At 40.5% G+C, this 144,179-nt stretch overlaps 1 protein-coding gene across 7 annotated transcripts; it reads right to left on the reverse strand.

Moving 5' to 3' along the window:
- Positions 1-41,866: 41,866 nt before the first annotated feature.
- CCSER2 (coiled-coil serine rich protein 2) lies at positions 41,867-104,386 on the reverse strand. Of its 7 annotated transcripts, XM_054276693.1 has the most exons (13): positions 104,317-104,378; positions 103,515-103,699; positions 91,259-92,735; positions 90,157-90,356; positions 77,131-77,221; positions 73,973-74,135; positions 73,190-73,358; positions 65,991-66,074; positions 65,130-65,216; positions 63,547-63,645; positions 55,327-55,411; positions 50,794-50,833; positions 46,925-47,084 (listed from the first exon to the last, which is right to left on the reverse strand). In XM_054276693.1, the coding sequence occupies exons 3-13, from the start codon at positions 92,694-92,696 to the stop codon at positions 47,021-47,023; spliced, it is 2,520 nt and encodes an 839-aa protein (XP_054132668.1). In that variant the 5' UTR covers positions 92,697-92,735; positions 103,515-103,699; positions 104,317-104,378; the 3' UTR covers positions 46,925-47,020. The 7 variants fall into 7 exon arrangements, with proteins under 7 accessions (XP_054132664.1, XP_054132665.1, XP_054132663.1 ...); XM_054276691.1 differs by lacking the exon at positions 103,515-103,699 and having other exon boundaries at positions 46,861-47,084; positions 90,157-90,359; positions 104,317-104,386; XM_054276694.1 differs by lacking the exon at positions 50,794-50,833 and having other exon boundaries at positions 46,901-47,084.
- Positions 104,387-144,179: the final 39,793 nt, after the last annotated feature.

The raw sequence follows: 144,179 nt of genomic DNA on the forward strand, positions 1-144,179 counted from the left end.
GCTGGCTGAGCTATGTGAGAAAGGCTGTGCTGTGCCCAGGGGGGGATGACCAAGCAGCATTCCACACCTACAGACAGGGATATTCCCTTGAGAGGGACAGATTCAAACCTCTTTCCACCACAGTTCCGAAAGTGAAACCTCACAGGTCTCCCCTGTCCACACCACATGTCCTTGTCGCAACTGCTCCTTGCTACAGCATGTGACATTTTCCTCAGCTTCTGGAGATGCAGAGTTTCCTGGACACTAATGAATTTCCATGAAAGGTTTCAGTTTCAGTGAATCAGCCTTTCCTAATGAAAAATGACACTGACAGAAATTTCTCTGCCAGCTCTCTCACATGGAATAACCTTCAGAAACTCAATTCACCTCTATGTTTCTCCATCTTGAAACAGGGCAATAACATCAACTTCTTTTTTAATAACCTTCTCTGAGATGTATGGACAAAAACACTGTGTAAGAGCAAAGCATCATTATTATTTACTAATCTAAGCATCACTGAGACAATAAGGGAAAAGCAAAACACTATGATATTCTCTGAGGTAACAAAATAAGGCCATTCCTCTGGCATCACTTTTTAAATGTTACAGCTCAGGCCTTTTTATTTTTTTTTTTGTCTTTTGGTAGCTGCCTAAAGGATTGATACAATTCTCCAATATCAAAACCAAAAAAAGTTTCTCATCTCTTAAAGTAAGTAGGCAAAGCAAACAGAAAAAAATCTATAAGCATACAAACAGCCTCTGATGGTTTTGTCTCAAAGCAAGATCTTTTTGTTGCTAGGATTTTCTTGAGCACACAAAGAATCAGTCCTGGAAAACATCTCCATATTGCAAGAGCCATATCCAGAATTTTACACTTCAGGGATAAAACTCTTCCCTATCTCAGAATACAACTTAAATACTAGTAATAAAAGCAGATTAAGCACTCAACATCCTTCCACTCATATCATCAGCAAAAAAACCACAAAGAACAATGTTTTACAGAATAAGTCTCCATATCAACAAAGCATCTATACATTTAAATGACATTCAGCAGAGATTACCACCCAAAGCTATTTCTCACCACATTGCAGTGAGATTATAAAATATTCATACAAGACACAGAAATGTTCAAGACATGCAAAAATCCACTCCCTTCTGCAGGAAGCTTTGTAAGTACAAAAATATAACCCAGGTTGGTAGAGGACTCTTCATCAACACCAGCTCAAGCTCAACTCCTATCCTGGATAATCTGGTTGTAAGAACAAACTGGGACCTCTGGGAAAAGGCAGCAGGAAAAGTCATCAGAGGGAGGTAATATCAACACAGATTAACCAGCTCAGACTGATGCTGAGTGCAGACAAGCCCACTAGCTTGAGATACCCAAGACAGCACACAAATACCATCAAATCTCCAGAGAAAAGGCCTCCCTTAGTTACCACCTGGAATTCCTCTGGAACAGGGCAGGCACATCACCTTATATCAGTAGTTCATGTCCTGTTTCCTTGCTCTTTCACAGTGACTTAAGCATATGAACTCTTTCTCATTCTAAAACCTCTGCACACAGGTGCCAAAAAAACCCCAGAAGACCTTGCAAAAAAGAATGGGCGGCTACATATATCACAATGCATTTTTTACGGGCAAAGTTCCAGCCTACTGTCAATAAAATCATAGAAAGCAAGCAAAGAACAGTTTGTATTCACTGACATTCACAGCCTGCTGCACCAGGTTTTGTCCTGATCCTCCTCCTCCCCACAATTCCAATGTCTTTCAATTATTCAGGTACCAAGTACAAAAACCCTTCTATAAGCAAGGATAATACAAAAAATGATGTCTCCTTTGCTGCCTGCATCTTCTTTCCCTACCTCTTCCATTTCCAGAGAATTTTTCAATTAAGAGGCAATATAGTATGACCATAAAAAATATTACAGGCTCTTAATAGACCCTCTTGGCTTTGGAAAGAGAGTTTAAAATGTTAAGTAATTTCTGTCAGCTTTCAAGTCATTAAAAACCTCTGGAAAAGATTCAAACTCTGTGCCTGGGAGAGAGAATTATTTCCGTAATTGAAAGAAGAACAGCAAAACACAAGTCCTTTAATAGGCACAGACTCGTGGGAGATTAAACAATCAGCTACCTTGTCAACTCAAAATATACACCTGGGCTTCTTTTTTCTTCATTTGTTGGTTTCAAGGTGAAAATTTATTATTTCATAAAATACAATTAGAGCATTTTGCATAGGAAGTTCCAGATCTGTAAATTAAAAAAAAAAAAAAATATGTGTAGAAGTGGTGAGTCTTCACACAAAGATTAATCCACAGAGAAGGGAGATGGAAGCCAGCCTTCCTGCCAGCCCATAATGAGTTTCATACTATCCACAAACTGAATGCATCTACTTGTGAGGTGCTGTGAGTTATTCTCATACCCCAGGCACAGAGCAGATAATTTAAAGTGACTTTTCTTATTTACCTGGCATGGTTAAGCGGCCGCTGTGCACAAAGCCATGCAAGGAAAGAAAGGTGTCCAACTGCAATGACTCTCCCAGGAGGGGACATGGAGCACAGAGACAAAATAGGAGTCTGGTGATGCATGACTGGGGCATCTCTCTGGCCTTTCAATACCTTCAGGCACTTCGCTGATTTTATTTGTCTGAAAAGTCACTTGGTTTCCATCTCCCAAGGCCAGCTCTGCTTCTCTCCTGAGGGTCAGTCTGTGTCATCCCTTCCATTCCAGTCTGGGCAGGCAGCTACATAAACCGTGAATGAAACACTGAGCTTTTACAATGTTCAGCAACAATTCATGGTAAATTCTAGCCATTTTAGGCCTGGGGAGGTTGTTTTCATATTTTGCTGGAATTTTGGTGCCGCATTTGAGTTGGGGTTTTGTTGGGTTTTTTTGGGTTGTGATTTTTTTGTTGTTTGATTTAAAATCTTGTTTAAGTTGGTTTATACAAACCAACCTAAACAAATCACAAACCTTAATTCATCTTTTTTTGATGTCTTTCTAGTAAATATTCTCTCTTTCTTTGGTAACTTACTGCAGCCTCAGTCTCTAATCAGGTTTGCAGTCCAGGGTTTCCATTTATAAACAGTTTCAATGGGCATTAACTGGAGCCACATTTGCAGAATTAGATTAAATGCAGCCATTAATGACTTGCCTGTTTTTGCTGGTTTTGCTCATTCACTGTTCATTGTCTGCAAGGCTGCTCTTGCATCATAGTGCTGATTCAGGGAACCAAAGCACTGAATCTTTTAATAAATATATTATATATATGTATTGCTCCACAGAGGTTTTTATCCTGCAGTAAATCCCTGCAAGACAGACACACAAATATTGGGAAGATTTATAGGGTACAAGTAACCAAATAAAACCAAATCCACTGGGCTGGGAGGTTTGGTGTCTACTCTTCATTAACCAACAAATACAGGGACAGATGAGTTAGTGCAGAGAGACAAGCACAGCAGAAGTAATTAAAGCAAAGTGTCTCATGGAGGACACTGTTCAACACTCTGGCAGAACAGTGGAGCTCAGAATTCCTGTTTTACCCTACCTTTTGATATAAAATACCATCACAAGGGCCAAATACCTATCCAAACAAGAGCCTTGGACACAGCTGGCACAGCCAGTGCCTCTCTGCCCATCTGGCTGATAAAGGACATTCAGTCTTTGCTGCTTCTCCTTTATACCTTTAGACTATCAGGGCCACAACAACCATCAACTACATTTTGCAAAGCCTAATGACAGAGATCATTCAGATTCTCACACTGGCAGGTGTCAGCCCCAGACAGAATGAATCAGTAGGTGAATCCTTTATCTTGTCCTAAGGCTTTATGGCATGTATGACTCACAACATGGTGCTTGCAGAGCTGTTTCAGAATATTCAGGTCTCATGAGTGTATTTGAGCTGTTATGGTACTGCTGGATGACTAATTCTCAGGGTATTAACCTTCCTGCACTGTTCTGGTTGTCTTTCCCCCATCTAACAGTGACAGGCAGTGAGATCCAAACCTCTGATGAGAATTGTAAGGAGGAAAAAAAAAAAAGAATCCTTACCAACATCTCTAAGCACCAGTGCTGCTTAGAGCAGCATTTTTTCTTTGAGAAAAGCAGCCACAACTTTGAGAGCACTGAGTGAGTAGTGATGCATTCTGAGATGTTCCCAATTACATAGAATTGGTTTTAAGGCTGCTTTCAAAAGAAAGGAAGAGGTACAAAATTCAAAAGGTTATTTCAGAAGAAAGTAATAAGAGAAAACCAGACAGGATTTAATGAGATCTAAAATTAGAAATTAGAAGATGAAGTAGCAATATAATATCTAAACTATTAGCAAATAATCTAAAGAGGATGGAAAAGAGGAATACAGCAAAGGAAAATCGGCAAAGAGATGGGTAATTCAGAGTTAGTAAAATATTCAGAAAAGCTTCATTTTTATAATCAGTTTGTGATAATAAAACAGAGGTGAGCTAAAATGTAGAAATTCAGGTAAATACACATGCAAAACACTGACTGTCTGGCAAAACACATGCCAGGTAACAAATCACGCCAAAAGCAATGTAACTCTTGCTCACCAAGCACATGAACTACCCCATCTCTGTGCTGCACCAACACATCACGTTTTGATTCTGCCCCAAATAGAAAGTCAATACAGACAAAGGCTTTCTCAGGAACATTGCCCAAAACTCTTGCTGCAGTAAGTTACCTTGGTGAGCTCCTGGTGGGTTTTATTTCTTCACCAAGACATACATGGTACACAGGGACCTGCACTTCAGCACCAGCCTGCTCTGCTCCTGTCCCCCTGAAGGATGGATGTGCCTCCACTGCTGCTCCCCAGAGCAGGGACACTTCCACTGACAAGCAGGACCTGCAGTTTCCTGCATGCCTTTCTTTTTCCCATGGCTCCAGCCTCCATTTTTCCAGGCACAAATGGCCTGGCTCCATCTTCTTGACTTCCTCCCTGCACACCTTTATGAGGTCCCCCTGCGCCATCTCTTCCCAGGATTTGCCTGGAGTTATTATTGCTCACAATTCAAATCAATTTTCTGAGTGCTGAGCTCTGATGAGAAAGTTTTAATATTTTCAGCGCTTTTCTGCACAAGCTGAATTTTCCATGTAAGCCCAAGCCTTTTGCTCCAGTTTCATAATTAGAGACCATATACATTGTAGTAGAGCTTATAAGAACAGGTAGAATCATTTAGGATCCAGCTGCAAATCTCTCCAGTCCTTACCACAGGCTTTTTGACCTTTTGGGTCTCTTACTGCCCAAGTGAAAACCCTTATCACTGTTACAAACTGAACCAAACACCACAAACCCCCTCAAAGGAGCATGAACACAAGACATTCTTACAGAAGCTCTCTCCTAACCCACTCTCACCAGCATCACCAAAGAGCCTGTCTGACAGCTAAACATTAGTTACCATAACTACACTGCATGAATTACCTTGTGAAGGGAAAAGAATCCCCAGCTGTAAGTCACATTAAAACACAATAAATCCCCTATCAAAGTCATTATCTGAATCACTGATGCAGTCAAGTGCAAGAAGCATCTGATCTGTAAAGGGGATTTGTTTATCAAGCAGAATTTTAAGTCTTTAGGAAAACAGCATCAGCAGCCTCACAATTTAAATCTCAACACAGAACAATCTCAGATATCAAGTAAACATTTTGCCAACAATTAGTTAAATTTGAACAGAGGCAGGAATACTGAATGTAGAGAACCCTATTTTCCTGCCCTTTAGTGGTACAGAAGGTTTTCAAAGATTTTTTTTCCATTGCACTACATTCAATCAAGTCATTTAATAGTTTAATTTTGACAGGGCCCATGAATGTATAGCTCCCATTCTCTCCCTCACCAGTCAAAGCAGCCCCAAATTTCACTGCAGAGGTTTCTGAGGCACTGAGATGCACAGAGGAAAATGTGCTCAGCTTAAAAAGATAAATGCTTGTCAAAAGCAACTGCATTTCCTGCCCATTGTTCCCTCCCCTATTCATTAAACTTACTGCTCTTCTTTTATCAAAATAGAAATTCTGTCACAGCAAACATAGCCCTAAAGTCTACAGTTACCAGATGTGAAAATGTCAATATATTAAACATGTGTGTACACAATGCAGAAACTCCAGCCAAGCCACCAGGCTTTGTGTTTCTTTACTCAGCCTTTCTCTGTAAAAAATGTTCTCTAGAAAACTGAAGTGTAAATAAGAATGTGAACTACCAACACCCTGAGTGATTTCCAATAAATAGGGAAAATGAGACATTCTCTCTTTGCATTCAGCAAATTAACCAAATTAACCAAAGAAGAAACCTGTTGTGATCCTAACAGAGCAAGGAGGTTTCTTTACAGATGCTTGCATCATAAAATGATTAAAAAAAAAACAAAAAAAAACCCCCAAAACAAACAAACAAATAAAAAAAAAACACAAAAAAAAACACCAGAAAATTTTGCAGGTTTAATTAAAATGTAATGGAAAGCATCTTTTAAAAATACTTTATTATTTTTCAATTAGGATCCTTTAAATCAGGATACTTCCATACTGAAGATAAATGGATTTTCCAGGGAGCTCTGCTGCCTTTCAGGTACTTGCTCATTTACCGGTACCAGAAGCAGGGAAATATTGCATCTATCCCCATGAACCAATCATGGAAATTTCTCCATTATCTCAAGTCAGCCTGGGCTTAAAACTAAACCTATGTCAGATATAATTCTGTGCAGAGCACAGGATTCTTTGCCTTCCTCAAAACCCTGATGTTTTTCATACTCAGGGCTGCTCACTAGTACACTCACTTGGAAATTCTCAAAACCATTTTCAGCTTTGGATTGAAACATCTCAGTCTTATTTTTTTTTCAAGTGAAAAACAACAATTGAAAGGTATTTGTTCAAGGGGGAGTTCAAGTCTTTTTCTCAGGGAACAGAAATTATCTGTGTGGCAAATAAAGAGGGTGGGTTGATTTTAGCAGTGTTATGTGGAGTCCTGTGATTTGGCCAGGTTTCAGGAAAGACAGCAAAGCCAACACTTACAAGAGAATTGTCACCAGCGGCACATGTGGCATCTCAATCCTCCAAGTTAGAACTTGACCTCCACATTTTTCAAAGTGAGTTTAAAATAAGTATTTTTATTGATGCAATCAATGAGATAACCCTCTGAGAAATCCAATATGCTATTCAAAGATTACCATTATTGAAGTTCCCAGAAGTTCAACTAGACACTTTTCAGAAGGGAATCTTGAAATTTCTCATCCTGTCCTTTTATTATAAGTGCCCATTGATTGACTATGATGTGCATAAAACACAAAGGGTTAATTGCTGTGCATCACTTTTGCTTAAAATAATTCCAGTAGAAAAGGCAGCTCTAACAATCTATTGTGTGCTTACTTTCAGGGAGTCTGAGCACATTTTCTGTGGAAACCATGGCAATTTGAATGTTCCTGGCAAACAAAGAAATAATTACCCTTGCAGTTATTGAAATCAACTATGAGCACATGATGGAAAAAAAAAATAGGAAAAAAGTGTCCATTCCAGCCTTCCTAGACTGCAACAAATTACCCAAACTTAAGGTATAATTAGCCTGAGCAACAAAACTTGACAACCTTTTCTCTCACTCCTTTTTTCATTCTATTAACTCATTGCTGAAATACAGCTAAAAATTCTGTATAAAAGAAAGGCCTTTTAGGTACATGCAGGTATTTTTAAAATCTGCCTCTTTTATGTGCTCTGTAAGTCAGAGACAGGTAAAGGAAAATAGAAAAGGAAGCTAGAAAAATGGAGGAAAACTGAAAGAGTAAAACCTTCAGAAAAAAGCCCCTTCACACATAAAACTGTTGGGTGCTGGGTAGTTTGGGAAGCATTCCTGCTTGTTCACAGAAACAAGCAATCCCCCCTGAAAGTGGGATCAATTCTAATGAAATACATAAATCCCACAGAGCAGGTTGGAGAAGGCAGGGACAGGCTGTCCCTGTGGTAGGACAAATGTTTGCAGAGTGTGGAAAGCCAAGATAATAACAATAGCAATAAATTATAGCCATTCCCAGCCTTTCTTGAGCTTCCTCCTTTGCTCTGCAAACTTAGAAATACGGAACACAAATGTTTAGCTCTTCATTATTTCATTTGCAGTGATTCCTCCAGCCAAATCACAAAATATAAACTGAGAGCTAGAGAACAGCTGTCTCACAGAAATGCCAGCAAGCACAGGGAATTTGGGAAGTACCACTGAAATCTAATGGAAAACCAGGCTTCTTCTACCACTGCAAAGCTTCTGTTCAGGCAGCACCTCTCTCTGAAGAGAATATCCTCAGAATACCTTCTTGGCTGAGGATGAAGAGGAACCACCCTGCCATACTAGCAAAAACTCCCTGCTCAGTGCTGGCACACCACAAGAAATTGCTGCTTGGTCCCCACAGGATCAGGTGGCAGCAAGGACAAATACACCTTGCTCATACACAAGGTCACTGGCCAGGAGGGCTGGTACCTCTGGAGCTCAAATCCAACACGTGCACAAGGCTCGAGGCACAGAGGAGAAAGGCTTGAAGAAATGATCAGGATGACTAGAAATAATTTATTTCCTTGGGAGAAGCAATTGTGTGCAAATGATCTCCTTTGTACAATTAAACTCTTTTTTCTTAGCCTGCTAAGAAATGTAAAAGGATGGACAGCCTAACAAAATGGTTAGCAGAGGGAATGGGAAATAATGCAGTTTATTGTATTTCAGATTAGCTATGCTTTCACAAAAAGACTGCTCCAGCAGGCTGAACAAAACACCATTCCCTTGTGGGTTAGATAGGAGAAATTACCTTTTCAGGTTTTAATTTTAAGCTTAAATTTATGAAACACTAATCCACGATCCATTGAAGATAGCATTTGCCAGTATAGCCAGCAAAGCAGGAATGCTTACAAGCTTTCAAAGTGTGTATTTTAAAGGAGAAAAAGCATTGGGCTCAGCCTTTTCCATTGTTCCCACAGTTCTCTGTTTGGCAACACTTCAAAAAGGAATTGGCATATGAAGCTGTACAATCTGTTCTCCTTAAACAAGCCAAAGATTTTGCTTTTTTTCCTTCATCTTTGATATATAGGGACTTTTTGCAAAGGGAAAGGACAAAGCAGAAGACAGAGATCTTTTGTTTCTTTTCCTTTTTTTTTTTTCATATGCATCCAGATATAACCATTGAACAGATCAAATACCCCTCATGTCCAGCAGCCAGCCCAGCCTGTCTGACAGTGGGATATGGCACACTACACATTCAGGACAAGTGTTGTGTTATTTCCCCCAAGCTCCCCTTTAGTCTCCAGAAAACTGCAGTTAGGAGAGTTCTGGAGCCAGAAACAATGTTTTTATGTTTCCAAGCCTTCAGAGGAATTGCCCCATTGCTTTTCTCAACTCATGTCAACTTTTAGCATGGGGAGCATTCTGCAAGCTCTGTAATCTACTATTGCTTTTTATCAGTGCTGAACCTGCTGGTTTTATTTGCTATCCCCTAATTTTTCTATAGGAGGAGGGCAAAAAAAGAACAAATTCTTCCCTCTTTATGCCTCCCTGTTATATTCCCTCTCAGCAACATCTTTTCTACCCCAAAGGCTCTTCCTTTGTATCAATGATTGTGCTGAGGTTTCAGGACCTCATTTACACCTTCCTGTGTAACTTTTCCAGCTATTCCCAGAAGCAGAGGGAACCAGGAGTATGTACAGGGTTCTGGATGGGTTTGATTTGTTCTAGTCTTTCCACAATATATCTAACACATTATATATATATTTTAGGAAAGTAATGAGAATTGAGCTAATATTTTCACCATACCATCCATCAGGATGCTAAAATCTGATTCCTAACTGAAAGAAACAGCTCAGAATCCTTTTTTTTTAATATGTACAGATGGGATTGTTTTTCTCTTATGTTCATCACTTGCATTTATCTACACAAAGTTACATCTGCTATTTCTTTCACTCAATGACTTCAGCTTAAATAATTTCTCTGCTTTTCTTTCAAGTTGCACTTGGTCATTAATATACTGACATTCTTAGGACTGTCAACAAACCACCTCCTGTCTGTTCAATCCACTTTCAGAATTATTTTGACCATGATTATCTTGAAGATCATATGTTAATCAGCACTGACTCAAATATAATCTTCTCTCTAAGAACAATATCCTCCACTTGAAAACTGATCATCCATTTCTATATTCTTTCCAATTTTTATCCATGCAATGGCAAGGACATGCAATCTATGGCAAATCAGTGGGCACCTTCATTCTTGAAGCTACTTTAGTGAAGATAAATCTTCGCTACTAAGGTAACCTGCATTATTGGGAATGCCCATATCCATTTCTTTTCCAGCTACTAAAACAACTAAAATTGACAAATCTGTGAGGCTTAAAAAAAATTAAAATTGACAAATCTGTGAGGCTTATCAGAAAGCCTCCTATTGAGCCCATTTCTGCACTGTGATCCCCTTTAGAGCCTTGTCAATGGTTCTGGTCACAGGGTCAATGGTTGATGTGCTCTGATAGAGGCTCAGTTTGCACCTGAAACCCCAGCTAAAGAGCCACAAAACCAGGAAACAGAAAACACTGCAAGCACTTAAAGGGGAAAAAAACAAACAGGAACTAGAGTCCTCCATATACCATTAAAAAGTATATAATTAATGTTTTCTTTTACTCTACAGCTTTAACCCAGCTCCAGTTTTGTGCACTAGACATTCATTAGCCATGACAAATCTTTGATCTTTGGTAATAGACCAAGGCAGAATAGCAGAATTTTCAAGGATCCAGTTGTGTTCCCTGTAGCAGTGGTGATGACATTTGCCCCTCTGTTTCCACAGAAACTGAGACAACAACAAGTAGAATCACACTCAAATACACTGTGGGCTCTATTTGCAAAATGTCTGACAATGAACATCATTCTGGACAATTTCACAGGAACAAGAGATTGAAAAAATTTACTCCTTCTAGATTGGTACTTTATTGTTAAAGTGATGCATTTATCTGGAAATGTATGTTTATTGTACACATCTAGAAACTCTCTCTGTATTTTTATGATGTGATTAAGCAGCCTCAGTTAGCTAGTACTTGCTCATCAGTCTTTGATGAAACACCTTTTAAAGAATGTTGAAAGATGCTATTTTTCTTCTAACTACTGTAGTAGAATGGAACTGGAATTGTGTAATTAGTTAATTTTATTTATACTGCCATTAGTTTAAGAACGATGCACATTACCTCTCCCAAGCAGTACAACTCCAGTCAAAGATTAAATAAAATGAGAAGTATCCACTCAAGATGCAACAGAAAAAGCAGAGAACAGATTGTCTGTGTCCCCATTCAATTATTGCTAAGACTTTAAAATCAATACCTAACTCAGAATATTCATGTCAGCATATCAAAATTCAGAGGATTAGACAGTCCCAGACAAGAGATGTGTGGTTTGGTTTTTCTGGGGTGCAGTAGCAGTCAGAGAAGGAAAGCTTTGAAAAATTGATTATTGTTCTTTTCCTAAAATATGAAAGAGAACATCTGAAGTCTCCCTTCTATTTCCAATTCTGAATGCAATGTTTAAAATGAATGAGTCATCATTTTAATACCACTACCTGAAAGATCCATGTAAACAACTACAGAAGAGCCTTTGTGAAATAGCTGCTGGAGAGCAAGTGGGCCACTGACAGTGGTCTCATCTTGATGGCTTTTAGTTGAGGCTGAGCTTTCAGCAGATCTTACCAGGCTGGGAAAATCCCCCCACATCCAGTGATCACCCCATCTTTGAGCTGCTGGACTGACAGAGCTGCACTTGTCCTCTCTGTGCTGGACAGGAATGTCTTTGGAACAGCACATTGCTAAACAAACTTGTCACAGCTACAGCCATTAGTAAAAGTGTGTCTCCAGCTTAGTTCAACTGGCTTTGGAAGTGAATCGACACCAACTGAATTAAATTTCAGTTAATTAAGTTTGAGAGCACCAGCAGAAGGATCAGTGTGAAGTAACTATTCCTCTCCAAAATACAATTCAGATTATTCCCTTTTGCTTGTGTCCTCCCCACATGAAAAAGTTATTTCTAAATCAACCACCCAAACCCCTCTCAGCTAAACCTGGAAAAATATATAATTTAGAAACACAATAATTCCATCAATTCCAACAACTCCACCTATGTGCTCACCTCTAACTGAACTAAATTAGACTTTTTGCTTATTTTGCATACTTTTCTCTTCCCCACTGCACAAGAACTTCTGCATTAGTATTCAGAGGAACCACAGCTCTCTATTTGAGTGTTCCACTCTAGGGAACACAATTCCTATCTTGTATTATTACCAGCACACTCAAAAGTCTGTCTTTTTAAGAGAAATACCCTAGTCAAAACAGGAATTTTGGTTTCCTGCAGAGATTATTAGGAGATAGCCTTTGGTCCGTGCTGTGAGACAGGTCTGATCACACCCTTGCAGCCTTCCCTTCCAGCCTCACAACTCCAGGAAATCACTGGAAAACAGTTATTGTTTTAATCACAAGTTTCAATAACCAGCCAAAGCTATGGCAGCTGCTGTACTAGAGTAAGAATAAAGCCTTCCTTTAAATTCTTCCCTTAATAAAACCTGTTAGAAACAAGAGTATCACTATCATATTTTCTGGAAAAATCCCTTCACCTGGATTTCTACTCCTGGGAAGCTGAGAAGCCTCAGAGAAAAATGAAAACAATAATTATCTGATTGCTTCTCCTGTGTTTTGCTGCTTTGGAATATGGCTGGAGATGGTTTATCCAACATGTGAATTGTTTTTACTTAATGACCAATCACAGTCCAGCTGTGTCAGGACTCTGGAGAGTCACCAGTTTTTCATTAGTATCTTGTTAAACCTTCTCTCTGTATCCTTTCTCTATTTTTAGTATAGTTTTAGTATAGCATTCTTTAATATAATATAATATCATAAAATCATAAATTGACCTTCTCAAAAATGGAGTCAGATTCTCAATTCCTCCTTCACATCCTGGGGACCCAGCAAATACCACACAAGAGGAAGAAAATCTGTAGCTTTTTCAAGATTAAATTAGAAGTACCAAAACCTCATCAGCTCCTTTTGTTTTTGCAGAGCTGGAGAGAAAAGGGTGTCAAACATCCATACCTTTAAAACGTATTTACCCTGTGAGGAGCATGAACTCAGGAAAAAAACATTTCTAAATGCCAAGATGAATTTTTTTAGTGGAAGAGAAATCAATCTGTCCCAACCCTACTGGAAGCCACAGTCCTGTGGCACGAGGTTGAACTCCAATGGATCTCCTGGTGCCCACGTGTCCAATCAGCCTGAATTCCCAAATTTTTAACCATCCCTCCTCTCTGGCCAGGCTGGTGCCTGTCCTACAGTGGCGGGCTCTGGTTCCCCTGGAGCCCAGGTGGCTGGAGTGCAGCTGTAACACTCGGATACTGTGCAGCCATCTGTGCAGTCTCACAGCAACTGTTCATCTAAATGTCTTCAGAATGCAGCACTGATGAGCCTTTTCACTTCTGCTCAGTAGGTGATAAGAGGGCATTTTACCCCAAGCTGTGGCCCAGATGTATTGGAAACTAAATGCATTACTTCTGTTCTGTTTTCATTTTAGACTGAAAATTAATAAACACTGCTATTTGCAATGGATCAGCTCACTCATCTGCCACAGGATTTCCTCTGTGGCTCCTTCCAGTCACACTAAGCTACCACAGGGTCATTCATAAACCTTCAAAAAATCTATTTTGTCCATTTTAAGAGTAAATTTTCTGTCCTTATAGGAAAAGGCCTGTACAGATCCATGCCATCCTCTCTTCCCTTCCAAGCTTCCAAAGCTGACTTTTAACATGCTATCCAAAACAGAAAGCTCTCAGAGGAAATCACTGCTTCACTAACAGGCATCTCTCCTGATATTGCCCAAACAATTTTAATCTCATTTGCATACTTAGCTTCCTATTGCATGTAATTGCGTGTCTAAGTGGTTAATGCAAGTGCAATAATGCCAATTGCCATCCTTTCAAACCCTGCTGACATGGGTCAGTGACTCACCTCCTCTTCGCTGAGCCTTTTGTTAGAAACTCACCCTGTTAAGCTGGAGGAGAACACCCAAAACAGGACCTACAGAGAGCACAAACAGCTGGGCAGGCTGACAAAGTGATTTTACATCAACACAAAGAGGTGATTGGTTACACAGAGAGACTCTGTGTCACAAAAAATCTCATTCCTTCGTGTTCATTCTACTCACTGCTCCTACTTAAAACCTCTGAGTTTGCTCTGCCTCATTGGTTTTCCTGTTAATTGCCGAGTAGAAGGTGAGAAAGTAGTACATTTTCATGTGCTACTATAGATAAACAGGTTATCTACCTGAACACTTGAAATCTACAGCTGAAGCAACAGCAAAACGTGTTATACCTAGTTTCAGACTTTCTTCTTTGTCTAGGAAGGCAGCAGAGGAATGGTTCAGAGGAGCTGGCAGTAAAACCAAGAAAACTGGGCTAGAGGAGTATGAGGAAGAGCAAGTTTGTGGAGCTCAGTGGCATGTGAAAAACCTCCAGGAAGCATTTAGCTCATTTACATGATGCTCACCAACAGCTCATGGCATTCAGGAACAGCCACTGCGACAGCTCCAGCAACAGAAGTCATTTCCAGGGCAGAGAGGAGCAAACACAGGCCAGTGCACAGCCTGAAAGGCAGGTGAGGTAAGGGCTCAGACTGAGCACAGGGAGCCTCAGGAGACTTTCTTTCAAAGGATTCCAAGCAATTCCCTCTGTAGATGAAGCCCAATGCCTTCTGACAAAACAACTGAGCCATTCCTTAACTTGTACAGAAGACACATAAAGGACTCTCCTCAACACAAAAGCTCATGAGGACAGGAGGTAAATTAGAACAAGCGTGTGCACACATAGAAAGTGTCAGAGAAATTCCATTTATTTTCCTCAGACTAAGGCAGGAGAGAAATACTTAGAGCTGTTTGTAGATCTCAGGTAAAAATGATAGCTGTGTGCAGGTTTAGTGGCCAAGACCAGGTTACCAGAAGATCCTTGAGTCTATTCCCTTTCCAGTGAAGAATATCTGGAAAGGCATCATTATGTCATTTCATACTTCATGGAAAGAAACAGATTTTTCTCCTCTTGAAATCCTGTTAATTCCCAACAATTAAGTAAACCTGATGGCAGAATTTAACCACAAGTGTGACAAAACCAGCTGGTCTCAAAGGCAGAATAACTTTAGGTGACAATCTGTTTCCAATTCCTGTTCAGATTTAACATACACACTTTTCATTTTCCTATGTAAGATGCCACAGGAAAAAAAAGACATCTGTCTCCCACACTATTTGAATTTAGGAATTGGAAGCCTGCCACATTTTCATTTGCACTGAGAGAAGTAACAGCAAGATAAAATCTAGTGGGTTTGAGCAATTTTGGAAGATGCAGTAATAGGTAAGGAAGATCTTTGGAAGCACAACAAAGATCATGCTTTTGAAGCAGAAGGTTTTGACTTTCACTTCCCACTGCTGAGAAGATACTGCTTTGGGAGAGACAATGCATTAGGAAAGGGAGCTCTTGGATACCTGTTGGGAATACAGAGCAGCACAATGAGGTCAAGTGTGAGAAGTTTTCTCCCTTCTGGAGCGATGAATGGGATCACAACCAGTATTTTGGGATAGGCTCAAGGTTCTAAAGCCCTAAGGTCCATACCTCAACACATAACCACAATTCAGCCTGAGATAAAGTTCAGAGACATCACTCAGATGCTCTTACCCTGGCCCAAGGGGCAAAGCTGAACAAAGTTCCTCTGTCTGCTGCTCCCACTTCTAGATAAGTAAAACTTAATGCTCTCTACATAACCCCCACCCTTTGTCAAAACACACATTACCATGTTTTAACTGAGCTTGCACCCTCACCCAAGACATTGGCTGGGAGAATGCAGGAAAACACCCCAAGAACTTCCTTCAAAACCAAAAATCCCATTAATATAAGACACAATGGCCAACAGACAGCCCAGATAGGAGCACAGCACCTGTAATGTGCTTTCTTTCTTGGATAAACCCATAAGGATGAGGGTGAAACTGCAGACAAGACCACGAGGAGCAGGGTAAAGCTTGCTCCACCCCACAGAGAGACACAAATATAAAACAGCTGCACTGACTCAGGGGAGTGACACTGTGCTGTGCCTTGCTGCATGCAAACAAAATGGCAGGAAAACCCTGCTGGAGGAACAGTTATTCTACTCTGCACTGATAAGGGCTTAGTGATTTAAAGGCTCATCAGAAGGAAAACTGCTGAGGTTTTGAATTGCCTGTTAGAAATAACTTGAGGAAGCTGTGATTTACACAGATCCCAAAACTTGCCTGGATGGGCTTTGTTTTATTGTTTTGGTGATTTGCTCTTTTTGTTTGTTTGGCTGTGGGTTGTTTGTTTCAAGACAGTAGGAATTTAATTTCATTAGTTATTTTAAAATGATGTTTTGGGCTTTTTTTTTTTTTTAAGTCTGATACTTGCAGCTGTGGGTTTTTGTCTGTTTCTTTGGGTTTATTTCTTGCCTCCAAAAAAAAAAAAGCCAGCCATACTTTATGCTTTACACAGCCTTATCTTGCAACCTAGTATTTATAGCATTTACATCCTCACCTTTTATACCAGCAACTGTTGAGTTATCTCTCTGCCCTTTACTTGACTTTATTACACACTGTGAGAACAGGGTGGATCCCAGAGGTATTATATGCTCAGTAAAAAAAAAAAAAATCCCAAGTTTTAATCTGCCATGTGTCTCATTTCACATCACATGTACATTTCTTATTTTTTGAGTCAAAACTGCCTAAAGTGAATAATCCACTGACTTTGCTCCCCACCCACCCATTACCTGCCACCAGGTAATGATGGTCTGATGGTTCTGATCCACAGAGCGTGGCTGCTGAGCACACTGACATTCTTCACAGGCTCAAACTGTTTCTGTGAGGTTAAACCCTGCCAGTTTAGCTCTTGGAAGAGAGCCCCACTGCTCATGTAGGACAGGATTACCACCTGAGGGAAAGGGGAAAAGCTGTGCATTAGGCCAGGTGTGCCATCAATCTGCATCTCTCACAACAGCTTTATTACAGACACGGGCTTCAGGAAGGCTCCACTGCACCTCCTGGAAGGACTCAGCCACTGGAACTCCAGCCTCCCCCTGCTGTGTCTCACAACAGCACTTTATATTCCATTTGATGTGCTCACAGCCCTCAGGTGGAAGACAGCAAAGTGACCAAGCAGATACTCTGAGAAGTACAAATTCTGTGGTGGTCTGACCTTGCTTATCAGCAGAACTGCTTAGGCAGATTGTGGCTGCTTGATTCCAAATGCCACCTGAAGGGGAAACAAATGGGATCCAACAGTCCCAGCCTAGCAGTAAGATTGCATCTGTACATAAGCTTGAGCAGGAAAGATAACTCAGTGGGGTTTTCTTTCCAGACTACATATGAACTTTGATTAAGCACTGTTTTATTATTTTATGTTTTATTATTTCAGACATTACCCTGTAAAACTGCTAGATGGTGCTAGAATATATACATATGCAATACTATGCTAATACAGAGGTTAAAGCTGCAATCCTGGCCCCTGGAATTAGCCTTTGATGCAATTGCCTTGTGACTGCTTGTTGTATATAAACAGAGAGCTGTGCCCAGGGTGGCAGAATTTTATTTTCTCATGCTTTGCAGGGGGTGAATGTAGAAAAACACCCAGCTGGACTCACATCAGAGCCCAGGTCAAGAAGATTGACTCATCCCCACACTGCTCAGTGAGAAAGTTCAGGGCACAATTCTGCACACATTTAACAAACATGCAGCACTATGGATTCTGTATTCCCAAAAACAAGCCATCCTGCATAAAAAGAGCATCTTCCAGAGAACACTGTGTTTCTTTCTCAATGCAAATATTCTGGGAAAAAAGAAAAAAAAGAGGCAAAAGAAGGGAAAAGGAAGAAAAAAAGGCAACCAACCAAACAGAAAAAAAAATTTAATCTGTTCCTAAGCATGTTTACAGCAAAGGAGAATTTGGTCAAGACACCAGTTGTCTGCAACTGGTAACTGTTTCATCAGTCTAGCTAATATTATTGATTTTTTGAGTGGTTTGTATGGGGAAGTTTAGGCATGATATGTCATAAATATATGGGATTATAAATGAGAGATGCAGTTAAAAAGAAGTATGATAAAACAGAGGAAGTGTCACTGGAGCAGTTAGGTTTACACAGTACAGACCTGATCCATAATTTACTAGAGTTTTCATATGGGAAAAAAACTATATAGACATTTTAAAATGGTATTAATAGACTTGATTCTTAGCATTAATGGCTAAGCACATGGACACTGAGGGAAAAGAAAGCCCCAAGCAGACGAAGACCAGCTTTAATTACTGTTAATCTGCAGAGACATTCACATCAGAAATATCACCCTGGCATTTTCCTGTTTACCAGCTGCAGATCAAGCTCTGTAACATTTAATCTTTGTAAGTACTTGCCCTTTGAAAACCTCTCCTTCCCTCATCTTCGCCCCAACAAATCACCTCCTGTTCCTGTCAGCTTCTCTCGGCTATTCCCAGCCTGGAGAGCTTTCCTTCCAAGCCCTCCCTCTCTGCTCTGAAGCTTTTCCTGCCTGGGAGGGGAATATCAGCTTTCCCCTGACAAATTAAAGCCCAGGGCACTCCTGGGCACATTCCTGGGGATGGGCACTGGAACAGGAACCAGAACTGGCCCAGCAGAACTGCAGGGCTACCATTAAAGACAAAGCAAGCTCACCTAAGGAGCTGTTGAGATTAAAACAACACTTTAGCGCCTAGAAGCACAAGAGCTACTTCAGGACATCTAGAGCTGCTTTGTTCTTAGAACAATGCAACATTTGCACCGCCTGGACCAAAAAACCTACACTTCATCATTGGCAACCACCAACGACCACACTGGAGCAATGTTTACCCTTCAGGCCAGCAGCATCTGAGAAACCTAACACCTAATTCTGCCAAGCTACGGCATCCAATAAGTTGTAGTGTAAATTGATTTGCTTCCAGCTTCTTATGTTTGTGTGGTTCTCCCATATGCAAGAGTTTTTCAGCAGAAAATTTCAGGTGTTCCTGAAATCTTTCAGAATAAAATGTCAAATAAGAACTGAAATTATAAAGTGAATCCACTTCTCAAAAATCATAGCGCAAGGTTTATCCATTTTCTCCCAGAAAGTAATTCTGTCATCACATATCCCATCTCTTGCACTCTTTCAGACCCCTAGATAACTGGACCCACCTCCAGAGGAGTGCTAGAAATTCCAGGTGTGCTTTGTGCCGTCCAAGAGGAAAATTAAATGGAACCGCTTTAGCTTGAATTTTTCTTTTCCAACATGTTATTTCTACATTTTTTGAAGGAACCATGTATAATAATGATAAAAGCATCCATAAAGACTTCTTTCTATAGGTCTTTCAACTCAAGATTTTATAGTAGGTCTGTGTGACATTTCCAAGAAAGCAAATTACTGGCATTGAGGCACTGAATTTATCACATTCTTTTTGTACTTTCAACATGAAGCATAAGAGAAAATTTTCCTTTCCTGAAGGGAAAAAAAAATATCTTAGTTGCCATTTTGCTACTTCAGTTGAAGTAAGGATTTCTTCTTTGTACCAAATTGGGAAAAAAAAGGAGGAGAAGTAGTCTGTAGGATAGCACAGTTTATCTAAAAATTATATTAACTTCGTTGACTCTGTGACACTATTATTATCTGCAAAACACCCATTAAGAAAGATTTTAATTATTTTTTCCTCTGGAAGAAATAAACTCCGTTTATTCAAACAAGTCAAATTGAGGATTCAGGCAAAGCATTCCAGCACATTTCCAGCTCCTGTTCCTTACCTGTAATTGTCCATGCAGTCATGCTGTATCCACCACACCAGGCAATGGATGTTTCCCTTAGGCACTTTGTAGATAAATGGCTGCACCTTAGAGAAATTATCCTTTTAAAGACAGAAGAGAGCCCTAAAGTACAAATAAAACATCCAAATCTGGAGAACAACAGCCCTTGAATGGCCAACAGCACTTTCCAGACTATAAATGCCCAGGCCACACAGCTGATGAAATTAGCACCTGATTACTGGTGCTCCAAATCAGCAGATGAGGTTCAGGTGGGAGAAAATCAAGATCACCTGATGCTCATCAAATGAAGCAGCTGATTACCCAAACAGTCTTCATATGAGGTTAATTTGACATTAATGGCATTAATGACTTTCACATGTCACTCATTTTGGTCAATTCTGCCCAAAGTTACCTCATCACCTCACCACTCACTAAGCACAACTTCTCTTGCTCCCACACCTCTGCACACCCCATGGCTACACTTTTATTCCAGATAATTAAAAATAAAATTTAAAAATTCATTTTTCCACTGCAGAGTCTCCCTATTCCTCCTCACAATTTCTCCTAGGAAAAAAAAAAAAAAAAAACTTTAACACGGATTTAACAGCGTTATTAAGCTGTAAACATTATGCTCCACAGGCATTACATTTCTGCTCTGGCTCTGCTGGCTCAGAAGCCTATTGCCTTACAGAGGACATTTCCCAAAACAGCTCTCTCCGAATCCATCAGGAGCTGGGAGATGCTGGCTTGCAGGCAGCAGAGAACTGGCTGTATCCTGTGGTGCCAGCAGTCAGTGCTTAAATGGAGCTGTGTTTACCAGGAATGCTTCTCCCAGCAGCTCTGGGCCTGGCCAGAGGCTGGCACAGCCCTGTGCAAAGCAGTAATTTCCTTGTCTCTATGAACACATCAGGAGTCCTACTGATTCTGGATTCCTCCTCTTCCCCTATCCCACTTTTAATGCCACTTTTAATGCCACTCTCTTTTCCAGAACATGCAAAGAAACTTGCTTTCTCAGGTCACCACCCTCCTGCCTCTGCACTCCCCCAGCAGACAGACTAGTAGTACTTATCACTGGGCAATATGTAACTACAGGTCTGTCAAATATCTGACAAAAGCTGAAATATCCACATATCAAGTTGAAATATCCACATATCAAGTTTGGTGCTCTCTTGTTTTCTTGCAAGGAAACATCATGTATTTTCCCCCTCTGACAGCAGTAAAAAGATGAGGCAAGACAGGATGTCATGTTATTTTCACTAAAACGTTCTTACCCTAGTGCTTATGCCATAAATGTACTTACTGCCTCATCACTAAACTTTACCTTGCTGACAAAAGTTTCCATAACAGCCATAGGATTCCCAGTGAGAAGTATATGGTCTGGATGCCAGCAGATCACCTCCTTCAGGTTCTGCCTCAGACACAAGCCTGAGCTGCAGGAGGAGTGCTGGGCAGAGGAGGAGCTCAGGGTATCAAAGGATGGCAGATGTGTGAGGGATACAGAGTGAGAGACTGGAAGGGCTGAAAGCTGCTGCCAACAACCAGGAGTAATCTCCTTTGCGCAGGAGGGGTCCCTCAGGGGCTCTGCGCTGCACCAAGGGGACAGGGCTGAGCTGCCATAGGTCACCCCACCCTCAAGAGCAGGAAAAGTGCCTGGGGACACAGGGACAGTGATCAGGTAGCTGCAAGCTGGAGAGGGCCCCAGTCCAGACATCCCCAGCTCTTTGGGTGTCTGCAGCTCCATCCCTTTGGTTCTCTGACAGGAGCTTTCACACAGTGCTGGTCTTGTGACAGCTGTGTCACATCACCACCACAGAAAAGCACTGACTCACCATGAAGACCCCCTGCCACACACAGCCTCTCACTTGGGAAAGGGAAAAGAACTCATCAACCCAGAAATTAAATTGACAGTAACCTTGAGAGAGTTTGGGGAATTCTGTGGCTTGCCTAATGGCTACAGAGGGACTTTTTGCACTGGGATTTCATGTAATCTAACTGTTTGCTATTTAAACAAAAAATAATCTTTTAGAGCCTGCAGCTACCTCAGACTGAGTCCCCTTGCAATTACAAAAGTGATTGTGTTTGAATAGCTGGCTTTCTCCTTCACTGCTCCACTTCTCTCCACCCCGGTGACTTCTACCGGGAATTATTTCTTTGGACATGGTGGGTAGATGCTCCAGGCATTATTGGATTGCCCAAACCTCAGTGTCTCAGCCTCACTGCTAGTCCTAGTCAGGCCAGAAGAGAATTGAGCTGTTGCAAAGCAGAGCAGTTGTTCAGACACCTCTGAGAATCTTTATGCACACTGGAAAAGTCTCTCCCTATTAGCACTCATAAATAGGAGTCACTTACCCTTTGACTGCATAACACAGTCAAATTCCATGATATATTGGGTTGCCACTGTAGAAATAATTAAGGAAGACAGTGCAGGAAATAATAATTTACACTGGCATGTCTGGAATCCCAAGTTCTCAGCTTGTTCTATAACTGTTAATGAAAAATAGGCAAAAGAGAATGGGTTATGTGATTAATGTTACAGTTCTTCCCAGTGCAAAAGTGTCATGGAGGGAGGGCAACACCATTCAAACCTGTGAGGAGAAGGGAGAATGCCTGGGGTTACAGAATGCACCTCTCCCCTTGCTTGGTTTCATTTTAAAAAAGTGTGGGGCTGCTATAATTTCATGCAAGCTTGCAAAGTTGACTGTCCTTATAAAAAGAGCAATTATACACACACCTTAAGCACGAAGCAGCACAATAATTAAATGAGTAATTACCTTCCCACTTTTAAGCTGTCATGCAATTAAACTTAATTAAACATTCTCTATACTTCACTAATCTTATACAAACAGAAGAAGGCAAGAAGGGTGTGGCAAAGAAAGGGCATTTGGCAGAAGGTTGAGCCTATTATTCTGTCTATAATAAAAAATAACACTGTACAGTCAGCTCTAGGTTCTCATGTCATTGCCTTGTTCCTGGCCAGAAGATAACCTGGTCTGAGTTGCAAGATGAGCAATACACTGAGGCAATTCCACACTGTTTAATTTTGGGTGGCATTCTTCTACACAACATTGCAAAATGTTCTTCAAAAGAAACAAGTACAAGGAAAGGGAAATGCTGTTTTTTAGAGCAGAGGGAGTAAAGAATTCTGTACAGAATTCTGTACAGAAAAGCTGGTGCAAATGTAAAACAAAATCTTTAATGCAAACCCAATTCCAAGGTTTCTCTTTTCCCCAGCAGAGGAACTGTTGTAGACACACAATAGAGGAAGGGCCAAGAAAAGACATGGGAATTTTATTGACAAGGCGACAAAACAGCTGTGGTGCAAGAACAATTGTGAACTTGCTCCTATCCTGGGCTGAAATACAAATAAGCTTTGTAGAAGCATAGCCCACATATTTCTGCTAATTATTTATTCATTCCCAGAAAGCTGTATCACATCTACTGTCTCTAGCTGCATGTTATTATGTTAAATGACAAAATTAAGACAAAACATTCTTTCTCTCAAGTGGCAATGGTTCTGTCTTCCATTGCTTGCTGAGACAAAAACAGGCAGCAAAACAGGTACATCTAAAAGCAAAACCTGACCAAACTCTGTAAATATAATGTTTAACTCCAGATATCCTCAGATTTTGGCCCACCCTCATAACCCACATGTGTGCACACACCTTGCTGCTCCTTTTCTTTGCTACTAAGCCCTGATTCCAAGTGCCACAGAAGAAATTTGAGCCCATCACAGCAAAAAGTAGCTGGGAAAGTCAATTTTGCCCTTTTTCACCCTCATTTCTTCCAGCATGCAGAGCAGTTCCACAGAACAGAAACCTGCCATTAATATTAGCAGAAGGGTCTTCCCATGGTTTGAAATGATCAGTACAAAATGATGGGACAAAGGATGCTTGAAGATAAGGTGCTGTTATTAAAACAATGGAGAAAAACCCAATAACAATACTGAGCATCTTTCCAAAATGCTGAGTGTGTCTGAATGCTGAGAAAGTGAAAAATGGATGAAAATCACCACACTACACCCACCCCTGCTGCCCCATACTATTTATTTACCATTGCCTGATGATAAAATGCAGCTGTGGTTAAAATGTGTCAAGAAAAGTTTTATGTTTGGTTCTCATTCCAACTCCCACAGCAAGTAAAATATCACAGGTTGATAAAGTCTAAAACACAAATTGTCCAAAACACAGTGCTGTATCAGCTACGGAGAAGAAATTCACTCTATTCCAACTGAAAACAGCACAGAAGCATTTCTTTCTGGAAGATGATACTGGTTTTTATGCTTTGTAGACCAAAACAAATAAATGAACATGTTGAAAACATTGGCAGTGCAGTGTTTGGGAAAAGACTGTTACAGCCAGTCAGTGTTAGTTTGCAGACAGCCAGCAGCAGCACTGGTTTTGGCTGCTTTGCTCCTGCTGTCAGCCCTCTGTGCCACCAGGGGTGGGCAGGGCCATGCAGCCCCTGCCAGGCACACAGTGACAGGGCCAGTGCTCCAGATCCCTTCCTTCATGGCTGATTTAGAAGCTGAGCACACTGAATCCAGTGCCAGCTAGCTCACAGCTGCAGGGAGCCTTCAGGAGAGCCAGCCTCAGCTGTTTAACCCAACCTGGCAACTTCCAAAGGATGTTTTATTTCCTCTCTGGGACATTATATAATTTTGTTAACAGCCCAGAAGTCAACAGTCCTCTATAGGTGACGATGATTAAGTGCTCTGTGATTTGAATTCAGAGTCAGCAACATAGAAACCATATAAAAGTTATGGTTTCTGCCTTGTGATCCATTGTCCCACCCAAAGCAGCATGTCTAAAAAAGAAATTCCAGACCTGAACTTGTCCACAACTAACCCTTTCTTTCCCACTTTGATTTAGGCTCTGGTTCATAATTATTGATTTTCACTTTTTTCCCTCCTCCTCTTGTTTTGTTTCCACAAATCTTTCTGTTAGATTTGGTAGTATTACCTCAAGTCCTGCTGCTTTCTGACACAGAGGCAGCATGCCTCCTTCCAGCCCCATGAGTGAGATTCTCACCTGCTGCTGAGGAGCTTTGTTCAGATGGACAACTTCCATGTTATCTTCACTGTGGGAACAAAGAAAACAGTCATTTAAAACTCATTTCCCAATAGGAATGCTCAAGGCAGCACTATGGGACAGCAATGTCAACTCACCCACACCATCCTGCTCTGGCTGGCATACCCAGCCCAGGCTAGTTTTAGCAGATCCAGAAAATATGTGATTGTTTCTGTGCACAGTTTCTTTTTGCATGGTTTCCATGATGGTCTTGACATATTTTATTGAATATCTGCAATAAAATAACAGAAAGCTCCCCTCTCCTGGATTTACAGCATGCAGGGAGTGAGGCACAGGCAGCGCATGGTTATGTTTAATGCTGGGGAAGTTGCCTCAGGGATGTGTTTAACTATGGAGGTGATTGTCTCTCACTGATAGGGGCTAAAAATACAGCAGGATTTGTTATTTGCTGGATTTCAAGGAGTACTACGATTTATATCAGCCAAATTTGGAATATCACTGAAATGCTTAAGGAATGAACAGCTGGGGCCTGCTCACACCACACTCAGCATCAGGCCTCACTCTCCACACGGCTGTTCCCTCAGGAGTGCTCAAAAGGCACAAGCAGCCTGCATTAAAGATATTGTTTTTTTCAACTGGGCTTTTACACGACTTCTCTAAAAGGTACAAGAATTCTCAAAATTAGAGGCAAAAAAAATAGAAAAAGTAAGTACAGGAGGAATCTTGAGCTCCTCTAGGTGCAATCTCCCCCTCAACGCAAGGTGCTCTGAGGTCAGCTTAGCAGCTGAGCTTGCTCTCAGGATAATTTATTTCAACATTTCACCACCCTCATGATCCATTGTTCTTTCCTAACAACTAATGAGAATTTCCCTTACTGTAATTTGTCTCCACGCCTTTCATCCTTTCCTTAAACACCTCCAGGAAGATGTTGGTTCTGTCCTTTGTACACTCTCCCTGCCATTACATTGCAAAGTGGTCTTTTTATAACTGAGCCCACAGCAGGGCAGACTGAAAGAACCCTCAGTGCCACTTCCATCTTTACAGTGAGACTGCCATCCTGCCACCATCATCTTGTCTCTAATGCATCTCTTTTCCACTGCACATACAGGAAAGGCCTGGTCCTTTTGACAGCTCAGACAACCTCAGGTCTTCAGGTCTAACCATTAAAGCACAGTTCTACATGTTATATATATATATATATACATATACACCTCACAATTAATAACTGCACTAAACACTAAGTGAGGAAATAGACAGATATGGATATGTCCTGCTGGAAACAGCCTCCCTGCCATTTTAACAAGCAGAAAAACAGAGTAATAATAACCCCCTCTAGCTTCACTCTGGTGCAGAAACAAGATTATTGGCTGTTCTCACAATCTTGGTTACTGCAACAATAAATATGGGACTGAAAATAAGAAGGAAAAAGAAAGCCACTTGGCTCAGAGACTACTTCTTGGCAATCAATACATTCTGAATCACCTACAAAATTGTGGTCTGTAAGAGGTAGTCAAGTCTCACTGTCCATCTTCTTTTAAGCACTGATGTTCATTATGGTCCCTCATTTAAAAGTGTTCGTTTCCATCGCTGCTGGAGCTCAGCTCCATTCTCTTTCCCCAAAAGAGAAGAAAAAGGGAACAGACTGAGGCAGCCTTTGACTACACACTTTCACTTACCAGGCAGTTCTTAACCTTGCCTCTCTGAAGTCTCCTCTAAGCTGATTTGCAAAGATCCGGGGGTGAAGAAAATGGGGCAAAACCTGTAGAATTACTCAGAGACTAACAGAGCTCAGTAAGGAGAAAAAACGTTTCACAGATCTCTCTTTTTTTTTTTTTTTCTTTACACCTGTAAATTGCTATAGGGAAGAGTTCTTTCTCTGCAAGTCAATGCAACTGGATCATGAACTTTCATACTTCAAACCTAGCTCAGGATATAAGGACAGAAAAGCACAAACCCAAAAATATTTCAGAATAAAACTCAGGGAAATTTACCTTTTATAAACATGCATCCAGAACTCTTTTGTTGGACAAAGTGTTGCTTCTGTGGAGAAATAAATGACCCCTTACTCCAAGAAGTGCTCACTGCCAAAACAAGGAGATGCAAGTGTCTAAAACACGGTCAGCACTGTCAGTCCTAGCACAGGTTAATATGTGATCTAAACTTTCATGCAAAGCATGAGACAAGGCTTGTGGAAGCTGTTTCATACTACCAGAAACAGAGAGCTCTGGTTTATAGACTGCACTTCCAGCTCCCCCCAGGTGCTCTCCTGTACAACACATTAGGCTGTAGGAGATAGTTTCAGACATGCTGAGGGTCACTCCCTTCTGCACATTGCACCTGAACCTTCACTCCACAAGGCCAGCTCTCCAAGGCACTCCCTCCAATCCTTTAGCCATAGCCCTGGGCACAGATTTCTCATCTCTTTTGGCAGTGCCTCCCACAGAGTCCCATTACCAAAGCCATGAAAGAAAGCAGCTTTAAGCTCCTGCACAAAGCTCTGCAGCAAACTCAGAACTGCCCTGCAGAGCTCCTCACCAGGATCGTCAGCCTACAGCAGGAGTCAGAAAGCAACCCCAGGCACAGAGCAGCTTCAGAGCCTCCCAAAGCACCTCACAGCACAGAGGCCATTGCTGGATGTGTGTTAGACACCCACGTGCCTATGCCAGCTGAAAGTGCTTCAGGGAAGGCACAACAAAGGAATGCTGGAGAGTCAGCTCAAGGCAAGGAGAATGAGTACTTTGAGAAGCTTCCAACAAAAATCTGTAGACAAGCAGAACTCCCAGTGCCTCCTGTGGCTGCTGGGATGTTAAGTGACTGTTCTCTTCACCCTCTGAAGGAGTGTGGGTGTCTGTGGGCAATGAGTGCTCATTAACATCGACTAATTAACTTGGAATTAAGCATGTTGTTCATCACAGCAACATAAATGCTACAGACAGATGTTGTGTATTAGGCAGCGATTGCACTGGTCAGAAAGACAGGTTTAAACTGCAAACACCTGTCCATGACAGGACTGGCACAGGCAATAGATCAGCATGTGGACCCAGGCCTCATGCAGCAAAACACATTCATGAGTGACCCAGGCTCACTTCATAACCACTTAGGGTAGGAATCTAAAGGTGGCAAGTTTGGTGTATCACAGTTCTAATCCTCTAAGGCAGCTAATCCACAGTTAAGATTTAAATTCAGGGGAATGGCCCAAAATGTTGTTAAGGCTTCTATTCAGTTGGCAGCTTTTCACAATCTAAGACTAATTCACAAGCCTGGGTTCCTGAGCATAATTTGGTCAATTTAGTTTGCAGAAACAAAACTCAGGGGAAATAGGGAGCACTGGCTGAGGGCTGGTGAAAGGAAAAGGGAAAGTAGACCCATGGATCTGAAACCTTTTCAGACATGGGTCTGACAATGCTGTCAGCCCTGAGACACAGATCAGCCATACCAACAGTGGCAGCAGCTGAAAGCACAGAACAGCTACTTCCAGGAGCAGAGAACAACCAATTTATTGTTCATTGGTACATTGAACCAAATCCAGGACTAAAAGCAAAGGGAAGCATATGCAGCAGCTTACACAGAGTAAGGTACACTCAATTGTTGCACAGAGTGGCAGAGCTGTAAATTCTTATCCTCTTGTTTGGTTGGATGCTCAGCTCCGAGTCCCTCAAGGTGAATAACAATTGCTTCTTGTGAATGTAAGAGTCTATCATCCGCTTGCTGTTAAGGGGTGATTAATTGAATACTGAAAGTTAACATTTCTCCTTTTGACCCTTTAACCTTTTACTTTGGCACAGTATTAAATCTCTATCTTATTTGTGCCCACCATCAAGCTTGTAAAAGCTCAACCCAGCAGCAATACATTTTTTCTTTTAAGAAATGTGCATGATTGAAAGGCTAAAGAAAGCTGCTATCTCCTGTCTTATAATTCTTTGTGAAAGTTCTCTTTATGATTTCAAAATGGCAAGAAATATGCAATGAAATCCAGTGATGAATTCTGAAAATGTCTGAAAGGCTGGTAGTAACTAAAGTGCTTCAGCATCCTCGTCCTTTAAATATCCCCATCTATGAGGGGATATATCATCTTATTTCCACTGAATTCTGTGAAGTCCGTGAACAGAACAAACTCTATACACATAAAATAACACCAAATAAGATGGAATGAGATTCTAGCACTTCTTTTCATTCCAGAACTGAGAATAATAACAAAATCAAACAAAGACTTCGCTGGAAGTACCCAAGTATTCAAAATCCAAAAGGAAATGGAGTAGCTTTAGGGGATAGGAAGGTCCCACAGTGTCCATCACAAGATTTGACCTGCCAATACAGAACTGACCACTGATGACTCCTACACAAACTGAAAAGATTCATAATATCAATCACAGGGAGAATCCTTTAAACACTTACTAGCGCTTTTCAGGCTGTTTTTATTACCTTACATTGATAAGTACACCTCACACAGGCCTGAATTAGTTATACTGCAATTAGGATGCTGAAAGCAGCCTCTGAAATGGGCATCTATTAACTCTTTCAATAGTCTAATTAGGACTGCAAAACAAGGAATACATCACAAGGCATTACACATTTCAGCCAGTTAAAAGCAGTAACTAGCTGAAATTGAGATAAAAATTACTACTTGTAAAAACCTTGGAGACAAATTCCACAGGAAGAGTAGAATTTAAAAGCAACTCTTTAAAAAAAACACTTAGCAAATTAAAAAAATCAAAGACATAAATTCTTCACTAAAGTCGTCTGTCTTACTTGACCCCTTACTTGACCCTTTCACATAAATTCCTAAGGGATTTATTCAAGTGCTTCTGCAATCAAGTCACTCCATGCTAATAAGGTACAGCTTTAGCCTGTTAATATTCTTCCCCTGGTAAAGTTGTTTTCTGGCTTATACCACAAAACAGCCTCTCTGCCATTCATCCAGCAGCTGAGATCTCTCCAGTTCACCTCATATTTGGTCAAGACACTTTTCACTTAGAAAACTCTCTGAAAGCAAGTCCATATTCAGTTGTTTTCAGAAGGTGGTCCTTGCTAGAAGCATGCCTACCTGCATAAACTTGTGCTGAGCATTCTCTGCCCGCAGCAATGAGGTTGGTACTTGGAGCAGCACGGTGACTGATGGCCCTGCTGATAGATCAGTGTCACACTGGCTTAAGGAAGGGCTCAGCAGAGGAAGCTTGTGCACTAAACACTGTCACTACTGCTCCTGCAGGCACGGGGACAACCTCGGGACACCACACACCTGGAATTTAACTGCCTTTGACCTTTGCAGGTTTTCAAGTTCAGGATTTAACTGCTTGGCTCCATTAGGAACAGCGGGAAGTGAGCAGTTAAAACCCTTAAAAAGGCTTTGAAAGCTACCTGCTAAATGTTCAGGTGTCTCTCTGCAATTCAGCAGCTGCAGGAGGGAAGGCAGGCTGAAGGATGAGGGAGCAGTTACCTTAGGAAAGGGGACAGGGGGAATAGATGAGCTAAGTTTGGCCATTGTAAAACCAGCAGCTCTAAAAAGACATTGAGGAAGAGTCTGGCAGCTCCCCCTTCATGCCTCATTACACAGGGCACTACTCTTCTGCAGGGCTTCCCAGATGTGGGAAAAGCTACTGAGGCTTCCAAAGCAGCAGTTTATTCTGCTCTTCCAAGGCAGTTTGATTTGGGCTTTGCGCAGATTGGCTTGGGCTCTTTGCCCACGGCACCCTGCAATTTCACACTGAGCCTGTACAAGCGCCCAAGCAGCTTCCAGGGCAGGCTGGATGCTCCAGGCCTCTCTGCAGGAAAGCAGCAGCTGGAAGGGCTGCAATGCATGGCATGGCTAAGGCCATCCTGTGAGCTGGGTCAGGGCCACTTAGAGCAAGGAGGATGTCTTCCAATGCCACACTTCTCAAATCCCAGAGAGGCGGCATGTCATTTCAGTGGGGTAATTATCTCAGTTATAGACAAGTCTATCCACTCCCATACAGTACCTACATTCCTCCTGCCACTGCCTTGGGGCCTGATTTGTCTCTGGCCAATACAGCCCAATTATTTTCTAAACCTATTTGTAGATCAATTCTCCTGATTGATGCAGAGTTCTGGATGCTGGGAACAACACTGTAAAATTTACATTGAAGTACAAATTCAGGTTGTTGTTGCAGCAGCAGGTTCCTGGAAAGATCACAGCAGAGACCCCACCATGGCCATTCCTCTGAGAGGGTTGTTTACTCTCTTAGTTGTACAAGGACTACTGAGAAGGCCAGGAATGATTCCCAACACAGGAGCCATTTGTACCTGCAAGCTGTGGCTCCTACAAATATGTAGAATTTGTTTGCGTCTGTTGCAAAAAAAGGAAGAAAACCACCAAAATATGAAAAATTAGGCATAATTTTCATGGCTATTTTACAGGAGAAAAACTCTTTTGGGTGTTTTTTTTACAGTAATTTCTAAAGACCTTTGGCTTAGAGTCACCTATGTGTACCCATTTGAGAACACAAATGGATTTTATTTTAATTACTATTTTAGTAGCTTTTCTCATTGCTAAACGAAATATACATGTGTTTAAATCAAGGTTTCCCTCCCACAAACTATATGTTCTTATATCACTAGAGTGGCAGTGTCAGATACTTACAGGTAATAGGAAATGTCTGGAATAGTTACAATCCTTAATGAGTTCAGGTTTTTCCCCCTGGTATGCCAAACCCCAGTGGCTGTTCACAGGGCCAGGTACAGCTGTGACCCATGAAAGCTGTAAAAGAAAACCAGCTACTTGGCGGAGTAAATCTTCACCACCAGAACAGAGCTCAAATTGACACGTTCCAGTTGATTTCCCTCCCCAGTCCCCATTAATTACAAGCTCTTTTAATTACTACATGCATGCGAGGGGTGGAAGCAACAAGATTTAATTACCAAGCTCCCACCAAGCTTGGGCACTGCAGCAGGAGCTCTCACAAAATGCTGCTCAATGACAGGGCAGGTCTCCAGCATGGCAGCATCATCCTCTGGCACTCAACCCAGGATTGCAGCTGCTGCTGGAAGCAGAGAGGTCTCTTTTCTGCCTGTTCCTCGTCCTGTTCAAGCAAGGGGGTGGCACAGCTGGTCACCCCACAGCTGGAACACTGCTGATGGCAAGGACAACCCTTGCAGCTTTCCAGATGGGCGATGTCCACATTGATACTCTCTTCTCCTTACTCCCCAAAAGGCAGGGTAGGAAGTTCAAATGTTCCAGGAATGTGCTTTTCCCCTCCTGAAACACACCCATGGCTGCTGTCTGAAGGGGACTTGGGCAAGACCAGAGACCCTGCAGGGAGCTGAGCACCCTGGAAGCAGTTATACTTGTGAGGGGGGCAGCCAGGAACCCACACATCCCCAGCCATTTCACTGTAGGGAATTATGCCCAGAGCCCTGAAGAAACATGAATAGCCCTGGTGGGCCCACCTGCCCTGACTCAAAACAACCTGTAAGTGTTAAATAGTGGAGCAAAGGGACCATTTCAGTCCACAGCAAACATAGCCAGGCATGCAGAAACCAGAAACAATGCAAACAGTGTTATTTTCACCTTTACAGCATGCACATGAACACCCTGCACTCTGCAAGACCAATCAGCAGTAACAACACCCCCAAAAAAATGTAGGATGGATTGGAAGAGGACAGAAACAGGAACCCAGCACTGCTCAGCTCCTCTGAACAGTGCCTCCAGCCCATCTGAGGCTGTGTTGAGAAAACTCTGCTGTGCAAGAGCTCCAAGTGAGCTTCAGGTAGCAGCTTTATGGGTCCTATGCAGAGTGATAAACAGCCTGTACAGAAGCCACCACAGACTATCAGGAAGGATATTAAGACCTTCTGGTAAAGAACTTCAGCACATACTTAGTCAGCTTGAATTTATGATCTGATCCTTCAATTCTTGGCTCCAGAAGTGACTCACCCTTGGCTCCTTCATACAAGATGTGCTCATTCCTGAGTATGGCTTCTGGAAAAGACAGGCAGGAACTCAGCTGAGCACCAGCTCAAAAGTTTCAGCTGCTGCTTTACTTAACTGTTTTCCATTAATTCATTCTTTAAAAAAGAAAAAAAAAAAAGTCTTAGCTTCCTGCATGAGCAAGGAGAAGAGCCAGCAATAAAGGCTGATAAAAGAATAATTTAGAGCTGTGAATTCAAATCAATAAATAAATTGGAGATTGTTCAGTCACCACCTCCCAGAGCTGAGGAGAATTAAAAACCAATTAAAAACTACACATCTGCCTCCAAATCAGTCAAATGGAAAGTGAAGGACTATTATAGGGCAATGATTGTCAAGAGAAAGTAGATCTTGCTGGGCCACCTTTTATGGATGATCACATAGCATTAAACTTACAAATAAAGTAACCCAATATTATAAACCAGTGGTTCCAGTTTTAGAAAGCAACACTTTTATTGATCAGCTCAGTACAGCTTGCATTTGATTCATGAAACTGTGCCTCAGGTTGCCAGGAACAGAGCTGCTCCTTAATTAATAGTAATGAACACCAGCTCAGAAGCCTCACACTCAGCAGACCCCAAAGGGGCAGCAGCTGAAGCAGGAATCTCAGTGGGCAGCTTTTATCCAGCCAGAAGCAGAAGCACAGAGATTAGTAAGAGACAGTGTTTACAAAAGATGCATTAATGATCTTTGATGTTCTTTCATAACGTCTCTAGCACTGCCAAAAATAACATCTTTTTGGGCTTTAGCAAAGCACCACAGCTCATGAACCTGCCCAGAAGTGGCTGCATCCCTAATTTTCATAGTCACAACTCATTAATAAGATACCAGAGAGCAGTGAGCAAGCTCATTGTACCTGAGAAATAAAATGCAGCTGTTTTTCTGTGCAGAACCTTCTGGAAAAAGAGGAAAAAACTGTAGCCATTCCTGACTCATTAACATGATGCAAAAGCATTTACACGAATACAGACAGCAAACCCACTGCTCACGTTAGGCAGGAATCATTCCACTTTGGTTTAGGACACCCAGCATCAGCTATTTGCATAGAGCAGATCACTTGCCTGCAGAATTAAATCCACTAAAGCACAAGTGGTGATGTCAGGTCAGAACTTTGTCCCCAGCTTCATCCTCAGGAGCACACCAGCTAAACCCTAGGTCTACCACCGAGTCTGACATCCAGCAGCTGCTTGGCTCAAAGTGCTGGCACCCAAAGAGGGAAAGGAGCATCTTGTAGTCAGGGCACTCACGTCAGTGAGCTCCTTGAGAGCCCATGAGGTGCTGTTCAGCTGGCAGTGAGACAAATGGAAATGTCACCTGAATGACTGATGCTGTGCAAAGTAAACAGAGACTGAACCGGCTTCCATGGAGCACCTGAGGCACCAAGACAAAAAAAGGTAAAGCATTTCCTTTTTTCAAACTGAGCAACTCTTTTCTTCAATTGCTCTATTTAGAGGGGGAAAAGTAACAGCCATTTCCAAGTGCCAAGAAACCCTCTGTACCTTTCAAACCCCTCATGAATCACACCCACATACAGTAACACACATTGCTAATCCTTTCCATGAATCTGGTCCAACTCCAGGTGCTCCAGCTGCAACTTTTTAGCTAAAAACCTCTGCACAGAGCACCATGCACCTCAAGACCACAGGGCCACAGAACCTCTTCCAGAAATTTCCCCAGCAGCTGGTTATTCACAGCCTTGTCTGCAGTGCAGTGCAGGGAGTTCTCCCATGCACTTGAGAATCCTGGCTCCTGCCCCTGGGGGGTCGCACACGTGAAATGGCCAAAGAGGAGGGAGTTGGGGCCTGTCACCCACCAGGGTGATGCCTGCCAATAGCAATTCCCCTTCCAGAAACCTCCAGAGAGGTGGATCTTGGCACCAGAACAATGCTGCCTTGACCTGGCTGCAATGTGCACTTCTCTCCTGGTCTAACACACACCCAGGGTTCACAGAAATCTCAGGGCTGCCTTCAGCAAAGCCTCTGCAAAGCATCAGCCCCCAGACCACAAAATGTGCCAGAGAAGCACAAAATTAAGAGAGATGCTGGGCTGAGGAATGAGGGATTCAATCCCTGGCACTGGTACTGCTGGCCAGGTTGAGCATTGACACTCATCAGGTCAGTCATGACAAGTGGTCACTGTGGTCACCAGAGAGCCAAGGCACCAGTGTGCATCCAACCCAAACTTTACAACTGTTGAACAGGCAGGTAGCAAAGTCTGCAGGACATCCAGCACTGAGCAAGTGGCCAGAGATTTCCATGTACCTTCCAGCATGGCAGGAAGGCACCTTAGCATTGTGCAGCTAAAAACCCAAACAAAACAACAAAAGAACCCAAGGAATCCCCAAGAAATCTACCACAGAGACCATGTCAGAATAAATGGTCCATTCTAGGAAATGGTCTTATTTGAGCCATGGCCATTACCTTCCAAAACAAAAGGAAAAGACAAGGCACAGCTCTGTACAGAGCTGCCAGCAGCTGGGCCAGCTGCTCTGGGAGTAAGGGCAGTGCATTTCCATCAGATCTCACTCAGGTGCCCTGCCATGGCAGCAGGCTCAGCTGCAGCCTCTCAGAACACAGGCAGGTGCCAAAGGTGTGCTGAGAGGTCAGGCATGTCTTAATGGAGCAAATTAAAGGAAGAAAATAGAGATGGAATCCTTATCGAAACTGCAGCTTCAAAAAGACTTATAAAAATAGCGTACTTGAAATGAATCCATACAGTGTCTGCTTTGTTTTTCCACAAAGCCACCCAAAGCTCACAGCTGAGAATTAATTACTCCCACACCTTTGATAGTACAGAGGCTGACAATAGGGCTTTGGACAGCAAGGAAACATCTCTGAGGAGCAGACTCAGGACACATCCTTGGTTCCACAAGCAGGAGGTTAATTCCCTGTCAGTCTGCTCTCTCTCTTGAAAGGTTTGTGTCCTCTGTAGTTAGGCAATGAAAAGACAAACTCAGTAATGCCCATGGCTCACTGGGGAAGAGAGGAACAATGAAGTAGCTACCAATAATCAAATCACAAAGTATAAAGACCAAATGTAATCTAGAACTGACAGGAAAAGCAGGCAAGGTGACATGGAGATCAAAATCTGGCCTGAGTAAATTAGCTGCAGATTGATTTAAAACACAGAGGAAGGGAAAAGATTCAGAATTACTTAAGTTACTGGGCTGATACAATTACAAATAAAAGGAATCCACACATGTAAGCAGCTAGAATACTGTGCAGTTGCATGACAGGAGAAAGTGTGGACATGTATGAAAATATCCCAGGGAATAAAAAGAAAATGGTGTGTTTGGGTTCAGCTACTATGCATTGCCACTGAGCTGGGACAGGGATAGTTATTAACATAGTTGCTCTGCTACTGGTTTAAAAGTTACTGCAGCCTCAGGTAAGTCTGCATTAGATCCTGCTGCCCTGTCCTTCCTCCAAGAGAATTCACAGGATTTGATCTTACAGCTTTCTCCCACACCTCCATGAATGCAGCCTCCTCCTGCCCCTCAACAGGCACTGCCAAACCTACACTGCCATATGGCAGCAGCACCTTCCTGCTCTTCAGACTGGTGGGAGACACCAGCAATAACTCATGCAATGGTATCTGTGGAACCTAGGAGAAAAAGCCATCACTACTACAAAAAATCCAACCAAAACGCAAAAAACTCCCTCTGGTGGACTCAGTCTGCAAAAACGAATTATTTTACAGGATGGTACAAAGCGCAACTGCCCTGAAAGGTGACACAGATCCAGCAGTAGCATGTTTGCTGAGTACCTTGTTGTATTTGTACAGAGCTAACATAAATAAAGCCCTGCTTGCTTCCTACTAAAATTAACATAAATCATAATTTAAGTGTGATTTGCTTGCTATAGGTTAAAATAAAGATTCTGTCTGAAAATAGCGATGAGGAACAATTTACTAAATAAACACGGGAAATGGAAAATTTTATGTGAACATGGGGACAGGCTAATGTGGATTCAGTTTACCTGAAGGGTCAGAGAGACATTTTTAAATAGTTGCATTTCAGGGGTTATTAAGAAACTTTTCATTGTGTACTAGAACAGAACTGCTAGAAAAATAAAAAAGGTTGAGTCCAAGGTTTCACAGAGTGACAGATCAAGCAAAGAGACTCTCCACCAAAAGACCCAGGTCTAATACATCACTAATTAAATTCCTGAAAAATTGCTTGCTTGTATCTATCTCAATTCAGGTCAGTAAAGTGAAATTGTTAAGTTCTTCTAACCTTAGTTCATACTTGCTCTACTGAAAGAAATCTTTTCTTTAAATTAAATCTGATCACAGCAGGCTTCATTTTTCATATGAATAAAATTTGAATAAAGCTTTGACCCCAAGCACAAGTGATCACTTCCAAGGTTTGAGGAGGAAGTTTTACCTACTGGATACAAAATTCAAGGAACCATATGAGCAAGTAATTATTTCTTTTTAAAAATGTAACAGAAATATGCTCAAGAAATCAGGCTCATTTAAAACACAATGAAAACAGGACCCAATAGGGAGACTGATTTCTACTTATTTCATCTGTTTTATGTACAGGAAAGTTTATACACAATTAAACAAGGAAGTAAATACACAGAGGTTCTCCTTGAGTAATTTTCTAACAGTGACTATCAGCACAACAAATTGTGTTGGTGTAGTGAAATGATCATTTCATCCCAGCAGGATTTGCTGTGCAGGGTTTGTGCGCTGAAAGAGCAGTCAAAGATTTCTACAGGGGCTCGGAGTTGCCAACACATTTGAACATTTAGTCTTTATCTCCCATCTCTCTTGTGGACTTCCCACCTGAGCAGTCAGTGAGCTGAATGATAAATACAGCAGGCTGGAACAAGACAAGCCTGCCACAGAGACCAAGCAGGGAAAACAACCAATTTATTCCCGTTCCAATCACATAGATTCTTCAGGGAGGTTTCCAATGTCTGCTTTACCCCTCCACCTCCTGACAGTGGATTGCTTCTCCGCTCTGAGCCCCAAACAATAAATCAGCAGTGCTTACTTCGGGGCTGGCCCTTCAGAGCAGGGAGGAGAGCTGAGGCTGCTCACATGGTTAGAGCTCCAGCTGTGGCCGGGAAAGCGTGTGACACCAGGGACAGGGGCTGGCAGGGCTGGCTGCTTGCATTGCACTGCCCTCTGCTGTCCCACAGCCCGGCACGAACCGAGTGCGGCACACACCGCTCGCTTTGGGCTCACCCAAAGGGAAAGGGAATGAATGCACGGGAGGATTTCCCCACGGGGTTTTCCCCACACAAAGTATCTCATCTTGCTCAGTGATATCCACCTGCCTGCTATGAATTTACAGTTAAAGCAATAATCCTAATTCTTGTCTTCTTCTGTTAGTCCAGCTCCAAGTGCTTTATCAAAAAAACCCGTATACTATCAGATTTTGGGGTTAACCCTTCAGACGCTGCCTAAAACATGTTTGCTAAGGCCTGGGCAGTTGGTACTGAGCTTAGAGCACTTATCACACACAGAGACCCATGCTCCTACTTACAGTAACAGCTGAAAAGCCCTTCTATAACATTCATCATGTACCCATAAGTATGCTTCTAACACCCCTCCTCAAATTTGCTAGTTTGTTCCTGCACTAGCACATTGCAGGATGGGACACAAGAAAACATATAATAAAAATTATGCAGGGTTCTTTTGTGTCAGTAACATAAGAAGTGTAATACAGTTCTGTGAAATAACTTCCATGACCCTTTTTTCCCTTTAAAACAAACAAATTTCTATGAAATCAGACAATATTACTTGGCAGAAAAATAACTCACCAAGATAATCCCTTGAGAAAATGAGCACCCTCAAATCAGTTCAAAAAAGTGTCATTAGAAACATTTTAAAGGAAATATGTATTTTTCATGCCTAAATACAAACTCCAAACATTCAGTACTTCATACAGTGCCCTGTATGTGCCAGAAATGCCACACACAGAGCTTTTGACAGCTGTTAATATAATGCTCATGCACAGATCTTAACTAATTCCTTTGAAGTCAGGAATTGAAAGCTGGGATGAAAAGCACAGGAGCACGATTGGCAGAGAGCTTGTGCACCATTAGGCCTCCTGCATGGGAACACCAGATCTGCAACAGCTTAGAAGCATATGGTTTGAACATCAGACTTTGCAGAAACATAAGCTCGGATGCTGGCAGATGAGCTCAGCCTGACACCCTTCTGCTGTGTCTTGTGGCAGTAACTGCTTCCCTGCGCCTGCCTGATCCAGCAGGAGGCTGTCCCCTGTGACTGGGGGCTGCTGCCACCCCTGGGGGACAGAAAACACAGCAACAACCCAGAGAAACCACACAGCAGAGAACTGTAAACCAGGCTGTGCTCAGGCCTGTCTGCAGCAGTCTCAGGGACACGGAATCACTTGGTGATCACATTTGATCCAAAGGTGGGTGGAATTAAAAAGGAAGGATCCCACAAACTCACAGCTGTTTGCATAAACATGATGAACACCTTAGGAATCCTCCTGGAAGATGGGACCACAGGTTCCTAGTACTCCCTGAGACTGCCAGTGCTGCTTGGGATACAGATTTCCATGAGGACTTCCTTACAGAGCTTCAGAGAACTTTGCTGTGCTGCAATTAACTCACACAGAGAGACCATTCCCTCTCATTCACACTTCGTGAACTCCTGCAAATAACTGCCATGGAACTACTAAAAGATGGAAATTCACTGGATCTAATAAAAGAGTCTCAACAAGGTCCACAAAATTTGTATGCAAGGAATTACTTTAAAAAAATAGAAATTAAAGACTCCTGAGCAGGCAAATGCAGGAAGATTAATAAAGTGTTCAAGAAAATAAGGGTGGATTCGTTTCCTCAGGGAATTTTTTTCATGCTGTCAGCATAGAATCTTGCAAGCATTGACTTTGCTAACACCAGTACAATTCTGATTTTATTTATGAGGACACTAAGGCAGAGAGAATAAAGGTAGCGTGGGATAATTAGTACAGTTTGTCAAACTGAGTAGCAATTAAAATGGAATTGTGGGAATAGCTGGATTTTTGTATTACTAAGCATTGAAACCTATCACACCAAATGATCCAATTCTTTAAAGGCTCATAGGTTTTATATACATATGCTTCTGATATAGCTAAATTAGTACATTTACCACCCCTAGGCTGACCACTGTGTACACAAAGGGTGCTCTGATATCATGAGCAAATGAGGAAATGCACAGGCTGCTTTTCTGTAGCACCCAAGATAATATTATCAGGTCTCTTCAAAATAAAATCTAAATAATTGTTTTGACTGGAGAGGTGCTGAGAACCCCATGTTGTCAGAATGTGAAGCTCCACTGAAATCTAAATGCTTTTCCTAAATTGCTGCTTTTCTATGGAATTTTCAGGAAAAAACCCAAACCAAACCAAAAGTGAAGTAACTGTTGGAATATCCCATGCCTACAAGTGGTTTTAAACACCTCTCATCTTGGGCTATTTCAGGGCCTTGCACTGTAACAGGCTTTAAAAGCCAACCTGTGTCATGAAACACTGTAGGCAACTGAAGAGATTCTCACAGCCTGTGATAGAGGGAACCATTTTAAACAGCTCAGAAGTTTTCAGGCTGTGCTCTGCTCTGGAATAATCAAATTCAAAATCCTCCTTAAAACAGGCTTGCTGGTCAATTACTTCTGCCTTCAGCATCTAAGAACTCATACTGTGTTTTCAGTGAGGACTTGGAACAAGTCTGCAGTGCACCCCACATATTGTATGAGACCCAAGGGCTCTTACTGCCTGGGGCTTCAGAGAAAACTATCAGAAATCCTAACAGAAACCCACCCTTTTAGCTTTCAGATTGACTGATTAGCACTAAATATCTGAGCAACTAATTCTTAGAGCTGGAGCATTTATATTCAGTGCCTTCTACTACAAGCCAATTATTGTTGAAACAGCAGCTAATACCCATTACCCATAAGGGCAAGCAGCAACTGCACAAACCTGTTTGATGCTACAAATAGCTTGATATTAACTTGTCTTGTGGTTCAGCTGCATTCAATGGTGCACATAAAACCCCCAGGCATTCCTGTCAAAGGGAAGGTGCCAGGGGTGTTCAGTCTGGGTAGCAAAGGAAGGGCAATGTCTGACATGTCTCACCCTCTCTCACCTTCTCCCCACGTGTAACAATCTGCCCAACAGCAATAAAGCAGCTCTGCTCCAGAGCCAGGAAACCACTGTTCTTAGTTTGGACAGCAGCAGATGGAGGAAGCCTTTGCCTCTGGAGAAGGAAGACAGGGAAGCTGTCAATGACAGCCTTTAGGGACACTATTTCCACAGTCATTGCACCAGGTGTGACCTGATGATCACACTGATAAGGATTAGACATCACAGTAACACAGTCTGGGCCACAGGAAACAAAGAGCACACTCACCCAGGAGAACTACAGGAGGAAGATTCATTCCCACTCCCTTCCTTCCTTCTTGGTTTGAACTTGGAAATCCTGTGCAGCTCTTTCCACCCCCAAAAGCCATGCAAATTTTCAAAGGCCATCTTGAAGCTAACATCAGGTTAAAGATTACAAGCGCCTGCCTGCAGTATATTTTAAATGTTCTTACTTCAAACTACAGGATTTTCCTCCCTTTTTGATCATAATTTCAAACTTGAACTTCCATCCACTGAAATAGGTCAGATTAATTAATGGAGCAGATTTCCTTTCATCTCAAGAACAGCAAACCATTCAAACCATGGGCAAAATACTGACACACAATTAGGACTTGCATATATGCCCACAATGTGTTCATTTGGACTTCTGCGAGGAAATAACTCTCTCAGAGTATCTTATGATAAAGATTTTAACTCGTTAAATACTTAGGAAGAGTATTGAATAGTTGTCTTAACTGCACTATAGGTGCCATAAATTACCTTTAAGAATTAACCATGTCAGTCCATGTTCATCTGCAATCAACACATTAAAATGTTTAGCTCTTCCAAGACTTTTTTCCCCTCCTTTTTCCCTTTAATAAGTCTCATGCTAAAAGCCTGCCATTTCTGTGGGAGAAAGACAATTCCAAGAAAAAATCCATTGTAAATGTAAGCCTAATCTCCCTGTCCCCCCAGAGTTTCTGCCTACAGTTCTGTCTGCATTTGCACAATGACTTGAAAAAGCATAGACATGAATAGTCAAGAGAAAGAGATACTTATTAGAATTATGACTTTTATTTTTATTCACTAGAGCAACATTGAGGAAAGAATTTTTACATACAGGTTTTTAAATCAACTTTACAAGCAAATTCCAATATACAGTATTTACTCTGGCCTGGGTAAAAAAACCAAAAACAAAGCAGATAGTAAGGGTACCTCTTGTTTTAGCTAGTATTGAATTGAACTGAAGATTTTGCTACACGGGAATAATGTTGGTTTTATGGTGGTGCTTTTACAATTAGTAGGCAGTGAGCAGCTTTACCATAACAGTGACTGAATTTCCTTGAAAGCACAGTTGTAAGATGACTACACTGAGCCCTACCACCAGGGTCACATGAAATCCACTCTGCTCAGAAAAAGCCTCTGTAACGAGATAAGGAACAGCTACGGAAGCCCAATTCAAGAACTGATTTCCATTTGTACGGCAAGGAAATGTCCATATAAGAGGATTATGTGCTGTGCAAAACCAGAAATACTTCCCCCCCCAACATGCAACCTACCCCAGTATGAGACTTTAGAATGTGCATATGGCTGTGACATGCAAACAAAGGAAATCACGCACATGGTATTCAGTTTTCAGGCATCGTTACAACAAATCAGCATGTAGATCAAGGCTGAGATGAACTGTTCTGACCTATAATGCAGTCTGGTTGCTATGCCTACTCTCACTGCTGTAAAATGGAAAGTTGAGGAACCCCTTGGTTTTTTTCCAAACTGTATCAAAATTGTGTCGTTTTGGATTTTCAGGGCCTTCCTAATTATTTCGAGAAAGTTGGAGAGATAATATTGCACTTGTTTTCTCACAACCATATTCTGGGACTATTATTCTTTAAGAGCTATGCTTGTCCTAGGGAAATTTTGCCACTGGCTTTGTTTGGCAGTAGGAAGTGCTAGCTTCAGGGGAGGGTAATAATGATCTGGCTGTATCATCAGTGTTAGAATCCCACGGTTAAATTAAAGTCATTGCACAACAAAAACTGAGTACACTACATGAATGCTTTTAAACATGCAAGAGTGCATATCGATCCTGTGAAAGTGATGTGAAAATACCTTGGAAACAGCAACACTACCGGGGAAATTTGTTGCAAACAAAAGCCACACACAGCAGGAGGCATCTAGATTATTTTAGGCACAACTCCAAGCAATAAAGCTCATTTAAAGTGCAATTCTGTTCTTTTCTTTTGTGTTTATTCACTTGTTAAAATGCGTAATTGCCTCTGTACACACATACTGAACAGTAGTTTAATACTTTTGTGAATATTGCACAAAAGAATGAGAAATGAAAACAAAAAAAATGGCAATAAATCAGTTTTATAAACCTAAAAAAAAAACCTCTGAAGATATCAAATACTTAAATGTACACATTTTGAATAATCTGCACCAGTACTGATGATATATCTGCACCTTCCATAAGGTAGATATAACACCTGAAAATACTCACTTAATCCCATTTGACAAGCACTCTCAGTGCCCTCTCATCCATCACTCCCCAAACCCCATCTTTCACTGAGGTGAAGCCTCAAGCCTCACTTCACCACTTCTCTCCCAGCTGCCCATCTCGTGACAGGCTTTGCCATACTCTGAACTTACTATACGTGCAACAGAGCCTTCCCTGGTAAAGTCTGAAGAGCCCAAACATGCAGTTGTCCTAGAGGGATGCCAGGTTAGCAGCTGAACACAAACACAAGCCAGGCTAGCATCTGTCTCATCCATGATCAAATCCTGCTGGCTCCAGCTCAGTGTCTCACTAACCTGTCAGAACAAAACAGGGAAATGCTATAAAAAAGGACTATAACCTACTTATGTTCCTTTAATATATATATACACACTCCCATATAAATATAAGATTTTCTTCTGGAAAGAAAAATTAGAAACTGTCTTTTTAATGAAAACCTTGATCATCTCGATATTCTTTGCTTAATTTGCTTTGATTATCTCCTTAATTTTCAGTAAAGGTGCAGATATGAATAAAGGTATAGATATCTATACTTTTAAATGTAAACATAAAAATGGAAACATCACTGAATCAGGCTGGCGATACCTCCAGAATACGAAGCAGAAGATGATGAATTTCTGTCAATAACATTAAGTGAAAACTGTATTTTTACACAAAACCATATACAACTAACCATAAAATCAGCTTCTCTTCAAGGAAAGTAAACTTAAAAAACACACCTTCCATAGAAATCTATATGGACCAGAAAATGAACCAGGAATCTGACCATTCCCTCAGCAGTCTTTAAACTCCTGAGAAACACAGTTAGCTGCCAGGAGCTAGTTTTGGGGAATATAAAAAGTGAGTTTTATTTTCTTATTGAAAGTAAATATGTACATTAAATACTACTAATTCAATGCTTTTCATGGAAATAAATTATTACCAGAGCATAATTGTTACTGCAATCTCAAGTTGTGGTTTCTGATCCTATACCAACTATAACAATTAACAGTATTTGTCTTGCTATGTCTTGCTTACATTGTCATCACCTCAGTTCACAGAAGGTCCTGCAGGTCCCTTATTTCAGACTGATCTAAGTAGTTCAGAAAAAGAATCTCCCCCTACAAATTTCCCTCCCCAAGCTTTTCATTTTTCCGCTCTATCTTCAGTTAAATAAAATTACAGTGTAAGGAATCCAAAATAATTCTTGAATACCCATGATGTACTGAAAACTCAGGTGAGGTGACTCTTTTTTCCTTCACCCAACTGAGGCATCCATCAGGATACCCCCAGTTAAAGGGCTTATATTATAGAAGCTGAATACTGAATTCATTTATGAAATGTCTACACCTACTAACTTATAATTCTCTCAAAGAAAATACTGTAATATGTCAATGTCCTACAGCCAGAGCCTAGAACAAACTAACACTGTGCTGCATTTTACTGACATTATGTGCTCTTCAGGAACAGATTTTGGGCCAAATTGTTGCAGCAGCCTTCTGCTGCTGACTTTAAAACCAACTTGAGAACAGGGAAAAAAACCAAAACCAGTAACATCCAGGAGAGTCATGGGAAAGATGGGAAGAATTGGAGATGGGACATAACAACAAATTTCTGGAAAGCTTCACTGGATATGCACACATGTAACTTGCATCATTTGTGTCATGGTCTCAGAGTGCACCAAGACTACTTTCAGAAAGAAGACTTCTCCTAGAGAGCACAAAAATGTAGATTTTTTTTCTGCTTAGTTTCCCCAAGAAGCTCCTTACCAGTTATGCACTTCTTCAGAAATTACCAAAAAAAAAAAAAAAAAAAACCCAAAAAACCCAAAATACCACATCTTTGAAAAACTCTTAAGAGTACCAGCTCTGGATTAGGACATAATAGGATTGCTCAAAGCAAATAAGCGGGGATAATTTTTTTCCTTTTTAAAAAATAGTTGCATTTTTAATATAAGTTTTATTTCTGTAAAATAGTTTCAAATTCTTACACATATGGCAAAGTTTGTGCAAAATTTCAAGTCAGGTACTTCAGAGCCTTTCAATATTAAGCAGAAATCAATAAATACAAGCAGAACAATAAAAGTTTAAAATATTAATTAAAATGCATGTTGTGCAACCTCAACATAGGTGTTCTGGACCCCTTATTCCCAGAGGCTCCCTACTTACCAATTCCTAAGAGCCTGCATTGGAAGGTTTGGACAAACATCCTTAGCACTGCATTTCAAGAATCTACCCAGTAATGTGTCTATTCAACACAATAAAAACATACCACAGTCGTTTAACAAATGAGGATGTTTAAGCGAGAAGATTCGTTTCACCCTGTGAAATCTGCCTAACGTCTGTGAACAGTGAAAACAGGATAAATAAAGAACAGAGCTACTTCAGATTACAGCAAAACAAAACAACACAACCCACCCAACCCATGAGATTAAATAACATTAAATATGTCAGTCTTGAGAGAATGATAAATACAAGGATTTTTGCATAGGCCTCTGGAATACAGAGTCAGAATTATGGCCAATAAAACATCTGCTAGTCAGTCTAATTTTCTACCACTCTGACCTAACGAGTACTCAGAACCAAGAAGTTCAACAGAACAGCACTTTCGTTGTCTAATAACTCAAACAGAGGTAAGAAATAATTTCTGCCATCCTGAAATAAATAGTGCAGCATTCTGGCATTTGTGGTCATCACAGACTTCAGTATTTGCTTAACTACAAAGATTGCAATACTATCTTTATTACAGACCAACGATAAAATAAAGCACTCAAGAGAAACTGCACAGCTCATAACATCAGCCTCAGAACACGGCAGGATGGAGAATGCAAACCCTAAAGAGGATGCAGTTTGGAACAGTGACAGGATTTGCAGGCTGCAGGTACAGCAGGCTCCAAGGCAGTCACGAGAGCGGAGTGGGACACGGCGTGGCAGCGGGTGAGGTGTGGGACGGCCTCAGTGTGTCTTTGGCTTCGGGAGGCGGGAGTGCCGAGCGGAGGGCATGCTGTCCCCGGAGTGCGCACCAGCGGAGTGCGTCTGCACGCCCTCCTTCCTCTGCACTGGTGGCCTTGGGATGTTGGACTTGAGGGAGGTGTTCTGAGGCTCTGGAGGTACTGGTGTGGATTTCTGACTGCTCACTTGCTTGGATTTGATGAAGGACGTAGTTGGTGGGCGAAGTTTAGACACTTTCTGACTCTGTTTACCCTTCAGGTTATCCTGCCCAGATGTTGGCTGTGGCTGAGTCGAACTCCTCAGTGGTAGAAGCTCACGTTCCTTGGAAGCAGCGGAGTGATCTGCAGATCGTACGGGAACGGCCATGGTAGGAGGCACTAAAGCAGTTGGGGGCTTCACGATTCTCGAAGTCTTTGGCTGGGAAGCCTGGTTTGTGAATGAGGGTTGAACTTTCACAGGTAATCCAGTCTGCACCTCTGGAGCATCTGCTCGTGTAGAGGTCTGATAGTGGGAACGAGGTGGTAATGTACCTTCCTTATTACTAGCCACCTCTACAGGGTCTTCAGTGTTTTTGTTTTTCAAATTGTCCAAATATGACGTATTTTCATCTTTTGTGTTTAACTGTACGCTTCTTGAAGAGTTTATGTCATTCAGGCTATTTGGGAGAGAGACACTTGCAGCATTTCGATTCTGATGATTTCTATTGTCATGCAGATCTGGTTTAGGATATTCACTGTGGGCCTCGATATGTGGAGTTTTTATTAGTTTTCCCTGGGCGAGGTCTGTGGAATTGGGAAGGCTGCTGGAAGGCTGTAGTACTTGAGGCTGTTAAAGAGAAAATAATACAGGAATATATTAGGCAGAGAAGACACCAGGTACACTCAGAATCCAACGTGAGCTGACTGGATGCTTGATAAGGGCTGTATATCTGGGTTTTTAAATCAAAACTTTGACTTTGGCAAAACAGGATGAGTCATGGGACACACACAAATGGAACTCGTAACTGAAGTGGAAAAAAATATACCAGCACTGAAATAAACAACAACGTGAAGACAAAAAGGAAACCGACCCGCTAAAAAAGGAACGATGAAGAAGGCATGGTTGATTGATGGTTTCACCCAAATCTGCAGGACAGCGCGAGAATCAACGTCGGCGCAGATCAGTTCTAACCAAGTGCTTAACCCAACACAACAGCTGTGTCCAGCTTCAATTTCTGCTCACTGCATACTGACCTCAACTACCCCAACCCTTTTACTGCACAGGCAGGAAAGCAGTTGGATGGACCACAGGGACTTACAGGCCATTTCCTTGCCTTACTAAGGCCAGAAGTCTGGTGGAAGTAAGTGCTTATCAGGCTAGTGGCTAAGCTTAGGTAACTGTTTGATCTTGAACTGATTTTAAATGGGCTGATAAAGAAGCAGAGTTCATGTGAAAGTAGAGACCACACTCTACCACACCGACAGCCATGGGATAAAGAGAAGTGTAGAAGATTTTACATTTTATCAGAAGATACAATCTAATCAGACACGCATCAGATAAGAGAATTGCCAGTACCTCTTCTGGGGAGTTTCTATTCTCTTTGCTCTGCCCTGTAAAGAGACTTAAAAGATTAATGGTGTTCTACTTTCACAATACATCCTAGACCTGCAACTTGGACACAGATCTTGGAAGCATCACTAAAAATTCTGCAATTCGTGGCAAAACCCAAAATCTATTAAAACCTAAACTACAGTTTTAGCAGGTTTGGATTATTTTTCTCATTTTCTTTACAAAGGAGGGGAACTAAACTCCCGCCAACTAGCCATCACTCAACTACCTGGATTCTTACCAGCTGACAGGCTGCATGGACACAGTAAACAGGCTTATTCTGTTTACTAGTGAAACAGAGTAAATAAAAAAGAAGCTATGTTTGTGTTTGGGAGATTTGACTAAAAGTGTTATTTTAGTCACTGTCCTGAATTATTCAAAAGTTCTAAAGAGAAAACTCATCATTTGTCTGGTCTTTTTAGTTCTTTGAATCAGCAGGAAGAATGCAATGATTTCTGTGCATGCCAGATTACTGTTACACATTTAGGGCCATAGCCCATCTCAGGACTCTTTAGGCTTTTCATCTTTTCCCTGGCAGAATTACTACCAAAAACTGAATCTTCAAAATTCCTCATCAAGAAAAAAAATTTAAAGGTTAATGACAGGAAAATCAAGGTTTCTCAGTCTATTTTTTATTTATGGGCAGTTTTTCCCTTTAGAAAATGACAGTTTATCTTGCAAGAAAAGGCACAATCTGGACTAGTGACATCCACTATCACTGACAGACATGTAAGGCAAATATCCTGAGCAGTCAGAACATGATTTTTTTTGGAAAGAGGGAAAAGATTTAAAAAAAAAAAAGGCAAAAAAGCCTCCAAAATGGTGTCAAATGAGAACGAAACATTCCTTATGCTACCCAAAACTAGCTTAACTTTGTAAATCCTTCTTAACTATACAATCCTACAGGAAGGAAATGCTAAACAAAAGAAGTCACTGCATACACTGAGAGAATTACAGCTTAAATAAAATTAGCCCTCCAGATATTTTTTTCCATTTTCCAGTGTTTATTATAGAAGTTATTATCCTTCCAGTCTAGGAGCTGACAGCCAGATGTTAGCCAAAATGATTTACTGATTTGAGATCTCACCTGAAAAACCAAAACTGCTAATGAATGCAGAAATCAAAGCAATATGTACTCAATTCCCATGCAAATACTACAACAAATAAATCTTATTTTCTAGTCTTGCTTGAAGTAAAAATAAAATTAAAACATTTATAGTCCACAGTATTATGTCATATGTGAAAAAAATAATTGTCAGAAAGTTTTTCTCCTTCTAGGAACTAGAAAGGGTTTTTAAATGCTACTCTTCAAAAACACAGGGAAATATAAAATATAATCAATAAAAATTCTGACTTAATATCAAATAATTCTAGCAATACTAATCAGCAAAATTCAAAAATTGGTAAATTACAGAAGAAGCTAAATTTGTATGGAAAGTAGAGTTAAAAACATCTGAAGTACAACAAAGCCATCAAGGTTTCAATAATGCTATTTTGAATTCTTCTGACAAAGGCTAGGTAGTATTTGAGCTCTTCCCTTCAGGCAATTTTGCATTTTACATATAAAAATAGCCAAATGCACGTTTTCCTCATTATCCTTCATAACCCTAAAAGGTCTAAGCAGCTTATTACCCAGAAAGTTGGAGATACTAAGATAGAAAATGGCTATGTGCTCAGAATTATGAGGACACTAAAGCTCTGGTATCATCTTTGCCCCCTTGTTTTAAATACTGTACTGCTTTGTAATTGTGTATTTCTACTCAAGATCTGTCCAACTATCACAATGACAGATTTTAATATCATCAAATTTCTACATGCATTAACATTCAAAATGACACTAAAAGCAGCAAAATGCCACTTGCAAAATATGCATGTAACATTTCACAAGGTATCCAATACTGACATTATTGTCACCCACAGCTCATATCTTGGTACTAAATACAAGTTCTCCTTTTACAAAGAAAGCCTTTGAAATTCTGACCCTGTTATTGGTAAAAACAATAAGCCAGCTGAAGGACTGAAGTACTTGGTGAATTCCATCACACAAAGGAGGAGAAATAGATCAAGAAGCATTCTGCCTTCCAGGCACAGTATTTTGTTTCACACAAGTCCTAAAATAGGGTTTCATCTGCATTGTTTTGAGTGCACTTCTGGTAATATTTCTGAGGCGGGACACACCATGATTTGGAATTGACTGCCATGCTACCCAGACTTCTACTTATGTCCCATGAACAAAAAATGCAGGTAGACAAACACCTGCACTCCTTTGGGATGCTCCTAAAATGCAAAGTTGGACTCAAACATTTCAAGTACAGTGGAACTGAAGACGTTTACAAAGTGCTTTGTGCACATGCTCCTTTCTGCACAAAGAAACTGATTTTTCTGTACTGGCAAGAGCTTCGAAGCCTTCAAAATACTGATGTACTAACCAAAATTACCCAAGAAATAAAGATTTTCACTCTCTACTTGGTTAGCCTAAGAGATTTTTCTATTATTTCTCTCAAGTACAACTGGCTGTTAGATCATCCAGAGAAAGATGACATCCATGGCAAGGATTACCACTATTGTACAGTTATCAAACTACTGAGGTATTAGCTTTGTGCTGGAAAACTGAAACATCATGTTGTACTGTTAAAGAAGTTAAATGGACTGTTAAAGAAGTTAAAAATGTGGTCATGACTGTGATATTCATTCATTAGCTGAAAATTCCCTTCAGTTTTGCTTTGGTTTTCTTGATCCCCATCTCGAATCCCTTTACAATAACTCTGTAGAATAAAATAATTTTCTCCCTGCAGTGTCTTGAGGAAGGAGGGAAGCAATGCAATGGAAAATCTGAGAACTGCATGCACATCTCCCACAGACATGCATCATGCACAGGGCAAAGAAAAAACCCAACAGTGAAAATGCGTGAGGGGGAGGTGGGAATAAATCTGAAGTTGTACTGTACCACGCTTTATCACAGAAGTAATGGACTAACTTCTCAACTCCTTGCCAATGGCATAATGGAAAGCAGAGACAAGAAAAAGACAAGGACAATGATGTCAGAGGACCAAGACAGAACAATGAGCAATTGCCATGACAAACTGCAACTTTTCACCATTTCAAGTGCAATTACCGTGTCCCCCACTGGTTTTTTATCCTCCTTCAAGAAACAAAGGAAGCAACAGTATTTAAGTAATGCAGTACAAAAACATTTACAGCAAGACCTGCATGGAATACCTTTGCTCTTACAACTTCAAGGTTTTTAGCAGTTCATTTCTTATACTCCAAACACTGCAACTCGAATTTGTGTGTATTATTAAAACTGTATAAAAGAACAAACTTTCCATCTGTGCATATGCATATTCAATATCTAATCCTGAACAGCAAGGTCATTAAATGCACAGCATTCCATCCTTGGATCATATTGCCCTCATTTTTCATAACTCAATCCTCCTAGCAACTCACAAGTTGGAAGAGACAACTACCACAGGTTCTTTTTGGAAAGGGGTGAAAGGGAAGGATAACAAACTCTGCTACATAATTCTTTCATTTCCCCATCAGTTCTGAAATCCCTCCTCTCACTGCCTTGGCACAGGATAAGCTGTACTTTCAAAGCATGGCCTGTGCAGACACAGCCCTGCTGAAAGGCTGCACCAGAGAGCTCTCATTTTCCACCTCTGGAAAACATCAACATTTCACACCTTAAATCTGTAGCATTTACTAATACCTTCTTTTTGAACTTTTTTTTTCTTTCTCTTTGATCTAGCTGTTTTAGATCCATATTTCAGCATTAAATACAGGATTCTGCAGTATGGAGAATGACCTCAAATAATGACACAACACAACTATTTTTTAAGCATCATTCACCACAGCCATGAGGCTAGTAAAATAATTGGTAATATGGCAAAGCATTATTATTCTTATTGCATAGTCTGTACAGAAACCCCAACTTGGAAAATTTTATTTTTTCAAAGAAAAATTACTTCAAGTAATATATAACTAGATCAAGGCAGGTATTTGATCCACAAATATGGATATATGTGCAGCAAGCAGATAAATATGACCATATACAAAATTAAGGGGCTTTTTGCAAACATAACCTTAGTTTGGTACATGAGTCCTTTCTCTTGTAGTTGACTCTGCAAGTACTAAAGCTGGGAGGAAAGGAGCTTTTCCTAAAAAGCTCTTCTTCATATAGCTGAACACTCTTGGACTACGCTAATTACATAAAAAAGGCAGTAATGTAATGATTCCAGGATGTTTTTAATAGTTTGTCACAGAACTTCCCAGCTAATGCTCTGAAGTAACTTGTTTCTGCTAACACAAAACTATGTATACCCTACGAAGCTGTAGCAGTCCATAAAGCTTTGGAAACATTTCAGCAAGATGTCTTTGTTTAAAAGAAAATGTGTGAAAAAGCACAGCCTGGATCTGATTTATAGTCACTGGGCATAGAGCAGCTTTCTTCCTGGTGATAACAAGCTGTGTGTCACCTGCTAGCATTGCTTAGATTATCTCTATCTGTAATACTTACACACAAAAAGTCTTAATACTTCTTCCAGAAATGTGCACAGCAAATGGAGATGCAACAACTGCAATGCTTGAATAACAAAGTGGTTTTGATCAGCATTTCTGTGTGGAGAAGCACTTGGGGTGAGGGGCCTAGAGAAGGTGGTGTAATATTCTTGTATTACAACACAAACTCGTGATTGCTTCCTTACCAATGTGTTCTCTAAATCTTTATTTCTAGAGCCACATAATTGGTTCATTTCCAGAACACAAACTGAAAGGATTTAACTGTATTGAACCAAGTTTGAGATGTCATCAAAATATATCCCACGATCAAAAGAAAAATAAATGACCCTTACACAGGAGCTTAGTTCAAGACACATGGGAATTACAAGAACAAAATTATTTGTATTTTATTCCTAAAATGAAAGAATTAATGTACTGTTATCAAAATGTTTATGAAATGCAAGCTGCTGAATTGTTTCCAAGGCTGGTGAAAAAACATGAAATTAATAAATGTGGAAGTATTAAAAATTAATTGTCATTAAAAGTGAAAAACATACATCCAAAGCTGAAGTGTGTTGCAGTGCAGTGATATGCTGAGGCAAGTTCTGCAGCAAGTGTGCTGACATTGTGACTGGTGCTTAGAGAGAGCCATAAACCTACACTAGTGTAATATTACCTAGCAGGGATATATTTCCTGTCCTATACAACAGGAGGGAAATTATTTTTAGTTGTTTACACACTGTAATATGAACAGTTTACAGATTTACACCCTCATAATCTACAGTGCCTGTAAGTGATCTATGTATCCATCAGCTATCAACAGCACAGTGAAGTAACCTACAGAATTCAGATGCAGAGATGTATTTTAGGTTCAGGATCCAGAAGTTAAGAAAGAAGTGCTTGACTGCCAAGTCTATACTGAAAACACAACCAGACAAAACCTGACACTACAGTTCATGTTCCTATCATCTTCTCTGTATTGGTGCAAAAGAACACTGACATTGGTGTTTCAGGCTGTCCTACACTCAGTGGTGACGCTCAGCTCAGCATTTGACTTAAAACCCCATATTTGGCATTTCATACCAGCTACAAAACCTGAACACTGAAACCACTGAACCAAGTGGGAAAGAAGGATACTAGTGACTGTTCCAGTAATGTTTTACTTTACAGAGCTGTTCACACAGTGATAAATCATTGATTTTTCAAGAATTTCATTTAAAATGTCTAAGGAACCTCCTAATGTATACTTTATTTTTATTTCCAGGGTTGCTCTATAGATTAAACCTAAGTCTGAAAGAAAAAAAAGTTAGGAACACTCCAATAGTGGAAATTTACTTTCCTAAACAATATATTTGTTATAGTTTAGGTTAACTAGTCAAGGACCCATTTTCATTGACTTTGCTTCCTTTACTAGCAATTCATTGAATGCAATATGTAAGATGCATACTAAAAAATCCCACCTGCTTTAGAAACAAAAGTTTACTTTGGAATCCCAAATAAGAGACCACCCTTGTTAGTGAGGGGATGAGGTGGAGGCTCAGAAAACCAGCGAGATTAGCAAGCAAAGTTTTCTTCTTCAGCTAAGCAGCCACTGAATGATGTGACACCAGAGGCTCACGGGGCAGCTGGGACAGCATCCTCCCATTCTGACTCTCCAGTCAGTCTCCAAGCCCCAAAACCATAACACTAATATGATCCTTAGATCTAAAACTGATCTCCTTGAAGTCAGCCTCTGTTGGTAGGACAGTGAATCACCCAGGCTGTGCTACTGCTGGCCCCTCCACTCAGCAACAGAAGGCACAATCATCAGATTTTGGGGTTCTATGTTCATTACACACACAGAGTCCCACATCAAACATCACAGAAAAATGAAGCACATCCCTTATTGCACAGAGAAAGCCCATGAAACAGGCTGTGCATTGCTGATGAGTTGTTTACATGAACATTGTCACAGAAGCATCAAGAGAGTATCTGAAGCACAGTTTACAGAATATTAGATTTTTTTCCTGGTGATTGATTAAGTAAAGATTATTGCAGTGTGAAATTTGTCTAAGCTTAGCTCTCCAAGGTGCAGCTTACTCTTCAGATCTGCATTGGCCCTGGAAAACTTACTTGTTTCCATTATTTTACTTTGCCTTTATTTCTTGTCCAAATACACTCTTGAGCTTTGCTAGGCAAACACTGTAATTTGCAAATTACAGTACATTTAAAAAATATAACTTCAGCGTTATGAAGTAGTTATATTTCTTCAAACACTTATCTGTTCAAAATGCAATACCAAAGCACAAAATAACACTTACCATTTCTCTATGTCTACGTAAGCACACAGTTTTAAAATCAGCAATTGTCTTTTGTTTTGCAGATCCAAGCCAAGTGAACAAATGCATCTTATATCAGCCCACATTGTAGCTAGCACATAAGGAACGTTAATAAATCATGCAAGTTGTGCAACAGCCACTTCAACGTAAGAGAAGCCTTTTTACAACAAATATCAAGAGATGAGGGGAAAATAATCAGCTTGAGGGAAGCCATTCTGAAAAGTTAAAACTTTTTGTGAGAGACAATGCAAGTGACACTTTCCCAGCAACACTTTTCTATACAACCACGACGCGTTGACGTGAACGCGCGCAGAGGCGCGCGTGAGCAAACAGGACAGACACACGGACAGGAGAGTGCATCACAGCCATGGAAAACAGGGAAATGCAGCAAGCACGACTGATGTTAAGACAAGACTGGAAACAAGGGCCTACTCAGGTTTGCCTGAAGAACTGCTGAGGTCTATTGGCATTTAATGACTGTTACGAAGCTGTAAGTGGCAGCTGCTGGTAGGCTGGCCGGAGGAAGCGCTTTGTTAGGCACAGACTATGGTGTATGCCTGGAGATCTGCCTGAGAGAGGAGGAGACTACGAGATGGACGGTGCGTGCAAAGGGGAAGCTGCTACTGGAACACGGTGAGGGAGATGAGTGAGAGGGACAGACTCACTCTGTCTGCGGTGCGGTGGAACACTCCGAGGGATGCCCTGGAATGAGCCCTGCCAGGGAGAGAAGGAGGGAGCAGAATACCCACCCTGTGCAGAAAGAGAGAGGGGGAGAAGTATAATAAAAAAAGAGAACAGGGAAAAACAAGACACCAAAAAGCCACACCATTCTTTTCTTTTTTCCCCAGAAAGGTATCGTTATATTTCCAGGTGTTCTACTTTGTAAAAACAAATGTTATACACTACCAGAACCCAGATGTTCTAAACTAGTAAGAAATATCTTACAAAATACCTCCATGTTTTTTCAATATATAAGCACACATTTCTGTCCTAGGTAGTTTTAGGGGAAGAGTACAGAAACTGAGCTTTTCATGATTCAAAATACATGATAAAATTGTATTTATATAGCTTTCAAAAGTATTTTAGAAATGCCTCACCAAGTAGTAGCATACTCAGTTCTAATCTACTGGAAAACTAGTCAACTTTAGTTTTCAACAAAAATTTCTAAAGCATAGAAACAAATTTTCCAGCAAGTCCTGGTGCTTTAGAGACCACTTTACTCCAATTTCATCAGTATTATTTATTGTGGAAGAGAAGAGCTGACACAGAGCTGTTTTCCTTGCACCTTGCTCTTGGAGTTTGAGTCTTCCATGAAAGGATCAGGGAACTGTGCAGATCCATGCAGTGCAGGCTTTGCCTGTCAGAGCTCTCAAATCACCACAAGTGTGACATACTGTGGTTGCTACGTTCTCAAAAGAAGAAAAAGTAATTTTCTTATTACTTTTCCCCACATCCTTACCTTTGCAAATCCAAGCTGCAATTTCCCTCTTTAACAACACAATCTTGATTTCCTATTGCAGCAGGGCAGGTTTAAGCATTTACAATCCTTTTGCCATTTAAGCAGCTGAAAACTGCTTTTCTAAGTCCTGGAACACTGGTACTACAATAATGACTGCCCCACTGCCTCCTGACCAACAGCAACTAACTGTGGCTACCCTGTGAGCCAGCAGGCTGAAGGTACCTGAACAGCACCCACATCACAGAAAACAGGAACCCAGTGTGCCCCCCACTCCAGATTTTCTGCTGCAGACCATACTGCCACAGCTGGACAAATAATAAAGTATTTGACTTCCATTCTTCTTTTAAAACAATGTTAAACATCACATTATTTCTATGAATATTATGCTTTTATTTGTCTTAGGAGAGTTTAAAAAACTTCCCTGATCTTCCAGTTATCCTTACCTAATCAGATTTTATCCAGCACTATTCCAGGTTTCAGTACTGCTAAGATGAAACTTAACATGCATTTAACCAAGCCTTAGAATCTGCTAGTCAGAACACCTTTCATCTAGAACAGGAAATAAATAAAAAAAAAGCCTGACAAGACTCCTTTACTGTTCTTCAGAAGCTGAGATAAAACAATTATTGCAGCAAAATCTAAGGGGAAAAATGAAACAAGTTCTTCAGTCTGATTATCTCTAGATGGAGGTATTGATTACCTAACGGGTTCTTACAGTCCTCCATCAGCAGTCATTAAGATCACAATTTTTAGGCTGCTGCATGAAAGTACTGGAACAGTATTAGCTTCAGTCAACGTGACAAAACAATATAATGTGCTACATCAGCTGAATAGGTGCATACATTAAATACATAAATAGTCCCATAAATTATCATTCAATGACTGATGAGAAAATTATCAAACTCTTTGGATTTTTGATAGCACAGTACAAAAGAATACTACATTTTACAGGTCTGGTCAGATTTCATCCAAAATTGTGTCAGGCTACTGGAACACCAAGAAAAACTCTTTTCATTCCCTAAACATAATTCAATCTCCACATAGTAGAAAGCAAATTATCACCCAGCACAAGTCTGATTTTGCAGACTCATCTGAGTTGGCAACGGGCTTTTTTCTTTGAAATTCTTAACACATTAAGAAGGGAGGTGAAAATTTTATATCTCTCCCTTTTACTCTCTGAAAAGAGATTAAAAGAAGCACAAGCTATCTGAGCTACATAACAGTTAAGACACTATTGTAAAGGCAATGAAATATTTACATGTCTTGATACGTTCCAGAAACTTTTAAGCATCCATATTAGCACTTCAAAGCCCTGCACTAAGTACAGCCAATTCAATAATTCTTCATGCTACTTCATCCTTGCTCTGAGAAGAGAGGCAAATGAAGAAAGTGCAAGTAACTTCCTTGAATCTTTTGCCAGCTGAACTGGTCTCCAGGCATATTTTAATCCCCTTCTCCCAAACGCTGCAGTTGAAACTGTTCCATATAGGTAAGCTTCCAATAAATGCCAGAGTTCTTTTTTTTTGTAATAGATGAATAAATTAAATACTTTTTTCTAAAAACACTCCAAGCCAGGGTTGTTTAACTGTACAACAAATAAGATAATAAAATCAACATCAATTGAAAAAGTAAGACTCGGTAGATACAGCACTGGGAATGTATTAAGATGAGTGTTATGACTGAAACTGATTATAAAAATTATAAAGGATGTAGCAATCCCATTATTATAGCACATTAAGATTTAAGTATCTGCAAATATGTCTGGCTTACAAAAAGATTAATTTTCTTTTTATAGTAATTATTGTACAAAATTCCAGCAAATTTACCAAGCTTTCTCCTTTAAACATCAACTCACATTCATCTCCTATTACTCAAATGCGCACTAAGGTTCCCAAGAAATCGAAAGAAGAGGAAAAAAACACACTAAAAACCATATCTCCTCAGATGATACTACATATTCAAAATGCACAGATAATGTGGCAGTTTCCTACTAAAACGAAGAAATAAGAAAAACCTGAATCACCACTTATTTATTACAATGTCTATAAAACTCATAAGCAAGGAACTCTAAAATTGAAAGATGAGAACATGACTTACCTCGACTTCTATCATAAAAAAAAAACAAACCCAAACTAAAAATATCTGATGGGATTCTCTTGGGTTCTGAAGCAACTTTTTCCTCTAAGACTTTAATGTTAGACAGTAGTTTGAACAGTCCTTCCCCACTGCTATTATGTGTATCCAGCCACTACTCTTAAATCCCATTCCTCTTATTTTCCAGACACTGGATTTGTGAAATAGGAAAGGCATCCCCAAAGAGAAGTGAATCAGCATTTTAAAACAACATGAGATTCAGGAGTGGAAAAATAAGAGCAGCTGGGATAGAGCAGACTACAAACCAGAAGGACAAATATTCTTCTGAGATCCTGATGAATTGTACTCCTGCTTTCTGTTGTACCAAATGCTTTATGAAGTTCTGACTCTAACTGCACTGGGAAAACCTGGTGGCTGTTTCTTCTTTTAAATATTACAATGAAGACCAAGGCCAGAATTTTCCATTGCTAGTTATGAGCAGACTTCAAGCTTAGAATAAGAAATCACACAAACAAAAGCAATTGCTTCTGCCAGAAAAGGAGAAGTGAAATATTTCTAAGCTATTGTCCCACAGTCATTTTAGCCCTACAGCCAGATACTCCAGTTTATCTCCCAAGGATACACCAATATGCAAAACCGCTACTGCCTTAAAAAGTCTGTTTTGCTGCAGAAACAAATACAGCAAAGATATCTTTTTTAACCCATACAACTGGAGCCTCTGAGCACTTCAATGAGGAGGTGATTTTTGCTGCCTCTCGCCAAGCACTGACAGTTGTCTCATACACCGTCAGAGCTCCACATCATGAACAAACCTAGAATGACAAACTTCACTACTGAGGCAAACAAAATGTTTCTGCAGCAGTCTTCTCTGGCTGGCCTAGCACCCAGAAAGAGATGATGAAAAAGCAGTTCTGACATGCAGTAGTCTTTCTGAAAGTATTCAGACGAAAAACTTCACCAACCCAGTTTTATGTGCTGGTTTACACAAAACCAACAGGAATTGCTTGTGAAGGGTTCAAGGACCTCTCTTCCATGTAGTCCTCCATGTCATGAACAGTAAGCACAAGGGACAGGGGCACAATATGACCACCTAGCCCAGCTATGGTTTTGTTTCACCAAGTACATGTGTAAGAACATGAAGCAAACAGCAGAGCATTGGACAGTGACAGAAACAGAGGCTGGCTGTGAACACATACAGTCACTGGACCTCAAAAGCTGCAAGCTTAAATTAATGGTGTGACAATGACACATACAGGATGTTTAAGGCTAAGGAGAAGGAAGATACTAAAACCAGAAGGCCAACAGTACATAAAGACAAAGGATTACAAAGATTTCTCAAAACAAATGAAATAGAAGGCTTTGGAATGACAAAGTGGAACAAAATTCAAAAGGAAGGCAAAGAATATCTCAGTGCAAAAGCAGAGAAAAGATGGAGCAAAGAACAAGACCATGCATGCTCCCATGCAAAGTGAGAGGTTCTGTTGTCATTTCAGCAGAGACAAGAATTAACTTGTACGCAAATTTAGACAGCAAAGCTCATCTCACCACTGTGAGCTGTTACCAAGGGGAAATATCCAGCTTTTACTGTACACACTATCTACTCTTGCAGGGAGTGGAACAGCAACCAGCAATTAGAAGGAACTGGTCCTCACAGGCCAGAGTCTTTTGTAAGTATCTTGGACCAAATTCAGGGCTTTGCAGTTTGCTTGCTTGTCATTTACTACTCAGCATCTGCCAACATCCTTTCCAGACCAAGAAACCAAATGTTTTATCAACAAAAACTTGACTTCTACCCCTTTACCCTCAAAGTCTTAAAAACATCAGTATTTACTATTAGAGAAACAATCCTACAAGTGTGGCAATGGATGTTCACATTTTTCTTTCTTGTACGTTGTCCATTAACACTGATTTCTTCAGGTAATTTTTATCTTCTTCCATGATACTAAAATCATAAGACACACTAACTGGAATGAATTCTGTATAACAGACCTGTAAGAGATCCTTTCAGAAATGTCATGGTCTACCCTGCCAGCAAATATCTGTACAAGCCTTTATCCCAAGGATGGCTAACCAAGAATAAAACACAAACCTAACCTAGAAGTTACCCAAATTCTGAGCATCCTGCCAGGACACTTACAAGAAATACCATGTCACAGACACAGTAGACAGGCATTAGGTAGCTACCTATCAATTTTGAAGAAGCCAAGTCTCCCAAACATTTCTTTCCAGCCCCTAGTTTTTATTATGTGAGCACTAAGTTCCAAGGATTAACTTAAAGTTACACAACTTCCACTTACGTACATATTTACCTTTAAATATTAAAAACCTAGAAGTATTTTGAAAAGCTGTGGTCCCTGAAGAGAACATCAGACAAGTTTATAATCATATCAGAATGGGCCATTTTCTAGAAATATTTAATAACAAAGAAACTATGTGACCATGACTTTTAAAAATGAGTATGTTTAATGATAGCCATTTGTTTATTTAGTGGCAGAACCACGAAGTGATCAGAAATACTAGCCATTTCAAATGGCCAGCTGAATTGCTGCAATTCATGTGGTCTTAAATTCCTAACTGAAATAGCTGCTTTCCACTCTCACTGTTTCCTAGTTTATTCCAGCATCTATTCTTTATGACACACTACATCAACAATGTTTGTTAGGCACATTTCAGTAAGCATTTACAGTATTCCTTGGAACACTAAATCACTGTGTTCCCACACTGGTCCAAACTCCTCAGGAATAAAAACACTGTATTGGTTCTGATTGGTATAGAATATATAGAATTTATAAACAGTTACATAAATTTCTAAATTTTTGATACCTGACATACCTAATATCCAGCATAATTTAAAATGATTAGCAGGACAACACTAATAGGAAAAACTGAAATAGTTAAATATTCAACAAAATTGAAAACTATTACAAGCTTAAAGAGGCAAAAAGCTAAGATGCCTCAAAGTAACCACTCTGTCATTGCCAAGACTTCAACTACAATTTGGGTTTAAAAAAACCCAAAAAACCACTAGTCTGTATAAAAAAATCTAGTCTATATAAAAACCTGATAAATTCATAAACATTAACAATATTTCAAGACTGATACTGCATATAGGACCAAGAAATAAGATTTTTCTTAGTCTTATTCTTACACCAAGACCACTAAACTAAACTGAACAGGAATGTTAATAAACTAAAAGAATTTATTTAAGAGATTTTTGGAATTTGAGTAGTGAGAATACATTTTACTTAGGTGTCTCCTTCTGTTTGTTGTACTCTTACCTCAAGAAAATAAGAGCTGATTGTGTCTCCTTTCTATTGCAAGAGATGTTTTTTGTGATTAGGTTCAAATCAAAAACTATTTTATATGCAAGGAAACATCCAAATGCATGTTGGCAGAGGAAACATGAAACCAGAAAGTTGAGGTCTGACCATTAGAACTGAAATTTGGCTGCACCAGCCAGACCATTGTCCTCCTTGGAGAAATCCCACATTACAGAGCTCCTGCTTCTGTTGGGTGAAAGAAAGTCTGTAACTTACAAATACGCACATGAAAACATTGAAAAAAACCTAAAAACATGCCCAAAATATTCTGCCCAAAACTTCCCAGCTATTAAAAGGTACTGAAAAGCAGCACAGTTTCAAAATTTGTTAGCATTTCATGAATTTTCCTAAGTCCTTTATCAAATTCATTTGAAACTTTGCTAATGGATAAAAATACCAAGATGTTTGGATTGTGTGTGCAATGATCAGATGCCTAGGAATATGTATGGGTATCATATGCACATATGCACACACCCAACCACAAATACAGCAGAGGCTCCTTTAGCTCTTCTTAAAGATACTGTCCCTTAACCCAAATTTCCTCCTGACAAAAAAAATGTATTCTTGAACAAAACTACAATATAACTTTAAAAAGTATACTGGGCAACCTGACCCAAACCAGACAACTGTGCTGAGTGACTACTTGTGCTTGAGACAGCAACTCAAATTCCCCATTTTCTCCAGTATCTTTGTCTTATCAAGTAACACCACAACTCACACAGACTAAAACTCCTGTAGTTAGCAACTAACTTTCCATGACAATTCATCTTGACGCTGAAGCCATGTGATAAATGAACTGGAAAAAAAGGAAGATGGAAACAATAGCCACTAACCTTGTAACAGTGTCAATGCACAAAGACATCCCACGAACAGCACACACACAAAATTGAAGTGGGAAAAAGAAGCAACGCAAGGGCTCAGAAGCTCCAAAGTAAAAGGAGAAAAAATACATGGGATGAGCCCAGAGGTTACATGTACATGGGGGAGCAGAGGTGTCAAAGCAAACCAAAAGCTGCTTAAGGTTATAACTTTTGACAGCCTCTTATGACAGAAAGGAGGTTGGAAAACATGGGTAAAGCTGTTTGCCAGTAACTGGTGAACACACAGCACAGTGGTGCTTCTGCCCTATAGTGCCATACATTTAAAAGAGCAATTTTAGAAGGATAACAGGGGTGATTAATCTTTATTACAAGCTTACATCAAGTAACTCAATGTAGGACAGAAACAAAGAAACAAAAAAAATCAAACCCATTTTTAACCTTGAATAAAATGTCCTAGGTTTTCTAACTAGAGCAGTAGCTTCATGATCCAAATGCTATTTGCTTGTGACTAAAAAAAACTTTGTTTAGCAAAGGTAATTTCTTCTTATTATATAATATCAAATATGTTATCCCTCCCCCATCTTAAATATTCTATTGGTGTTTTATGAAGAACATAAATTTTACATAGTGGAAACACATGTGATCCATGCAACAACATATGGGAATGAAGACATCTTTTGTCAAAGTGATTTTCACACAATTATTTTTTTGATGATTCAAGTTATTAAAATGAATTATAAAAAAAAATTAACTTTTGTTTTTATACTTATGCACCGAAATTTAGAATATATTGTTTCTTTTCCTCAACAAATATGAAAACATCAACAATGAAAAACTGACCAGGAAAAAACCCAAAGAAATACTCTGAAGTCAGGATATAAGAAAATCTGTTAAGTATGACTAGATATACAGGATTGATTTGGATTGACTGTAAATTAAATGCTGCAAAGGGTGATTATTTTAAGAGAAGACTTCTAAAGTTTAATTATTTATTTTGAAATAAATGTTTGTAATATTTGTTTACATAACAGAGCTGCAAAAGTATGCAAGGGTTGCACAGCAGGAAGGACTTTACTCACACACAGTACAGAATCTCTTTAACAGGGCTGAGTTGTGTGAGAGCCAGGTTATAGCAGTGGGGAATGAAAGGCAGAAAGAGGTACCCGAGCATGGAGGGCCCACTTTACTCACAGAACTCCTCCTCCAGGAGGTTTGTGTGAATTTATCGGCACGCGCGCGCACTGCCCCTGCAGGCTTTTGACTGTCCTTCTGGCAGTTACATCTAGTGGCCTTAATCACCCCCAAAAAGAGAAAAACAAACAAGAATTAGTTAGAAATTAACCAAGTGAGCCTGTTGAAAAGTACAGTCAAGGCCCAATGTTCAAACATGAAGCATGCCTTGACTGTAGAGCGCAATATGATTAAAGGGTAGAAACCACTACTGACAGTGCTGCTTTTCCCAAAGGATACTGAGAAGTAATCCAGAATAAATACTGACTTTTGGAAAGAGTTTTTCCACTTAAATTTCTGAAGCACTGAGCTCTTCAAGTCATCTTTCAGTCATTACAAAAGTAAGTTTTACCCATCTCTACAGCAGAGTTCCTCTGCTGCAGCAGTTACAGGTCACTGCAGCAATCAGGTACACGACTGAGCAGGGAAGGAGAAACTTCCTTCAAGGAATTTTGGCAGATTGTTAAGATTGAGACCAAATGTACCCAAAACCCAACATTTACTGCTAAATGCTAACAAACAAGGTAATTTGGTTTGGTATTCTGTGATCTGGGATTCTGCTGTTTAAATAGCAGAGCAAAGGCCAAATCTTCATCTTTCAGTATTGTTTTAGAGGAAATGTTCCCAAGCCAGAGAGGAAGAGCATGAAGGCCACAGCTCAGTTTTACTGCACACATCTACAAAAGCACATGTTTAACATTTCATTAGAGATTATGGTCACACAGGTACTGTCCCCAGCTATGATAAACATGTATGGTGTGCACCTCTTGGCATCTCATCTACCCTGCCTGTAGGACCTTGCTGTGGCTTGAAATGGCTTGAAAATGTGGGGTTGTTTACAAAAATTGTCACAGCAGGTGAATTTAACAAAACCAAATGCAAAGATATGCACAGCAAATCCAAACTCAGAACAAGAGCAAAAAGGTACATGTGACTCTTGCTTGAGGCTTTGTGTTTCCCTGAACCTAATTTATGATGAAATGACCCCATAACTTGTTCCTAGTTGGCAGATTTAATCTGAATATTCAACTTGTTTTGTATTGTTTCCTTAAAAAACAATCAACTTAGAATACTAAGCTTAATTCTAAGCTTAGAATACTAAGCTCAGCTTTAAATTCTATGGTGTAATTCTTTATTAAGATAATGGACAGTAGAGGAAGGAAAAAAACAGTAACAAAAACTTTAAGCAGAATGATAGGCCCAATCCTCACCCATTTTTAAAATACTCTAAGTGTAGCCTTATCTTTTCCTCACTGTTTTTTCTGAGCAGCTTCTAGAATTTTATGCTCAAAACTGTTTTGGAGATTAAATACTTTCAACAGCATTATAAACATCCTTGCTTAGTACCACACAAAATCATGACCAGATTATGGAAAACACAGATCCCAGGAGCACAAGGAACCCAAACCTACCATTGTTACAGTGGAAGTGTAGGAAAAAAATACTGTCTAAAGTCTCTTAAAGCCTTCATCAGAACTGCCTATTGAAGTTGCACTCTGCAGTGCACACTTGGGATTTTGCTAAACATTTTACATTATACTTACAAGCTGCTGCTCTAGTTGGTTGATTGTTTCATCCTTTTTCCTCAGTTCATCTTTAAGCTGCCTGATCTCGTTCAGCAGATCATCCATCTGTAACAGAACAGTGGTTTTGTGTAAGGACTGCATGACCTAAGCAACACCTCTACAGGACATGAGAGATCAGACATGCCTGCAGGGATGGCAGTGACACAGCACATGCTTTCCTCCTCCTATTCACACAGAGAAAGGGCACACAGGTTAAAGAGTGAAGAAACTTGACTAAAAGTCCCTTTAAGAGGCCAAATTCAGCTGACCCACTAAATTTCCAGGGTAAGTAGATTAGCTGCATTTTTGAAGCAGTAATTCATCTGTTGTGCAAACAAGTGACATTATGCACATGAAAAGGTCTAGTCAGCAAACACTACCTACAGTCCTCTTTATCAGCAACAGAAATTACTGAACTCAGAACAAACATTAGATTTTAAGTGTTCTTCAACTTCATGAAGTATTTATAGCCTTGTTATATTTCCAGTAAGCAATGTTTCTCTCCCATAAATACAGAATTAGTGATATTTGTATAGTGATTTTACAATAAGAGCCAAGTAATGCTACAAAACCTTACTACCACAGAAAACACAATATTACAAGTCTCCAACTAGAAAAGATTATTCTATTTGCAATACCTACTGTGACTTCTTCTGCCTTAAATACCCATTCTAAAAAACAATAAACTTGCCACTGACTTTGGGGGGTTCACCTAGGTTAGCATTTCAACAAAGAAGAAGCAAGAAGCAGTACTTCAGTAACACACAAGGTTTGGGTGTGTTTTCTAAACATAAACAGGTTTGCATCTCTTATTCCTTAGAGTCAATCAATGTCATTTACCTTAAAAGTTGACTCAGGTTCTTGTGGTTCTGGACTCGATGGAACTGAGACTGTGATGTCCTGGAGTGACACATTTTCATCATTCTACCAGGGGACAAAGACAAGAATACAAGTTTGAATTACTTGTTGAAACAGCAAGTTTTCTTCTTCCCCCCACAGGAAAGCCACCCTTGCTGCAGCCTGTGTACAAGGCCGAGGTGATGCCCAGACCTTGTATGTTACAGACACTTATACTTCATTTCTATAACTTGACAGAACTTACATCTCAGTTTTTTGATGCTGTTTTGTTTTGGATGCTTTTGGATTGGTTTTTTTTTTTTTGTTTGTTTGTTTGTTTGCCTTTTGGGTTTTTATATAAATAGACCTAATTTTGAGAACAGTCAAGTTTACACTGTCCAGCACTCAGTTGTCATCAGTTCTCAAGCAGCTGCTAGTCCCTTCCAGGCCCATGGCCAGCAAATGAAAGACTGAAAAAGCAGCAGTTTATACATCATGTTACAGAGAAGTTCTACCAGAGTGCTTTGAAATAATTTGCACAGTAATACCATAAAAACACAAACATTAGTTAGTTCAAAACATATGTAAAATGCTAGAGGAAAAGTGCAGCAATTAGAATCCTAAAATTACTTTCAGTTTTCAAAATTATTTTTTGCATATTTATATTGTATTTTATATTTACTGCATTTTATATACAATATTTATTTATATTTTATTGTATTTATATTTATCTTATTCCCTCCAATTAAAAAGTTTCACCAACATTTTATTTTAAGCAATGATTCAAACAAATACACACACTCAGAAGTGAAGCCACAGATGGTCACAGTTACAACTGTGAAAGAGTCACCATGGGAATGGGAAAAAATACAAAACAAGGCAAACTATTTCAAGCAAAAGTATCTCACATGACTTTTCAAAGCTCTGTACCTCCAATATAGCTTTTACTGCTATTAAAATGCAGGGAAGTGGAGCAGTAAGACATTCCACAACAGCAGAATAAGACCTGATTGCAAAGAAGGTTAGTGTGTCACACACTCCCTGGTGATTTAAACCAGCACTCCAGGCCTGTGCTACACCTGACTCATTCACCAGCAAAGCAGGGACAATGGTCATTGCAGCAATTCCCTCACCACGGCTGCAATTACCTCAGTACACAGGCAGAGAACACAGCACAACTGGAAAAGAAACAGCTCTAACTCTATTAGTAGGAACTCAAGCCTCCATTTGAACACATGCTAGGATTAATCTATGAAATCTGTCTTCCTGTGCTTTTTGTTTCTTTGTCATTACACTGCTAAAATGAAACAGGGGAAATCAGCAAAATAGAGCCACCCCTGTACAAAAAAAGATATCAGAATTACCAAAAAGATGACAGAATTAGCAAAGAAAATGCACCTGGTTATATGCATATGCTATTTTTGGTAGGCCAGAAATAATACTAAGAAGTATATCAAGATACCATCACATTTGGAAACTTGGAGAGAACATCTGCTTTCAATCTTTTGGTAAAGATGCAATAAACTTTATAAAGGTATCACCACATTGCATATCACAGTACAACAGGCAATACAGAAAACTGCTACTGCTATCATTTTTACAGGAGCAGAACACATTATTTATTTTGGTATAATCACTTCTCCAGAGCAGTGGCAAGTTTATCAGGGTCTACTGAATTTTTACCATGGTCTAGGTTTTAATTCCCAATTCCAAGCTTTATTCATTACAAATCACTGATGTGAACAGACTCCTTTGCTAATGGCATTTCTATAAGGATGTAAGCAGAAGCTGAGTTAAGTGTTCATCAAGCAGAGGGTGCTATTCACCTGCTGCCTGCCTGGCATTCTGAGTGCAGTTTCATCCAGGCCATGTCAATCTCACTGCCACTGTCAAACACTGTCACAGCAACAATCTGACAGTGAAACAACTGCTTAAACCTACAATTTGCCAATTTGATTTGCTATTGTTTGTTCTATCTCCTTTGGTTCTGTTTCTTCCAAGCACAATTAAGTCACTGAGGTGAACTATTTTATGTTGTGGCTAGTAAATAATAATTGTAGAGGCAAGTTATACAACTTGATGCATGACACAAAAACATCTTTTTATTTTGAAAAACATCTTTTTATTTTGTAACTCTGTTTCTTTCTCAACTTCAGGCTTCTCATAAACAAAGATTAATCTCTCTTGTGGATCTCACCAGATGCAAAAAGAACAGAACACAATGAATATGTATTTCAAAGATACACAAGTGACTTACTGATCTAAAGCCTCAGCAAAATGTACTGATGCATTTTACAAATCTGCACTACATGGTTCACATTTTCATTCACACCTCTTCATACAAATGGGCCATATCTGATAAGCTACAGTGAAGAGCTGTGCTTGAAAAATAGAATTTCATTTCCATTCATGAAAGATAAGTTGAAATGAAACATTTTTTTATAAAACCTGCCTCCCACAGAAAAAAGAGCTTCACAGATCTCAGCTCTGTGAACTGCCTCATGTTTCAGCCCTCCCTGCAGGAACAGCAAGTGCAAGCAATGCAACCAAGCTGCATTGGGTTACTACAGAGGATGGTCAATCCTTGCCAAGATCAAAGGTTCAAGGGCAACAGAAACAAAAAAACTTTATTTAAAACTGTATTAACACATTAACCTCCACCCAGAGCAGCAAGTTTATGAAATTAATTGAGGAGGAGGAAGAAATTGTTAAGATCAGAAGAAAACTTATTTCTTAATAAGCATGCAAATGAAGTACCTTAGTCAATGTTTAAGAGGTATTAACATTTACATGTCAATTATTACTAGAATTAGACTTCCAAAACATTTTCTTCTTACAATAAAAAGTTAGCACTCCAGTTAAGCATTCAAGAGAGAACACTCTCCAGCAGTACACCTCTCTGCAAATATGGTTGCATTCAGTACAAGAACAAGCCACATTTTTCACTCCATGAAGGTTGTTTTACATTACATTACTGAAAAGTCAGAGAAGGTTAGACTCACTACTGTGAAAATCTTCTAAGCTCTGTATGAGAGAGACTCCTATTGCTGATTTCACTGTCTGAAGGCACAGGAAGATGGCAGTGAGTGAGGGGCAAGCAGCCAGCACGTGTTCCTGCTCACACAGAGCTCAGCCAAGGCTCTGTTGCTCAAAGAACTATTTCTTTTTCCAAGCTGAACTGGGAATGCACCAACCCCACACTGCTGCAGCTGAGTTGCTAGCAATACTCCAGCTAATTTCTATCCAGTCACAGCAATGAATCCATACAGCACAGTAGGTCTCCCCAGGAATCTGCTAGGTATACATTCATTACGTGCTGTGCTCTACACTAAGTCACGCTACAGCTGATGAGATAATTGTATAAAACTGAATTTAATTGCTAACTCTTCCTATTTTACTGTAACTGTTCCTCTGGGACCTCGAGCCTAAGTCCTAACTACAGCTCTATTTCTACCTATCCAAATTAAATATTATTGCTGAATGTCACAACTGGAGAAAGGCAACACATACATTTAAATGTGTAATATTGGTGGAGCTAATAGAAGAACTTCTGATTCCACAATAAAACTGGAGTTTGAAAGCAATTGGCTTTGTACCTTGATTTTTTTTTATATTTTGCAAGAAGCTGCTTGTGATCCAGTCCTAGTTCAGAGTTCAGAATGGTAAAGTTCAACTGTTTGTTTTCAAAACTGTATTTCTGTTCAAGAAGTAAAGAATTGTGGTATTTTTACTCATTCCTGTTGGTATGAAGCATGATGTTTACAGTAAAGGCTTAACACTTTAATGTAATGAAAAAATATTTCATACAAGTTCTGCCCTAATTGTTTAGCAATTTAGGTAGTAAAGGTCTGAAGTTTCCACCTCTGCAGCACGCTAATTTACTTTTACATTACTATTCATGTTCTTTGATTAAAAGACTGGATTATACACAGGAGAGCAGAATAAATATTCAGAAGTCCAGTGATTAGTTTTGGAAGCAGTGAGTCAAAACAGGGTTGGTTTAGGTCAGGAAAATACAGCCTAGTATGCCTGACAAAGTGTGAAGGGAAGAACAGCACCTGTTATTACTAAACTCACTGTTACAGGGAAGAAGGATCAGGCATTTGTCAGGACCAGGAGCAAATTTTGAAAAACTGACATATTAAGACTAACTGTTTCATTCTGTGCATTTAAGTTCTTTTTAAAAAGTTAATCTGAGCTACTTGAGGCAAGGTTTTTATTCTGCAACCTGGCTATTATAAACTAGATCAAGATTTTACACATGATACTCTGCAGGGCCACACATTACTTGGCTATAATGCGCAAGCCTTTACACCATGAACCACACACAGATCATCCATCAAGCTGCCAAATTGTCCTTGTGTTAAAGGCATTAAAAGTCCTAGATAGAAGTGGCAGGGAACCTTTGTATTAAGGCCTGGGGCTGTTGGGGGACACAGTTTATGCAGCCCACCACTCAGACATTGGGTTCTGAGAACACACTTTCCCCTTCTGGCACTGCATTACTTTTGTTATAATTGCTTTTCCTCCTGATAAAATCAGGAATACATCTCAGCACAGGAAGCAAATGCTCTCATTTCTAAAAGGCACAACCACACCCTTGAATTAGCCTCAAGGTTGATTTGCTTTTTGTTTTGTTGTTTTTTGTTTAGGTGCCTTACTTTTAAGGCACTAAGTTATTCTCATTACATTATCCTATTAGAAAAGAGCAGCAATGAATCTGGTATTAAGAGACAACATCACACACTTTTCAATGCTAATCTGTGTATGCCTCCAAAGAAAGCCTCATGGACTGTTCTTTATCATGGTAACAAAGAAATTTTTGTAGCTGAAATGCCATACTTCTGCTGAGTCATTCAGCACTTTACCAACCCCCACAACTTGCCAGGTTTTGAGGTACATTAAAAAAGCTCCTTAAAAGTTTACGACAACTTCATAACATAGGAAGGTTAAATTTGAACACTTCCAATAGAGATGACCCAGCAAGATTTGCTAAGCTTCTTGTCAAAACACAAAGAAAAGATTAAAAGAATGAGGAAAAAAAAAAGCTTTAAGAAAAAGCTAATAGCATTGACATGCTGAATGCAAGTTTGATCAATGGGATCAATTTTAATACTTTTTATTTTTTTTAATCCCAGCTTTTTTGAATCTTATTGGATAAAAGCTGGTTTTCACATGTGCTGATTTTTTTAAATTTGACGTTTCCTCAGAGAAGTAAATTTTAATAGTGAATAAATATTAAAAAATTACTATTTAGCATGTTTTGTAGTCAGTAAAGTACTGACAAGGCAGAAAAGGCACTACTGGAAACAGCAATAAATGGTATAGTCACTTTCTGGAACATTGCAACTCAATGTATAAATGAAATGCCAATATCCTAATAAGGCCAAACAGAACATAAGCCCACCTAGGCCCAGTCCACAGTTTATTTTAGTGCTTTAGTCCCTGTGTGTAAGAGTCTTTATGAGAGATGTGGGATTCTAGGAGGCTCTTCAAAATGCAGTTTATTACATTTAAGATGTTACAGCAGTCTAGGGTCCTGGGTGACAGAGCTTGTGCCAACAGCTGTCAGCTCCAGCAGCAGGCAAGCTTAGAGACTTTTAGTTTATGTTACAAATGTATTACATACTTGGCTGAGCATCTTAGTACAGTAGAACTAATCTATACTTTAACTTTTATCTGTAGCTTATCATAACTACTGTAATTATTATATTCATATAATCACTAAAAGTTAGTACATTACACTTTAAGCTACAAGTTGTTTTTCAGTTTTCTTGCAGTAGAAAATTCTAAGACTTTTTTCTACTTGCAACATTTGCTGACTTATTTGTCTGTGCTATCTTTCTGCTGTGTAAAAACATCTTGTTTGGAGTGAGTTTATCTTTTGCTCTAAGTCATAAAACCCCCTTTTAACTAACATACTCTTTGCCTCTTTAGTAATCCAGTAAAACTAGCTCAACAATTCTTTTCTTCTATATTAAAACTTAAGTTACAAATGTATTGCATACTTTGCTGAGCATCTTAATACAGTAGAACTAATCTATACTTTAACTTTTATCTATAGCTTATCATAACTAATTACTAATAATTACTATATTCATGTTATTATTCTCTAATCACTAAACGCTAGTACATTACAACTTAAGCTAGAAGTTGTTCTTCAGTTTTCTTGCAGTAGAAAATTCTGAGACTTTTTTTCTACTTGCAACATTTGCTGACTTGCTTGCCTGTGCTTTCTACTTAGTAAAAACATCTTTTTGTTTGAAGTGAGTTTATCTTTTGCTCTAAGTCATAAAAACCCCTTCTAACTAACATACTCTTTGCCTCTTTAGTTTCTCAGTAAGACCAGCTCAACAATACTTTTCTTCTATATTACAACTTAAGTTACAAATGTATTAAATACTTTGCTGAGCATCTTACAGTAGAACTATTCTATACTTTAACATTTATCTATAGCTTATCATAACTACTATAATTACTACATTCATGTTACTATCCTCTAATCGCTAAAAGTTAGTACATTACACTTTAAGCTAGAAGTTGCTTTTCAGTTTTCTTGCAGTAGAAAATTCTGCGATTTTTTTTCTACTTGCAACATTTGATGACTTGTTTGCCTGTGCTACTTCTTGTTTGAAGTGAGTTTATCTTTTGCTCTAAGTCATAAAAACCCCTTCTAACTAACATACTCTTTGCCTCTTTAGTTTCTCAGTAAGACCAGCTCAACAATTCTTTTCTTCTATATTAAAACTTAAGTTACAAATGTATTAAATACTTTGCTGAGCATCTTACAGTAGAACTATTCTATACTTTAACATTTATCTATAGCTTATAATAACTACTATAATTACTACATTCATGTTACTATCCTCTAATCGCTAAAAGTTAGTACATTACACTTTAAGCTAGAAGTTGCTTTTCAGTTTTCTTGCAGTAGAAAATTCTGAGACTTTTTTTCTACATGCAACATTTGCTGACTTGTTTGCCTGTGCTATCTTTCTACTGTGTAAAAACATCTTGTTTGAAGTGAGTTTATCTTTTTTCTAAGTCATAGAAACCCCAATTCTGTTCTTCTATATTCAAACTTGCTTCTGTCTCTATTCTTCATTCAGACTCTACATTCAAAACTCTTTCCGCTCAGCACACGTATCTGTGAGACTCCCTTGCCAAACTCTGATCCTCCCCAGCACCTGTGGAGGGCTCACCTGGTGCAGGACCCTCTTGAGGCGGAGCAGCTGTGTTTTGACGGCGGTGCAGTCCTGCACCATGTGCCGCAGGGTCATCTCGTCCAGCATCACCGTGTTCTCGGCCAGCGCCCGCGGCGCCGCGCAGCTCTCCAGGGCACCCACACCTGGCTCCAGGTAGCTTGAACCCCTAAAAAACCCAGAACAGACACACAGACATGACAAACTGGAGCTAGACAGAGGTTGGTAAAAAGGAAACTGTTATGCAATGTGGGCTATACTTACAGACTATGGCACACAGCAGAAAATAAGGAAATAAATCAAAAAATGTCAATGCTATTTCACTTAAATAGAGTTTTCCTTTCCACTCCCAGAGATCCCAGACTATAAACTACAGCGCCCTAAAACCACTTAATTCAGCAGAATTTCTATAAACTGTCATTCAACCCTTTAATGACTATAAGGTTACATTTACTTTACCAACAAATTAAACTGCAAAAAGCTCCCGAAACTTAAAAAATGCAAGTACTAAGACACTGCAATAGTTTTTCATGGAACACACAAGCTGTTTTAATTAACATGTATAATATTGTATCACCATGAGCAACAAGTACTTGGCCTGAAAACAGAAGCATAAGTTTTGAAAAGAAATTGTTACAACCCTCAGTGGTGCTTCCACTCAGACACAAAACTATTCAGAAAATGTTGTACTTGTACTCAATATCACTTGAGATCCCTTAGTGCCAAAAAGGAATTGCTCACTGGTGCTTTAAATGTTTGTGAGGATATAGAAAAGTGCTTTACCTGTTCAAATCATTTTTACCATGGATATAATGGTCAGTATGGCCAAGATGATAGTGCTCCTGTGTATTCCATCGCTGTTGTGGTGCTCTTTTCCAGAATCCCTCTTGATGCTGTCTCGCATTTCTGTCTTGTCTCTCATAGCGGCTCATATTTTCACATTCCTCTACAGAGAGCATAATGGTACAAAAAATCATAAGACTTGTTCCCAGGAGCTTGCAAATAAAATATTAACTATGTGCTGGTAACAGACGCAGTGTAAAGTCTGTGGGGTTTGTTTTGGTTTTTTTAACTGATCCAAAACAGTATGCATTTTAGAAGTGGACTTGTGCAACAATGTCACATTTTATTAAAACATAAACTTGTTACAAGAGCGACCTGTAGCAGAAACTGAAGAATCCAGCTTTAGCAGTATTTCCACTTTTGACAGAAAATCATTTGAAGGAGGTAGAAATTACAGAAGAAAATAAATTTAAAAGTAACAATTTTCCCTCTCTCTCTTACTGATGGTATCTCCAGGCTTTTAACAAGTTCTAACAATACACAAACACAGAAAGCCAACATTGTAAAAAAAGGCCAGTATTGCATTGCAAAAAGAAAACAGCTTCATTACTTAATATATGGATATACCTCGTCCTATTCACACGGCTTGGTTTTCAGATTCAGAGACATTAAATCTGTATTGAACTGGACAAGCAGCATGATTTAAAAAAAGGAAACCAAACAAGCTCTTTAAAACACCAACTTCTGCAAAGCCACAGGAATTCCACAAACGTCTTAAGGGAACAAACGCTAAATTTGGCAACAGCCCGGAAACGACTGAGAGAAAGCCAAAACAACTTCTACCCAGGAGTCAGACCCGGCAAAAACAGCCCTAAAGTGCTATTCTGCCACCACACCTGGTCCTTCACTTACCCAGGGAGCTTTCCCTCACATTGCCAGCGCTCTCCTGGCAGCAGCTGCACGCAGGGGAGCAGCGCTTGCCCCCCGAGCCGCGCTGCGCACCCGGCTCCGAACGGGCCCTGCTTCCCGCTGCCTTCCCAGCCTGCGTGGGGCTGCGAGCCAGCCCGGCGTCACCCCGTGATTTACACGGCCCTCCTCACTCCCTGCGTGCTTGTGCAGCCACCACTGCTGCTAAAAATAGTGGCCAAGCAGCATCCCGGGCTCCAAAGTGAAACCAGGAGAGTTTCGGAGGACCTGGAAAGTCTTAAGAGGCTGACGTCAGTGAAGTCGCACATAATTATGGAAAAAGTGTTGCCAGAAAGTGCTGTTAAACATTACTAGAACAAGCACTCACACCTCCAATTCAGTTTTTATCACCTAGCAAATAACCAAAAAATTGCATAATAAAACAAACTTATTCACCTTAACTAACAACATTTATTTTCCTTTAGCAGTGTCTTTCTACAGCTCATAATATATGAAAGTTAATAACAAAATAAGCGCTCAGTAAGTTTGCAAGCAATTAAGATTTTCAGCTTTGGAAAAGTAAATACTGAGACACTGAGTAAACACAGGTGGAGATTAACCAAGAAGAAGTTTTGCTTTTTCAAGTGGTCATGTTTACATAAGGAAAAACCTAGCGGTGGCTTTTGAATTCTTCTTTTCGCATTCTCTTTGCTGAAAATACAGAATTTTCAAGATAAGAAGCAGAGATACCCTATTTATGCCTAATTTTATAAGGAAACCCAACCTCTAAAAAAATGTCAAAAGTAGCAGTAATTAGCTTTTAATGTTTTTGTGGTAAACATTAACCTTTAAAAACATGCCCTCCTAGCAGTTTTCAAATTAATAATTTGTAATGGAATTACTGATGCAAATGCAGTGCATGTTTCATATAAACAAGGAAACTTAGGAGAAATTGATCTACCCTTTAAAATTGTTTCTTAGTTTTTCCCCAACAGAATTAAATTACTCCCAGTGAAAGAATATGCCTTAGGCTTGTATTGTTCCCCATTCTGAAAAATGAGTAAAAAGGTAAAAAATTCATACCTGTCAGGGTTGAAAAGTTGCATACTTGCAATGTTTTCAAATCATTTCACAAAAGCACTTTGAACAACTCATTCTAAGATTTAAAAGATTATGTACTGCACTTCACACGTGCACAACATTAGAATACAATTTTTCACCATCATCACAGATGGAAAACTGTGCTTTATTTACTGCAAATTTGGCTTTATATCTAATTTACACACAGAAGTGTTCACCCAGATAACTCAGAGGTGCTCTCAAAAACCCCTGAATTTACTTCAGCAAGCAGCTGAATGTTACACAAACTAAGTAAAGCCCTCTTCCTTTCAGTGCTTATTTGCACTGGGTAGGGCCTGACGGTGCTCCACATTCAGTGCTTCTGTATTTGAAGACAGCCTGCCCTCCACTGAACCTGCAGGTAAAACTAATACCCATATTAACATAACAACAGCTCATAATAACAACAATACTCAGCAGTCCCATGAGTAGCTCAGGAATAAACAAAGCAAATGCCTCAAACTTTTCCAATCTGAAATCTGGAAAAGTGCAGCTGTAATTTCGTTTACCAAGTTCATTGTATTTTGAATTTGTTCTTTTTCAGGGGCATCTAGGTACCTCTACCTTCTCTGTGAAAAGTCTGACATCACCCTCACTGAAAGAAGAGTGCATAAAACACAATTTGAAAACATAGATCTTAAATTTTACATCTTCTGCTACCCTGAAGTGTATGTATATCTATTAGGAGATATTGTAATTTTGTAGAAGAAAACAATTATTTATCTCAAAGAATTATGCTGTCATTCACCAAAGCTAAAAAAAATAAAATACTGTCCCAGCATTTTCAAATATAGCTGAAAACATGAGACTAGAAGACTAACTTAAAACTTTGAAATTTATTCTATAGAAATAATCTTAGGGAAAAAAACAGTATGAAACAAGGTTGCATTTTTATTCAAGGTAGTACACTTCTGACTCAGAATTTTTCAAATATAAGAGTTGTATTTGGGAAAACAGAAATATCTCCCTTCCTGTATTTCACAAAAGAAAGAGTTGTTACTTTAAAAAAAAAACACATTCCACTTAGAAGAGTGCATTAACTTATTAAGCCAAGAGTCAGAAGAAAGCAAGTCAAAAGTCTCTTAAGGCCATGATCCAGTTTCACAGTGAGAGTGCTTGCCTGCCTTACTCACCTTTGTCACGAGGGGGGTCCTCGGGCAGGTCCACATCAAGCATGAGATCATCATCTTCAAGATCACATGAATCAAGATTATTCAAGATATCCTGCAAGGAAGGCAAAGTGAGATACAGCTGGTTCCATGACACTTCATACACCCTACTGTCACAAAAAGCTTTGTTACATTTTTACTGTGCACACATCCAATGTTACCAGCAGCCTCCTCAGGAAGATCAGCCTTATTTCAGACCATCTATACAAACAATAATCATCACACCTCTGCTAATATGACACAGTGACACTGCTAGATGAAACAAAGATGGATTTAAACATTTTTCTGCCTGATGCCTACATGTCATGGTTTGACACTGGCACAATGCCAGTGTCCCCATGAAAATACTCTCTCCTTGGTGTCTGCTGTGAGATGTGACCAGGAATAAGCAAAGCCATGACACTATGGAACACTCCAAAGACTTTTTTATTCATTAATATCCTGCCTTCTCAGCAACTGGGAGCATTTTGAAACTCAACAACCTTGTTTACTGGGAATTCAAAACCAGCTTTGTGGAGAGATGATGTTAATGCCCCTTATTTCAGCTCTTATCACGAAATCATTGAAAGGAAGTATGGGAAACCTATGTTATCTTGACTTTTTGGGACAACAAATATTCAAGCATGCTATTATGAGCACCAAACTCTGCTTCTTTTTGTCTTTCAGATTGTGGTACTTACACAGATGTTCCTAAAGGGACTAATAAACCACCACATTGCATGGGTATGCTAATGGCACAAGAAAAATGCTATTTAGGGCTAAATGAATTACACATATTAAATGTAGCCAGGTATATTAAAGGACTGCAATGAGGCCAAGCCCAGTCAGTGTTAAAAAGAGAGACTGACCCCTCTTGCTTTAAGAATATCAAGAGGAGGAGGAACTGAGGAGGCCAAGGCTGTGGAACACCCAGCTCAAGGCTCAGTCTGACACTGCCAGTGCTGCTGGAAACTACAGCAGCCTGGGCAGAGAGCCCAGACACCCTTTCACTCCATCACTCCAAGGAAATAAAACCCACTAACACCAAGTGACTGTCACACACAGCAGGCCTGAGCAAACTCCTAGGGATATCCAGCTCCAGCTCCTGAGTTCCCAGTGAAAGCCATGCCTTTAAGGCCTGACACCAGACTCAGGCACCACACACTGGCCTCTTTCCTAACAGCAGAAATACAGATTTTTCTTTGGTTTATTGGCTACTCCTAGAAGTGATATGTAACACCAATATAGTATAATTTATCAAATATTAAATCAAATAAGTGTTTTACAATTATTTCTCATAATAAATTGATCACTAAATACTTACATGAATACTGGCATACAAGCTATGAACACACTGCACAACAATATTCCCTTTCAAAGTCCCCCCTTTGCTGGCTGTCATTTGTTAGGTTTGCTTTGTCACAGATGCACAGGTGAAAAGGAAGAATTAACAGGCATTTGTCTGACATGTTGCTCCAGCTGTTCTTCAGCAGCCTTCCTACAGCACTCACAAAGCACTACTGTATTTTATTATAGATGGTGACAAGAGCTAAGTATATTTCAAGATTTTTTGGGGGGATTTGGGTTGTGACACAGGGCATTAAACATTTTGCATTTCTGCAGGGCACATTATTTATTGACTTAGGAGGGACAGTGTGATATGAAAATAGTTACTGCGTACTTTGTAAAACATGAGCAATACAAAAGAAAGATGTAATACTTGAGACAAAACCACCTGCTTTTGTCATATTTCAAAGTCCTATCTGAATTGCTTTGTCCACAAATAGCATTCTGTGCATTTACAAGAAAAATCAGGAGAACCCACACAGCAAGGCACTGGAAATAATAATAAATCCAACTATGAAAAAGCTTCACAAAAAAATGAAAGCCATTTAAATGAAACATGGATTTAATATTTGGGACAACAAAATGCCTGTAAATTTTTGCTGCTTTTGCTTCCATTTATTCAGGAACTAGGAGTTTTTAAACTAATGCATATTTTTTCAATTCTACAAAATACAGGCATGCTTGAGAGGCAGCTTCAGTTTGGTAGTTGATAAATTATTTCTATGCTGTGCTTTCATCTTCCAAATTAGTGTGAACAAGCATTATTTTTTTCTACTGCAAGAACAAGAACTTTAATAAGCATGACAAATAAAATAGAAACAGTGGCCACAAACACAAAAAGTGGAAAAGCTTTGCCATCACTGTGCAAATGCATTTAAAAATGCACAATACAAAAGCACAATATGCCAAAATTTTTGCTAATAAACCTAGATAAGCCACCTGAATATCTTTGAATGAGAACTTTGGAAGTGTAATGGTGTCATAGAAGGTCAGTATTTGAGATTCCAGACATACTTTCCTGTCAACAGCACACTTCATTATGCTTCCCTAATTACACATTCTTCACCACACTGAGGAAAGGAAACTCCATGCTACAAAAAAACACCCACAACTGCAAATACCAAGACTTTGTAATCACTGAGCCATGTGTGAATGCACTTTGAGCATTTCCCCCTGTGAGCTACTTGGGAAACACAATATACAAAGAGGTGTCAGCAATGTCATCCTGAAATAGCCATAAGATAAAGTACAAATTTTGTCAGCACATTAGTGTATGTAAAAAAAGAAAATTTAGATACTTCCACTGCTGTTCTTTCTGCTGCATAAGGAACTGCAGGTAATTACATGGGAATAACATAGTTAATAAAGTGTGCTTAACAGCAATTAGCATGATGAAGACATTCAGGGCAATGAGCTCAAACAGAACAGGAAATAAAGAAATTCTCTCCAAGTGCATCAGCTTCAACCCTAGAGAATATTCCATGTTCCAGCAATTATTACAAGTCACAGAAAAAGAAGAATCCCATCGTATTTATTTGGGTGAAAAGAGTAATGTGTATTAAAGGGGGTATGATTTTCACAAGGCTGATTCAGCACTAGATTTTCAAGCTGGTACAACCCAGGAAGAGATTGAGTTTGGGACTGTGAAATCCCAGGTCCAACTACAGTGCTGTCCCCAAGCTCTCTCTCCACTGGACACAGGCAGCAGTGCTGTGCTGGCTTCCTGCAATAGAACAGGGAAAGCAGGAGGTGAGACAGATCAGCTGCGAGTCCTGCTGTAAGAACTGAGGAGCTCCAGCACCCCAGGGCAGGGAGCCCTCACACTGCACAAGGAGAAGGGAAAAGGCCAAAGGGCAAGGCACACCACATGTGACATACCACTTTCAGCAAGTTCAATGCTCTGCAAATCCTTTCTGGAGTGATTGTCCTCAGATGCTGTGTTTTACCACAGGTTCAGCAAGCACACACAACAGCTCACCCACAGCAGCCTGGGATTTAACCCAGTTTTTTGGAGGCATGGAGCCCAGCACCCCTTTCTAGAGAGGGATACAACATCAAGATCACTGCTTTGAAGATTGGGGAACTCTGTGAAGAAGACCTGCTTTTCCTGAAGCAAAACTGCAGATTTCATTATAATGTTCACCATAATGAACTGGAGTGCAAAATATTTTCAAAAAGTTCAGTTTCCAAAAATTCCTCATGCAACATGCATCACAAGCTTTTTCTTAAACTGAAGAGCGCTATTTTTCAGTCCACCAACCAATCTGAATTCAATTTAGCTTAACAGCTGAACCTAGGCAAGGGGTCTGATTCTCAGCTTTCCCACTTCTTGCACTAAGTATTGTAAGGTTATAATGCAACCAAAGTAAAGTATAAAGTGCCTAAAAGAGAAGACAGATAGATATCTGCATTTTCTCCCTATTAAACATAAAAATGATGACCAGTGAAAGTTTATAACACAATGTATATTACAGTGGAATAAAAAAAAAAATGAAGTCAGGCATTGAGGTTAGTGTAGAAATGCAAAGTCCTCAACTAATTTCAGAGAGTATTACCAGAATTGAGAAGAGCCTCAGCTCCAAGTACCTATGCCAGGTAAGGATATTCTGCAGGAAAAGCAATTGCTTTGAGGGAGTCATGAATTGATGGTGAGCATTAGGAACAACATTTTACCTGTTTCCATAATTCACAATCTCAGACCTCCCTTGTTTGTTCCACCTTCAGGAACCAGACAGCTAAAGGAAAATAACTAATTGTTTTTTATTACTGATTTAGTGACTTAGGTCTTGCTTTTAATGATGCTGAAAGAAGACCACAGTTGAAGATAAGTGTGAGTAAAGAGAAAGAACTACAGCAGAATCAGGACAAAAAACTCAAGTGAAGCATTTGAGAGCAGCACTGAAACTAAGAAACCATCATTTCAGGTGCTTGAGGAATGAAAAAAAGGAAGTGGCTTTTAAAAACAAACAGAAAACAGACTGGGTAAATCAGTCATCTGAAGGGCAGCTGAAGAATAACTGCCAAAGTCAAACACAAGGCAAGGCTGACAGAAGAAAAGAGGGAAACCTCCAGGGTCTTCTTCAATGCTTTTCAGCATCTGACAATATCTGAGATAGAGATAAACAAAGAAATAGGAAGTCTCCAAAAAGGCAGTGTTATATAGGAACTGAACAGAACTCTTAAGTGAAGGCAGAAAACACAGGCAGAGTAAAAGCACATAGTGTACTATAGGGCTGAAGAGAGAAACCCACTGTAAATAAGTCCTGAAAACAGAGAAAACCACCCAGGGAAGAGGTGGGATAGAACTCTGCAGGTTACCAAAGACAGAATAAGAGCACACTGCACAAGTCACACTGAAGATAATTAGGCCAAGCAGCCAAACGAGTACTTTGTAATTTTGTCCGTGCTCTGTAACTGAAGGTTGCTGTGGCAACACATGTGACAACAACTTGGCTTGGAAAATCCGAAACATTTTTGGTTTAACTGTTAAGTAGAACAGACTTAAAGATTTACTGTTCTTGAAAACATTTTTATAGAGGTAGAACATACATTTTATTTGTATGTTCTACCTAAGTTTACTGAAGGTATAGAGGGATTAATTATTAGTTTAAGTTATTACATGCTGTATCTAAAGCATCTATACTTGCTGGGGGTTTTAATTTTTTTTTAATATATAAAATCAGATGCCAGACTGTGTAAAAAATCTGAAATTCAGTAACACAATGAAAGAAGAGAAATAGGAAAACCAGAAATATTAGTCATTCTGTTGAGACTTGACCATTTCATAAGCAACAGCACTTTCAAACACACAGCCCAAGCTACACCCACTGCCACATGCAGCATTCCTTGACTGCCATCTAGCCTCCAGCAATGAGGACAGCTGAAATGGGGAAGCATTGTAACCATCCTTCTATTGAATTCCAGCAAAATTCAAAAAGACTGTCTATTTTTAGGTTTGTTGTTTTGGGTTTTTTTAATAGGCTGGTACTTTTAAATAGAGGTTCCTGTTTACTTTTAAATACAATCACAGAAAGCAGTCAGCAGTGAGCATAAATAGTGACAGAGGAAGAGCAGGGGAGGAGGAGAAGCAGCTCTTCCTACTCACTGCTTCCAGTCTGTTTGCACAAAAAGGCTACCAAGAGGTTCAGCATTGCTTTTACAGTTTATCTAACCAACAATGGAGCATTTTAACCTATTAAGCAATGTGTAATTGCTACAGCTGCTCTTAACTGGCAGAAATGATTGTGAATGATTCTCATTCCACTGACTTGCACTTGGATTAAGTGTACAGTGCTTGGTTTAAGGAAAAAATAGATGCTTCAAATAATTCCCAGCTGAGAAAGGAACCAAACAACCTCAGAGGAACAGCATGGGCATGGCTGTACCAGGAGCTCAATTGTTCCCTCTGAGCAAGAGTTTTAATTCTACCCTAAGAGACTTTGGGAGTAACCTGACTATGACACGTTACACAGCATTACTGTGTTCTATTCTTACACACCCAGCTCAATATACTTGTTTCTAATTAAAACCAAAACAATCCTCAAATATCTGCAAGCTACTTTAGGTGATTCTATTTTGACCAATCTCTCCATAAGCTGCTCACAACAGGGGAAGTGTTCCCTCACTCACTGCACTACTGCAGAGGTGTGTTTATGCCACATCATCCTGATACATTTCCACAGTGTGAGCCAAGGGCACAAAAGCTCAGAACCAGCTCACACACACAGACATGCAGTTACCAGCTCATGCAGAAAACATCCCTTCCAAGCCTAGAAAATTAACCTAGTGCTAACTTCTACCAGTGTTTGCTCTCATATTTCACACAGCACCACAGCAGCTGCCACACTCTGCCCAAAACACAAACCCAAAGGTGTAATTAATAGATGCCATGAGCAGAACACATCAGTAAAAGTGAAGTTGCCTTCCTTGGTTTTTCCAGCCAAAACAGCTTGAGAAGATTTACTGTGTCAGTTCTGAAGGAAGCAGCTCTCAAAGGCATATTTGCTTTCCCAAAGGAAAAAAGGTAATTTGCCATAAAAGGATGTTCACCAAATGTCCTATCTCTCAGACCAGGATCACAAGAGGTTTGTGCACTGTAATAAAGTCATATTACCTCCTAATAATGTTTGACACTAGGGACACTATATAACACAGGACAGACAGAAGCGCCATCTCATTAAGTAATTCTGTTTCTCACCAGCTCTCCTTGCTGCTACAGATAAACTAACAAGTTGAAGACTGGAGCAAAGGTAGGACAGTCAATGGTGGCTGTTTTCACTCTAAAATCAGTCTCTAAGGTAGTGACATTTCCTTTCTCTGCCATGAGCAGGAAACTGCCTGCCAGCAAACTCCACCACAGGAATGGCTGAGGAGCTGACAGAACACACTGAAATGAGTTTGCGCCTTTAGTTCTGTATTGACAAGCAACAATACAGACTGAATTTTTCACAGCAGCTGCAGTTTTCTACTAAAAACTTAATGGTGGAAATATTACTCAAGGGTGTTCTCCCATTACTTCAGTATATTCACAAGTATTATCTGTTCATAATGAGGATTAAAGGCAAAAAGATGACACTGATTTTGAGGTTTTGAAATCACAACCAAGCAGTCTAGTGGTTTTCCAAACATACATTTTTAGGCATAAAAATAGGCTTCTTAGAAATTAGGAACATAAAAAACAATTTCCACAGATTTCTGTACTTGTATTATTGGAAAAATGAAAACTATGAAGTTATAAAAGTACAATTTAAGTGAATCTGAATAATTTTTATCAGATTCTGGAACATGACATGAAGATATTGGGACAAAAGAACCTGGAACTTAGGACATGAATTTAGAAGCTTAAAGAGAGGTTACCAACTACAGCAACTTCCAATAAGTAGTTTCCAATTAAAAACAGCTTTCAAGGCTGACATGTGTTTTAGATTCCAATCCCAGAATCACTACATATATATAAATACACACACACACACATACCTGAGCAGGAAGTCTGACCACAGAAATGGCAGCTTCCCAGACAATGTATTTCCAATATATCTTTCTGTATCCCAAGTAAAAATTCACACATTGTTTGCCATTTTCTAGAATACATCAGTAAAAGCTATAACCTCATGGGCTACTGTGCTATTTCTTGCCAATAAAGATATTGGCCTAACCCAAAAGTCAGGCTTTCGGGTAAAGGAGTGTGAAAGACCAACAAATTCAATCTGTCAGGTACTTCAAAATCCAAATCACCCCAATATATATAACAAGATTTCCTAAGACTAGAACAATTACACTTCATTAAATAATTATACCACAAGAATAGTGCCTTCTCTCTCTTTCCAACCTCATAACCTCACTAGAGTATTGAGCATCTAATAGTGTCATCAGTTCTCACTGTATCACATTCACTAGAAAAAAATAATTTCAAAATCTCTAACCATATACAAAATTGGAAGCATTTATTAATGCCATAATGAATTTTAGTCAAAATGCACTGAGGTGAAATCATCCTTTGCTTTCAGGTACAGAACAAACTCAGACACTTCTTAAAGAAGTGCTCAACTGAAGTACACAAATTACTTTCAGGAAGCATCATGGGAGCACAAAATGCAATTAATTCTCTTTATTAACCTCACCTTTTGTATTCTAAAGAGAGGAGGAAATGCATTAAGTCAACACTGCTCATTTGAGTACAGCCTGTCAAGAAAAATTTTAATGCTCTTCTCTGCTTTGAGTAAGATCTTCATTGTTCTTTGAAAGATGTAAAGAGAAAAGAGAACTGAATTTCATCCGGCTCATTAGATGAAAGGCTTTTAATGTGTGCTTCTTGTACCTAGCTTGCACCTGAAGGACTCATTTCATGACTACTCTTTTAGAAAATTCTAGCAAAAAAAGAAAAGTTTGTTTTGAGAAAAGATTACATACTTTTTACATAGTCTTAAGCTTACTTGCAGTTTTATTTTGGTTACAGTTCAGCTGTAACCAAACATCATAAAGTTTAAAAAGCCTAGCTTCTCATAGAACAAGAATTAGTGTTTTGGCATTACCTCCTGAAAAGAAAGTTCAGCTAAAGAAAGGAAGATGGTAGAAGGCAATATCAAGAAAGTATAATAAATGGAAATAAATAAAATAATAAAAGAAATAAATGTGTTAGAACTACACACATTACAAGTCTGAATTCATGTTAATAAATTACTCATTTGAGAAATCAGACTGGTAATTTAAACCTTACTACAGAATCATTTTGAGAAGTGAATTATTTAAAAAATTAAGGTAATTAGCACCAAATTACTTGTAAATAACTACTGAAATAAATTAATAACTGAACTAAACAATTCTATTTTAGCAAGTTCATTTTCTCTAAGAAGCAGAGCATATTCCACTGAGTACCAATGCTTCAGGAACCAGAAAGCATTTTGCTCAGTCTCAAAAACTAATTCAGAAGTGCCCTTGCCAAAGTTACAGTCACAAAGGGAAAAAATATAACAAAGAAGAACAACAAAAATCTTATAAGATTTCAAAAAATTGCCTGGAAGAAGAGAAAAATGTAACTATTTTATACTCTGGCTAAAATTCTGGCCATGTGTCAAACTGCTTCATTCCAGTAAGATCCAGATTTCGTCCCAAGAGCAATTAAATTCTCAGCAAAGCAGTTAAAACCCATCTGTCTCCTCAAGCCAGATTTCAATTATTATTCCATAATCCTATGCCTTATAATTACATTGATGTTCACTCTCCACATACCCAAAAACACTGGCTTGATTTACTCCAGGAAAAATGAACACAGTGCAAAGATCCACATTGCTGCTGGAGCCTACAGGAAAAAGAGTCAATCTGACAGTACAGGGAACACTCTGAAAGCTTCCTGTCCAAACCTATTGGCCAAATGGAATTGCTTGAAAAGAAATGAAAAAAACCCCCAAATCACATTGCAAAAACCTCTCTTGAGAATATGACAGAAAGGAGCAAAAATTATTGGAATGTTTTCTGTTTAAACTTTTACTTCTTGCAGACTTTGAGCACTAGAATATTGTAGCATCTTTAAAACAAGCAGATACCTCAGAACAAGAACAACTGTACTATTTATCCTTCTCAATGTAAATAAGGACTTGCACTTGCCAAAGACATTCAAAGCTTCACTCTGAACAAACACATTAAAGTTTCTCTTTCTCATGTGCCTACTTAATGTGCTGGAGATGAGAAAACACCTCAAACCTTGCTACAACAAAAGAGGGCAAGCAAAGGAGCCATGAGACTCCAGTCAGGATGCCTGTTTGAGACACATTGTTTACAGGTATGGTGAACAGTATTTTCAGACAAAAATTAATGAAAACAAAAATCTAACAAAACCAAACTGCAACCAGGAGTTGTAACTCACACTGCTGAGCAGCTTTCTGCCATGAAGCACTAAAGGAATGAGGCACTGCTGTCAGTGACTAAAACCCAGGACAGGAGCAAACAGCACAGCTAGAATCAAGTGAGAGCACCTATGGATAAATACTGCCCTTCTTGCTAAGTTACACAGCCATCAGCTGCTCTGCTAAGCACCAGTCTGCTCACACACAACTGAACCTGGTGCTCAGCAGCAAAGACCAGCTGTGGGAAAAACTATAAAGGGTACCAACAAAATCAGTGCTTAGAAATTTGAAAGCAGTTCAGCACTAAAAAAGTTATCCAAAATAACCAAAATTTCCATTTGAAAGTGAAAATAAAACAACAACAGAGATAGTGGAATTAGTTCTTTTCTGTTACGGAATTAGACAATGAAACTATTTTCATCCTTGCAAAAAACCCCACACATTCCTACTAAGCTCTAAGTCCTCCCTGTGATATTATTTAGACTTGTATGACTCTAAAACTTCCAACACTGGACTACACATTTTCTCCACAGCTGCTGACTCAGTTAGTAAAGAACAGGAGGACTGCATTAAAAGAGGCCAAATTTTCCTTTATTCTTCGTTCCCACATCTTTAAAATCAAGATGTACTGAGAATAGCAAAGATATTGGCTTTTCTGCTCCCCAAAAGGAACAATGAGCTTCAGAGGCCAGCAAGTTCCTGCTGTTGCCTTCCTATGCTGGTTCTCATTTCAGAAGCACAGCTAAAATCCCCTTTGCAAAAGCTGCCCTCCAAAAGATGCTCCAAACACTCCTAATCCAAGTTCACCCTAGGGGGGGCTGCACTGCCATCTATGGAAAAGCTTAGGAAAAGCACATTTAGCATTTAGTTATTTGTTGATACTAAGAAGGATACAGCTTAAAAGACTACCAAAACAGCAGTGGGATGAAAATGAGGAAGAAAAAGGCAAATTGTGCAGTAAACATGACCAATTACTCAGCACACAGTTCCCTGAACTGTCACTCAGCCACATTGCTTCTACTCACCCAGCCTGGTGCCACAGGAACTCCAGAACTACTGCTTTGGTGACTGCCCTGGAAATACTAAATCCAAGGGCAGGCAGGCTGGCATTAGCCCAAGCACTCCAAATTCTTAAATCTGACTCTCATCAATTGGATTTTGACACGCAGATATGAACTGCTTTTAACTCACCACACTAGAGGATAGAAACTGCATAATTTGATCACGTATCTGCCAGCAATCAAAACATCTGACGTGTTGACTAATCACAATAATTATTCTCAATTTTTTGTCTTTCTACTCCCTGCTTGCAGAGAAAAGGAAAAACATGGAACAAAAGCTTACAAAACCTACTCAAGAGTACTGTTTTTCAGAAAGAATGAAAAGCTGCATCAGAAATTCTTTTGCATCTTCAGATTAGAAAAGATCACTGCCAATCTTCAGGCTAAAGAAATCAAATATATCATAATTTCTACCAAACCTACAAGTACAGGGAAAAAAAATTTAAAAATCCCACTACTAAGAGGCAATTCAACGTTTCAGAGCTCCATTTTCCCCCCTCAAAATCCAAGCTACTGAAAATATATTTCTGTCTTGCAAAAATAAAAGGTGCTATTGGTGTTTTTCTCATTCAGATAAATGTCACAGTGCAGCAGTAAGCACTGAATTCAGGAAAAGCAGTAACAGGATAAAAAATCAAAATGGGTAGCAACAATACGTGATCTTCTAGATTCAACATCAAGTCTTAAAATCTCCTTTCTCCACTTCCTCCAAAACTAGTAAATATATTCTTCCATTCTTAAGCCCTCCCTAAAAACTGTTTACTTTCAATAAACAAAGAAATAATCCAAAATAGTGAATAAGAATATCAAAGGCTTCTAATGTACCTCTCATCTGCTTGCAACAGCTTCTGTCAATCAGCTCACTGATTCAATAGGAACTCAGAACCATGCACAAATTAATTCACAGGGGCTACACAGACCAAAACCTAGATACATACTCTGAAAGCACAGTAAAAGAAGTGTCTTCCATTTGTTTGTTACTTTTCAGAGTGTGTATCAAAGTATCTGTTTAAAACTTACCGAGGACAAGGACAAAGTTTAAAAACTTCCCTCTTTTCTTGCCATGTCATGCATGTGTCTGCAACAAGGGTATTTGTTTTTGCAGTGGCCTCCATGAAACTTTTCCCCGTAAACACCAATAAAGCCACAAAACTCACACTACAAAAATATCTAACAGCTTTTCCAAGCTGGTCACAATTGCCACAAAAACTTAATAACCACTGCTAAACTGTTTCAAGCACTAGATCCCAACATCATAATTTAAGACTGAGAGCAAACAATACCACAAGCAGCTGAAAATATATCAGGAATTGATATTTGGTTACACACAAAGAATGTAATTACCTATCTGTGCCCAAGTCTGAAAGTGGTATTTGCATTACTAAATTGCAGTGTTGACACAGCACCCAACACACCTGAAACTCACGAAGCGTGACATATCAGTTAAACCAAATTGGTTTTGTCAAACCTTCTGATTGTTAGCATCATGTTTATAAAACCCAAGTTGCTTGATTCAAACTCTGTGCAGATAAAGGAGTACAAACAGAGCAGACAGACAAAATTTTCTTCAGGCCCACTGAAATGCCAGGGTTGACTCCCTAGTCTCAGATGGAGGATCACACCACAGCACAGCAACAACTCTCCATCCACTTTCCTCATATTTCATGATGTTTCTTGCACATCAGTTTGAGTTCAGCAGCGAGAAAAAGCTTGTGCTGCATTTGTGTGTCCCACTGGAGAGGCACAAAGAGCACTGCTACAGAGAGCTACAGCCAGGTCTCCACCACAAAGATGCTGTGACTGACTGAAGAGAGAAATCAAATGTCTGCTTCAGCTCACAGGGGCCCTATGAGCACACAGTACAGAATAACAGATGCAAGAAGCTACAGAGGAAACAGCTATTTTCTGGCTTTTTCACTCCTATGTTTAGAGATTGCTAGGAGGTGTTGAACCTATACTTTGCAGAAATCAAATTCCTTTACTCTTTGTGAGCTCTGCTATGAGACTGCATAAGGAAGGACATGTTTTGTCCTGACTTTAGAATCAGGAAAGAAAAAAAATGTGTGCAAACAGCCTGATCAAGGTCACCTGGTCCAGAAACAGAAGTTCCTAAACAAGAAGTTTCACAAAGCAATCAACTACAGCAGAAAGAGGAAACAATTACATATTTTTAAAAATAATTAATATTAAAAAAATATATACTTAATAAGCAATAAACTCAACACACTGTAATAATGCAGGTTATGAACACAGATACATACTATGCTGTTCATTTCTGAAGAGTCGTAACTTCCACACGGATGGACACTTCCTATGGGTTCCAGCCCTTCTTCATCCCACATGTATGTGCCATCAGAGCTGTCAGATGGAGAGAGCTCAAAGGAGGAGCCAGCTCTGTAGTTCATCTCTGAGGAGATGGCATTCTCAGTAGTGTGTTTTGTGCTTTCACTGTTGTCATCCACTGCTTAAAGAGAACAGCATCAGTTAAGATTACAAAAACAATCCAATTTTCAAAAAATAAACATTAAAATGCCTGTTACTGGTGTGCTACCTTTGCTGGAGCTGTACTGTAATAGAAATACCTGAAAGCTTTCTACAGTATTGTTCTCTAATCCCAGAAGGGGGAAAAGCTTAAGCTGGTTTGGCAGCTACAACCAAGGAATCTTCCAATCTACATCATTGCTAACCTTTTACACTGCCCTAATTCACCCACCATGGAAGCTACTTTCTAGAAATCTGCATCTCTTTAACATATTAGAAGGTGGGTCCAAAAATATATCCTTTGGTTCTAGTCTTTCAATTGCAACATCCCTCAAACAAGCTTTTATCATGAGAAGCCCATCAAAGATTTGAAAATGTGATTTTCAAAAGGATCTTCTTTTGTGTCCTCAACTAATTTTTAAAGAATTAATATGCATCAGAAAAAAACAAAAAAGACCCAGTAACAATCCTGTTTATAACTGAACTAATTCAATTACACATCCTACACTTATTTCCACTACATAGCAGTTACAGTTGTTCTCTGCCTACAGAGGTGGAGGGAGCACGAGGTGAAATTTTCTTAAAATATCACCAACCCAGAAAATGAATGGCATAGCAAAGATATGAGGAATCCCACAACCACAACACAAATGTGTTTAAAGGAGGTCACCTTCATTTTTATCACAAAGGGCTCTTCAAAGTAATGCTTGGGAAAAAACTATAATGCAGAAAAGGCACAAGCAAACACATATGTCAGCACAGAGCAGTTCCATTCTGAAACAAATCATAAGCAATGGGTAATTACATTAAATAACTTAATTACTATTACAGAATTTTGACTTGGCACCTAAAATTTCAAACAGAACATAAAAATGCATTTACCAGACACATTTATATCCAGCCAGTCATCAGCATTACAGTGAGATCCTCCACCTTCCTTGAGAGACGTGAAGGGCTCGATGGACGTTCTGCTCCCATGCTCTAATTCCTGAAGGCAGCTCTCCTTCTGCTGGATTTGTACAGTTCTGTTTGCCTCTTCTATATCTATGAAATCGTCACTGAAGTCTTCACTCAGATCATTTTTCTCAGAGGACGACAAAGAAGATATCGATATTTCATCTCCATCATCGCTCATACACATCACTTTTGACCCATGCTTTCCCAGACTCTCATGCAGGGCCTCCCCAGGCTCTGTTCTCTGAGCCCTGCTCTCTAGGATGCTGTTTTTATCAACGGCTCTGTTGATGCTGGCTGAGATCTCCACGCTCTCCAGCAGGCGCGCGTCCGGAGCCGCGCTTTTGCCGCCATCCACGACGGCATTCCCAGCAAAGCGCTGCCTGGTAGGCTGCAGCAGGGAAGGCCGACTCAATCTGTATCCATAGGAAGGTGCTGACCCAGATCCATTTGACAGTGGGGGTTTCTTGGAACAGGGAGCTGACACAGCCGAGTACGGTCTGGTAAACCCATACTTCATTGGCTCGTTTCCATTGGGTACATCCAACTGACACGCGTTCCTTGACAGCAGAGCAGGCCTCTGAGACGTCCTGGCAGCGACATTCTGACTATGATAAGGCCTTGTAAGATCCACAGCTTTGTTAAAGGAATGTGACCTGGTTAGAGATGCACTGGGAAGGAAAGAATTCTGAATGGAATGTGAAAAACTTTGTGATCTTACCATTTTGTCACAGGAAAAAGCCTTGCTGGCATTGTCTGTAGATTGTGCCAGGCTTTCTCCTGAACTTGTCCTTGTGGCACCAGAATTAGCTCTAGGTCTCTGCAAACCTACCACCGGCCGATTTCCATAAAATCCATTTAAATTTGATCTTGGAGCATTGAGTCCAGAGTATGTCCTTCCTGACAGGGTACCTTTGGTGAATTTAGCTGAACTAGAGAGTCCAGGTATAGACTTTGGATTTAATTCCTCAGTAGAAGATACAAACATATTGGTTTGCTTTGCTGCTTTTGACACAAGCGAAGCAGTGCTGTTCAAACCCACCCTGAGCTCATCATTGCCCAATGCTCCTTGAGATTGAGGGAACTTCTCAGAATCAATTAATTTTTCATTAGAGTTGCGTCTGGTGTTGACCTCTCTCCCATTCTGATCGTTAAGCTGATATTTATTTGATTTTTTCCAGTTGAAAGCAAAGGAAGACATTCCAACAGTGCCATTGTGCTTGTTGAAATTTTTGCCACTGTTACTCCCTGCTAAGTTCACAGCCGTCCCATTTGGCATTGGTTGCAAAACAGCCCCCAAAGTTTTCATTCCATATTTCGGTAGCCTGGAAACCAAGGATGTCCTGTTTTGATTTTTTTCTTCCATGAGCTATTGGGTACATTGGTCCTTAAAGGGTGCTTGAATCTAAGAAAGGAAAATAAAACAACATTAAACCTGAATGAACTACACATTAAACAGTTTTCTATACATTTCCAGCTATTTGCTTCCTAGATTTCTGTGCCTAACTCCACCATGCTGATAAAGAGTAACCCAGACACCTTTTGTGAACTCTAGAGTTCCAGCAGTTATCTGGCAATAATATGTTCTTCAGATGACAGCTCCTTCTCCCAACTTTCATTCTCTACATAAACCATCTTTTTTTGTTTTCCTTTTGTAATCAATAAAATAAACTTGAGAAGAGGTTGGATGATTTTTTTTTGTTCAGTTTTTTTTTCATTTACCCATTTTTAGCAACAAACTGAACTTCTCAACTGTTACAATTATTAAGTTATTAAATTAAGATTTAGTATTTTTTAAAAAGCCATAAATATGACACAGCAAAAACCGGTGGTCAGCAACATAAACCTGCAAAAAATGATAATGTAAAATCTGACTAAAAGCTAATTTTTTGAGATTGTTTTCCATTTCCCCAATGCCTAAAACATAGGAAATAACTACTCATCATGCATCCCACCACAACATTTTTTCTTTCCAGACCTTTTGGATCTCCCCAAACCAAGATTTCACATTCCTAGTAATTGTTTTTTTATGGAGACAGCAGTCTACTTTGGAAATCATCTGATTCACACGTAAACCTGAGGTACAGTGCAACAGTTTCATAAGGTCAGTGTTAGTAAGCAAATTCAAAGGATCTACGTATTCAAAGTACACAGAATATCTTGTGTAACCACAGCAAGCATTACCCTAAAGTGAATCACTCCCCAAGCTGCAAGACTCACTAAGAAACATTTAAATTCTTAGTTATACAGTTGAAGATAAAATCAAAGATAAGATCGAAGTGGCATTAAATTCATGCAAACTGAAACACCCTGAGGATTTGCCACTGAATAGGATGCCCCAGAGCAGCACTTCTGGAAGCAGATCTACATTACATAGATAGAAAGTGAAAGGCACTGCAGACAGGGCATTTAGGGGCTCCTAACTTGTTAGAACACCAGAATCCACATTCTGCAACTGGTGTGTGCATTTCCATTTTGAAATACACAAATCCTGACTTTTCAAAGACTCGGTGAATTCTTGCGCAGCAGAGACACTGCTCTCACCCAGGTGTGCAAAGAAGGACACAAATATTTCCCCCTGGGACCAGCAGAACATTTCATTCAGTGTATGACACCTGCCTGCATGTGGATTGAGGTGTCTAATGTCAGACTTCTTGCCTACCTGCATACCTTGCACAGGATAATAATATCATCAGGCAACATCAAAGATCTTTATTTCATGTCAACTACATCCAATAAAGTACAACTTTTTTAATAACTCCATGAATAAAAAATGGCCTTTAATATGCTGATGAATTCATTCCCAGCAAGCATCACAGTGCAGATCCCTCAGACGATAACCTAACTCTAAAGAAAAGGCAAGTCTTGTGAAGAAATCTTCCAAATTGAAAAAGTTAAATTAGAAAGCTGCTAATTTAACTTGCATGCTTTATGGATAATTCCCTTTTCACATCTGTCTACCATCTCTTAGGTGACTGCAAAATTTAAATGAGGCCATTTAATTAGATTACTTTAATCCTCCACCAAGTGCTGCAAATTAAACTTGAAAAGGAGACCTTTCAGTTCTCTAGGAAGGGCTCTTGCTCATTTATCCTTGATTAGGCAAAGACAACACATTATCTTCAACAAAACCATACTGATAGCCCAGAACACTTCAGATAATTAAATTAAAAAACAAACAATACTTCTCTGTATTTTATTAGCTATGTAACTGTAACTACTGTGCCACTTCCTGGAGCCCACATGTTTCATTTGTTTCATTGAAACACAATGTCATCAAGAAAACCACTAAAACTTAACAGCATCATGTCTGGCAGATGTTTTCCAGAAAATGGGGGATTTTCTTATTAAGTTCTCTAAAACTTCCTTAATCTTTAGTTATGTTTACTAGGAAAGATTCCACCAGCCTCACAATTAAACTCCCTTATCAAGCAGCACTGTTACCAGTTAAGAGTTTGATTTCTGCATCCCAGAAGATTCAAGTTCAATACAATTTAAATTGCAGCCTACTGTACTATAAAGAAATTCAAAGTATTTTTAGACTTAAGTCATCTATGGATTTTTAAAAAACTGACATTTGGGCAAACAAGTTTTATATTCTTTGCCTTGGGAAATACATTATCTAGTGCACATAAGCCTAATCAGGAATTAAGCTAATTATAAAGAGCCTAGCCTTACATAATGATCCAGGGAAAAGGAGTTAAAATCCACAGACCCCCTCTGAAGTATAATCTGAATTAACTGAAAAGCTGCTACATCCTTACCTTCAAGGATATTCAAGATCCTGGTGATAAGCAAAAGGATATTAATTCTCACCCTCCTTGGTACTTCCTCTACAGGATTATTTACACCTCAATAAAATCCTGCACTGTTAGTTTCAAGAGGCAAGCACAACATTCACTGTAATTTCATTCAGTTTGTTTCAGCACCACCAGGAAGGCAATTTCCTATACATTAGCTTCTCAGCAAAGTCCAGCTTTGCACCTGAGACTCTGCCCTGCAGAAGAAGACAGCTTAAAGATTCACACATTTGAAAACGTATTCATACATTTTAAAATCCTGCAATCCCTAGGATCCCTGCCCCCAGGCAGATAACAGCAGTTTCCAGTTCCAGATTCCTGAATGGGACTGAATTCCCCTCCTCTTGTCACAGCAGTGTGGAATACCCAGCTGAGGGATGGAACACATGTGACAGGCTGGTGACAGGCCAGAGAAATTCCCCTTGCAGTCCTACTGCCATGGCAGCAGTTTCAGATCTGTGTTTCACTCACAGAAATTGAAGTGCACGTGTATTTCAGCTGTGCCCTGTGCACAGCTTATAAAACCACCTCTTACACCTCTGGGTTATCAAAAATGCATTACATCAGTTATGTGAAAATATCTTATTTCAACCAATGTAGGGAGACAATGCATGTCATCAGGGAAAAATCTGGGAGGTCTCTGCAACAGAAACAGCAAAAGGCTTCCTCAGCACTCACTTAAGAACATTCCAAGATGGGCAGCATGACTGCAAGTCAATTTTCAGCTTTAGGAGGACCATGGGAGCTTAACAGAATGGAACAAACTGGCAAGAGATCCAGCTGGCAAACACCTGCTCTGAGCATGACAAGCCCTGGGGAATTCAAGATCATGAATCTTGAGGAAATCATGCATGCTGCGTGAATTAAAATTAATCAGAATGTAACCAGAAATTCTGATGGCTTCCAGAGTGAACTTTGAGTATTTACAACTTTTTGTGCTGTTTACTCTGCATGGAGTGGTTTCAGTTCAGTCCAAAGTGCCACCTTCACTCCAAGATCCAGTAAGATTTATCAGCTCTGCAGTGAAATTCTCCAAGCCTGCCTTCCTTCCCCTGCCTTCCATTTCTCCAAAAGATCTGTTCTTGACTCAATTCCTAATGCTTTATGAAGGCATCCCTGAATTTCAGCCACTCTCCCTTTCCTATATCCAAACTGCAGTGATTAACACCATCTTCCCTGAAACTGCCTTCTGAAGGTACCATAGTCAGGAAGTACAGCAAGAAATTCCAACACTGTGAGGGCCTCTTTTTCTATTTCTCTGAAATTACCTTGCTTTTCTGTGTCCCAAATTGTGAGATTCTGTTTTCAGGTCTCAAGGCAGCTTACAGATACACCCTTTTCTGTTTTTCCTCCCTCACACTAACGAGGTTCAACCCACTTTGAAGGGCTGACCCAGCAAACACCAACCAACCAGTTATCAAAGCTGCTCTTGTGCTCAATTTACTGTCAAAATACACTAGGACAAAGAACAGGAGCAGAACATGAGAGTGAATAAAGGGAGAAGGAAGCAAGAAATACCTCATAAAGAGATTGGAGTTTCAGTATTTCTAACATTGAGCAATATCTCTGGTCAATACAGCAGAAAATGTGACATCCCTTGTCAACTCTAAAAGCATTCTTGCTATTCATCAGCATTCTTAATGTTTGATAAGGCAAGAGGACATAAGCACTTACTGGAGAAAAAGAAATAGGGAAATGCAGCTCTATTTTGTAGAAGAAAGCTACCACAATAATTCCAAAATCAAAACCTCCCCCTGCATCCCTCAGGGCCATACTGTGTTAGTTCACTGTGCCATTAATGCTGTTGACACAGAGCATCAGACACCACAAGGAAGCAAAAAAGGGCAAAGTGTTATCTGCCCAGACAAGGATACTTTGTAATTGTTGTCCACTTGTGCTTTTCATATTAGTCAAACAGAACCTATGCATTTTAAACTCCAAATTTTTACATCAAACTTAACCAAAACATTGAAACAAAACAGGGTATGAGTTGTCACAAGCCCTTTTAGATTTTATGGAAAAGAGTTATGGAAAATTTACCAACAAGAAAAACTTTTGCTAAAAACCTGTTTCTCAAACAAGTAAAGCTGCATTGATTTTTGGCATTCTTACACAACTAACAAGGAGGAAAGCAGTCAAGGTCCAGATGTTTAGCCAGCTGCAGCAAGGAACAGCTTCAGCACAAAGACAAGAAGATGGAAGAGGATACCTGAGGGTACAGACAAATTACTCCCAGTAAAAGAGACTATCAGGGTCTGTAAAGAAGAAGAAAGCCTTGACAGTGCAATTTCAAGTTCCTCATAAGTGTTAATGCAGGTTATTATGGTTGCTGATAAATGAGACATGAAGTGCAATGGCAGTTACTCTTTGCTGCCTTGGTGCTGACAGCCCAACTGCTGTCAGGGACAGGTCAGCCAGAAATTGGAATAAAGCATTGGAGATGCACAACTCCTCTCTGAACCTGCTCTTCATCTGATGCTCCTCTTGCAGAAGTCATCAATTCCTCTCTTCAGCAGACCTTGTTCACCCTGGATGAGCAATGTCAAGCCTGTACCTGCAGATACAAACACCAGGCAGCCCTTGCATAACCAGCTCCAGAACACAAGACCAGGGCACAGTGGCTTTCACAGGCATCCAAGGAACACAAGGCCCAGCTGATAACAGCACTACATTAGGTGTGCTGACCCCAGGAATGCTGCAAGAGGTGGGAGGGATATATTGCCATATATCAGAAATAATTACCTTAATCATGGCAAATACATGTGGCTCCAGTGCAGAAACACCCCTGCCAGAAGGAATTAAATTATGTGGATTACTTCACTCCTTATGTTATGCAAGGAACAGCCTCCTGTGGACTGAACCAACCCAGGAGATTCCACCCCAGTGAGCAAGTAAGGCTTCTTCACTAGGGTTTCTTAATAGTTCTTAAATAGCAAAAGATACAGATGTTTTCAACATCTTTGCTGGAGAAACAAAAAGCCTTTACGCACTTCTCTTGTTGATGATACTTTAAATTGTTACCAAATTTGCAGGGATAGCAAACAGAAAGGGGAAAAACTGAACTAAGAAATGACATTGTCTGCCTGCCTTACAGATCCAATGCTCTGCAATCTAGAGACAAAGTCACACAGCTACAAAGAAGCCAAAACCTGTTAATCATTCACCAGCACCACCTCCCAAGCCCTTCCAAAAACAACTCCAAACAAACATACTGTGACTATAAAGGACATTTTTTAATCTAGGTTCCTATGCTGCCTTAATACTTCCCTGCATTTAGGAAGATTTCTGTCCTGGAAGATAAATCATAATTGTGTATATGCTTCTGTGCAAGTGCATGGATATTGGAAAGCCTCTCCTCTTTCCCATCAGAGTCTTTTTTCCAAAGTTTCTCAAACATTTCTGGCATTCTTACATGAAGAATAAGGGAGCAGGTAATCAGAAACCTGCCTTTCAGAAGAATTTTAAAGGTGCATCACCATCATAAAGGCAATTTAAATTTTATGCTGTGGCTAAGATTGACTGGAAAAATCCCAAACATCAATTGCAGTCTAGAATTAAAGCTTTTTACCAGTGAAATGTCAGATCCTGATCTCCCCTTAAAACATTTTGTGATTATGTCAGCATCAAAGCAACTGACAGCAGAAACAGGCCCCTGCTCCTGCTGATGGTATTAGTCCTTCAGCAACAGCATTTCACATGGGTAATTTAATCTGTCTTGTAAGAACAAATCCAGAAAGATTGCATCTGTCTCAAAAGCAATGTCCTACTGCAAACCAGTAGGAACTACCTGCTGTTCTCTAGCAAATATTTCACTTAAGAACAGAGGAATAACCTTTTTTTCCTCAGCACTATCCACTGTTACCTAGTGATTCAAACACACTATTCCCATCTCTAACTCTTCTAGGAAAGATTTACTTCACCACTGACTCAGTAACAAACTGAAAGAGCTGGTTACCAGTTACTGTTTTCTACTTACATACAAACATGTTAGCTGGAGCAGGATTTTCTTGTTGATAAGGACAGGCAGGCTGAAAGCCAAGTGAAACTTGGTATACAGCTAATTATAACTGGAAATATCCCTTTTTAGACTGACATGTTGTCCATCCTACTCCTCTGGTTTGTTTATTCAACTGATGCATGTTCTCCAAGTAAAAACACTGAGCTGTCTCAAGCTAGAAGCCTCTCACACTGGCACTAACATATTTTTCAATCTATATTTTGTAGTGATTAAATAATGACTAATAACAGAAACAATACTTCCTGTCTGAACTGCTGCTGAGCAGTTTTTCTATATGGGTATCTCAAGATTAAGAATTTCCATGGGTTTAAGTCTTCAATGAGGCTGAGCTTTCAACCAGTATGTTAGTTGGTTTTTTTCCCCCCCTCTAGCCACATACACTCATTCTTTCTTTTTCTCCTGCTGCCTGAGTAAGAATTGTAGTTATAGGTTAAGCAGAGATAATTGGAAGAGACTGCATGTAATTCACAGACTCACTGGCACTGGGATATCTCCAATAAGCCTGGAGAGGCTCACACGTGATAACTGAGCAAGATTAGACAAGATGAAGCAGAAAGAAGATAGAAAAAAATAGTTTTGAGATTTTCTTTCCTACATATTGCCAATGCTATTTCAGCATAGTTCAGTTTTTCACAGATCATGATCTTGAGACAAGAACACATCAGCACATTGCTACATATCTAAAAAAATCATATTGTTAAGTCAGCTACTGCTGGATAAAAAAAAATACTAGAAAAAGGACTGACAGAGAAAACCCTTAACACTGCTATCATGAAAGACAGACAGTGAATCTTGCACAAGCTGGAAATATTACATAAATCATGGAATTTCACTGTGTGTGGATCATCGCACTTCAATGTCCAGTTCAATTCTCCATATAGTTCCTCCAGACAATTTTATTTTAGAGGTGAGCAATACAAAAATCCCATAAACTCCTGTGGTTGCCTTAAAACAAAAATGCACCAGGGAAAGGATGATTAGGGCAAAGACAGAATGTGACTTCCTCAACCTTCAACTGCTCTCAATTAATAGAATTTCTTAGATTTGATGCAGTTTGTTCAGGAACCCTTCACAGATCTCTTGTCCACTGTTTTGTGTAACCTGTCCTTGAGCCCCCAAACCTTCTGCATCCTTGACTGCCTTAAGCAAGGAGTTCCAGAGCCCCAATAACAATTCTTTCAAGGTTATTTCACTGTCTTGCACAGATTCCCAAGGAAAACTAATAAAATTGCTTCTAAACCTCCTACAGTGCCAGAAGAGGCTATTGACACCTGCTCTCCTGGCTACCAAACACACCAGTTTGTTTCACATTTACGTGTTTTCCTGTATTATTTGAAGTTTCACCTCTTAACATTCATCCTTGATCAAAAATACTGCAGCCACACACCTGTGTATTACAGCTTTCAGCTGAAACTTGCCTATTTGTAAAACACATCTTCCAAGTATCATTTTCTTGCTATTGAGTTTCATTTCATTAGTGCTGGACTCAATACAGCTTCTGTCTACAATTCCACTGATATAAATCAGTTTCCAGTCTCAAAACCAGCCTCCCTGAAAATGTCTCAGTACCAAACAACTTTGCAAGTTTCTCACAGCATAACAAATACCAAGATGTTTTTGACAACAGACTGGCAGCCTCCAGGATTTTAATGTGTGTTTTATGTTTTCCTACCAGCTTTCTGATACACCAACAGCTATACTGGAATGTACTTCTCAAGGTCAGTTTTTTACAGCGTGGAAGACACAGATATTTGTTATGTCCCCAGAGGTTTGAAACTGAAGGAGAAAAAAAAAAAAAAACTAAAAACAGATTATCTAAGAAATTGAGATGTAACTTCAGTTACAAGTGACAGTTTGTCACAGGATCAGTTTCAGAGTTAGTCATCTATGTTGTGTTTTATTCAAATTTACAGGAAGGCAATACATATTGCTTGTTTTGCTTAATCAGGATCTCAATGGAGTCATAGTAAAGCTATACATATCCAAATTACCATTTCAGAAAGCTTCCATGATTAAAAGATTTACACAGAGATTTTTTTTTTCTGTTTTTAACTCTGTTTACCGATGGATAAGGCCATGCAGGCTGACAGATTGTGCACCTCCCCTCAAGTCTCCTGCTACCAACAGCAGCAGCCTGGGCCTTGCCAAGTTTCTACCTATGCAAGATTGCTTTACTGAGATGAAGGTCACTCAAAAGCCACAGCAACCCTCAACCCATCAAAAATATATATCAACATGGCCATGTAATAATTTTAACACAAGATCAGAAAAAAAATAGTATTTAATGAGGCCAATTTTTAAAACAATTTACAAAAAGAGTGTGAATTGAATTACCATCCAACTCCAACACTGTAGTGCTAAACTCTGCATCCATCTAGAAGAGGTTTTTGAATCTCCAGCTTAAAGTAGGCATATTATTGAGTCAAGAGGAGCTGGGACATTCAGTTCTCCCTGGATGCTTCCCTTGTGCTGTGTGTGTCACAAGCCATCTGGGCTGATTAGCCTAAAAGCACAGAACTTCTTAGGCTTCAGGGAATAATTGCAGAAATTATGTACAATTTAAGGGTTATTCTGATCCATAAGTTGTTCAGCCACCTCATCAAAGTAAATCCTTATCAGCCATTTCCTCTGGCTAAGAAGCCAAGCCTGCTTGCAGTGAGGACATTGCCAGCAGCGCCAGTACCTCTTCAATAATGCCATTAAAATGCACTCTGCAGAGCAGGACCTCAGCTCAGCACAGACTAAGTGCTCCTGAAAAACAAACCCAACAATCTGCAGTGAATCAGGCATTTTAGCAAGAACTTGTGACACCAGCTCCCCATGTGACCAGGGATAAGCAGAACCCCCACCCTGAGGAGACTTTCCTCAATTCCTATAGGATACTGTCAGCAGAACTGCTGCAGCTGAAGCCTCCTTTTGGAACAGAGAATGACTACTGAGCAAAGTCCAGGACTCTGCAAATCCAGCTACTTTTGGTTAAGGAGAAAACAACATTCCCAGAGTATCTTTCAAAATGCACCTACTTGGTAGCAGGGTAAGAGTGAGCTGTGAAGAAAAGCAAAGATCTTTCCTGACCAGCCAAACTTCAACTTTGGGATAACTATTTAATGCTCTTGGGATTTTACTGTACCATACATGTGTGCAGGTATCCAGAGATTGACATAATCCGTTTTTATTGCTCCAACTGAAACACAATACAGGATTTTCAACCTGATTATCAAAAGCACCATTAGTATTTTGATCTCCTTAGCATCCCTGTTGGCACGAGACTTAACCCTGCCTGAAAGCTTCTAATTAAGAAGATGGTGCTGCTGCTTACAGTGAATAGTGGCTGAAAGAGAACACCACAACCACTGTAGATATATTTTATCATATTGGTTTCTGTAACCTTATATTCCTTCATCTCCTCTCCATTTTGAGAGACCCACACTTTTTAGGATTCCAGGCAAGAAATGTTCATCTCAAGACTGATGGTATGATGGCTTTTTATCTAAAGAGCCCGTGCCAACATTTCCTACTAACTGGTTTATTCCAAATAACCAATCCCTCTTAAAGGATGATCAGGTCCAAAAGTAATGGATTTTACTCCAATGAGCTTTTACACGAACAGTTCCATTAAACAGGATTACTCATTAGTGTAACAATACATTAAATGAGATCATTATGTTAATTGAGGCTATTTCTACCCTTTCAACAGTTTTACAGTTAAAAGATAATACTAGGCAGTTTTTGGAACCCAAACATTGATACTTTTATAATGAAAAATACTATCCATGAGCAGAAATTAAACCTCAACTTCAGAAACAACTTTTCTACTCTAAGCTGTATACTGACATAGATCCTTAGTTGACATTTAGGTTGCTCATGTCCCATTTGTTAGGTCATCACCTCTTCAGCTTGGAGGCATGTAATTTAAAATGGGCCCATAGAATTTATGTGATCATTACAAACACGATAAAATGTCTTGTGAATTTCATTCATTATCAGCAAACAATGTAAATATTTACTGGCTCAGGCTAACCCAAAAGTTTCGTTTATTTGCCCGGAAGAAATTTACTAAAATCTCAGTAACCCAAGAGTTTTGTATATTTCTCCAGAAAAGAGAAATTTACTAAAGTCTCAGTACATATGTGAAGTGGCTCTCAATTATAAAAATGCAACAAAATGAGAATTTAGATTCAACTTAATTTCACTTTTAACACCTTCGTAGCAAAAAATTCTATTCCGCACCAAACCAAGGCTCAAAGCCCACACACACCAAGAACAAACCTGCTGTAGACATGAAGCTCTAACCCTGCAAAATGCACCAGCTCCCCTGAAAAGTGCTTTACATCTTTACACAGCATACCAGATGGACAATCCTTACCTTAATTTGATGTCTGGCCTGGACACTAACGCTCTGCTAGAGCATAAAGTTCCCATGCAGTTTTGCTTTCTTAAACTGACGATAAACAGCTCGACCTCCTCCAGCTCAAAGTTAAAGGCTGAGGTTGCCTACGTTTCATTGTGTGCCAAAGTACATTTGACAGAACGCGAAGTGAACAGCAGGCTCTGGGTGACGAAAGCAAAGTCTCAGTGTCATTAAAGTGAAATCACCACAACGTATAGAACATCCCCTTGCTATAAATCTCAACAGATCACTGCTAAAGCAGAAATGCCACCACTATAATCCTTTTCCACTGCCACTATTTTTTTAAACTGTTATCTTTGAACACACACTGGGTGCTTTTGATGCTTCCCCTTTTCGGAGATTAAATCCCTCGAGATACGAAACCTCACGCTACAAGACCTCTGCGGCCGGAGCTCGCAGCAGCTGCTCCCAAGGCACCCGCAGGTGCGTCTGCCCGAACACCGAAATACAGGAGCCAAGCACCGCAGAGCCGGCACCGGGGCGCTCCCGAGGCCGGGCCCGCCGTGTCCGGCTGTCCCCGAGCCCGGGCACGGTTCGCCCGTGACATTCAGCGGGCGCGCAGCCGAGCGCTGAGGCCGCCCCGCCCGCCCGGCCCCGGCCTCCCGCGGCCCGCACGGCCCCCGCTGCCGCAGCATCCCCGGCCGAGCCGCGACCCCCGCCCCGGCGCAGGGCGGCGGCGCTGGGCGGAGGACGGCGGCCGCTCCCCGCGGGCACAGAGCCCCCGATGAGGGCGCGGGGGTGGCCGCCCCGCACTCACCGCCGGCCGGCGCGGGCCGTGTCGCCTCCCGGGGCAGGCCCGCTCCGCGCCCTCGGGTCCCGCCGGCCGGCCCGGCCCGCGCAGGGAGGGGCGGAGGGCGGGAACACGCAGCCGCCCCGCGCCCCGCCGCCCGCCCTGACGTCAGCGCGGCCGCCCCGCCCTGCCCGTGGCGGCATCGCCCCATCTCCGGCATCGGGCCATCTCCCTCATCGCCTCATCTGCATCATTTCCCTCATGGCCCCCATTGCCCCCTCAGCCGTGCACCGGGAGCCACCGGGCCCTGGCCCGGCGCGGCCGCCGCAGCTCGGCCGTGTGATGCTGCCCCAGCAATGGTCGAGCAGTCTGGCAGAACCAAGGGCAAATGGGAGTTGTTAAAAGCATTGCAGGAATGGGCCTGCGGGTGTCCCGGCCCTGCGGCATGGAAGGGTGGAATCATGGCACCGTCAGGGGTGGAAGAGACCTTTAACATCAGCCAGTGCGGCCAACACCCAGTGCCAGATCCCCATGACAAACCCATTCTACCTCTCTGACAACCTACTCCAGTGCCCAACCACCCAAACAGTGACAAAATTGTCTCCTAGTATCTAATCTGAACCTCTCATGTTTAAGGCCATTTCCTCCCGTCCTCTCTCTGCAGGCACGGCAGAAGAGGCCGGCCCCACCTCAGTACAAGCTGCTTTCAGTGAGCTGCAGAGCGATGATGTCCCCCACACGAGCTTCCTCAAAACTAAACAACCTCAGCTCCCTCAGCTGTTCCTCACATGACATATTTTCTAAACCTTTCACCAGCCTTGTTGCCCCTCTCTGGACACACTGCAGCCCCTCAATGTCCTTTGTAAAGCAGGGGCCCAGAACTGAGGACAGCACTCGAGGTGCAGCCCCAGCAGTGCCCAGCACAGGGACTGGGATGGTCCCTGCCTTGGTCCTGCTGCCCACACTACAGCAGGGGCACTCAAAGGAGAAAGGTGGTGACCCAGCTGTGCAAAAATCCTGAAGGACTCTTGCAGTCATTCATGGGAGACCAGGAATTCTCCATGCCAGTGCTCACAGTACTAATTGAGAGTTTAATTTCCTCAAATTTTCCACCTGTGCTAGGAATTAGAAGGCACTGACAGAAGGTTCAGGAAGTTCCTCGCCAGTGAGGTGAATCACTGAGTCATTATTTACACCTCAGTGTTCTGCCTTGGGGACTGAGTTTCTGCATCTCTCCTGTTTTGAGGCCTTCATTGTCGCAGCATTTCACCATCTCATACTGCTGTGCTTCAACATCAGGTGTTTAGAGTTCTTTTCTCCCAAAAGTTTCAATAGCTAATTTTTCTAAGCTTTTGCCTGCCTGCTTTGCCAGGCCTCCCAGAGGGAGGAAGCTGTGCAGTCACCTCAGGCTATGTTTGTGTAGAAATAAAACCAACACCCTGTAATTGATAAGCCTTCTTCACCTCTTGACTAGAAGCTGGGTGTGCCCAGATGTCAGCCCAGGCACTGCAATGCCTCCTCATCTTTCTAGACACAGGGCATGAAGACTTTGGTACATTTGCCCCATAGGCAGCAGAAAAGCCTTCTTAGAAAAAGAAAAGAAGGAACAAGAACTGAAGCTTTTATATGGGTTTTTTTCTGCTTAAACTTAAATGTACTGGCCACATTAATGCATTTATTCTTAGAGCAATCTGAAGTAAAATGATCCTCCTGTGGTAAAGGAAGGCAAAAAAAAAAAAAAAAAGGCAAGCAGAGAGATTAAATCTCTTGCTCAAAGCTGAAGAGATAGCAAGGCCAGGAAATGAACTCAGATTTCCTCAGTCAGGCATGGGTGCTTTAACCACACAATCATCCTTTCTTGCCAGTCATTTTCAGCTTCTGAGCATCAACTGCATTAGCATAGATTTGATTTTTCTGTACTTTGTTCATCAAAACTTCCCCATTCCCCATGAAATTTCTTCCTAATAACTTTCTTCTCCATTTCCTTCCCAAAAATTAAAGAAATCCTATTAGAGCCTCACTGGGAGAGTTGTATTTCCACTGCCTTTCTGCAGGCCCTGGCAAGTGTTTCTCCAACATCAATACTTGAAGTTCTCTCTCACAAAGCAATTGTGGAGCTCCCCTGGTGCATCTCTGAGGCACACTGGGCAAGATCAAGGAATAAAGATCAGAGAAGCAGAACACTTGTAACCAGCACAAAGGAGGCACATATGCTGTGTGTGCTGACCTGGAAGTGGTGGTATAACTACATTTTTTAACTCCAGCTCATGCTTTTATAATCTGGAGATAATTATGAAACAGAGCTCTGAAAGAAAACTACACATGTAAAAGAAGAAAGCAACCTAGGGATATTTTAGGACAGATTTGAGAACCTCCACTATCTGTTTAGGCAGTTAAAAGATTTCCATATGCTTATATAGGCTAAAGATTAAGATCCAGATCTTTTCCTACCAGTTTATTATCAGATGCTTTCAGCTTGAGGTCTTCACCTTGAATTGATTTTCTATGAAATTGATTTAAATGGGCATTTATATTACACTGGGAGATGGACTCAAAGCTTGTTATTGTCCCCTTTGCTCACTGACCTGGCAGTGTGCTGCCTCCAAAGCCAGAGACACAGCTTTGGTGGGTGGCACCAATGACCCTGAGAGGAGCTGGATGTGCAGTCAGTGATATTTACACAAATATTCTCCCAGCCCCAAGAGTTCACATGCCAGGGACTCCACTCTAGTGGAAAAGGAGAGCTGGATTTCTCAAATTTGACCATGTAGCCCAGCCCTACACTCTAGAAAATATGAACCAGATATTCCTAATTCTCTTCATTACAATGAAGCTAAGTGAGTCTGCTTGAGTTAAAATTATCCTCAAAGCAAGGACAGTCTGCTTCCTGCATCACTTCATAAAAATTATCTTTGCCATGATGTCCATAAAAAAAAAATCCTTGCTCCTTAGCCCATATGCTGTGACTGCTGCAAACTAATCTGTTCATAATAATTTTACTTTTACTTTGTGCATCCACTTTCTGTTACTGCATTCAAACACATTCTGCTTGAACACAGATTTTATGCTGTCTGACAGATGAGTTATATTTTCTTGGTTTGAATTCTTTCAAGATCAAAAGGGCTAAGCACCCAGGTGCCACCATTTTTTTTACCCACATACAAGTAATAATGTATTCATTGTGGGCATTTTACTTTTACAAAGTACTCCAGCATGGATTCTCCCTAGCTCATCAACATTCAAGAAAAGGAAAACAGATGTTAAAATTAGAAACCATATGCTTCTTGGGGTCTAGGTGCACTTTTGATTAAATATATGACAGTGCATGCAGTTGGATGGTTAGGGGTTGTAATTCTTCATTTTAAAATGTCTCATGATTCTGTAAAATGCATCCATCAACAGGCATCAAAAATGAACTTTCAGATGTTTTCAGAATCTACTTTTTTTTTCATTAAGGAATATATCCTTTATATTTTCCACATTTTCTATTGACATTAAAGAGTCACTGTCTCCAAAATTACCTATTTACTTTTCAACTTCTTGTACTTTTTAAACTATAAAGGTAATTTCAGTTTTGTACTACCTTAAAAATATGTACTAAAATGGGTATTTCAAGTTCATTAACTTGTTCACTGAGTTAATAAGGAAAGCTATAGACTAATGTCACATACTTACCATGAGTGTGGTCATATGTGTATATATGTATTATTTCCATTTATAGTGTCCACAAGTAATGAAACTTTATACCAGTCTGCAATAAATAATTGTATGAGAATAAAAGAATTCCGTTTGGTGCGAGTTGAGGTCTTTATAGGGTTTCCCCATCAATGCATCTTTTTCCCTTTTTACTTAAGAGAAAACACAGAGGTGAGCTCAAACTCATTCTGCTGAAATACACATTTACCTTGTCACATTTAAGAGCACAGTCCTTTGTTTTTCTTAGCTTTGAAAAATAATCCAAATGAAGTAATTGAAGATTTGATACCTTTTCAGGCCTTAGTGCTATCTACCACTTTCGAAATAACATTTACTTAATTGGGCAATATTTAAATGAAGACCTGTTCATTGCAGTTTTGGCTGCTGTGTTATTTAAATAATTGTCTCAGATGTCTACCTTGCAAAGACAGTGTTGCTGTATTTATGGGTTTGGTGAGCTTTCATACCCTTCTTTCAGAAAAGTTTTTTTTGGTCAAACTCTTCTTCTGAACACTGCTGAAAGAATACTCAAATATCAGTCCAGGATGTGTTTTTAAAACTCTGTGATGTGTTATTCTGTGACCAACCCTGCTGAGGTTCAGGGATGCTCAAGATGCATTACACTGTCTGTTCATGCTGGGAAAAGCAATGAATTTACACAGGCTTAAACTGCTCTAGTTTTTCAGTGGTGCTGGAGTAGAAGTAGCTGGACCAGTTCATTAAAATCTGCCATTGAAACCCACCTCAGGAATCTTTACACCTTGCTGCTGCTGGGCTCTTTCTTCTGAGGGCTGACCATGCATGATGTTTCAAAACACTACATTAGTCTAAATAATTTAGACCTACTTAGATCTAAATTATTTAAGCAGATTAGTTAAACAATTTAAGAAGCCTGGTTAAAGCTGCTTCTAAAATACAGTCCTTGTTTTCTGCACTGTCTTTGACAATCTCATTCCAACCATCCACCCATCCACATCATTTTCACAAACACAGGAAAGCTTTTCTGGGCAGCCATTAAAATGATGTGGCACATTTCTAAATCCAAGTGTGCTGTCTTTCATTTCTTCTTACAGAAGAGACTTCTTCTCAGTGTCTGAATGCTAAAACACATTAGTGTATAATGTATTTCATTTAAGTCTGATACAGTTTCCTCCTTATTTTTCATTGCAACTTAATTTGTATTCATGTAGGCTGAATCCAAATGCCTGTTGTTTCCATTATTCAGTAGGATTTTGAAGGATTCTGGAACATAAACAAAACTCCTTATTTCAGCTTGATGTACAGCTATGGAAATTATTTCCTTTTGTGTAATTAATTTTTTTTCTAAATCAGGATAGATTAACTTTTTTGTTGCATTTTATAACTGAAAGGTTGACTGATAATCCTAGATTCAAAAAATAGCCTTTTCCTGGTGACACTGTTAAGGAACTTTATCTCATGTGTTTGGGATTCTTTCTTTATCTGTGAAGGCATTCATTTACACAAGAGAAAAGGCAACAGTCATGTTTCTATCAATGGCCTTCAAGTTTAACAGAATGAGAAAAGTTAACTGGAATTCAATGAAATCTCAGTAGAAATCAGTAATAAAGATGAAAATTTATTTGGAGTTGTATGGCTTATCTTTATGTAAACACTGTTACAAAGGAGCCTGCTTTAAATTAATGCTAATCCTGAACTGATTGATGTGGATAATTTGTGGGTTTGCTAATTTTGTAATGTAATAACATTTTAAATTCTACAATCCTTAAAATGTTTAATGAAGATGAAATTATAGCTTTTGTCTTTGTATAGGCAGTGTCCTCCATTTTACAATATCATTACAGTTTTTAATCCTGAGATTTGCCAAAGTTGTAATCTATTTATATTCAGCACACAACACAGTGGATAATGGACCAACTGAGCTGTGCATACTAAGAAATGTAAGAGGAAAGAAAGTCTTTAGGAGAACAGAGCAAGAGCATCATATTTATGTGTTTTCATTTAACTGCTCAAAGAACAGCATTCCTGTTAACATGCATCCACAGGGAAGACTCACAGCTGGAAGTGAACTAAACACAATTCTTCTGGGTCTTGTTCAAAAATATTTAGAAAGAACAAGACGCCTGGTGGTGTGGTGACCAAAGGTTCCTACATGCTGATAGCACACAGTTAAATGTGATACACAGAGATCAGTTTGATTCTTGGCAAACGCACTGTCACCCTCTCTTCTAGGAGTGCCAGTCATCTCACCAGCCCTAACAATAGCTTGATTATGATGTTCTCTCAAATCTTTTAAAATAAGATACCTGCATTGTCTCCTTATCTGTTTCACTGTAACATTTGCTATTTTGCTACAAAGGTTTGAGGGGTGCCCAGAATTACCTTTATGAGCTATAATTTTGTTTCTTTAGATACTGTACCAGTGACAGATATTCTGTGTTCATTCAGAATGACATCACTACTTAAGAATGACAGAAGGATATCACAGAATGGTTTGGATGGTAAGAGACCTTAAAGATCATCTCATTCCAGGCCCCCTGCCACGGGCAGGAACACTTTCCACTAGACCAGGTTGCTCCAAGCACCATCCAGCCTGGCCAAGAACAGTCCTAGGACTGGAGCATTCTCTGGGCAGCCTGTTCAGGGCCTTACCACTCTCACAGTAAAGGAACTTTTCCTTATGTCTAATCTAAACCTGCCCTCTTTCAGTTTAAGAATCCTAAACAGACAGATTTATACATTAACCCCACCTTCCTTTCATAGGAAAAAAGTCTCACTCACTGATGGGGGAATTATATGAGAAAAGTATTACATGAGATGCTTTTGCATATTGTAAGGAGGCACTAATGAATAAAGTATGTCCTCTGATCAATTTAATTACTCACTTCTCATTGCAGATAGATAAGAGAGCTCACAGGGAAGAAAACAGATCCTGCACTGTTGCTGTACTTCACAGGGATTCTGGCCACAGCAACCTGAAATGATGAGGCTACAAATCCTCCTGGAGAGCAAAGTCACAGCTCAGTCTCTGTCCTGACAGATGCAGATCACGCTCCCCCTCCCTGAGCCTGGCTCCCCTCTCATGGCACTGAGGAGCCCCTGCTGCCTGTGCACCAGGCCAGTCCTTGGCTCAGCCCTTGCTGTGTGAGCAGCCAGGCCCTGTGCAGAGCGGGACTGCAAATTACCAGGAGCTGGCACAGGGAATACTTCCTGCCAGCTCAGATGAAACATGAAGATGTTTCAAGAGGATTCATGTATTTTTCAAGTCTTGATTCATAGCTGAATCAGACTGCAGAAAGGAGTTGACTCTAAGTGATGTTGTTTCCATCAATACTACTCCAGTCATGCTATTTTATTTTTTTATATGCAACTAATTAGTTTCAATTAACTTAAGGAAAATTACAAGTAGACTGCTCCAGTAGCACACAGAGGTTTCAAAATACAGGTCGGAACTTTAAAAATAGCTTTATTCCATGTATATATTTGATCCTAATCTTTCTTGTCTGAACATGTCAAAGATAAAAAATGAAAGCTGAAATTCCATTACATTTGCAGTATTAAATGGCAACGAAAACCAAAGATCAGATTAAATGATGCAATTGCATTTCCTCTGGGCATGTGGCAGTAGCATGTGCACTGAGGAGTGAGCTGACCTTAGCCCAAATCATGTGTGACCAAGCAGTAATTAACTGAATAACAGTGTTTCAGAGCTCCACAGGAACATCAACAATGCTAACACTACATGCCCAAAATCATCCTAGCTTGGAAAATCATGGGATATTATCTTACAAAATGTTTTATAAAAATTTTCCTCATCCCTCCTATTTTATTAACCCTGGTTACTCAGGAAAATAGTGCTTATATATGGACATATAGACAAATAAAAATATATTTCTGTAAACCTTAACTTTTACATATACCTTCATTTTCATGTATGTGTATACATACATCTGTGTGTGTGTACATATATTGAGATATAAAAATATAAAATGATTTTAGGTATTGGGAATCATGTGGAGAAGGGCAGTGGATGTTTAGATGATTGATAAATAAGGACCCTGGGCAGCTGGAGATACAATTTACTGGATCATTAGTGGCTGTTCCTCCACGTGGGGTTGGGATGCCCAGCTCAGCATGGGCCAGAGGATGAGCCCTCAGTCTGTCTCCAGGGTCCTCCCTAAACACTGAATCTTTCCGGACGCTGTTTTCAAAGCCTGACATAGTTCAGTTGCAGTGAGTGATAAGTGCTTGCTTTCCTGTCAAGAAAGGTGGATTCTCACAAAGACAAACCAGAAATTTTATTACTATACCTGCCTCTGATACATGGACTTCTGAAGGAATTTATCTCCAGAGATTCTGACAGCTTCCTGAAATACTGGCACCAGAGATTCAGTCACTACTCTGTCTAGGAAGGCACATAGCAAGGGTCTGCTGTGTTTTTAAATCAGGAGGTGTGGAAGGTGTTTTTCTCTGAGTAGATAATTTCTAACTGTAGATAGTGGCAAGTTGGAAAGAAACTGAACTATTGTACAAATGTATGCAATAAATAATAATGCTTTCCATGGTTGTCACAAGGCTTAAGGACAAATTCTTAACAGCATGACTCTGGCATTTTAATGGCTAAAAGCATGTTTTAAGATTAATAAAAATACATTTTATTTTTTGCTTGGAAGTAGGAAATGCTGGCAGGCATAAAGTTAAATGCAAAATCATGAGAAGAGTAGCTGTACTTTTAGTCTCACTATCAAGACAGTTGTGAGAAATATTTTGCACTCAAGATCTTTTGAAATCAAGGAATTCCTGGTGTAGTACAAACTTGACTCTATCCTCAGAATTTGCTTTGACACCGTTAGTCTACTTCCAGTAAGCTGTAAATAAAGTGAGGTGTAGGAAGGTGCCAGGATCAAGTTGGTAAACTTGTGGCAGAGAGAGGGGCAGAATCTACCATTCCTCCCTGCCAGATCCATACATTTAGGACTGACCCATGCAGACCCTATGTGGAACTATCCTGTGCCAAACTGGTGCAGAGAGAAAGAAAACCAAACCTGATACACTGAGTGCAAAACAGCTTTAACAGGAACAGCTGTGAGTAAAGAGAAGAATATTTGTGGATATTTGCCTAAATGTTGATGGTTAAATCCAAGGTTCCAGAAGTCCCGGGGTGCTCCCAGGAGAGGCCAATTCAAAGAAGCTGGGGGTTATCTCCTTACTGAGAGGGCTGCTGAAGTACAGAACCAACTCAGACTGCAATGATGCACATATTGAAAGTATTAGTAGATAAGCACGTAGAAAATTAAAAACCTACGTAAAATGCCCAGATAAGTGGATAAACTTCTAGGGAATGCCTGGCTTTCTTCCATTTAATATCACTCTAAGCTGTTTATTTGATTGCAAACATGTTTTATATGACTGCTGGGGTTTTTTTTATGCTACACTTTTATAATCCATCGCCATCCTTTTTCAAGCCCAGGATGGTACTCTGGCAACCTGACTCTAAGTTGCAGGAAAAAGTGAGGGCAAATATTTTAGAGAATGAAATCAGTAATACAATTGCAGCTGCTGGGTTTGAATACAGCATCTATGGGGAAAGAAGGATCTTGGTGAAAGGGGGATGTTTTTCTGCATGATTCACTTACCATAGTGAGAATGGAACTCCTGAATCAAGGCTTTCCCAATGCATACAGTGACACACATCATTGGATGCTTGGAATATTTAATTTCTGCTAAGACTCATGATTTTGCGGCTGTGTGAGTGACACTCAGTGTTACACACCTTTGCATGGAACAGAATCTTCTTGTGCTCATCAGAAAGCAGTTTAGGGAAAAAAACCTCTTTTTGGAGCCAGAATGTCTAACCATAATTAGCTCAAGATGCACTGTGGTGTCCAGAGGGAAAAGGGGTTTGGAGCCATTTTCATTATAAAAGAGATACCTTATTAGTCCTGTGAAAATGTGCCAAGATGCCAACCCTCACAGATGTGAAAATTCAGCTACTAAAATTCTCCTGATTCCAAAATACATCACTAGAGAGAAATTGGATGGGGGGAAAAAAAAGGGTTTATGGTAATTTTCCTTAGGAAAGAATTTTTTACAGGTATAATCTCCTAAATAAGTAACTGCACCCTTCATCCTGGCAGAGACAGTGTGACAGTGTGCATTTAAAGTGACTTATTTCAATATTAAGGAAATAGTAGCCTGTGCTGCTGATGCACCTAAATCACGAGCAGTATTGCAGGCTCTAGCTAAGAAAAATGAGCCTTAGTTTTCCCTGGAGCTGTGTTTCTCCTGTAGTCCCAGTGAAAGAATTTTGCTTTGGAAAGCATTGAAGCAGCTGCAGATAGGAATGTGAAGTGTCATTTCTCCAGATGCAGATGGCCCAGAGTGGTGACCAAAGAAGGGAGAAGACAGAGGGAAATAAGAGATTAGGAAGAAGGGGAATCAGAAAATTCCAAAATGAGTCACAAAATAGTTTTTCAACTCAGAAGGGGAAGACGACCTTGTTAATAAGAGATCAGGTCTCATGAAATGTTGAAGAGAAGTGAAAAAACCAGTTCTGTCATTTTCCTCTGCAGTGATGGAAGCCCACTTTGCACGTGCTCCATTTGCTTTTAATTCCTGAGGCTCCTACAGGGGCACCCCCTAAAGAGAGAGATACACTGGGGAGACAGAAGTACAATCTGTAAAATTTTACAGCTGAGCCAATTTGAAGTACTTAGCTAAATATACATTTTGCATATTCAGTGAGTGAATTAAGATGTAGGCATGGGATAGAAGCATGATCATCCTTAGATCTGCTTTCTGAATCAGTGTTTATGTGACTCTCCCTTTGTCACTGAATGAATAAATGCCATCCCATGAGCCCTGGAAGGCCACTGTAGTTCTAAATGCAGAAATGCTTATCTGGCAATGTTGGTATGTCAGTAACCAAGGTTATTGGCTTTTTTAAAAAAGCTAAAGCAAGAATCTGCAGTTCTCTGACACTTCTAATTCTGTCCTGCTCCTCCAGGTGCAAACTGGAGATCCAATATCAGCTTGGATAGTATTTTATTTCAAATATTTTATTTTCAAATATTTTTAAAATTAATTTATTCCTAATATGTATTTCCTGTAGGTGCATAATGGATGTGCAAGCATTTCATCATAAGCTTTTGACTTAGGCACAATGAACATAGAGAATTATTGCTTAAATAATGTGTCCTCATAAATTACTTTTAAACATTATTATTTAAATTAAGGGTGTATTGGAAGACACAACCATTTTTCCTGCATCTCAACAGGTCTTTATTTTAAAAAATATGTATACCTAATCTCTCACTAGTGTTAGGGATCATGAAAGTCACTGAGCTGTCTGCTTTCTTCCCCAAGATGTTGCCCAAAATTATGTTTATTCCAGCTTACTGTCACCAAGACTTACTACAGGGGTCCACAGCTGATGACAAATGTCAGCTCTTACAGTAAAAGTTAATTTGGAAGAAAAGCAACCCACAGATATGTTGATGGATCTTTTCAGATATTTCCATGATTAATAATTCAACAGAGGATGATTTCAGCTTCTTACAAATTTAGAAAGCTATGATGATAAATGTACCAGGTTAAGGAACTGGAAAACTATAATTCTCTATTTCTACATGACTTTGAAACAGCTTTAGGGAGTATATGTTCCATTGCCAACGTGTCTCTCTTCAAAGCTAGGAAATCCTCTTCAGAGGAAAAGACACTTTGGAGCCCGTGTCTAATTAATCTGTGGCCTTTCTGCCAAATTGCAAAACATTCAATCTGAGAGAACGAAGAGCACATGGTCACAAGACTGAAATGCTGATAACCACTGAGAAAACCATCCTTCAGTGGCACTTTGATCTCTGAGGACTAGCCTAGGACTAAAACTTACTCTGTTGCTCTTTTAATAGCCATCAGACCATATTGTCTGTCAGAAATAATACACTGCCTGCCCTGAGATGTGACCCACTTGGTGACAGCGAATTAAATCTCCCTCTGTTCCCTTTACAGCTCCTTTGAGATAAAGATCTTATTATCCATTACCTCTGTCTTTGTAGAGCATGTAATTTCATATGAAATTTACCATTTAAAGGCTAATAATATGTTTAAAGCTCTGTATTAGATGGTCTTTGGTCACTGCCAAGAAGGAATGAAGCTGGCACTTGAAGTTCACCCATGTGGATAGCAAACAGGAAGAGTAAAACCAAATCAGTGAGAATGGGGTTCATATTTGCTCTGCAACAGAGTTCTGTACAATAACATATACAGGTGAGAATACATTTCTGTATCAAAATGCAGACAACAGCAGGAGACTGCATTTTAAACAGCATAGTAAATTCTATATTGTTTAGCTTACAGATAAACTGGGGGGGGAAGGATAAGAAGGAAGGAATATACTGGAGACCTGTCTATAAAAGTGTTTCTTTTCTTACTGAAGGGGCAAAAATATCATTATGATACATCTAGTTCTTCCTTGTTTGTACTTAAGAATAAAAGCTGGATACATATTTTATGCTTATTTTTAGCATTCATTTTCCTGTCTCCATTTTGTTCATCTATTTATATCTGTAAGAATATACATCATCTATATGTATCTATATGATAGCCTTGGCAGCTTGTTCTCAGAGGAATGAACTCAAGCACTCAGTCCTGCTAGGAGACTTGGCAAAGGCTCACCATTGCTGAGCCATTGCAGGCATTGCTCTCAGATGCTTCTCAGGCCAGCAGCTCATGGAAATACTGAGACAGAGTCTCCCATGGCTTGCTAATGCCTAGTTTTTAAGAGAAAGAGCTGGAAGATGTAAAATAGGCAGAAGACAAAGAAGAATGAGGCTGCAATCTCAGCATTCCTTATCTCTGCCTTATCTCACCGATGCACATCTCTGGGTCAGGCCCAGTAAGGATGCAGTTTTGAGGAGGGTGTGGGGGAAGCAGGTGTGCTTCTCCAAATCCCAGGGATACTAAAGATGGCAGAGATGACAGCAGAATTCCTTCCATCCTCCCAGCCTTTCTCAACAGCCACTTCCCACACTTTTTAATCACTTCAGAAAATGTAAGGAGCAGAGTCACCCCCCCACTGCCCTGCCTGCCAGTTAGTTTTAATTGCCAGCACATCAATTACGGTGCATTCATTTCTGGTTCCATTCCTCCCTTGTTTACCAGACATGATGTCAACCCAGTGCTTGGGTTGTACCAGTAGCTGGTTTTGTTTCCTGGCTTTCAACAGGCACCCTCTCTCACAGACCATTCTTACAGGCCAATAGGACATTCTGTGAAATGACTCTCACGTAAAAATCCAGCTTACAGTCTGGTTCTAGTGTGAGAGTGTCCCCTATGAACTGGATATCTTTATTTAAATGTTAAAGCTAATGCCATTACAAAGTCAAATTGGTCAGCCCTCTAGACCAGTAATAACATTTGAGCAGGAAAAGTATTATGCTCTCTGTTCACTCTGTCAACTCCTGAGTGCTCCTGGTACCAAGAGCATTTCCACAAGGGCAGGATTAGTTTTATTCACCCACTATGTGCAGCATGCCAAGTCACTCTTTTCACATTTTGCACTAATTAAAAAATAAGCATGTAGCATGACAAGTTAGGTTCAGAAATCTCTGAAGGACAGACCTACATACAGCACATCAGCTGGTACTTTGTGCCCTCAGCTATGACTTATCCCTATTCTCTTAAATTACATTCGACTGGCTGATCAGTTCATAAAGTAAATGGACAGCTGCAGCAGAGAGCAGACATTTTAATAGCAGAGTGCTGTAGACATGGCTGCCTGCCAAAGAACACATTGTTAAAGCAAGCAGCATAAAATGAAAAATTAAGATATTGGCACCACGACCTACTGGTAAGAGCTGAGGGGCAGTAAAGGACACAGCTGTAATCTAAAAGATTTCTTCCACTAGATTAAATTTAGGACAGGCAAAGCATCCTTGCTTTGGAGAAGTGTTGAGCAGTGCTGGGAACTGAAGCAAGTCTCCAAACAAACATAGAAGGCCCTGTTGCTGTCCTGGCCACCTCGGCTTCTCTGCTTGGCAACTGGCAGCTCGGTACAATCTCTCTTTATGGCACAGCTGCCACAGCTGGACATAGCAGCACTCAGATCAGCTCTGAAATGTACATTCTCAGTAATCAATACTTATTTTAAAGTATGTTCTTCATTTCATACTCTGCTTTGGCTATTGTTTATTTATTTGAAAAGAACATCAACGGTTTCTTGAAATTGCCTTTTGACTGAAAGAAATGCAGAATAACAGCAGTGAGAGAAAAGAATGTAGTCTGATTCTGTGTCTGCCAGTGTTATCACCAGTTAACAAGCACTGCATAAAAAATGGTTTGGAGAAATTCTCCAGTTAAATGGCTCAGCTTTCATTATTCAGGAGCTCCAAGCATGAGTGCACATGCCTTCCTCTGGGTGCACATACATTGTGCTCCAGTCTCTGCTTACTTATCATCGTGTGCTGCTAAAGAGCTGTGATTTTTTTATTGCTGTCCTATACAATGACTACAGTATAGCCTGTGATGTGTCTTTATTCCCCTCAGTAATTCTTCTGTCACTGTGACCTACTGCCTCGTCTTTGACTCTGATTTCTTTGCAGAGTAGTGTTTTACCCCACAGACATGTTTAAATAGCTTGTCAGCATCTCTATGCCATCCCATTTATTTCAGTGCCTCAGAATACGCTTTCATTTGGAACAAGTTGGGCCTGAACAATTAAGCAAATAGTTAAAATTCAAATTATGAGACCCTTCAACAATGTCTTATAGGACCTGTGACAATATTATAGTATAAATTGAAATATTTTTTGCTTGTTTGTTTATATGGAGTCTGTCTAGGAGTATCTCAGTGATCGCTGGAGAGCACAGCTAAAAACTGGAAGTCGTCTTGACCTGTGGATGTTCACAAGCAACAGGCAAAAGTATCTACAGATTTCATTATTTGCAATCACTTAGCCAAAACCAAAGGTATGAAATACAGCCTGTGTGTGTGCCAGGAAATCTCGTCAGCTCAGTGCAGCGAGATTTTCTTCTCAATGCAGAACAGCTCAGAAATTTCTAAGGTGAATCACCAAGAGTGCCCTTTGGTGATTTTTTTACAATAAAGCAGGAGCATTACTAATGCTTTCAACATTTTCAAGGTGTGCAGGAGCTGAGCCTGAACATCTCCAGCACGATATTCATTATTCATCTGCGCAAGCTGAGCAGTGCTCAGCTCTCCCCGTGCTGCACAGGGCAGGAAAGCAGTGTGTGATGATCCAGAAAGGCAGAGCCAGCCCTGCCACGTGAGCTGGTGAGAACAGCGAGAGGGAAAGGCAGCTCTGCTCAACCACGTGGTGCCAAACACAGCCCAGGACGTGGGAGTTCTTCTGCCACATCCCACTGTGCTCACATGGGAGACCAGCAGGTGTAGAGCCCCCTTGGGGGTTTTTCCTTTCCTCTGCAGCCCACCTAAATTCAGCACATTTACCTGTGGGTCTGTGGTAAATCTCATTACAATTCCTTCACTTTAAGGTTAGGATTTTAATGTGAGGTGTTTTTCTGACCTTGCCTCAGAGTATTTTTACACACCAGGAATGAATTATAAATAATGGTGCTTTCAGATATTTTGGGTTAGGGAGCTATTCAGAAGACCTTGAGAGGCTGACTTGTTTTCAGTGGCTTCATAGAAGCAGATGAAAACAGGAAAAAAATAACCTTTTTCACATCATACATTTTAACAGGAAAGCATGTGATGTTTGTACCATGATCTAAATTTTCTTACGCAGATCATCTCAACAGGGTGTGAAATGAAGAGTTGTAGATTCATTCTCCTAAGCTTCCTCCATCAAAGTTTCAGCTTGGATAACCCAGAGTCTCCCACCCTAATCAAAAGGTGTTTAAAAAGGCAAGTGTCTAACATACATAATCTATAATATACATCTCTAATATACATATATTATATATATATAATATAATCTATATATACAGCTATAATAATAGATGTTTTATAACTCCATACATAGGGGGTTTTGGGGCTTATCCACACCAGCCCCAACTGATTGTGACTGTCCACTCACTATTTTAGAACAGATAGGTTGGGTCAATTTCTTGAAAATTGAATTACATTTGCATTATGTTAACACAGGGTGACAAAACAGGCTGGATATAAGGAAAGGTGAAAATCTGGTACAGAAAAATCAGTCTGAGCCTGCTTACACACAACTTTGCTGTCCCAAGCTGTACCACTCAGCACTACTACAAACACAGATACTAAGCTTCCTTCCACTTTAAGCAGCATTACTAAGACCTGAAAAAGTGGGACAACTGAGCAGCCTAATCTCACTCTCACCATGTGGAGGCTAATCTCTGCTGTGTTTATTCAGGATGCTCCTTCTCAGGGTCTCTGCTGACACCTTGCCCTGTCTGGGCCAGGGAAGATCTGGGTCCTGCCGTGATTGAGGTCACTGGGGCAGCCACACAAGCTCCAGGCTGCAAACCACAGGCACCTGGCCCTGCTGCAGACACAGCCACAGGGACACAGGGAGAGCCACAAGGGCTCCCAGCTGAGCCTCACATCCCAAAGGATGCCCCAAGGCCACGGAGCCTCTCACTGATCCTCAGCTCAGTGAGGGCAGGCAGCTTTTTAAACATCCTTTGTCACTAGGATCTGCATTAAATAGGCTACAACAACACATTCCTCACTGAGGGCTGTACAGAACGGGGAAAGCCTGATCAGGGGCTGAAGACCCAAGGCAAATATGAACAATCTTCATCCCAATGGCTCCTCCACAGCAGACTCCTATCAGCATTTCTGCTGATAAAATTGAGCTATGAATATGAAAGGCAATTTTAAGGAGAAAAACTCAAAGCAGTTGTAAATTAGTAAAGCTGGAGTCAAATGTAACAGTAATGAGTGCAATTTAAAAATTGCCAATTTGTTGCATCGTCTAGAGATGAGAGTCTCAGAGTAATAAAAGTAATGTACATGCTAAGTATGATCAAGGTTAAAGTGACAGCAAGGCTCATTTGTTTCAGTTCCTCTGCCTTCTGAAATCCTCTCTTAAATCTTAAGGCTTCAGTGACATCTGCTGTTGAAGACCTATTTAATTAATCAGTTGTAATTTAAGAGATATTCCTTCTAAGTGAATTCTCCTTCCACGGAGTTTCTACTGTTCAACTATATTTGCAAAATTCCTACCACAACCTTTTAATCTGCTCAAAAAACCTCTGAAACTGAGCTCTTTTGTTGTCCTGCTCATCCCACAAGGTGTTAAATCCCTGTTGCATTTTTAAAGCAAGAAATTTTGTCTCCCTGCCTTGCTCCTGCCCCTAGTCCCAATTTTAATTCATGGAGATGGCATGAGCAGTGTTTAACTGCCACCAAAGCTTTCCCAATGTGTTCAAATCCATTGGTGGAATACCAAGATGGAGTTCATGATCAAAAAGCAGCCATAACAAGAGGAAACATGATCCTAAAGCTTTGTAACCTAATGCTTCTGTACTCTCACAGTAGCCTTTAAAGAGCAGAAAAGAGGAATTAATCTGTGGTTCCCTTTCATGTGTGACTTTAATGCTTCCAAGAGCAGAACAGAAAGCCTTTAGTCCAAGCAGTTCAAGAAATGCTTAAAGTAAAGGCTAAAAGTCTTAGTCTGATTCTTCACCTCAGGGCAGAGAGGGAGAATTATTCAGAATTAAACTCCCTGCACTGCAGTCACACCTCCAGTAATGTGATATGGTGATTTCTATCCTGGATAAAAGGTGTTGTGTCAACATAATACTCCAAGAACAAAATATGGCCTAGCAGTAGACAGGATGCTGCTGTTTGGTTGCATCTTTTTCTTGACATTCTGACAAAGAACTCTTTGCTAGACTAAAATTGATGACCTGTGATTGCACTGGAGTTAAGGCCACAGAGCTGGGCTCCAAAATTTTGCACCCTGCTTATTGGTGTTACAGAAACTGTTGGTATTGAGCTGTCAATAATACAAAGTAAAATGTGATGTAAAATCTGAACTACCACAGCCCAAAGCAGAAAGGGACTTTTAAATTTAATTTCATCAAAGTATTCCACAGGTGAGAAGTGACAATTGAAGGAGCGAAATCAAGCAGCCAAGGGGAAACCTGCCACTGCCCCACCAGGCTTTCAGTCCCCCGCATCACTGTAAGCCACTGTAAGTAAACACAGGACTGTATTATTTATTTCTGACCTTTTTTAAGCTGTGGCTGTGACTGAAACATCCTTTCTCTTGAGCGTTTTGACCTTGGATAGAGCTGTAGTAAACAGAACTAGCTGAATTCAATGTTTTTTTCCTCACTGGAAGGGATCCAGGTTGAACTTGAGCACCATTTGGAGATGCTTAAGAGTTCCTGTACAGCTGCCTAGGCAGAGCAGGGTCCAAGGGTGTGAAAAATAATTGTCTGAGGAAGAGAGACCTCTCTACCAAAGAGGTAAGCATCAGCAATCCATAAATTGAAACAACTGAACTAAGTGGGGTAGGGAATCTAAACTCCACTTTAGCTAATCCTTTTAGGAAAAAAATTGATGAACAGTGTAGAATTACATAGAAAAAAATAAAAGGGGAAAAAAAAGAAAAAGACAAGCCTCTGTCTTCCCAAACTGGTTTTACAACCTACTTTAAAATTGGCTACATTATACATTGCTATACATTATTTCATTTAAAAGCTGTGTTTTTTGTAAGACATTTGCCAATATTTATCAACTGAAAAAAGTTGCTTTAATATGGAAAGCTTAGTCCAAGGTTATTTCCCTATTTTTGGAATCAAAACCACGCAAGTGCTATACCAGTGTGAGGTTTCTCTTACACAAAATAAGCAAATATTGCTCAGTTTGTATTTTGGACTTTGTCCCTTCTTTAACAAAGTATTGATTGTAATTTTTACTTATTTGTATTTCTGTTAGGTTTCTTAAGCCAAAAAATACAAAAATTTACAAACTAATATTTAAAAAAAGGATATCATGTCTTATTCTTTAATTAAACATTCATTCTTATTCTCAATTAAGCATTATATTCTAACACACAAGGTCCAATTAGCAATATTCTATTAGCATTATTTAACATTCTGCTAAGTCATATGATACATTACCCAAGAAATTTTCTTCCACATTTGGACTGTATGAAAAAGTCTTCCTTAACTGATTTATTTTTCTGTTTCAACAGAAGTGAGATATGGATAATAATATATACCTCTTCTATAATTCCTGATACTCCAGAATAGCATATAGATCACAAAAAACCCCATATTTCAGCTTAGATGGCAGTAGATTTTCATTATCAAATAATTTACAATGAGTTTAAGTCAGACATTTCAACATATGTTCTTCCTTAAATAACTTTCATCAGCAATTAAGGACTTCATCCATAAGGGGAACACTTAAACACAAAGTCTCTGATTATCACCAAGACCTTGACTGCCAATCACACACTTTCATAAAAGTGAAACATGCCAAGGCTGACTTGCAAAAGCCACTGCAAGACTGCAACACTTCCTTCCTCTCATTTCTTCAGGACCCCATGGGACTCCAGCTGGGAGTGCCTGGTGACAGTTCTCCATCACAGCCCTGCTTTCATGTCCCCCACAGCCTGCCCAAAGGAACCCAGGCTGCTTTAGTCCTTGCCAAGAGCTCTGAGTGCAGTGGGACTCTGCCCCCTGAAAGCTTGGAGGGGCTGAATACAGAGGTGGGAAAAACCTGAAATCCCCTCTTTTCTCAGGTTTGCTGTGAACTCTGGCACTTATTTACCCAGCTGGTTTAAACATTCCTGCCCCCTTTCTGCACCTGCTGTAGTTGATGTGAAAAGCCTCCGTTCACTTTTCCATTCCCTTGCAGTCATGTCCCAAAGTTAGCATCTCCTTTCAAATAGCTTAAACACTCTTTTTCAGCCCTTTGACTTGCAAAAATGACCAGAAATATGAGATCAGAGGGGAAGCTACTATGTCTGTACCTGTTCAAGCCCAAGACCACCCAAACCAATCCATGAGTCTGAGCAATGAAGACTGGTGTTTTCACCTGAATGAACTGTTAGCTCTATTACTTTCAAGGGAATATGAAATAATACTTAGCTAAAGTTCCCAGCTAATGCATTCATGATAATTCTGAGCTAAAATTTACCCAAATGTTACAATGACCTAAAGGAGAATTAAAATGATTGCCCTGCAGAAGCCCAGCTCACTCCCATTTGTGTGATAGACTGAAGTTTGAACCACCAGAGTCCTAGAAACACCCTTGAGCACACTTTTTTAAAAGGCAGGAAGGAACAGATGGCTTTTGAACCCTGATGCTATTGGTGCTGTCGGCATGATGGAGCACTGTACCCTCATTTGTACTGATTGGGGTCAAATCAGCTCTAGCCTGTAATTTACCCTAACCATTGGGTCCTTTTTTCTAATTAGAATATCTGTCATTACCTATTCCTACAGCAATGATAACCTACTGAACTCTAATGATTCAATCCCATCTGCTTTGCTGTGCATCTCCTCAGCCATTTCCCTGCTCAGAACCAAAAGAATTCACTGTGGCCCACAAGTCAGCAATCACAAGTGCTGCTCCTTGGGTTGGGATGTAAATGGAGCAGTTATCCTGGGTTGAGCTGTGATTTTCTCCAGGATTTTATTACTGGAGGGTTTGTTAGGTCATTCCTGTGAGAACCTTTGACAGTCTGCAAAGCTAAACACGAAATACCAAAGCACAGGCGCTGCTCTTCAGCTGAGAATTGATGAAGGAGAGAGGCAAAGGGCACCCAGCAGCTGCACTCCATCTAACCCCAAACTTTAAACTCCAGTCAGCTCACACATTACAGCTGGATTCCCCCAGCTTTGACACCTGGGTTAGATCAGAGGCACCTGAGCATCACCCAACAGGTAACAGATGTGATCCTGGCAGCTCCCACACAGTGATGTTCAGAGCCCTCACAGTGCAATCCTGTCCTGGAACGCTGCTGGAATAGTTCATTTTATCCTACCAAAGATGCCTTCCAGGCAGGAAAGCTGTGGAAGGCCCACGTGCCATGTGTTAAGCTCAAAAACAATTTGCAAACTGCTGCTTATTTAAAGAGGATTTAACTACTGATTCCAGCTCATTCTGCCATACACAGGAGCGTTTTGCAGGATAAAGAGGACAACAGCAGTTGATTACTAACATGGCATCCAGTTTAAAAACAGTTTTTACAGGTCCACATTTTGGAGAAGAAGAGATTTGCTGTATTTTTCCCCCTGTAAATTCAATGTACTTCATTGCCTTACAATTTCCCCCTTCATGCTTTTCTTCTTGCTTTCATGCGCAACTTACTGTTTCTTTCTGTGTTGAAAAAGGCTCATGAATTAACCAAATGGATTCAAAAATTCTAGAAACCATTGTGTATTTGATACCTGCACTGACTACAGTGCAGGAGGCTGCGTTTTTCTGGAAGAGTCTGCTCATCCCCATTGTTTTGCAATAGAACATTATCAGCAGCCACAACAAGAGAGTTCTAGGGAATCTGGAAACCATGGCCATGTTCCTTGAACCCAAGGAGTGGCCATGCATTTGCCTCTTGAAAGAATGGCAAAGAAAGCACATGCACCTTTCTAAATGATGCTTTTAAATTTTTCCCCATTAGCAGTATTTTTCCCCATTGCAGTATTTTACTGTAAAACTGTACAGCAGCTGTAGCAGACCAAGGAGGCAACCTGAACTGGGAAAATGATTGATAGATTGGGAAAATTTAGAAATAATTTTTATCCTTCACATCATCCATTAGGTCAGAAAAAAATCCTTATCCATTAACTCAGGGGAGATCCCAGGTGCCTGAATGAGTTACAGCAGCACTGCAGAGCTGCACAGAAGTTGCTTACTTGTGCATATCAGCAGTGGCAGAAAAAATCTGCTTTGATCAGCCTCACAAGACCTTTATGGGAATATTCTCTTTCCTCATGAGGGTGTTCTGTGACACACAGCCTAGTTATGCTGGCAGGAAGATTTGAAGTGTCAAGACTGGCTGTTCTGCTCTGGCCTGCAATTACACCGTGGCTGAGAGGGAGGATCGATTAAATTGTTACAATTTCTGGCTAAAACACAGTTGGGCTGACTTTATGTGCAGCTCAAGAGTGAAAAGAGATGCTTCTAGCTTTTTAAGCTCACCAAAATTCACCCTAAATGAATGACCTCTATCATTTCCCAAGGGAAAGGCTTAGGAAAATTCAGCTTGACAGGTGAGACCTTTTCTGACCAACTCTGGACTGCTACATCTAGGCAAGAAAATCAAACTTAATTTCCAGGTCCAGATATTTGGTTCTGGAGCAAAGAGAACAAAAGGCTTGTTTCTGGATTTCTCCCCTGGCAGTCCGTGATCTGCCAATAAAATACAGATCTATTTGTATTTTATTGCAACAACCCCCAGATATTTTTGTCAGGATCAGACTGATGAACAACTGGAATTCTGTAGTGACAGATTCCATACCAAGTTCTCCAGAAGGGAAATGCTTTTTTATAGGGAGGGATATTAAATAAGTGCTGTCCAGCTGGCCTGAGCCTCTCCTGGGTCCCACAAGCCCAATGGCAGCAGGAACACCAATATCCCATTAGTATTAATTATGAAAAGAACAAATTGCTTTCTAACAGCTTGATACACTATTTTTATTTCTATTCTTTCTAATTTGGAGTTAGCAAAGGAATGGATGGCAGCTGCCAGCTCCAACACAACCTCAGGACAGGATTTGGTGAGGTCTGTTGGCTTCTTGCACAACTGCACCAAGCAGCCAGAGCTCAGCAAGTGTTTGCACAATGATCTAAGGCACAGGGTGTGACTCTTGGGGCTGCCCTGTGCAGGCCAGGAGTTGGACTTGATGGTCCCTGTGGTTCCCTTCCAGCTCAGGTATTCTGTGCTTCTCTGAAAGGAACAGCAGGCTTTGAATACTGTGTTTCACTTTTTCATTTCTTGGCTTCTCTGAGATTTTAAAATTCAAAAGCTGTGCTTAACTATTACTTATAATATAACCCAGTTCTATTTACTGTACTGTAAGGAAATACATTCATGGTCACAGAATAATTATCATATGACTTAAAGTAAGACTTGACCTATACTTACTTAATCATATAATGGAAATCTCATTGTACTTGTACATCATTCCCATTTGTACTTCTCAAACATCTACATAAAATCAATATTCTATGTGGGGCTGAACTATTTTACATATTAGCTATTTGATACCATAACTAGGAAAAATTCAGACAGGGAATTACCACACTGTACCCTCCAAAACAAACAATTAAACCTAAAGAAAAAACTAACCAAAAAACCCAAGGCCTGAGTTTCTCTGATGGGTTGACCAAGGCTGGAGATGAGGTGCCCACCAAAGCCCTTATTCGAAAAATATTAATGAGTTATTTCACCATAACTGTTATTGCTATTGTTACACATATTATTCTCCCTTGTTTATCAGTGATAACTCATTTATGCTTATAATATTTCTGCTTCACCTTGACAGATACACAGATAGTAACTTAATATTTTTGCATTACCTTATTAATGCAGATCTTGTAATCACTAAATACTTTTCAGTCAATGGGGTGCTTGTCAGCAGAGCCAGGTAGCATGGAGTAAATCCAACTCAGCCAGTCTCTCTGGAGAAAAAGCTTCAGGTGGCTCCTGGCAAATACTCTGGCACCAGTGATGAGACAGGACAAATGCGGGGTGGTCTGGAGGTACAGATTTGCACAATATACTGCTTCAAGCTGCCCAAGGAGAACTGGAATAGCTCTCAGGGTCTGTCTTCCTGGTGTTAGAATGGCAGTAACAGGAGGTGCTCTCATGTTTTATCTAAAGCTGCTGAGCTACAGTTTTCAAAGGAGCCTATGAAAACAAAGCATGGTAGAACACACCTATGGACACTTGCTGAAATCCCTTGCAAAAGCAAAGCTTTAGATAACAAATAAGATCAGGAAAACCCTCCTGCAAAAGCAAGAAATCCTACCCCAGCTCTTCCCCCACTGATTTCCAGGCAGTTTGATATATCACCTCACTATTACAATGCTGTGGAGCTGCAAGTGTTAGCAGTTACTTCCAGTAGGATCATGGAAAACATTTTGCAAGCAAACCCAAGGGCACACTTAGACTGCAAAAGCTTTTACCTCCCATCAGCTTCAGGAATACTCCTGATGCTTCCCACAATGCCAATTCCAGTAAGACTCTTTGTTTTCACACTTTTCAATTACCATAACAGAATATTAAAGTGCAGAACACAAACTTTTCTTTCTAGGCCACAGTAATGAATGTTTGTGGAAGGTCTAAACTATTATTTACAAGAGTATTTGCTTATGAATGTGAAAACAGAGTTTAAGCACACCAAGTCAAGCTCTGCAGTGCTGCCTGTGTGTTGCTCACCACTGGTACATTCTGTCCTTAGCAGGGAGCTCCTCTTGTACCATCACAAGGACAGGAGAAGCTTCTCCATGTGCTCAGGAGGCACCAGAGCCCCATAGGTTAATGGAATGGGCCAGGGAATTGATTTGTCTGCAGTGATACAGCAGAATGATGCACCACAGGATGACTCTGCAGAATGAGGGAGCTGCACCCCAAGGGATCCAGGAGGAATTTTTCTGGTACCTGAGCACTCTATAGAGCAATCTAAAATAGATTTTAATGTGCTTATGAGACTGAAATGTACCTATATAAGGGCATCCAGTAAACTCTGCATCAATAAAATGTTTGCCACACAGAAGTTTAACTTGCAAATACTACAGAATTTTCCTTACAGTTATAACAAGGGACAACAGCTACAGGGCATGGATAAAAAATCAATTAAAGTTCCCCCCACCCCAGTCTGTAACAGCTCTGCTGGCTGCAGGCTGGAAGGCATTCAGCTCAAACATTGCCTGATCCAATTTCATAAACCAGCTTCTCTTTTTTCCTCTTTTTTCTCTTTTGTCCATTGTATGTAAATAGCTTGAAAATTCAAGAAGCTATCTGAAATTGGATCAATGGGCTAATCTCTTGGGCTTTTGGCTCTTATCATCACCATAATTACGGCAGTAATAACAACAATCAGAACAGTAATAACAGTCGTTTCTGCAAAGCATTTACCCTGTGGCATCCTAAAATCTCTGCGGTCTCAAATGGGAGCGCTCTCAAGGCTGGCTGCAGAGAGGCAAGGACACAACCATCTTCCAGGGACCTGGCCAGCTGCACGAGGGTCATTTGGGTTTTTGTCTTAGTCATTTGTCATCATTCTGGGAGCTCCTGAGCCAGCAGAGAAACAGGCTGCTTGTGCTAGAAGCCTGACCCTAGCCACTCCAGAACGTAACATGTGTTACTTCCTTCATCTGGCCATGGGGGCTGTCCCTTCTGAGACACCATGTTCAGCAGGAACACAGTGGATGCTGAATTCCCTCCTGCCCACCCAAAGAAAGAGCAAGGAGGGCAGTTTGTGCCCAGCAGCCCTGGGAGCTGTGTGTACAGTGAGTATTTTGTTACCCTGTGAAGGCACTCAGCCTCCCAAAGGTCCTTTCCCAAGGGCACAGTGCAGCTCTGGAGGAGAGCAGAGCATTAGTGCTGCTCACCCTGGGCCACAAAGCAGATTAAAGCTCCCTCTCTTTCTCCAAAGCACCCTTTATTAGGTTAAGCCTACATGCAATATGAGGAACACACTGCAGGTTAACTCTTCCAAGTGTATGACAGCTCATGGGAGCTGCTCGAAAATACCCAAACACCAAATCCAGCCTAAGCAAAAAGAGAGAGAAAATTCAAGGAGAAAAGGAAAAAAGTTTCAGCAGTTAGCACATGAACAGAGCATGCTGTCCATCTGCAATGACATTTGTAGCTAAATTGCCAGATGTAAATGGTGATGCAGTAATTATAGTTTAGGAGTTTTTCCATTCAGAATAGCCATTTTCTTCCTTTTATAACTGTCTCAAGCTGTACAATAGCCTGAAGTAGATCATGTAAGTTCTAGTCCAGAAATGCTAAATGAACAGCATAGCCATTTTTAATTAGGTAAGTAAAAAAAGTTTAATTTTGAATTATCCTTGCCACATGCTCCTGTTGGTATGTCCATCCACCTAACCCAACTCAGAGGCCTGCTGATGGCAGTACCTGGGCATGGGAGATTCACACTCCCCACTGCACCCAAGTCCTTTTCTGCTGTACACAGGCTGTCTTTAGACCATCCTGATCACCACCAGCAGGAATCAGTGCAGGACATTTTTATGGACTGCCCCACCAACATGGGGAACTGGTGCAATGTGCAGGTTTTGAAGATTTCTGGGTGAGTCACTTCTTTCTATTCCAGTCACAAGCACCTCAAGGACAGAGATTTTTTTCCTCAGCTGACAGATAAGCTGCATCAATACCTGGAGCAGTGATGGGGTTTATGTACAGAGGGATGCTAAGATCTATAGCATCCTAGCATATAATTGATGGATGGACATAAATATAAATTCTTGGCACTCAGAGACATCAGAACACCAAAGAGAGTTCTTATAATCTGCATATCTCAGACAGAGACTGCACCTGCAGCAGTGGGGACACAACCTGGGCTGCACTTGCTGGACATGTCACAGTGAGGGGACACAACCTGGGCTACACCTGCTGGACACTTCACAGCAATGAGGGTGCTTTTGCACAGGGAGAACAACAGCTGGGGCCCATTCCCACAGCACCTCCAGGAAACTGAGACCTGCTCACTGATCTACTCCTTCTCTGCTGTACTTCTTCCCTGCTTGCCTTCTCTCAGCCCTTCCTTCCAGCCCTGCTGCAATCAAAGCCCTACCCAGCCCCACTGAAGTCAATGGAAAACTCCCATTGAAGCAGTAACTTTGAAGGGTTTTCTCCTTGTAGTCCATTTATATTTTAATTAATGTTATGAATTTTCTACTGTATTAATTTAATCATTTAAGTCCTTTTATGAAGTTCAGTAATTAACTTCAGTTCTCAGTGAGGGCTTTCATTAAAGTATTTCTATTGTTCAAACCTTATTTCTACAAAAGAATGGGGGGGTCTCTGGAAAGATATTTAAATGGTTCTTCAATTTTAGATAAAGTTACAGTGTGATTGCAATTACTCACTCTATACTATTCAATTGAAGTTTTATGATGTTTCCAGGCCCATATCTACAAATAAAATGAAGACTGACTTCTTTCACAAGTTCATACAAGAACTGTTTTGTTGCTGGCTCCTTAGTAGCCAGTTGTTTTGATTTGAATAAACATTGCACACTATATTGGAGACATCTATAACAAAATAATTTAACAAACTGGTATGCTCTACCTAATAATTCCACATTTTAAAATAAATAAAGAATGAGTGCCAACATTTTTTTTTATATTGCCTCAGCAGCATGGGATTTAATTATCCTGTTGAGTTTTACAGATAATTGAAATCTTTTTTCCCCTTTTTATGTGCCTGTGAGGCACTGACCAGCACTACAGCATTTTATGCCCATGTATCAAAGGCTGTGAAAAGCCAGCGTGTGAGATCCCAATTCTCCAGGCTCCACACAGGGAAAGGAGCAGTGAAAAGAGGCTGCCCTGTAAAACCTTTGTGCTTTGAAGTTGTTTTAACAACCCTGGTCATAATCCAGACTCTGCACAGCCACTACAAACTGGAACAAGCTTGGGGCCTCTCAGCATCCTCTGCCCTGATGTGCTCTGAGGGGGTGAAGAACAGCAGCAGCTCAGTGTGCTGATTTCCACCCTGCCTGCCCAGGGCCAGGCTCAGAGACCCTCACTCAGGGCCTTAATTGCAGCTCCAGGCTCTCTCTGTTCTCCCCAAATCCTCTGCTACCTCCCGTGAGATCAATGAGAGGGAGCCATCATGGAAAGGAAGGGAAAGGGAGAGAGGGAAAGGGAGAAAAGAGAAAGAGAGAGAAAGAAAGAGAGAGAAAGAAAGAGAGAGGAAAAAAAGAGAGAGAAAAAAAGAGAGAGAAAAAAAGAGAGAGAAAAAAAGAGAGAGAAAACTCTACCCTAAGGTATGGAACAGAGGAAAAGGGGCCCATTCCTAAGGACCATGGGAAACTGGGATAAATCTTAGTGCTTACTATTTAACTTCCTGCGTTGCTTTTCAGAAGCAATTATTTTTTTCCTACAGAAAGAGTGGAACAGGTATTTATTCTGTAAGAACAAACATAATTTTTTGTGTTTTGAGAAGAAATAAAAGGGCAGCAGTAAACAGCAAAGCTTCAGATTCAATCAGCTACTTCAAGCAGCTGTGCTGCTGCCTGCAGCCAGCAATGTGCTCATTCCAGCAGCTGCATGGCATAAACAGGAGCTGCTCCCTCTTCTCCCCCAGCTAAATCCAGGCCATCCATGGAGTTTAACCCTGTAAAAATGCTGTACTGTCCCTTCAGGGGAGAGGATTGTTTCCTCCATCAAATGCCTCTAGCCACAGAAACAAGACCCCAAATCACCAGAACTTGCATAGCTTCCTCTTCTGCACATGTGGGATCCCTTAGCTCTGGAGCACAGGACAATGAGGAACCAAAGGATGGCTGCCAGACAGAGAGGGGCTGTCCCCACAGAAGCCTCACATCAGCAGAGCCAGACTGAAGCTCTGATGGAAAGAACCATGGCTTGATACTGCAGAATAACTAAAACTACAGCATAAGTTATTTAGACTCTTAAGCATTACATCAACAAAATAAAATGCAAAATGTTACTTCTAACACCCACCTATTACAAGAAATCAGCAAAATATTCCAGCTGCAAAACAAAAAGTGTCCAGAACAGTTTGCATTCCTTTATGATAAATAAAATATTTTTAGACATAAGAAAAATGTTTTCTAAATATAATTTACACAGTCATCTCCCACACCTCACATAAATTGCTTTCCAGTTTTTGTTAAATGAGATACTTTATTGGATAGCCAAATCCTCAGTGGTTTCTGAGAGTTTCCTAGGGAGGTGTACAGAAAAGAAATCAAATGTGGAAGTGGCTGTTGTGGAGTCATTGCAATTTCTGCCTAATGAAGGGAGCTGTTTACCAGCATGCACTGGGATGGGGCTTTATGGCCTGGATGACCGGGGTGTTAAGTTCCACTTTAAGGGGACAGAATCTGCAGTGCACCTGACACTACATCCTCAACACAGGAATAAGCTTACCCTAACAAATACAAAAAACACTTTGTAAGATGTGGAATTTCACATGAGAAAAATGAAAATACAGTTGGAGGAGTTTTTTTTCTCCTACCTGCTGAATTAATGACATTTCAGAGTATTGAACAATGCCTTACAATCAAAAGGTGATGCATAAACTGTGAAAGCTTCTTTTAAGAGCAAAACCCCAAGGGACTGTTCACACATTCTCTCCTCTGTGCTGCAATCTATAGCTTTAAAATCTGACAGTGTTTTTCAAACTGGAAAATCATGGCAAAAATAGAGGTTAGAAGTATTTCCAGATGCAGCCTTGTAATTAGCATCAACAGCTACTCAGAGCATTTTGGTAATTATGTCACCCAAATACATGCAAATAATATGAAAAATGGTGGGGGGGACACATGCTTAGCTGCCTTTACAGCACAGGGTGATTATCCAATTAGACTAAGAGATGCCTCTGGGCTAATCCCTTCTTGAATGCTCAAGACAGCCAGGCATTTTTAGAAACATTACTGATGGTCTGGAACTGTAATTTACTTGTGAGGCTGCCTGGATTTTCAGGCCAGGGATGGGGAGAAGTCGCCATCCAGCCAGGATGTGAAAGCAGCCATTACAGACAAAGCTTTCCCTGGACAGAGAGCTGGTGAAACAGGAGCTTCAGGGGATTTTTACCTTAATGTCACTGGTTCAAATCTGTCCAGATGGGAATTGAGAGTAGCCAGAGGCCCTGACAGCTGGCTAAATGGGTTTGTATTCTCAGACCAGTGTTAATGGATGAAGCCTCTCCTCCAGGCACCACTGCAGGCACGGGCACCTGCTCAGAGCAGGAGTTCCTCCTGGGTGCACTGCAGTTGGGAGGCATTAGTTACTCTAATTAGCAGTGCAAAGCCCTTTAAGAGACTGAAAAATGTTTTGCAGAGCCTGGCATAGATGCTCTGTAAACCTCAGCACAGTGAGCAGCTCCTTGTGCTTCTCCTCACACGAGCTCAGGATGTGAAATCACAGCTGAGCCAAACTCTCCAATTGCTGTCTGGGCCAGCACTCTGATTCTGATGGGAGCAGGACAAGGCTGCCTCATGTTTCAGCTCCTCCTCAGCCAGCAGACTAGCTGTAAAGCCTAGCCCAAAGTGAAAAAACAAGCCTGGGGCAGCAGGATCAGTTACAGGGCTCTCTGTGATTATGTGGCCCTGTACAACACGATTCCTTCTCCTCCTGAGCTCCTGGCACATGAAAGCTCCCAGTGTTGGGAGCTGAACTTTGCTGACCGACCAGGCCCACAGCAGGGCCCTGGGAGGGGTTTACAATGAATCTTTATTTTGTGTGTGGCTGTGTTCCACACAAAACATGAAGGAAGGGTGCAGCTGGCAGGATTTCTGGCAGGCTGTGTGCACACGTCCTCAGTACACACACACAAGCAATTTCTGTCACAGCACAAGGAGCTGTGGTCACCAGCCTTATTAATCCTGAAAAAATAATTCTGATAATCACTCACTGAAAGCTTAGTTTATAGTTCAATTAACCTACAGCTGTTCCCAAGAATCAAAGGTAGAAAATAAAAATACTGTTGAAGTATTAAATGATAGCTGCAGTTAAATGATAGCTACAGTTGCTCTGTCAGGGCGGTTACGCAGAATTGAACACACAGAGCTTTTACTGATTTTTGAGAGAATTGTGTGGCTTAAATGCTATAAGGCTTTCAAAAAAATCTAGGAATTAGAAAAATCCATCTGACTTGCTCAGCACACTGAGCATCCAAGAGCAGAAGTGAACACTTAGTGCAAATAACTGAGGGAAAACGGGATTGAAAATTGTTGAAATTCCTAAACTTCACTTAAAGATTTGAGCTGTATAGAGATCTACAGACAAACCTCTGAAAGAGGCAAATGAAACTAAGAAATTCAAGAATTAATCTAGCAATACAAGGTGGTAATAGCAGTAAGGATTATGTCACAGCTTAATATACAATACAGCAACCCTATTAGGTGATACCTAAACCCCCTCAATGACTCAAATCCCCCTCTGGAAGCAGGTTTGTGCACCAGCTGAGCATCTGATCTCAGTCACAATGTGGCATTGTGGTGCAATCTATAGCTTTAAAATCTGATCGTGTTTCTCAAACTGGAAAATCATGGCAAAAAGAGAGGTTAGAAGTATTTCCAGATGCTTGTTTTCTAAATCAAGCACCCCACTTTTACTTTTCCCGTTGCCAATCACCTTTCCAACAGAGCAGGGCTGTTCTGTACCTGCAGTGGAGATAATCTGCCCAGCTCACACCTCAATGGAGTCTCTCCAGGGAGATTATGCTGCAAACAAACCAAGGCACTTATGGCAATCCAGGCTTGTAAATTAAACTCCTCTTGTTTTTGTTTAGGTGCTCATTTTAGGAATAGTAGTGGGGCTCATTTTGTCCACTAATCTTTTGTTTTCTATCAGCTAGAAGGAAATACAACACAGAGAGAGAAAACCTGAAGCCTTTCTGTTTGCCAGAGGCCCATATCTAGTACAGGACAGGAGTGGCAGGGGAAAGCACAGAAGTGCAAACCCAATAAAACAGCACTGACTCTTAAACCTCTCAGTTTGCAGTTGAGACACAGAACAGTTGGGAAAATACTCAGATGGAAGTTCACGTTGATTATTTTTAGTAGAATTTCCTGCTAATATCTGGGAAAGCCCAGAGGAATTAAACAAATTTGTTGCACTGAAATCAAACATAACAAGAACTTTGCCATAGCCAAAGGGCTGGTGAAAGCCAGTCAGAAGCAAGGTTTGGCATCTCACTGCCCAGGGGCCAGGGGCACTAGACTGTAAAAACAGCCAAAGGAGAGATCAATACCATCACATGTGCTAGAACAGAGCAGGGGGAAGGCAGGAAACTCAAACCAGACTGAAATCAAGACCAAGTCCTTGCCTCAGCCTGCCATGAGTGTGCAGGAAGGTTTGCTAAAGATGGAGAGGAGCATGGTGCACTCACAGAGATGGGGAAAGCAAGGACTGGATCCTTCACAGCTTTCCCTCCAGGGCAGCTTGTGAAATAAAGGCCCTTTTTGTACATAAGGGCATCTACACACAGCAGACAGCATCCTGAGTCACACCAGGACGTGGTGGTGCCCACAGCAGTCAGAAAGGAAAAGCTCAAAAGCTGTGCTAAGGTGGACACTGAGATGGAGTCAGCAGGGCTGGCCAAGGGAAGGGATCTCAGAAGAGTACTGAAGTCTTTATCTACCACATCAGGCAGTGGTTTTGGCTTTTGCAGGCAAGATTTCCAGCAGCCAAGCTGCAGAGGAGGAAGAAAATGGGATCAAAACTCCTGTAATCCTGCCAGCAGCCTCTCAGACCATTCCAGAACCTTCCAGCAGACTTTGCTGAAGGGCTGACAGAGGACTGGACAGTGACAGGGTGACAGAGGGCAAAGGACAGACTGGGGAGGAAGAGCACGGGGAGGGATGTTGAAGGCAGCTGACTGGCCCAGGAGGATGAAGAGGCTGTCCTTGATTTCATTTCTGTGGTGTTCAAGAGGCTTTGGTGGCATGGGGGGAATCGCCAGAGAAAAAGCCAAGCCCCAGGAGCAGGATGGGAGGAGAGGGACTCCAGACAGCAGGGACAGACAGCAGCCACATCACAGCTCCGAGGAGGAGAGCAGGCAGAAATTGGAGAAGCAGAAAGAGATCACGGCAAGGTCTCTGAACATTCTTTCCCATTTTATGCTGCCAGCCAGCAGACACATGCTTCCCATCATCCAGCTCCAGCTCCCATCCTAACACCTCTTTCACACCCTCTCACTTTCTGATACAAAATCCTTAAAGGTTGTGGCTTTCCATGGGGTTTTTTGCAGCTTAGGGGGTGAAAGGTGCAGAGTGCTGAGACTCAGCAAAGGACTGTGGCTGTTCCACCCCCTGTGATCCATTTCTGAGGGTGCCTGCACACAGCCAGGATTTACCATGCTCCCTGTGCTGCTGGCATAATTACACAATTAACATCCAATTCCAACAGGCAGTGTCACAGGTCAGGGGAGAAGTGGGATTTGAACCTCACCTGGGATTTTTTAAACCTCAGTTCTCCATTTCACTCCCATTTGATTTCAACCTTAAACTGCATTTCCTGATAAATATTTGGTTATCACTTTTACTATCCGTATTATTATACATACAAAACAGGAAGACAAAAGGATAAACACATATATGAAATATACCTAAAAAATACCATTCTAATGCTAGATGAAAGAATTTCCCAGATGCAATATTGTATTGGAATTCAAGCAGAAAATGCCACCATTATTTCTTTCTAGTCTGTTTTTCTAACAATATATTCTGAAAGCCCTATTTTTTCCTGGCAAATGTTATATTTCACTCTTCCACACGTAGTTACACCCAGATAGGAATACAAGTTTAGACTGGAGAAGTTAACAAAATGGCAATAACACATTAAATAAAAAATTAATGCAGTTCACAACTTTGCAGTGAAATTTTACAGCATTAAACTTTGTTTGGCAGAGGTGACAGGGGGAACTCGTACCCATGGATGTGGTGTTTGTGAGGTCCCCAGGACGAGAGGAGAGATGAGAATCTGACTCCAAGTTCTCAGAAGGCTGATTTATTATTTTATGATATTATATTAAAGAACTTAATATAATATGTATTATATTAAAGAATGCAATACTAAAACTATACTAAAGAGAGAGGATACATCAGAAAGCTTAACAAGAATGAGAATGAAAGCTCGTGACTGACTCCTCAGAGTCTGACACAGCTGATGGTGATTGTTTATCCAAACATGTGAATTGTTTTTAATTAATGACCAATCTCCAGACCACATTACAGAGCAGTAAAAACAGGGAGAAGCTGAAGCTTCCCAGGAGAAGAAATCCTGGCAAAGGGATTTTTCAGAAAACATCATGGTGACACATGGAGATGCCACAGAATGAGCTAAAGCAGGGAGAATTGTCTGCATCCCTGTGTCACCATGGGCAGGGAAAGGCAGAGCCTGATCCTGCTCCAAGCTTGTGCACAAAGCCTGCCTGGAAAGAGGAGGAGGGGGGTCCAATGTCCCTCCCAGGGCAGGACAGGCAACATCTGGCAATGAGAGATGGATTACACCAGCTCTGACCTAAGGGGAAGTGAAGGGGCAAGAGGATAAAAATAGCAAGTGAAAATTCCATGTTAATCTTAGAGGATAAACACTTCAGATTGATGCTTCCAAGCACTGGCTTGAAATATGCATTCTTTAAAGTAAATTATTTTTTCTTTCCTCCTAATGAAATCACTTCATGACTGCTTTTAAAGCTTCATTTTTACAAAAAGATTTCTTATTATCACTTATTAATTTCTACAAAAGATGTCATCAAGGATATGAAACAACATGCACTGGTAATGGAATACTGAATAAAACCAGCATTTACATGACTAGAAATTTTTAAATTCAAATGTTTTAATCATAAACCAAAGCAAATTTGCATAGAAAGCGAATTTGAGGATATCAGCATTTCTAATTGGGTTTTGTCTGTAAGAAGCCTCTCCATTATCAGAAGCTCAACTTTTATTCTAAACTGTGAGCCCAGCCTGTCAGCACGGGGAAACTTTTTCCTTCATTAACCTTTCATTTAGTACCCTCTGCTGGCCAAACCAAGCACAGACAGGGAAGCCAAAACCCCAACCTGCAGCCAGGAAAAAGATGCTGGAAAGCCATCGGTGACCTTGAGCAGGGATGACCTCATCTGTCACAGGGGAGAAAGCTCACAGCACTCTGATCCCGAAGGAGAAAAATCAATGCAAGGCAGTGCAATGCACCTCCCACAGCCTGAGCAGATCCTCACCATGCAAGCAGTGACACAGGAGCTCTCAGATGTACCATCAGCTCTGTTCACTTGCCCAGCATTAGCTTTTGTTAAAAATAAAATTGCTGCTTAGTCACCTGGAAAGAATGGTGAAAGCCTGAGGCGTTTGCTCCTTCCTCCTCCTTCCCAAGGAGAAACCTCTGTGAATCACAGCATAACCTCATCTTCCCTTCTTCCCCCTCTCCACAGCAAAAACCTCTGAAGTGAGAAAATGCTGAGTAGCTTTGGTGTATGAAGGTTTCTTGCCATGAGCTGCACTCCTCGGGCAGAAGATGATGAGCAGGCAGGAAGCAGCTCCCACCCTGCAGGGTTTGGATGGGGTGACAGGGACAGGCACCTCTGTGCACACTCACTGAGCAGACCCAAGGGCTGGCCCTCATTCAATGCACCACAAACTCCTGATCAAGGTGAAGTCCAAGCTGTTACCCTCTGTCCTAGACCCTTCAAACAGCCAGGACAGCTGGCTTGGCTCATGAGAGTCACCAGGCAAGCAGAGCAAAACATTGACCAGGCTCAGCCCCTAATCCAGGGCTCCAGGGCAGCCTCCCTGCTGGCCCTGGCAGCTGAAGATGCACAAATGTCTGCCAGCCCTTGGAATATCCATCCCTGGCACGAGGGGGTGAAAGTAAAATCAGACCCCTCCCCTTGCATGCCCTCTCCCATCTCAGGAGAAACTGTGCAGGCTCACAGAAAGCAGCCAAGCTGCTGGACAGTCATGTCAAATACAGACAAGCACAAGTCTGAAGTGAATGTGTGCATTCCTGAGCTTTCCCCAGGCCAGGGTGTGACACACGACCCAAACACTCTGGGGACACTGAGTAATGACCCCAAAAAGCTCTGCCTGCTCTATGATATGCTATGTAAGTTATTTTCATTTTCTAATGCACTCCCAGGTTGCTGAGGACCAGATGTGCCACCAGGTAAGAGTTTTCCCATGCTATGGCACATATCCAGCCCCCTTTTCTGTCCTGCATGTGTTAGTTACCTGTATTTTGAGCATAGCAACATTCAAGCCTTTTCCTAAGCCTTTCATTAATCAGTTAACACCTCTTCAGTGCTCATGTTTTAAATTAATGAATTCTTTCCTCTGGCATTAACAGCATTTATTGATTCTGTGTTTAATTTGCCATTGGAAAGCACTGAGATCTGAAATCTCCTTGGAGTTCCTTTCACGTCCATCTCCCTTAACCTCAAAAAAAAAAAACCAGTTCCCTGCATACTGTGCAATTCAACAGGGTTCTTAAGATCTTGAGGTATGTCATAGTTAATGCAGCTTTGTGATGAAATTTAACTAAAAAGCTTTTCATCATTTATCTTTTAACCTGTAGGTAAACCAGGACACTGCTTTAATCCATACTAGCTCAGTACTTTGATAAGCTCTTAGAAGTGGTTTTGGCAACAGATTTTTTTTTTGAGATCACAAGCAAAATATGCCTTTGTCCACTGTTTCAATGGTGTACTTGCAGTTCAGCAAATTAGAGGATCATAATTTCCTTTGAAGTAGCCATTATTCAGCCAAGGTTGTAGAATCACTGAATAAGCTGAGCTGGAAAGGACCTGCAAGGATCACCAAGTCCAGCTCCTGGCCCTGCACAGGACAATGGCAAGGGTCACAACAGGGGTCTGAGAGTGTTGTCCAAACACTTCTTGAGCTCTGTAGCTCTGTCAGCCTTGAAGCTGTGACCCCTGCCCTGGGGAGCCTGTTCAGTGCCCAACCAGCCCCTGGGTGATGAACTTTTTCCTGATATCCAGCCTAAACCTGCCCTGGCGCATCTCCAGGCCCTTCCCTTGGCTCCTGTCAGTGTCACACAGAGCAGAGATCAGTGCCTGCCCCTCCTCTGGCCCTCAGGAAGAAGCTGTGACTGCACTGAGGTCTGTCCTCAGCCTCCTCCTCTCCAGGCTGAACTGACCAAGGCACCTCAGCCTCCCCTCACACACAGGCTTCCTTCCTCTCAAGGCCCTTCCTCATGGCCTCCCTTGGACACTCTCTAACAGCTTTATGCCCTTCTTATGTTGCTGTGCCCAAAACTGTGCCCAGCTCTTGAGGTCAGACCATCCCAGAGCAGAGCAGGACAATCCTTCCTTTGACCTCCTGATGGACCCCAGGATATGGTTAAAAAAAATATTCAACCACTCCTTAAGGCAAAACAAAAGGTGGTTGAAGTCAGACTTAGAGCTCTGAACCTTTACACCATTCTTGCTTTGTCACATTATTAAAAATACACAGAGTATACCTGAACTGCCACTGTTTCTGCTTTGATTGTCTAAGTTTATTCTTTTCCTCCCTTGTGGAAATATTGCAGTGGAGAGTCCGTATCTCACAGCACAAGAGAAACCACACATGTGGCCAACAAGAGCTCAAAAGCTTCATTATTGACACCTTCCCCCGGCACAGCATGCTAAAATGATTTTTCACTAAATCTTCCAGTGAAGATCCCCTCCTGTTTTAAATAACAAACACATCATTTGGATAAATTGGGCTGGCAGAAAGTTCTGCTTCCTTTTCCAGATGTGCTTCTCTCCTGCTCAGTGCAATGCCTTTCATTCCCAGGTGTGTTCCCTGAGGCCCAGGGATGGGAGGTCACCTCCTGCAGGTGAAATCTCTGGAGATGTCCCCCCATGGTTCTCCCAGAGGAGCTCAAGTGTGACACCAAGAGCTGCTGTGCTGAGTGCTCAGCAGGCAGCAGCACCTCCTGGAGCTCCAACTCTGGCAAAGCTCAGCAGCAGAGACCTTTCAGCAACTCATTCACTCCCTAAAAGCTCTTCCACAGCCACCCAGGGAGGTGCTGGGGACTGGATTCTGGTTACAGCTATTCCAATTAAAAAAATCAACCCCAAAGTCTCATGCTTAGCACCAATTCCCTCCCATTTGGCCCAGTCAAGTCAAATTCACGAACTCTAAGACCAGCTATTCCCTAGCAGCAGAAGAGCCAATATATTCTTGGCCAAATTTCCATGCTGTTAATCCATTCTAATCACACAAATTCCAACCTAGACAAGGGGTGCCTTAAACTCAAATCTCTTCTATGCATTTTTGCAGATAAAAAGTAGGAACAAATGTTTTCTATCAAATATTTGAACTTAAGCAGGTGAGGAGAAGAAGAAAAGGAGAGCAGAGGAAGGAGTGGAAAAAGAATCAAGGAAACACATGAAAAAATACCAATTGAAACATATGAATGACAGAGGAATAAGGTGACTTCCCCCCTCCCGTCTGTTTCTCCTCTGTCACTCACTTCCCTTCCAAACACCATTTCTGTTACTTTCTGCTTTATTCCTGGCACTGGTAACCCCAAGGACTCCTAAACTGAAAGGCAGGACCTCAGAATTGCCAGAGTGACTGACAGAGCACAGAGACCTGGAAACCAGCCCCACTGCCTTGTGCCTGCAGAGTTCAACTTTCCACACTCAGCATGGGCCCACAAAGAGCTCAGAGTAACAGCTGAGACTGTCAAATCTAATTTATCCACTGATAAATACTGATAAATACATACTGTTAGGGGGGAGAGAGAGCTCCTTGGTACCCTCACAGCTCCTGACAGACCAAACCAAGGCCACAGTGTTCTAGAGACTTTTGCATTTAGCTCAGACCTTCAGAGACAGGCCTGCTTACCTATACTAAACCCTTTTACTCTGCTTTCTGATTTTGCAGTTAAGATTTGCTCAGATCATGTTTCTCTGCAACCATATGGAATTCTCTCTGTCTCTTTTATCTTTTTTTAAAAACACAGAAGCTGTAAATAAAAACCATGAGAATCCAAAGAAAACCAGAGTTAGCAATCCTCTGGCTTCCTTTCAAAAGTAAGCTTACTTTAATTGATATTTAGCTCAGAGGCATGTTGCAAACAGGGCATTGCAGTGTTCCCACAATTCTTCAAAGAGAGCAAGTCTGTTGTTTTCCTGTTGCTTTCCACCCTCTGAGTCCTGTGACACAGATGGAAACAAGGAGGTTAGCCAGGGTGGATGGATCAGCTGTTTGGTAGATGGCTCAGAACCCTGGTACCAGGATTTCCCATCAGCAGCAAATCCCCAAAACCTCCTGCTATCAGGGGAATTGAATAAATAACCCTTGTGGGACCCCTGGGTCAACCAAGCACATGCTTGGAGTTTCACTCCACAGGGTAGATTTGTTATACATACATTTAATTATCCCACAGCCAGAAGGCAACAAAATTACCTGGTTGATGAGCTGTGTAAAACACCTTGCAGCTCATGGGCTCCCAGAAACCAGCCTTGCTCACTGCCAGCAGCACAAAGACAAGCCACAGGGAACAAAAGAGTTATTGAGTGGCCACGAAACAAAATGGTCATTAGACATGTGAAGGAGACCTCTAATTACTTGTAGCAGTTGTGGGAAACATTACCAGTTGCATCACCATCACAGATTTGAATTTTACAAGTCATCACTGGAAGGCTCGAGTCAATTTTGTATTTGCTTTGCAGGCCAGTTCAAAGAAAAGTTGAAATATGGAAACAAATACTGTGTCTTTTCTATGGAAAGAAGAGAATATTTATTCCTACTAGTTTCATGCTTCCAGCAGATTATCTTTAAAAAACAAAGCTTTTAAAATGCAGCTGCAATCATCAGGCTTGAGAGGTATTACAGAACACAGGACCACGCACAGGGATTAACTCCTAATATCATCCAGCTGAACAGCAGCAGCTCATCTGGGCTTAACCTGCTGGATCCATTCCATTTGTAGGACCCAAGCAAAACCTACAAATCACAGCTAACAAGTGGGCAGATTTTGTTTTAAACATTGAGAAGCTTGGAGGACTTCCCTTGCATCTCCATTAAGGAACCCAATTTTTCCTGGAGAGGGCACATTTATTCATTCATGGCTGCTGTGCTCCCATCAGAGCCAGGCAAGGGATTCAGGAGGGATCTTCAGGTGCAGCACATCCCTTGGAGCTCCCAGACTGACCATGAACACACCACATTTCTCTGCAGCTCATCTGTGAGCACAGGGCTGGCAGGTGACATGCGTGCCATCAGCACATGGATCTGGGGACACAGGTCTCTGCCTGGCCCCAGGGACACACAGCTTCAGCAAATTCCTTACAGCATTTTGGGACCATGAGCCCCATCTCTCACTTTGGCTTTTTTACGTTGGCTTTTTTATTCATAAATATACTGCTGGAGCTGAAACCTCCATGGAGACCTGCTCACAGCAGGGACATGGGGACAGCTGTGACCTCAAAGAGGGAGGAAGAGAGCCCCACAGGAATTCATCTGTGTAGATGAGCTGCAGATCATCCACACAGATTAATGAGTGGAATACAGGAGGTAACAGGCAATGCCAATGGCTCAGCTATGAGCTTCCTCTGA

This window comes from Melozone crissalis, unplaced genomic scaffold (assembly GCF_028551555.1).
Source record: "Melozone crissalis strain CALT ecotype California unplaced genomic scaffold, PUWL_Pcris_2 ptg000019l_1, whole genome shotgun sequence".
NCBI classification, from domain to species: Eukaryota; Metazoa; Chordata; class Aves; order Passeriformes; family Passerellidae; genus Melozone; species Melozone crissalis.

Coding starts and splice junctions, on each gene's coding strand:
- CCSER2 (XM_054276688.1), bottom strand. CDS start 92,696: ATGGAAGAAAAAAATCAAAACAGGACATCCTTGGTTTCCAGGCTACCG. Junction 90,360..91,258: donor GCTGGATATAAATGTGTCTG/GTAAATGCATTT, acceptor GTTCTCTTTAAG/CAGTGGATGACAACAGTGAA. Junction 73,359..73,972: donor GGTAAAAATGATTTGAACAG/GTAAAGCACTTT, acceptor TGGGTTTTTTAG/GGGTTCAAGCTACCTGGAGC.